Consider the following 144,179-nt stretch of genomic DNA (forward strand, 5'->3'; position numbering starts at 1 on the left):
CAACAGGTGAGTGTGATGGTTATGTTAATATGTCAACTTGGCCAGAATGTGTGCCCACTTTTTTGGTTAAGCAAGCACTGGGCTAATTGTAATATAAGGGCATTTGTGGACTTAAGTCATCAGTGAGTTTACTGCATAGATGGCTGATTATGTCTACAGTCTACCAGGGAGATTGCCTTCAGCAATGTGTGATGCTTTATGTAATCAACTGAATGCCTTAAAAAGGGGAAGTGATTCAGCATTGAGAGAAAATTTCCCAGCTCCTCTTTGGACAGCCAGCGTCTCCTGGGAACTTCGTGGGACTTTCATCAGAGCCCCTGGCTTTGCAGCCTGCCTACAGAATCTGGATTTGTGCATCCCCACTATACATGAGAGAATTTTATAAGATCTCATACTCTTTACAGATATCTCTTGTTGATTCTGTTTCCATAGAGAACCCTGAGTTAATACAATGAGGAATGGTATAGAATGTCTGAACCAGAAAACCAGTTGAAAGACTTGAAAGAAATACTAAAAATTACAATTCCTTTGTTTGATATGAAATTCTTTGAAGCTGCATATCAAAAGTGCACACTGAGCACTGACTAAGAAAGGCTAAATGCAAGGCATATTTTAGGAAAATTACGCATTAAAGAAAATATAAAAACCCTTATACATGCATTATACAAAGTAATTACTATTTCATCAACATTTTTGAGAACAATATTTTGTGCCAGATGCAAATGGGGCAGTATATTTGTGGAAAGCAATATTTGTGGTTTTATACCCAGCAACACAGAAATGTAATAAAAAAAGGCATTGGCCACTGGGTGGACTGGGAGAGAGTGTAAACTACAATTTAAATCATTATCATGTGGTGCAGCGGTGCTCCAAAATGTATTCATAAAGTGCAGTGAATATCCCATGATGATGAAAGAGGTTGTTGATGTGGAAGGAGTGGGGTGAGGGGAGTGGGGGGTATATGGGGACCTCATATTTTTTGAATGTAACATTAAAAAAATAGAGAAAAAACAGCAAAAAATTCATTGAAACTCAATTATCCTACTAGACATGTTCCACGTGAGTGAACAGAGTTAAGTAAATGAAATTACTGAAATTCATTGACAGGAGGATAGATGATACACACTCAATTTACCATTATTCAACTAACAATGAGGATTCTAGGAGTGAGAGTATGAATTGGGAGCCATTATGGAGACCAAATATAATTCATATAGTGCTAACTTTGTTTAGGGTGCGTATCTATATATATACATGTATTAAAGATACAAATATTGTTTAATAAGTAAAATTAAATTAACCTCTTTCTAAAACAGCCTAATCTTTTGAAGTAAAACTGAACTGTCATTAAATTGACTCATTCTGAGTGGAGTAGAAGAGTGAGTACTGAGGCATCTCCAAACACTGTGAGATCTCCAGCTCCTCTTAGCCTCAAACTGAGGCCTCTAGTCAAGGTCTCTGCTGCGGCGGCTTGCTCAGTCGGTGGCGGTGGGGGTGCTCTGCCCCACGTTGGGCGCCAGCTGCGGCGGCTTGCTCAGTCGGTAGAGGTGGGGTCTGGCTGCGGACGAGGGGTCGGTCCAGCTCTGGACGAGGGGTCGGTCCCGCTTGGGACGAGGGGTCGGTCCCACTTGGGACGAGGGGTCGGTCCGGCAGCAGACGAGGGATCGGTCTCACAAGGGGTTGCGCGGTTCGGCTGACGGGGTCGCCTGGCGAAGCCGGCGACGAAGGGGTCGCCCGGACAAGCAGGCGACGAACTGGGGACAAGGGAGGCCAGGCCCTTGTCGGGGGCTCTCAGGACTGGAGGGCGCACGGCAGAAGAACTACCGCGGAGACAAGGTAAACACGCAAGTCCACTTTACTGAGGGAGAGGCAACAGTTTTATAGGGGCTGGGGAAGGCTGATTGGTCGAAGCCATGCCCTGTTCTGATTGGTTGCCGGCGAAAGGTCAGTGGGCGGTACTGGATGGGGGAGGGGTGGTGGTTAGGGATTGGCTGTCGCTGTTGCTGGGGGAAGGGGCAGGGTTTAGGGATTGGTGGCTGCTGTTGCTGGGGTGGAGGGCAGACTTGAGTTTCCCGCCCACGCCTGGCTGTTGCTGTCGGGGGAAGGGAAAAGGGCGGGCTGGATTTTTCCGCCCACACCTGGCTGTTGCTGCTGTCGGGGGAGGGGAAAAGGGCAGACTGGAATCTTCCGCCCTGGGCCTGCGCAGGGAGAAAGAAGAAGAAGGGTGCTGCCCCACAAGGCATTGTGTGGCGCTATCCGGGAGGAGGGGCGGCCGCGGAAGCATGGCCGCCGAGAAGGGGAGACCCGAGGGCACTCTGCGCCCATGCCGAGCTTCCTTCAGGGGTGGCGGTGAGTCCGACCAGCCACCCTATTATGGGGGCAGCGGCTTGGCCTGCCGCGGCTGCTCCCCCGCCAGGCCAGCAAACCACACTTCAGCCTGAGGGGTGACCGCATTTCCCCCTTCTTTTCAAACAAGCACCAGGATGGCAGCAGCAACAAGTAGCTGAGGCCCAAGAGGCAGTAAGCAATGAGGGAAGCGGGGCTGAAGAGGGAGGTGAGTATGACGGGGATACAAATGTACAATTTGGGGGGCGGTATCTTGCCGTTGCAAGCAAGGGTGGCCAATGTCCAATTCCCGTTGACCTCGGTGGCGATAAGGTCTATCTGTTGTTAAAAGTCCAGGATGATAGCGCATTACAGGTGGTTGATCTCTTCTTGGTGGCGAAGAGCGGCAGAGGCAGACTGTGTGATGGACTGGAGGATCGCAGTGGTGAGGACAAGTTGCGTCAGGGCATCAGCGACGGTGGTGGCAGCAGCGTCGGGAGTGGTGGAGACGTAGGCGAGGACAAGAAGGCCAAGGTCTCCACAGGCCGAGAGAGGCCGATGTTAATGGGGCGGGCCGACATGGGGCGGCCCAATCTGCAACGCAGTAGGGGTTCAAGCGAAAAAAGGAGGGGGGCGGGGGACGAGAAAGGACGCTTTGGATGGCTGAGAAGAGGAGTGAGGTCGAGACAGGAGGAAGCTCCGCAGAAGTATGGGGAGCTGTTAAAAGCAGAAACGTTATTAGATGCTAGAAAGCAGGCCGCAGGCCGGGGAAAGCAGGTTGCGGGCCGTTTCGCGGGGCTGGAGCTGCTTGAGAGCGATGGCGGCATGGGGGGCCATGGTTACAATCTTCTGGGGTGGTAGTGGCTAGACAGATGGCGGAAAATATTATCAAGAAAGCAAAGGTTATGAGAAAGAAATAGAGTATTAAAGGCTGTGGGGGAAGTGAGAAGATCATTTAGAGGATAGGGTTGAGAATGGTATGTTTAAGACAGAAGCTTTGTGGTTTGTAGGAGACTGCTTTATAAACGAAGGAGAATGAGGGCAGTAAATATAGTAACGATAGATAGGAAGATGACAGTGAGGAGGAGTCTTTGTTTAAGGTTTCAATCGTCCGGCGCAACAGTGGCTAGGCCGATAGCGAGGGGTGTTGCTAAGTAGACAATGGCTGCAAAGACAAAATCATCCTCTGTTTCCTTAAGAATAACTTTTCTTTAAATACTTAGTAGCATGCAATATTAGAAACCGTTTCCTAAAAGCAAGTTGGCAGGGGAGCTTGGTTGCTGTTAATCTTTCCTGTTACAAAATTACCTTTTATTATTATTATCATCAATTTAGTTTTATATATATATATTTAAGAATGACCTTTTGGAATTAGCCATTTAATACCTTAATGTAAACTATTGAAGATAAATTTTATCTTTACAGAACACATTCCCTTACGTAAAGTTATCACAATACCTTTTACACTTGCCGCATGCAAATTAAATTTCAAGAGTTTATGAAAAATTAGCCATCTTACTTTAGGACAAAATACGTCTTTTTGCAAAACTTACTACATTTCCGTTAGCATTTTTACAAACTTTTAACCTTTTTAATATTCATATAAGTTTTACATTCTTTATATTATCCTGTGAAGAAAAATAAGTTATTCATTTTAATCTAGGCAAGAACAACTTTTTATGAAGACGTACAGTTAATTTTGTTAATTAAGACTTACAATTTTTTTTTAAATTGTAGATATCTTATTAACATTTAAACTTATGTATTAATATAATAAACTTAAGTATTAATATAAGCGCTTATTTAATTTTTGGCCATTTGAATAGAGCTCTTTTAAAGATTTCTAGTAATTTATATTTACCATCCAGAGGTATCACAATATACGTTGACATTGAACGAACAGACAGACAAACACAGAACAATTACAACACATTAACAGAAATATATAATTTATTTACAGTTGACTCATAATTCTTACTTTCTTGGTATAGCTGCTTTTAAATCTTTTTTTATATAGCATATCATAGATTATACCCTTCAAGATTTTTTCTGGACTTTATGTTGCCTGTAATAAGCCAGGAGGGAATCTTTTACCTTCCTGCTCCACAGCAAAAGTGACCCTATCTATAAGGCGAGTATAGGTGTCCGGGTCCCAAAGCTGACACGTGGTAAGCCACAGATTAAAGGGGAGAAGAAGGTCCCAATATACTTGAAACTGTTTGAAAGAGATCTTACACCGGTGAGTGTCTAGGAGACCGGCGAGAGCCCGAACTTGTGGGGCTTGCTTAGCAGATAGGATGTTACCCATTGCTAATGGCCTTTTGGAGCCGATAAGAAAAGGGGCCCTTACCTTGAGAGCGCGGCGATGGGAGCCGAGGTGCGCGGTGAGACGAGGGGTCGGAGCCGGTGGGGCTCCGACGGTGGTCGCGGGCCAAGAGAAGGCCCCGACGAGGGGAGGGCAGGATGACGAGCAGTGGAGCAAGGCAAAGGGGAGCAAGCGCGGAGGGGAGGAGGCAGAGGTGAAGGCAGGAGAGGAGGTGCTCAGGCACGCGCTCCTGAGAGTTTTATTGGTGCCTCTTAATCATAGCGGGTCGGTATAAGCCCCCGACATGGAAGGAGAAAGCCATCCAGCGATTCTCCCAGACCGCCGTGGATCATATGAGGTCACCAAGGTTCAGGAGCAGCAATGCAGAGCGAAAAGATAGGGGTGAGAAGAGAGGAGAGCGTAGGGCTATGGTAGGGTTACTTCAGACGTGGAAGCGCGTGCTCCCGAGAAATCCAAGGCTCCTCTTAATCATAGCGGGTCAGTATAAGCCCCCAACATGGAAGGAGAAAGCCATCCAGCGATTCTCCCAGACCGCCGTGGATCATATGAGGTAGCCAAGGCTCAGGTAGCAGCAATGTTGCATGAGAGAAGTCCCAAGGTGAGAAGATAGGAGGGCGTAGGGCTGTGGTAGGATTACTTCAGACGTGCAAGCGCGCGCTCCCGAGAAATCCAAGGCTCCTCTTAATCATAGCGGGTCAGTATAAGCCCCCGACATGGAAGGAGAAAGCCATCCAGCGATTCTCCCAGACCGCCGTGGATCATATGAGGTAGCCAAGGCTCAGGTAGCAGCAATGTTGCACGAGAGAAGTCCCACGGTGAGAAGAGAGGAGGGGGGGGCCGCCAGGTTATGGAGTGAGGCTGTGGTGGGGTTGCCTTGCCCCACGTTGTGCTGTGGTGGGGTTGCCTTGCCCCACGTTGGGCGCCAACTGCGGCGGCTTGCTCAGTCGGTGGCGGTGGGGGTGCTCTGCCCCACGTTGGGCGCCAGCTGCGGCGGCTTGCTCAGTCGGTGGCGGTGGGGGTGCTCTGCCCCACGTTGGGCGCCAGCTGCGGCGGCTTGCTCAGTCGGTAGAGGTGGGGTCTGGCTGCGGACGAGGGGTCGGTCCAGCTCTGGACGAGGGGTCGGTCCCGCTTGGGACGAGGGGTCGGTCCCACTTGGGACGAGGGGTCGGTCCGGCAGCAGACGAGGGATCGGTCTCACAAGGGGTTGCGCGGTTCGGCTGACGGGGTCGCCTGGCGAAGCCGGCGACGAAGGGGTCGCCCGGACAAGCAGGCGACGAACTGGGGACAAGGGAGGCCAGGCCCTTGTCGGGGGCTCTCAGGACTGGAGGGCGCACGGCAGAAGAACTACCGCGGAGACAAGGTAAACACGCAAGTCCACTTTACTGAGGGAGAGGCAACAGTTTTATAGGGGCTGGGGAAGGCTGATTGGTCGAAGCCATGCCCTGTTCTGATTGGTTGCCGGCGAAAGGTCAGTGGGCGGTACTGGACGGGGGAGGGGTGGTGGTTAGGGATTGGCTGTCGCTGTTGCTGGGGGAAGGGGCAGGGTTTAGGGATTGGTGGCTGCTGTTGCTGGGGTGGAGGGCAGACTTGAGTTTCCCGCCCACGCCTGGCTGTTGCTGTCGGGGGAAGGGAAAAGGGCGGGCTGGATTTTTCCGCCCACACCTGGCTGTTGCTGCTGTCGGGGGAGGGGAAAAGGGCAGACTGGAATCTTCCGCCCTGGGCCTGCGCAGGGAGAAAGAAGAAGAAGGGTGCTGCCCCACAAGGCATTGTGTGGCGCTATCCGGGAGGAGGGGCGGCTGCGGAAGCATGGCCGCCGAGAAGGGGAGACCCGAGGGCACTCTGCGCCCATGCCGAGCTTCCTTCAGGGGTGGCGGTGAGTCCGACCAGCCACCCTATTATGGGGGCAGCGGCTTGGCCTGCCGCGGCTGCTCCCCCGCCAGGCCAGCAAACCACACTTCAGCCTGAGGGGTGACCGCACTCTGCAGCTGTCAGTTGTAGGATCTGCAACACAAATACAGAATCTGGAATACCTGAGGTGGGTTGCAAGACCCAGAAGGCACCTCAGACCCTGGAAAAGTGACCTTAGGTCCCTGATATCCCTGGGAGCCAGATCCAGGAGGCATTGAATTCCTATTGCTGCTCCTTGCAGAGGGTGCTGTCTGTGACAAAGATTGTCTAGAAATTTCCAACAGAGTTCAGTCATGAAAGATTCACATTAAAAAAAACCTTCCTTTTCCTAATCAACAGTTTCATTCTTAATCAAACATAAAGCTTACCTGTCATTTTCCATTTTTAAAAAGTTATACTGTGATACCAAAAACAAATTTTCTTACATTAATATATTCCAAAATGTAGATATTATAAAACACTCCTCATTATAGTATAATAGAGTTATTTTAATAATTGCAATCTTTAATAAGGGGAAATGAGTAATGCGAAATCTCCCTTGCTTCTCTCATCCCAAGTTAGCTCTGCAGGGAAATTTCCTTCAGGTTTTGTTTCTTTGACTTCTACATACATAGAGAAATCTTGAAGACCTGCATCTGTAGAAAAGGTGCATGAGCTAATCTGGTATCTGGGTAGAGAACTGCAGAGGCTGAGAACCCCATGTCTTGGGCAACTGAGAGGTCCCAGTGAGAACAGATGGCCACAGTAGCTACCCTTCTTGCTTAAGAGGGACCTCAGAGCATCACTGTTCTTGTTGGATCAAGTCAGGTCCAGCCATAAAGCCATGATTTCACCCTCACCTTGACTCCTAGGGAAGTGAACTCGTTTGTGAATAGGGCTGTTAGATCTTATTGGTGTAAGTGATGTCAGTCTACTACAGGGCGGCTTTAGTCCTTTATGCATGGAGTCCTGAAGAGAGCAAGTCTAGAGAAATTCATGAGCAGGAGCAGAGGGGACAAATATAAAGAGATGATAGGTGATGGAGGGAGAAGTGGAGTTATGGATTGCTGGCAAACTGCCACCAGCTTGAGGGAAATCATGGCCATGCTCACACCTAGAGTTTACTTCTAACCTCTGAAACTTTTAGGCAGTCAATTCCTGCATATACACCAACTAGCCAGTGGTATTGGGTAAAGCAGCCCTGGCAAACTAACAATCTAACTCAACCTTTTCCCTTGAGACCTGACTAGGTGGCACTCAATGACACTCCACTTTATCCACCACACTCAATAATAGAGAGGGGAAGAGCTGGTGGACTTTAAGGGGATTGGGAGGGCAAACTCTGTTCTTAAACTGGGCTAGAGCTCTCTCCTCTTAACTAAGGAGCCATAGCTGAGCAAATTAGGACTTTTGTGGAATGGGTTTCTAGTCCCTGGGGTGAGGGTCTCAGGGCATCCTTCACCTGTCTGCACTTATTTTCACCATCCAATTCTCACCTCTATCTCCATGCTCCCACACTTGCAGTCTCTTCAGTAAGCTCCTCAAGAAGGCTGGATTTCCTGAAGTGTCAAGAGAAAGTAAAGAATCGGTGGAGTGTTAGTTGACCTGTTTCCCTTCTCCTCATTCTACCCACACCACACTCAACATTTCCTCTTCTTGTTCTTCTCTTTCTACATCTTGGATGCCATCTGTGCTTTCCAGGAACAGACAATTGACATAAAGAGACTCCTTCTCCTCCTCAAAGAGTGTAGACAGCTGCAGGGAGGAGAGCAGACTTGCATTTCCAGAGCTGCATGTGCAGCATCACTACCGTGAGGGGATAGCCCAGCCCAGAACCAACTTCACAGAGTCCCCTTCCCCATAATGGAGATCCAGGCTTCTGATCCCAGCACAGCTACTTGTCTGGCCCATATGGATTCCATGAGTTGATTCATGGTGCAGAGTAGGTTGAAAAATCAGTGTATTGTAGAAATATAGTAGGTAGGAAGTTGAAGACATGTTTTAAAAACATTGTCATTGGTATGAACTCATCTTCCTGGAAGAGACCTTCAAGATAATTATATAAAGAATGGATAAAAGAGCTACAAAGAAATGCTTACAGATAAGAAACAGATTTTAAAAATAGGGAGAAAGGAAATAAATTACATGCAAGTTGCCATTCTCTATGTCTGAATCTTCTTCATCTGTGAAAAATGCTTCTGAATGCACAATGCTGTAACAGTGATGGGGTGGCCTTGCAAAAGGAAAGGAGAAAGTTCAGGTTGAAAGGGGAGCTCAAGCCCCTATTTTTGATGTCATAACATGACATGCACCTAGGATACAATTCTGTCCTCATCTCATCCTGATTTTGAGCTTCAATTGCTTCTCTTCTGCCTTGTGGGGTTTGCCTAAGATATAGGGTCTGTGTTCTAGACCTCACATGCTCTAATTTTAGGGAGAAATGCTCATATCTTCCTTGAGCACTAAGAAAGCAGTCAGTGTCTCCTTGTCTTTCTAAGCATGCTATTGCTTTCCTTCCCATTTTCCTGGCTCAGAACCTCCCTGCCTCTCTTCTGTCTCCTAATTAGTGCTTATTTGCTTTAATTTCCATTCGTGTTGTTGTTCCATAGGAGAACATGGAGGAATGATCAAGTGTATATTGTTGTCCTCTCCAGTCAATAAATTGTTCACTTACCAGTTCATCCATCTCCAGGGCAACTCTGCAACCTGGAGTTGAATCAGATCCTGGGGAAGAGAGCTATCACCCACCTCACAAACCAAGTGGCTGTCAAGTGCCTGGGATGACCTTAGGAATTGGGCACACCTTTGTCCTCTCAATGCCCCCATAGGTTTCCTAACCCTTTTGGGTGGATGAACACAAGATTAGAGGTAACTTGCCCACATTTCCTTGTCCTGCAATTGACATAATAGGGTTTATGCAGGATGCATGGCCAATTAAAGAAGTGACTTCATCAAGCCTCTCTAGGACTGGGTACCTTGGGTGCTTTGACAAGCCTGGGGAAAGGTATAGGGAGGGATACACATGTTGTGTGAAGGACATAGCAGAGATGCCTGGCAGCAGCACTGGTTTAGGGAGGAGCAGGGAAGCTGTGGTCCTGCTGTCCAGAGATTTTCTCTTGGGCCTGCTCAATTCCAGGACTCCAGCTGAGTAGGATTTGGAGAGCCAGTGTGTGAAGCCATCCAGCAGCCCATTCACAGAAGTCCTACAAAAACCTGCTAGGGTTTTTTAGCACTGAAGGGGCAGCTGGAATCAAGCCTTTCTTAAATGTGATGAAATGTAGGTTTAATTCCTAATCCAGCATTTTGGATTTGGCACCAGGTATAACTACTGATCTGGAATCCTCTCCATTAGATCCTTTCTTGAGAATTGTTACCTACCTGGATTGTCATCATCTTTGCTTCTGGTGGAGATGTACCTCTGATCCACAAGTCAGTCTTTTAGGAACACAAGCATCCATAGGAACATTATTAAAATAAGGCCTCCACCCTCTCTTCTCTACCTGAGGCCGTGCTGGCTACCATAGGAATCCCAGCTCCCTAGCCTGGGTCCTGAGACATTCCCTGTGCTCTCTGGAGTCCCAGGCCTCCAATGAGATGTTGCAAGCAGTTTGCAAATGTGGAAGAAGAGGTGAAGGAATCAGCCCTCAACTTCTCACTGCCTCATTTAGCTCAAAAGTTACAGCATTCTTCTCAAATCTTATCACCCTGAAATGTTGACTGGACACACACACTAAGGTGAGTACAAAGAATGGACCTAGTGCTAGACTCTGGGTAGCTGTCCTGGAGATCATTTTACAAGGGTGAATATGTTCTCTCTATTGTCCATATCATAACTACTAGCACAAATGGATACTGGGCTTTTGAAAATCTGCAAAAATTGCAATCTGCTGTACATGCACTGACCTTGTGGGGCTCAGGACCAGGAATTAAAATAGGAAATGTTGACAAATTCATACTAGAACTTTAGAGACCCTGCCAGGCAGAAGAGGCATGAAGAAAGTGTGTGGTTTAGGAATCTAAGCCTCTAATATCTCCAGTGCCTGGGTCTGTTTTCACTAGATGTGCAGCTCTGAATACTTTGTACACCTTCTCAAGTCTTCCCTGTCTCATATGTTAATGAATGGCCACATATGTCTGTTTTCATTTCATCATGTGCCACTCTGGTGCACACAGACTAATGCCAAAGAAAGAGAACACAGCTTCTCAGGAAACATAATTGTTGTCTTACCTGGAATAGCCGCAGTTTTCACCACACCCCAATTCTCCTTCCTACCAGGAGGCTATAATCAGGGACTTCTTGAGACTAAACTAGCATGGAAGGACCCCCCCCTTTTTTTTTTTCACTATGTGGATTTTTTTCCTCAGCTAGTGAGATTTCAGAATACTTACCATTGTTGCTTTCTCTATGGGCTGGCTGCAATTACAAAGAAAATATTGGAGGGACAGATGCTGGACATTATATATCCTGGCATAACCCACTGAATGTACTGGGGGAGAGTGTGAACTACAGTGTGAACTATAATCCATGTGGTGCAGCAGTGTTCCCAGATGTATTCACCAAATGCAATGGATGTGCTGCAGTGATGAAGGAAGTTGTTGACCTTGGAGGAGGGTGTGTGGGGGGGGTATGTGGGAACCTCTTATATTTTTTAATGTAACATTTTTTGTGGTCTGTGTCTACAAAAAATACAATAAAAATAAATGCTCATTAAAAAAAAGAAAGGGGGCCTCGGCGGCTTCCGGCCGCGGCGCGCGGGCGGCCTTTGTCGGCCGGGCCTGCTGGGCCGGGGCGGCCGCGTCTCGTCGGCGGCTCCGGGGCCGGGCCCGCGCCGTCCCCTCGCGGCCGGGGGCCGGATTCCAAAATAAGAAGAAATGGTGACAAGGAGGAAACTACAAAACCTGGATTGCGGGGAATGCGTATTTGCATAGGATGACGTCAGAAAAGCTGCTGGTGATGGAGCCCTCCGGCCCTGAGTCTGGAGAAGTCCATGAGCCCAGATTAGGGGGCCTGTTGGGAAACCCGGAAGGACAGAGTCTGAGGCACTCGCCCTCTCGGGAGGGAGGTTTCAGGCAGGTGAGAGTTACTCACTGGAAAATCCAACCAGGAGAGCCAGCCCCGATGTGTAACAAATCGGGCAGAAACCCTGTGCTGAGCTCCAGCCTCCTTCTCCTCCAGAGGGAGCTTGGAGAAGGGGACGCTCATCAGTGTGATGCCTGCGGCAAAAGCTTCACATTTAATTCAGACCTCCTTAGGCATCAGATTTCTCACACTGGGGAGAAGCCTTATAAAAGTGACCAGTGTGGGAAAGGATTCACCCAGAGCTCTCACCTGTCTGAGCATCAGCGAATTCACACTGGAGAAAGGCTGTATGTGTGTAATGTGTGTGGGAAAGACTTCATCCACTACTCAAGTCTGATCGACCATCAGAGGGTGCACACGGGCGACAAGCCCTTCAAGTGCTCTCACTGTGCGAAAGCCTTCTGCCACAGCTCAGACCTTATCCGGCACCAGAGAGTCCACACTAGAGAGAGGCCTTACGAGTGCAAAGAGTGCGGAAAAGGCTTCAGCCAGAGCTCACTGCTCATTCGACATCAGAGAATTCACACAGGGGAAAGACCCTACGAATGCAACGAGTGTGGCAAGTCCTTCATTCGGAGCTCCAGCCTCATCCGCCATTACCAGATCCACACGGAAGTGAAGCAGTACGAGTGCAAGGAGTGCGGGAAGGCCTTCCACCACCGCTCTGACCTCATCGAGCACCAGAGGATCCACACTGGGGAGAGGCCCTTCGAATGCAACGAGTGTGGGAAAGCCTTTATCCGGAGCTCAAAACTGATCCAGCATCAGAGAATTCATACTGGAGAAAGACCTTACGTGTGTAATGAGTGTGGAAAACGCTTCAGCCAGACATCAAACTTTACCCAGCACCAGAGAATTCACACTGGAGAGAAACTCTATGAGTGTAATGAGTGTGGAAAAGCATTTTTTCTGAGTTCATACCTTATTCGACACCAGAAAATTCACACTGGAGAGAGAGTATATGAATGTAAAGAGTGTGGAAAAGCCTTTCTCCAGAAAGCCCATCTTACTGAACATCAGAAAATCCACACTGGGGAGAGACCCTTTGAATGTAAAGACTGTGGGAAAGCTTTCATTCAGAGCTCAAAGCTGCTTCTGCATCAGATTATTCATACTGGAGAAAAGCCCTATGTATGCAGTCATTGTGGGAAAGGCTTTATTCAGAGGTCAAACTTCATTCAACATCAGAAAATTCATGCTGAAGAGAAACTCTATGAATGTAGCCAGTATGGGAAAGGTTTCAGCTCAACCCCAAACTTTAAAAATAATCCAGGTGTTCATCAAGAGGGACGTGGCTTGAATAAGGCCCCCAGACACTTGGGTGAGAACTCGACGGGCCAGGAGGAACGTTCAGACAACTCATAACCTCCAGCTGGGTGAGGTTTGGAAATGCGTGTTACGAGCCATGATTCCCGTGGCTTTAAGAGCTGGACACGGCAGAGTTCTCCCAAGTCCTCGGCGGGCTGGCTTGGGAGTGGGGATGTGCCACTTGGCAGTGGTATGGGCGTCAGTCCTCTCCTCAGCTGGGAACGCTCGTCATCAAGGGAGCCACGTGACTTTGCAAGTGACTTGGAGCCGAGACAGTGAGGGCTGGGGGTGGGTCAAGAGAAGGGTTCTGTATTTTATTTCACAATTACGATCTGTCCTTGAGTTAAATCCCTTTTAGAACAGAACTGTGTATATGCTCTTATTACTTAAACGAGTTGTCTAGCATATTAGGGTCTATGTAAAAGCCTTGTGGAGAAGGATGCCCCTTCTTTAAGAACACTAGTTGGCTCCCTTTGGCCTTGGCCGAAGCCCAGGCCCCTCTCCTGCAGCTGAAGGCCTTCGGCCTCCTTGAGCCTCGTCTGCCACCACCTACTTCCCACGTGGTTGGCGCTTGGCAACACTGACCACTTAATGTCCCCATGAGCTGAGCCTTTCCTGCCTCCTGGCCTTTGTTCCCACGTGAAGGAATGCCGCCTCTTCTCATCTGGGTAACTCCTCGTGGTCCAAGACTCAGGCATCGCGCCAAGGGGATTTCCCTCAGGCTTCCTGGGTGCCCCTCTTCTATGCTCCCATTTCTCAGTGCTCACCTCTTACTGCTCCTACTGTGAAATGTCAGAACTAGGCTTTTATATTGTCCCTTTCAGTGTACTGTTTCTTGAGGACCATGATCATGTCAGATTCATCTGTGTGTCCCCAGTGGAAGGCAATAACCCCCCCGAAATCTACATATAACGGACACCTCTCCTGCTGGTCCTTTTTATACTGCTGTTTTTAAATTTTCTGGGTGTGTTCCTTCTGTTTTGTTTTTTGGTAACAGTATAATCTGCTGTTATGTTGAAGCGCTTCTCTTGTAGCCCTGTTAATGTCTTCTGCTCCTATTTACTTAGGAGCTGCAGGCAAAATCCAGAGTGAGACTCGCTCCTCCTGCCTCTGGCCTCAGGCCGCGTCCGTAGCTGTCCTCTCGCTCTGGGGAGCCCTGTCTTGGCTTTGTTGTCTGTGTCTTGCTGATTCACTCAAGGGCTGCATAATGCCTATGAGCTACGCAGTCTTTTCTGCCCCAGCATCCCATGATTGACTTCAGCTTCTCCGGTCACGTTCTCTGCTCTCTGGCTCATTTTGTCATTTGTTTGAAAATGTATTGATATCTACAAGGGCCAGTGGTAGATTCTGGGAAAACAGTGGGGTAAGATACAGTCTGTCCTCAAGTCGTTCAAAGTCTAGTGGGGAGACGAAGATCACAGTCCAACGACATACATGTTGAAATAGAGTTAGGTTCCAAGGTGTGTAGGAGCCTAGACAAGAATCTGCGAAAACTTCACGGAAGTTACATTTGAACTGATGTGGAGGGGCGAGGAGACGTTTATCAGCTGGAGAGCAGATGAAGGAATGGGCTGGGAGAGGAAACCAGGGTGCAGAGACGGGACATACGTTCGTCTTTTGGTATGGTTGTTCAGAAGTAGGCACATTTTGTTGCAAAGTGGTTAACTTCTGAGTGAAACTGTTAAGTTTTTGCCTCTGAATTTCTTTCCTCTGAACATTCAAAACAATGAATTTTGAACTAATATAAAAATTATTTTGCCCATGAGTTCTTACCAAATTCCAGCAACCTTAGAAGGTTTGGAGCAGGTAATTTGAAAAGGACACATGGTAACCCATCCTTCGGGAGACTTAGCTTTCAAGTGATATAGAAGCAGATATTACCAAACCATTTAAATCAACTGTATTGAGATCCAATTTCCATACTGTAAATCCCCCATTTTAAATGTACAGTTTGAGCTTTAATGAATGCCTACACCTGTGTAACCACCATCACAATCATGATAAATAATATTTCCACCGAAAAAAGTTCCCTTGTGCCCATTCGCAGTCAGTCCCGCCACCCCTGGTCCTGGATGACCGCCCACCTGCCTCGTCACTAGGTGAGTGCTGCCTGTTAGCGCTTCCTGTAAATGCAGTCACGCAGTCTGGACTCTGAGGTCTAACTTCGTTCACTTTGCATGTTTTTGAGATGTACCCAAGGTGTTACATGTTTCAGTAGTTTGTCTTTCTCTTTGCGAGTGATATTCCATTGTATGGATAAACTTCATTGTTTTTTCTTCATTTTTCTGATATTGATGGACATTTTGGTTTCCAGTTTTGGCTATTTCAAATAAAACTGCTATGAGCTTTTATGTAAAAGTAAAAAAAAAAAAAAAAAAAAGAAAGCACTGTAAGGATCAGAAATCACTGTATAGTGATATCAGAAGCTTATGTCCACTTGGTGACTTTAGAATACAGGATGGGAAAGAACTCAAGGAAAGGAGACACATCAGGAAAAGACAGAAGCTTGTCCTGGATGATGTATCTCTCAAGTCCATTTTGATTACTAAGTCCAAAATTTTTAACCCAAGTAGAATATATTTTTCTACCATATAGTTAATAACTTGATGCTGCCTTTTGTGATTTTACCCTTGACATAGTGATTAGCTAAGAGATGCCCACTAATCACTGACCCACCAGACATTTGTACTTCCCACCTCTAGTGCACAGGATCAAATTTTCATGTCTGAATTAGATGGGAAAAGGAAGAAATGAAGAATGGCTCAGTTCTAACTCAGATGAAGAAAGTTGACCTCACCTTGAAGTAAATGGTGCATGCTCTCTGCCCTGGCACTTAGAAACTATTCCAGCTGGCCTTCAGGAGGATCTTGGAGGACACGGAGTCACAGTCAGTACCTTGGGTGTGTTCCTCCTGGATTGGTCATGAGGCCTTATTTGGAGCAGGGATTAGGGTCTATGAGGCAGGTAATCAGCAAGCACAAGTGAGCTGCTGAGGAGAGGAAGAACCACACCATGGAGGGGCAGCAATAGCAAGGGAAGCTGTCACTGGTGTTTAGCAGGAACTAACCCTGCAAAGGGACTAAACTGCAGCAGTTTGTTCAATGAGAGATTCTTACCACTCCTCCTGCCCCTTTTGAAGCCCAGTGTTATAGTTTGACCATTGACTGTGCAAATATATGTAAAATGTGCAACTGTGGTGGAATATGAGCAAAATCCCAAACCACCTAATGGGAACACAGCTGCTTCCAAGTACTGTAGTACATGGCCATTTGTCTTCACCTTAAACAGAAGCACATTCCTATTTCTTATGTCCCCATGGAAGCTGAAAGCAGGCTTCTCTCCACAGTAAAGTAAGCATGAAAAACCTTGTGGTTAAATTATCTAGATTTTTTTTTCTTAACGTGTAACCAATATCACCATTTGCACTTACTCCTGAAGCCACTTACAATTAGAGAAATGAAAACACTGAGGATTGGACCATGCTGTTTATGTTTGCACAAATATTTTACTCTGTTGCTTCCTTTAGAAAAGCTGATGATAAAAAGTGGTCCAGTGAAATGCCCGTAAAGTAACTGTAACAGATGTGTGGAAATGCACAGGATTTTCCTGTTTGATCCATCTCTCCTATTTATTTAGGTTGGAAATAAAATCTTAATCCTACGAGGAAAAACTAGCCCTGTATCATACAGGTGATTCTTTGTGGTTCCTCTTGTGTCAGGGCTAAGTTAGTAACAGGCTCCAAATGAACACTCCCCCTGACCAAGGAAATTGTATACATCATGAATAATTACTTGGTCTGATTTTCATATCTTAATGAAAGCTAAAATTAGGAAGTTTATTTCAGTAAACGAAAGGGTGACCTTAACTTTGAGTTAGATGAAATGTCTTTGTCTGCCCTATCTCTAGGGGACTTCTCTAACAGACCCTTGGGGGTTGCTGGGAGGACACAGAGTAAGTATCTTTACAGGGGTGTTGTTCACAAATTATTCAGGCAGCTGCCATGCCTTTGCAATGGGCAAGAAAATATGGAGCTGAGGGCAATAAGCCTGGAATGATGTGTGGTAGCCCATGCTTTCTGGTGGAAGAAGGATTTTAAAGGAGGAGAGGAACAGGAAACAAATGAGAAACAAGAATGTTTGGCTATGTAGCTTAAGGCATCCAAGAACAACATGATATATCCAACCCACAAATAGTATGAAATAGATGCTATTCCCTCAGAGTCCTATCACTCTTCCTTCCTCTTTTGAATCAAAGCTAATTGTAGTGTCCTTTTGTACTTCACAAGATCATTTCAATCTCCACTACTACAAAATGCTGCTACTAAAATACTCATTTGTTGTGTAGTATTTTTCTTTGTGTGTATTGGTGGACTGGATATAATTCTAGGTAAATTATTCTTTGTATTGAGTCACTGAGATGTGTCATAAGGATAGTCTTTATAGAGCTTGTCATTATACTGAAGCATTACCATTTAAAAGTAACATGTTCAACTTATATTTTTCCTTCATTCTTTCTTTTCATTACTGTATTTTTGTATTCACTGAGTGATGTGACTCTCCATGCTTACATGAACCAGCCCACTGTGGGACAGTTAATTTGGATTAACTGTATTGAGAGGTTGAGCATTGATTCTTTATCCCACCTATGCAGGAATGTGGCAATGAGAGTGATGAACATGAAGCTTATGACTAAGATGGAGTTTGATTACTTCCTGGTTACTGTTCCTCCAAATGTGTACTCACAGAATGATCATTTTAATGGCTGTGGCAATAAAGTCATCAAGTAGATGAAAATATCTCCCCAATACCTGTCTACTTGGGCCATGCACTGAGCTGTGACCCAACATTGGCAGAGATTGGCAACTTGTTCTACTGATGCCTCACAAGTCTCAGAATTTACCAGAAACATTTTGGGCTTTCTCTTGCTTTTCAAACTAATAACTAAAAGATTTGGTAAAATGCAACTAATGCAACCCTGGGTTATATGACCCCTGAGTATATCAAATATATAAGTGCAGTGTTTAAGAACTGTCTAAGGCACATGCATATATACAGATGATGGAAACTCCTTCATTGTCACTAATAAATCATGCCTGTGATGTAAGTGATAGCTCACAATATTGGTATATTGTAATATACTATCACAATATTAGTATATATTGTGATAGGTAGCACTATCACAGATATTAGTGGTAGAATATTTGACTCTACCACTTAGGAATTTGAAGTCTTGGGTCATTAATCAATGCCCCTCAGAATCTTCATGTAAGGGATGGGGAGAGTGTACATCATTGCAAGAATGATTCTGGTGAGGATTTTACAGGTTAATATATGTGAAATATGCAGTGGTGTGGGTTGCTTATGAATTGCTAAAGAAATTTATGGCCTTGGACAAGATGCTAAATTTTGTAGAGATGGTAATTTAACAAGCATGATGTTTGCTGCTGTGGGGCCTTCCATCATGAAAGAAAGATGGCAGGGAGAGTAGGAGGAAAGAAACAAAACTCAGTGTCCCCAGCTTTGTAGCTAATGGAAGCCTAAAGCAATTGGCCATACCCAGTGTACAAATGGCACAAAAATACATGCTGTGGCCCAGTGGCTTAGTACTATCACATCTCCTCTCTATAGTGTATCTCACCTAAATTGCCAGTATCCTCTTGACAAATCCAACAAATTCAGCTCCTTGGATATACATGTACTGATGCTACATTTACCATTTGTTCCACAGGAATTTCCACTTGATTAAAAGCAACTTTTTTTTGGTGGTCTAGATTCCAGCCTACATTGTACATTCCATTGCATTTATTCAGTATCATATTGTAATAAACATAATCAATTGTAGAAGATTGATGATCTAAAATATTAACATTTAAATGTCACTGCTTATTAATCATATGGATTTTCTTCCAGTCTTTCTTTGCAACCCCCTTTGTTAATTCATTGAAATATTGTTTGTTCATTATTGGCCATCAACTCTGGGATGCTCATTATAGAGGGCTGCCTAGATTGAGTGCCAACACCCATAAAGACAGCTGTTTAAGAATGTTTCAAGAAGGGTTTTAGAAACCAGGTTAAGAATGATGATGTTCCTGAGTTCTTATTTTTCAGTGACAGTATTGTGTTGACTCATGATTTGAGCATCTATGGTGTCATTTGGGATGATGTTATCAAATGCACTGTATTGTCTTCTCAATGCCTATCTGCTTTTTCTTAATATATATGTATTTTTAATCACCCCTTTGCAGCTTTTTTTTTGCTTGCTCTCAGTTCTTTGTGTCCATTCACAGTGCGTTCTTCTGTGTCTGTATTTTTACTTATTTATTTTCCCCTCCCCCCCGCTTTGTGGCTTGCTTGCTGTCTGCTCTGTGTCGATTTGCTGCATGCTCTTCTGTGTTTTTTTGCTTGTCTCCCTTTTTGTTATGTCACCTTGCTGACTTGGCGCCCCATGGTGCTTGCAGGCCTGGATACCTTCTGCAGTGCTTGCGGGCTCGTGGCATTCCATGGCACCTGGGCCAGTAGCTCTCTGCAGCATGTGGCTGAGCCTGCCTTTACAAAGAGGCCCTGGGTTCATGCTGTATGGTAGACAGGAGCCCAACTGATTGAGCCACAGCCACTTCCTGCCTGTCTGCTTTTGGTGACTTGCTGAGCTGTGTCCTCAGCCCTCTTGGGATTGACCATGTTATCCTATGTATTGCCACACAACTCAGAATTTTGAGCTGCTCATTTGCATGTGGGAGTACTGTGTGCTTTGGGTACTAATAACTATGCCAAAGTCTGTAATATTCTGGACAGCTAACTTCCCTAGGCCATGTGACTATGGAGGCTACTTTATAATGATGGGCAGTTTTGGTCTCTTTGTAGGCCCAGGTAATTAGGGTGTAGGTACATACACATGTGCTAGAACTCTCTTGCATGGTTTCTAGCAAGCATATGGTTGTGTGGTAAGTTCATGTCTGTAGGTCACAGTATTATGACACATGGCTGAGTTCACATTTATGACCTTCCCTTTAGCAGTGCAAGAGTGAGTTCACATCTGCACCTCACTTTTACATCTTTTTGCCATCATAGAAAGCAAACCCCAGATCCAGCTGTGGTGAGGACAGAACAAGGTCATATACATAGAGCATGCTGTGGTGATGGGTTGTATTTGAGAAAACTGTCCCTGGTAATTGTCCAGTGTAAATGGCACCTAACATCTAGGGAGCTGCTTATGGTCACCCCTTTTGCTCAGAGACAAACTAAAAATTACACCACAGAAACTAAAACTAGAGTACCTGCAAACCCCCTTGCATGCAAAACTTGCACAACTTAGAGAGATCACAGCCATTACCACAGAATGTCGTAACAAGGGCACATTTCCTCCATGGAAACCCTTCATCATACCCCTAATCCTCATCTCACCATGATGCTGTGATTAGCCTGAGTCTCTAGTTTGAAGCCCGAGTCTCTTATATTTGTTTTCTCATCAGACATTGGATGAGCCCAGAACACCTACTTTTTCACTTGCTCTGGAGTTCCCCTGCAATTGTAGAAAAGAAAAGTATGAGGATACTGTGATGTTGAATAGGGTCTGTTCAGATGGTGATTTTATAAAAACATATAGGAAGCACTAGTAAAGTCAAAGCCCCCATGAATAAGCCTGGCAACTAACTTTGGGAGTCAACCTTTTTCTGCAGTATGTGTTTCTCAAATCCATTTTGATGGCAATTAGCTAAGTCCTAATCTGATCAGGAATAATGGTGCTCAAGCATAAATCCACTACCATATGGTTTATGAAACAACACTGCCATTTTAACACTTCCATCTTCTGAGATCTTTTGGTAGGCATCTCCCAACTATCCTTCCCCTAAAGAGTGGTTAATTGTGGGGAGCCACCCGCTGTGAAATCTATTTACAGCCTCCAACAACATGAGCGGATTTCACAACTACCTCAGCCCTGGCCCGCCATTTCCTTCTTCTTCTTCCTCCTTGTTTCTTTGTTCTCCCCTTCCCGCCACAACTCTGGTAACCACAGCAGCATGCATGCGCAAGGCATGAAATTCTGCAGACCCAGCATGAACTTTCAGCCAATTCCCTCCTTGGACACCTGCCACCCACAAGACCAGCCTATCACCCATGGACACTTTCCCTTCCCTCAGTATACATTCCCATGTTCTACCCCCAATAAATGAGGCTTGATCAGAATCCTGTCTCGCCTCCATTCTTCTCATCCCCTGCCCCCACTTCTTCCCACAGGCCCCTGGAATCCACCCCCGCCAGATTGGGCAAGCGGTGCCCTACGTGGGTGGGGCCAGGAATGAAGTACTCTTGATATGCCAACACAACGGAAAACCTGGCCAGGTGATCTACGCGAACTTGGAAGACCTGAGAATTCTTGGGCGGAAGACCTGAGCAATCAGCTTGGACAGAAGACCTAAGCCATCGGCTTGGGCAGAAGACCTGAGCAATCAGATTGGGTGGAAGACCTAAGCCATCAGCTTGGGCAGAAGGCCTGAGCTATCAGCTTGGGCGGAAGAGACCTTCAGAAGACTGCCTATCTTCTGAAGGCTCGGTAAGTGATCGGCGAGGATGGGGCAGGCATCCTCTAATAATTGTTCCCTTTTCCTGTCTGGCCTGCAGGCCCCACTTAGGACAAGAGGAGTAAAGGTTAATGTTAAAGAACTCTCTAAATTCTTTGCGTTCCTAAAAGAAGTTTATCCCTGGTTTCCACAGGAAGGGGGCATTTACAACTCATAAAGGAGCTACAGCAGCTAAAAGGATTACAACACCATAAATGCAGAAAGGCAGTTAACCACAATCCTTTTATCAACTTCCCACCCACCTGCGCCTGCTTAGAAAGGCCACCCAGGCATGCATCCCCTGCAGTGAAAAATCCCCCCCTTTTTTTGCATATCCGGATCACCAAAAGGCAAATCGAGGGGCAAAACAATGAGGCAGATAATGAGGCAGATGGTGAGGTGAAGATAGTTCGTGTGCATTCCACTTTCCCCTTTAAATCTTTAAAAGAGCTTAAAACTGCCGCCTCCACCTATGGGCCCACTGCTCTGTAACAGGCTCAGGAGATTATGAAGGCACTGTACAGCATATGAATTATAACCCTGGCCTATTCACCCAAATTCAAACTGCAGCCCTTAGGGCCTGCAAAAGGTTGCTCACAAAAGAACGCCCTGCCTCCTCCCTCACTAATATTAAGCAGGGGCCAGAGAAACCCTTTTCAGATTTTGTAGGCAGATTGTGCATGGCTGCAGAAAGACTGTTTGGTGATATCAATACAGAAACAGACTATGTAAAGCAAATTGCCTTTGAAAATGTGAATGCAGCTTGTCAGGCCACAGTTAGACCTTATAGAAAGAAGGAGGACTTGTCTGGTTACATCAGGCTTTGTTCTGAAATTGGCCCCACCTACCAACAAGGCCTTGCTACGGCCACTGCTTTAAAAGAGGTTTTACAGCCGCAGCAAATAAGAACTTGTTTTAAGTGCGGTGATCCTGGCCATTTCACCCAAGACTGTCCCACCCCCGGTATTAACAAAAAGCCTAGTAGTGCCCCTAAAGTCTGTCCTCATTGCTGCTGCAGCCAGCACTGGGCTAGTGGCTGTTGGTCCCAAATCAACATGCAGGGTCAACCTCTCCCTCCCCATCAGGGAAATGGAACATGAGGCCAGCTACAGGCCCCGAAACCCAAACAAGCTTATGAGGCAATCAACTTTGCTCCAGCGAATGCCAATCCCTTTCACAACTCTTCAAACTCCCTGCTGTCTACATGACAATGTAGCTCTGGGCTAGTGAGGGCTAATATAGTTAAGCCACTGGAAAGAGAGAAAAATGTGGCAAAATTTGTGTTTTGTTTTGTTTCCATGCTAATTCTGATTGGGCTTACTTAACCAAGATAATAAAATTAGTATGAAGTTTGTATCAAGGTCTAAAAGGAATTTTCAGTTTTAAATCAATAGTTTTCTCCAGAACTTCAAGTCTCAGTATAGTCTTACAGTAATAATCCAAAAATGTGTGTTAATGGTCTGTCTAAACTGCAAAATAAAAACTTAACTATATTTATGCTGCTCAAGTTATTTTAACTGATTGCTGATAACTAATAATGTTTCCAAGCACAAGCTTGCATATTACAGGCGACATGAATTCCAGAAGAAATCTGAAAAGGTACAATCTAAAATGTGATATATAACAGAGGATTTAAAAGCAGCTATACCAAGAAAGTAAGAATTATGAGTCAATTGTAAATAAATTGTATGTTTCTGTTAATGTGTTGTAATTGTTTTGTGTTTGTCTGTTCATTCAATGTCAGTGTATATTGTGATACCTCCGGATGGTAAATATAAATTAGTAGAAATTTTTAAAAGAGCTCTATTCAAATGGCCAAAAATTAAATAAGCACTTATATTAATAGTTAAGTTAATTATATTAATACATAAGTTTAAATGTTAATAAGATATCTACAATGATAAAAATTGTAAGTCTTGATTAACAAAATTACTTTGCCTTTTCATAGGGGATGGTTTTTGCCTAGATTGAAATGAATGGCTTGTTTTTCTTTGCAGGGTGGTGTGGGGGATGCGAAACTTGAATGAATGTTAAAGAGTTGGGTGTTTGTGGCAATGCTAGCTGAAATTTAATGGGTTTTGCAAGGGGGTGTGTTTTGTCCTAAAGTAGGATGGCTAATTTTTCATAAACTCTTGAAACTTAATTTGCATGTGGCAAGTTGTAGAAGGTATTGTGATAACTTTAAGTAAGGGAATGTGTTCTGTAAAGATAAAATTTGTCTAAAAATGATATAATTATAGTCTATACGGTTATAAATAATTATAAAAGGTCTTATAAAGCATTATTTAAATTAAAGTGTTTAAGTGGCTATTTCCAAAAGGTCATTATAAAACAAACCTGAATTAATAATAATAATAATAAAAAGTAATTTTCTAACAGGGAAGCTTGGCTGCAGCCAGCCTCCCTTGACAACTTGCTTTTAGGAAACTGTTTCTGATATTGCATGCTACTAAGTATTTAAAGTAAAGTTCATTATGTTAACAAGCTCATTTAGTGTTCACGGTATTATGTTATAAAAAGTTTGCTTGATAACTTTGTATGTAGGCTATATGGAATGTATTTTTACTATTAAGGAAACGGGATAATTTTGTCCTAAGATAAAATGATTGGTTATTAAGAAAGGGTAAAATATGGAGCAAAACCTGAGTGACCACTAAAAGTGCAGAAGGTTCGTGAAAAAGGAAATTTTATAGTTAAAGTTGAATAAGATTTGATGGGTCTATCTATAAAATTTTAAAGGCTTTAGTATCAAGTAGTATGCTGATGCAAAGTTGAAAATTTTTATTCTTTCTCAAGGCCTCTCATCATTAATCTGTTTTGGTAAAAGTTCTTATCCTCAATAATCAGTATACAAAGAAAGTCTGTCTTATCAAAATAGCTTCTTGTGCTTCTTCTGCTTATCATTTCCTCAGTGTTCCAAGAAAGGAAAGTTTTATCTCTTTTAAAGGAACATAATGTTCAAAACTGCTTTCTCAAAACCTAATCCTGAACAGTAGCCTTTTATTCCAAACTAATTATAAGAGATTTGTTCTTTTACCTTGAAAGAAAAATTAAAGTAATAATTAAGTTCTTTTAATATGTTATAAGTAAATAAAAGGTGTTTTACAGTGTTATAAAATTAACAAGTTTTTTCTTCCCTTAAACCCTCTATTAATTAAAGTCATATGAGCAAAAGGTTTCTATAAATGCTTAAAAGTGTATAAAGTTATCAATATTTCAGCATAATATTAAAGAGAAGTACAGTGTGGTTATTCATGGTTTTAATTATAATAAAAGAGTATGTGTCACAAAAACAACCTCTTATCATAGATTAAAGTAACAACACTAGTATGCAGCAATCCCAAACACTGCTAGTTTGTTGCAAAAAGTTAAAGTCCAACACAGCTATCACTTTGTTTTAAAACTTGCTAAGACTTTCTTTTTTTTTTTTTTAAAGATTTATTTATTTATTTAATTCCCCCCCCCCCTCCCTGGTTGTCTGTTCTTGGTGTCTATTTGCTGCGTCTTGTTTCTTTGTCCGCTTCTGTTGTCGTCAGCGGCACGGGAAGTGTGGGCGGCACCATTCCTGGGCAGGCTGCTCCCTCCCTCGCGCTGGGCGGCTCTCCCCATGGGTGCACTCCTTGTGCGTGGGGCTTCCCTATGCGGGGGACACCCCTATGATGCACGGCACTCCTTGCGCGCATCAGCACTGCGCATGGGCCAGCTCCACACAGGTCAAGGAGGCCCGGGGCTTGAACCGCAGACCTCCCATGTGGTAGACGGACGCCCTAACCACTGGGTCAAAGTCCACTTCCCATATATTGTTTTTTGATTCTCCATTTAATTCATCTCCATTTCAAGCTTTGTTATTTCCTTCCTTTTGCTCCTTTTGGGTTTAATTTGCCCTTCTTTTACCAGTTCTTCCAGTTTTGAGGATAGTTCTCTATTCAGAAATCATTCTTTTTTCTCATCTTTAAAAATTTTTATTAGAGAAGTTGTGAGCTTACAAAACAATCATGCATAATGTGCAAAATTCACATACGTCACCCATCCACTGACAACTTACACTGTTATGGAATATTTGTTACAGATTTTGACAGGACATGATTAGACTATTAACACTAACTATGGTACATATTGTACCTTTGGTATATTTTTCCATATATACACTGTTATCAACAGTATGTATTAGTATTGTACAGTAACGATAGATAGGAAGATGACAGTGAGGAGGAGTCTTTGTTTAAGGTTCCAATCGTCCGGCGCAACAGTGGCTAGGCCGATAGCGAGGGGTGTTGCTAAATAGACAATGGCTGCAAAGACAAAATCATCTTCTGTTTCCTTAAGAATAACTTTTCTTTAAATACTTAGTAGCATGCAATATTAGAAACCGTTTCCTAAAAGCAAGTTGGCAGGGGAGCTTGGTTGCTGTTAATCTTTCCTGTTATAAAATTACCTTTTATTATTATTATCATCAATTCAGTTTTATATATATATATTTAAGAATGACCTTTTGGAATTAGCCATTTAATACCTTAATGTAAACTATTGAAGATAAATTTTATCTCTACAGAGCACATTCCCTTACGTAAAGTTATCACAATACCTTTTACACTTGCCGCATGCAAATTAAATTTCAAGAGTTTATGAAAAATTAGCCATCTTACTTTAGGACAAAATACGTCTTTTTGCAAAACTTATTACATTTCCGTTAGCATTTTTACAAACTTTTAACCTTTTTAATATTCATATAAGTTTTACATTCTTTATATTATCCTGTGAAGAAAAATAAGTTATTCATTTTAATCTAGGCAAGAACAACTTTTTATGAAGTCGTACAGTTAATTTTGTTAATTAAGACTTACAATTTTTTTTTTTAAATTGTAGATATCTTATTAACATTTAAACTTATGTATTAATATAATAAACTTAAGTATTAATATAAGCGCTTATTTATTTTTTGGCCATTTGAATAGAGCTCTTTTAAAGATTTCTAGTAATTTATATTTACCATCCGGAGGTATCACGATATATGTTGACATTGAACGAACAGACAGACAAACACAGAACAATTACAACACATTAACAGAAATATATAATTTATTTACAGTTGACTCATAATTCTTACTTTCTTGGTATAGCTGCTTTTAAATCCTTTTTTTATATAGCATATCATAGATTATACCCTTCAAGATTTTTTTCTGGACTTTATGTTGCCTGTAATAAGCCAGGAGGGAATCTTTTACCTTCCTGCTCCACAGCAAAAGTGACCCTATCTATAAGGCGAGTATAGGTGTCCGGGTCCCAAAGCTGACACGTGGTAAGCCAGGGATTAAAGGGGAGAAGAAGGTCCCAATATACTTGGAGCTGTTTCAAAGAGATCTTACACCGGTGAGTGTCTAGGAGACTGGCGAGAGCCCGAACTTGCGGGGCTTGCTTAGCAGATAGGATGTTACCCATTGCTAATGGCCTTTTGGAGCCGATAAGAAAAGGGGCCCTTACCTTGAGAGCGTGGCGATGGGAGCCAAGGTGCGCGGTGAGATGAGGGGTCGGAGCCGGTGGGGCTCCAACGGTGGTCGCGGGCCAAGAGAAGGCCCCGACGAGGGGAGGGTGGGATGATGAGCAGTGGAGCAAGCACGGAGGGGAGGAGGCAGAGGTGAAGGCAGGGGTGGAGGTGCTCAGGCACGCGCTCCTGAGAGTTTTATTGGTGCCTCTTAATCATAGCGGGTCGGTATAAGCCCCCGACATGGAAGGAGAAAGCCATCCAGCGATTCTCCCAGACCGCTGTGGATCATATGAGGTCACCAAGGTTCAGGAGCAGCAATGCAGAGCGAAAAGATAGGGGTGAGAAGAGAGGAGAGCGTAGGGCTATGGTAGGGTTACTTCAGACGTGCAAGCGCGTGCTCCCGAGAAATCCAAGGCTCCTCTTAATCATAGCGGGTTGGTATAAGCCCCCGACATGGAAGGAGAAAGCCATCCAGCGATTCTCCCAGACCGCCGTGGATCGTATGAGGTAGCCAAGGCTCAGGTAGCAGCAATGTTGCACGAGAGAAGTCCCAAGGTGAGAAGAGAGGAGGGGGTAGGGCTGTGGTAGGATTACTTCAGACGTGCAAGCGCACGCTCCCGAGAAATCCAAGGCTCCTCTTATTCATAGCGGGTCGGTATAAGCCCCCGACATGGAAGGAGAAAGCCATCCAGCGATTCTCCCAGACCGCCGTGGATCATATGAGGTAGCCAAGGCTCAGGTAGCAGCAATGTTGCACGAGAGAAGTCCCACGGTGAGAAGAGAGGAGGGGGGGGCGCCAGGTTATGGAGTGAGGCTGTGGTGGAGTTGCCTTGCCCCACGTTGGGCGCCAACTGCGGCGGCTTGCTCGGTCGGTAGAGGTGGGGTCTGGCTGCGGACGAGGGGTCGGTCCAGCTCTGGACGAGGGGTCGGTCCGCTTGGGACGAGGGGTCGGTCCGGCAGCAGACGAGGGATCGGTCTCACAGGGGTTGCGCGGTTCGGCTGACGGGGTCGCCCGGTGAAGCCGGCGACGAAGGGGTCGCCCGGAGAAGCAGGCGACGAACTGGGGACAAGGGAGGCCAGGCCCTTGTCGGGGGCTCTCAGGACTGGAGGGCGCACGGCAGAAGAACTACCGCGGAGACAAGGTAAACACGCAAGTCCACTTTATTGAGGGAGAGGCAACAGTTTTATAGGGGCTGGAGAAGGCTGATTGGTCGAAGCCACGCCCTGTTCTGATTGGTTGCCGGCGAAAGGTCAGTGGGCGGTACTGGACGGGGAGGGGTGGTGGTCAGGGATTGGCTGTCGCTGTTGCTGGGGGAAGGGGCAGGGTTTAGGGATTGGTGGCTGCTGTTGCTGGGGTGGAGGGCAGACTTGAGTTTCCCGCCCACGCCTGGCTATTGCTGCTGTCGGGGGAAGGGAAAAGGGCGGGCTGGATTTTTCCGCCCACGCCTGGCTGTTGCTGCTGTCGGGGGAGGGGAAAAGGGCGGGCTGGATTTTTCCACCCACACCTGGCTGTTGCTGCTGTCGGGGGAGGGGAAAAGGGCAGACTGGAATTTTCTGCCCTGCGCCTGTGCAGGGAGAAGGAAGAAGAAGGGTGCCGCCCCACAAGGTATCAGGTGGCGCCATCTGGGAGGAGGGGTGGCCGCGGAAGCATGGCTGCCGAGAAGGGGAGACCCGAGGGCACTCTGCGCCCATGCCGAGCTTCCTTCAGGGGTGGCGGTGGGCCCGACCAACCACCCTATTATGGGGGCAGCAGAATTAGGCCTACCGTGGCCGCTCCCCTGCCAGGCCAGCAAACCACACTTCAGCCGGAGGTGTGACCGCAAAGCAATGAATGGAAAAAAGGCAGGATTAAAGTAAGGGGGTGAGGCTATGCTCTTATCATTTCAGAAAATGGAGAAGAAATTTAGTTATCTCTGAAAAGGATTAAACCCCAGAATGAAGAGATGGAGTCTTCTACAACTTCTGATGATGGTGATCGTAAGTAATAAGGAAGCTGCCAGTAATTACACTTATTAGGCCTTTATACCTAAAGCCCCATTACTTAGAGTGTTAACCTGGAAAAATCCATTCTTTCATAGATATCTGAATAAAACCCATATATTCCCTAAACCAATTGATAATCGATTGCCAATTAAACCCTATAAAGAAAGACGAAGAATTGATAATCTCATATTACCATTTGATTATCAACCCTTATGCATTAGTAACCATCCTTCCTGTATGTAGGTTAAAAATCAGACCATAATTATCTTCAAAAATAGTAATATTCAGTTTATTGTGACTTTGTTTCCCTCTTACAATTTAATCATAACCAAGAATCCTATTCATGATTGTCGGAAAATTAACTATAACCCAAAAATGCTCTATTCTGTAAAAATGAGGCCTTGCATCCTAATAGCCAGTACCCCGCAACTAACATACTATGGAGAAGGCAAACTAAAAATTTTACTATCTGCATCTGTGTCAAAGAGAGCTGCCTTCCTCCCTATATTGGTAAAAAATTAGCCTCACAGGTTCAGTCACTGCAGCTGCCACAGCAGGTGGTGCTCTTGGTCATGGCCTCATCAGCTTGCAATACTTTAAACAAGAATGACAAATTAGCCTACAATCCAGTGCACAGTCTCTTGACTCTCTGCAGTGGCAACTAACATCCCTCGCCCAAGTAGTCCTTCAAAACTGCAGGGCCCTTAACTTACAGCTGAAAAAGGGGGGAACCTGCCTTTTCCTCCAGGAGGAAGGCTGCTACTATATAAATGAATCTGGTATTGTTGAGGAAAATGCTAAGAAATAGTGAGAATTGGGGGAAGGAATACTGCCCTCCCAATCAACCTCTCCTTATCTGCCTGGCTCACCTCCCCCTTCGTAATGTGGCTAGGTCCCCTCCTCAGCCCCCTAATCACTCTCCTTTTAATCTGTGCATTTGCACCTTGCCTCCTTAAATTTTTTCCAAGAAAGGATGAAGCAAATTTCTGCCCATGTGATGTATCTTGATGCTGTTCATCAATACCAGCCTATCCAGACCGAAGAACAAACAACCAACCTTTGAAAATGCAAATCTCTTATGTTGCCTCATCACCAACCTGTACCCTAATGGTGTTTCCTTGCCTGTCCTCCCTGCCCATGGTCACAACTGCCCCTATTGCAGTTAACCCTTCTTTGTTTAATTAATATCACTGAACAGCTTCAGTAAGGAAAACAGCTTCAGTGAGGAGTTTAGTGGTTCAAATGAGCAGCAGGTGCCCTAGCCAAACAAGACCAGGGTGGGTGTGGCCTCACCCACTAATCTCAGTACATTATGCATGTCATGCATGGTGTAGAGCTCCCTGTTATAGCTTGTTATATTTGCAAGTCATTTATCGCTGAGGCGCTGGTCTGGTTAGCCAACGACGGGCAACTGGGCTGACCCATCAGTCAACCTAAGACAGATGTGGCCTTTTGCTGCCATGATTCCCAATGACAGGTAAGACTGATCACTTAACAGGTGCAGCCCCAACCTAAGACAGGCACAGCCCCCTCAGTACGGGAGCACCTTGCAGCCACATGTCACCAATGAGCATAAGCCCTGCCCTAAAATGAGCCATCACCAGCTGTTCTTCACTTCAGTTCCTAACATATTAAACAGAGAAGGGGGACCTGTGGGGAGCCACCCACTGTGAAATCTATTTACAGCCTCCAACAACATGGGCGGATTTCACAACTACCTCAGCCCTGCCCTGCCATTCCCTTCTTCTTCTTCCTCCTTGTTTCTTTGTTCTCCCCTTCCCGCCACAACTCTGGTAACCACAGCAGCACGCATGCACAAGGCGCGAAATTCTGCAGACCTGGCACAAATTTTCAGCCAATTCCCTCCTTGGACGCCTGCCACCCACAAGACCAACCTATCACCCATGGACACATTCCCTTCCCTCAGTATATATTCCCATGTTCTACCCCCAATAAATGAGGCTTGATCAGAATCCTGTCTTGTCTCCATTCTTCTCATTCCCTGCCCCCACTTCTTCCCACAGGCCCCTGGAATCCGCCCCCACTGGATCAGACAGTTAATATCTGTAGTTCAGGGAAGCAGATGTGGTTCAAGTGATAAGGCTTCCACCTACCATATAGGAGAACCTGGGTTTGATCACTGGGGCCTCCTGGTAAAAAAAGAGAAAGTGAGCCTGTATGGTGAGCCAGTGCCTACGTAGTGAGCCAAGTGCCCTCATGGTGAGCTGTGTGCCCATGTGTTGAGCTGATTGTCCATGTGAATGCCCATGTGCTGAGCCAGTGCCCGTAAAGGGATCCAGTGCCCACACAGTAAGCCAAGTGCCCATGTGTTAAGCCAAGTGCCTGTGTGAGTACCTATGCAGTCAGCTAGTGCTCACATGGTGAGCTGAGTGCCTCTGTGGTGAGCCAGTGCCTGCTTAGGTGAGTCACACCTGATGCAAGATGATGATGCAACAAAAGAGAAACAAAGGGGAAAGTCAAAGTGAAGGGCAGCAGAGACCAGGAACTGATGTGGCACATGTGAAAGGGTACCTCTCTCCACATCAGCGGTCCCCAGGACTGAGTACTAGTGAATCCTAGAGGAGAAAGATGAGAAGACAAGACAAAAATGCAGAAGGTCATACAGTGAATGGGCACAGACAGTAAGAACAGTAGGATGGAGGTGGGGCTGGGGCTGGGGGAGGAGAAGAAAAAATATAATTATGCTGTAGCCTAATCTTTAAAAATATTTATAATTCATACCATCATATAATAAGTGCTGTACTCAAATTTAAAAAAGGACAAATCTGAGAAAGGAACATTTCTATCTTAGACAAAAACAGATGACTTCACCTCAACATTAGATGGGACCTCCTCAACCACCCTGTCACTAGAAGACTCCTCTACTAGGTCTTCCATGGGAGCTAGGGGGACACAGAGTAATGATCAGTACACTGGGGTGCAGCTCCTGCATTACTTTGCTTTGCCCAGACAAGAGGCTACAATGTGCAAACAAGGATGGTGGAGCTACCCAGAAACCCTTCATGTAGGAAAGAGAGACAAAGGAAAGAGTGGAATATAATCAGAATCCTTGGCTTTGTAGCTGAAGACAATCTAAGTCAATGTGAAGTAGTTCATGTATAAGTGGTACTAAACTATACAGTATGATGATATATATCCAACCTATTCTGAAGTCCAAGGAAATCGTCAGTATCACACTGATTTCAAGAAATACTGCTTCAGCCTCACAGCCTTGTTGACTTTTAATATCCCATCCATTCTAGAGGATTTTTTTAAAAATTTCAATGAGATAGCTATGTAATAGAAAATTTGCCAGTTTACCCATTTTTACAGCATGTACAATTTACTTGAATCAATTATATTTACAGTGTTTTGTAACTGTCACCAAACATTCAATTCCAAAACTTTCTCATTACCTGAAACAGAAACTCTGTAATTATTAGCTATTAAGCCCATTCTACTTTCTGCTAGTCCCTGGTAATAAACTCTAATCTCTTATCTGTTTCTGTGAATTTACTTTTTCTTAGCTTTCAAATAATTGCAATCACCAACTGTTTTACTTTTGTGTCTGCCTTATTCAGTACGTTTTTAAGGGTCATGCATATAGTAGTATGTATCAGAACTTCAATACTTTTTATGGCTCAATTATATTCCATTGTATGGATATGCCACTTTTTAAAAAAACTCATTCCTCTATATGAGCACACTTAGGTGGTTTCCAGCTTTTGGGTATTGCAAATAATGCTGCAATAAATACTGGTTTCGAGTACCTCTTTCAGCCTCTGTTTTTAATTCTTTAATATATAAACCTAATAGGTAGCTGTCATATAGTAGTTCTAGATTTAGCTTTTTGAGGGAATGTCAAACTATTTCCCGAATTGGCTGCTTTATTTTAGATTCCTATCACCAATATATGGGGACTCCAGTTTACTCATATACACATCTCTATTTGTTATTTTCCAGTTTTGTTTCTTTCTAAAATATTAGCCACCCTACTTATTAAAAATGGAATCTCCATTTCCTTATAGACTAACCCTCTTCAACTGCTGCTGGGAATGTGGAATGGTGCAGCCATTTTGGAGGATGATTTGGCAGTGCTCAAAAGGGTTATTATAGAATTGCCATTTGATTGTGCAATCCCACCACTGGGTATATATGCAAAAGAATTGTGACCAGCAACAAATGAATGGATAAGCAAATATGGTTTATACATACAATGGAATATTACTCAGCTGTAGGAAGGAATGGCATGTTGATATATGTGACAACATAGATGAATCTTGACCTTATGTTGAGTGAAGTAAGCCAGTCACTAAAGGCAAATACTTCTTGACCTCACTGATATGACCTAAGTTTATTTAGGAGTCTCACAGAGAGTCTGGAAGATAGATTAAAGGAGACAGAAAGGGAGTTGAGTGTGGTGAACCAAGCTCAATATGGGCAGAGCCTATGATAAGGCAGAAAGGGGTGGTTTGGCAGTGGATGGGGTGATGGTGATGCAGGGATATGAGTGGGTTGATGGAACTGGAATGGAAGGGTGAGCATGGTGGAGGTATTTAATTTGGACTGTATGGAATTGTGGAAGTCTTGGAGGAAGGAACAAGTGTACTTGGGATTTGTTGGTTTGTGTTGGGACTACAAGGATGGGAATGTTTTTTTGGCAAATGCAGCAGGTAGGTCACTGGTGCAGTGTACCGGTGCTAGGGGGGCATATAGAAAAGGATGCCCCTGGGGGATGCTTCAAGGAATATGAATGTGTTCATCTTGTCATAAGGTGTTATATCAGTGGATGGAGACCAACAAACAATGAGAAAATATTAAAATTCCATCCTGGGAATCCTGCTATATACTCAAAGAGAGGGGCAAGAATCTCTAGAGTACATGGGCAGTGCCAAATATAAGCAGACCAGTATGTCAAAGCCTTATTATTAATGCATAAGACTATGAACCTTATTCTTGGAAAATTGAAACTTAGTGGCTAACATAGGTTCTGAGGGAAGAAGGAGGGAAGAATAGATGGATCATAGGGCATTTTGAGGGCATTGGAACTGTTTTGTGTGATTTTGCAATGATGGATACAGATGATTGTACATTGTGTGAAAACGTATAAAAGTATGATGCAAAGTGTAAACCATAACATAAACCATTGACCATAGTTTGTAGCAATGCTTCCGTTTTTTTTTTTCAATTGTAACAGATGAACCCTACTCATGTATGATATTGCTAATAGGAATAAATATGAAATGGGAAGGGGTGCAGTAAATGGGAATCACCTATATATTCTTCTATTTTCTTCTCTCTTTTTTTAGGTACCAGGACCAGGGAGTGAAACCCAGACTTTGTAAGTGGGAAGCCAGTAGTCAACCACTGAGCCACATCAGTTCCTTTGAGTTGTTTTTGTGTGTGTGTGTTTGCTTTTTTCATTTTTTGTTTGTCTTTGTTTTTAGGAGGCACTGGGAATCATACTGGGACCTCCCATGTGGAGAGCAGGCATTCAAACATTTAAGCCACATCTGCTCATTCCCTATATTTTTGATGTGACATTTCTGTAACCTAAAGCTTCTTTGAAGATAAAGTGAAAAAAAATAAGATGTTGGGGGAAGATACAGATGAAATTGTAAGTATACATAAAAAATAACAGATATTAAGGTGATGAAAGTCACAATGCAAAAAACTTTTGACTTTCTTTATGGGGAGGTTTTGAACTACACAAAAGTTACAGCTATTGCAGGGGAGGTCTACTGGTGCAGGGTGACAGTGAGGGACAGATGCATGGGAAAGGGTGCACCTCAGGCATGCCTCTAGGGATTATGAATGTGTCCATATGGTCATGGGGTGTTATCTCAGTAGATGGAACCCATACAATAACCAACAAAACTTTCAATTCCCATTCTTGGAGCCCTGCTACATTTTCTAATACAGTGGCAAGAATAGCAATACATCATCAGAACCTAGCTAAAATAGGACAGACCAATATGCCAGGCCCTTGATATTAATGCTGGTAGTTATGAACTTCATTCTTGTAAAATTGAAACTTAGCCTAGTGATATATACTGCCTAAGAGTTACCTTCTGAAAATGTGTATGTTGCTCAAATGTGGCCTCTCTCTAAGCCAAACTCAGCATAGAAGTCTGCTTTCTCCCCAGCATGGGACATTACTCCCAAGGATGGGCCCCCTTGGCACTGAGGGATTGTTACCAATTGCCAACTAGAGATACATTTGTAAAAAGACCTTGACCAAGAGAGGGAATATTAAATACAAATGAGTGTTTATGGCTAGGATACTTCAATATGAGTCAGGAAGTCATTCCAGAGGAAAGTTTAGGCAGGTCACAGGAGGATCTCTGTGGCTGCCACAGTAAATAATACCTCAGGCAGGAGTGTTCCTGAGGGCTCTAAAGACATCTGGACATTCTAGCCAGGGCAGATATCCCCAGGAAATTGGCAACCCATCAGTGGGCCTTACCTTGGAAACTATGGACCATGGTTAGTAGGAGTGCTTCAAGATTTATAAAAAATATCCCACATTAATGAAAGATGTTTTTAATGGGTAACATGTGAGGGGGTGGAGGTGGGGTATATGGGAATCCCACCTAATTTTGCTTTAACTTTCATGTAATCTAAAATTTCCTTAAAAGTAAAGGGAAAAAAGACCATGAGTACATATAGGTAAAGCCCTTAGAAAACTGTGGTACAGTGTCAATTTTATATGAATACTCAATTACTCAATCCAAAAGGATGTGCAAAAACTTAACTGTTGTTACTTGAGACACAGAACCTAGAGGGCTAAAGAAAATGGAGGGTAGGTCAATCAGATTTCAATATACAGTCCTGCATACATTTTAAATTTCTTATTAATGCATTATTTTTGCTGCTATTTTGTATGAAAACCCTACTGTCCCAAATTGTGGAATACAACAATTTCAGTAGGTTTTTGTATCACATCTTTAGCAATCCAGACAGGCACATTGATGAGGTCCATTTGTGCTTTCTGGAGTCTGAAGCTTCAATGCAGAGTCATGGCTATAGGTAGGCTGGAAATATCTGGGCTAATTTCACCCATGACTGCTCAGAAGTTATATTTTGCCTAGAAGCCTCTGTGAGCCTTCCACATGTATCTGTTACAGCAGCACCTTACTTCCCAGCACTATATGTGTTTAGTTTCTTAGCACTTCTATAATACATTGCCACAGACTGGGTGGTTTGAGAACACAAACTTAAACCTTCACAATTCTAAGGACAAAAAGTCCAGCATTAATGTGTCCACAGCACCATATTCTGTGTCTCTCTCTGAAGATCCTTGCTAGGAACCATTCCTTGACTCTTCCAGCTTCTGGTGGCTCCAGGTGTCCTGGCTCCTGGCAGCATGACTCTAATTTCTTCCTCATCTTCACCTGGCCTGCTTCTCCAGTGTTGGTCCATCTTAACACAGCCTTCTCCTCTCTGTCTCTTCCCTTCTTGTAAGTGCACAAGTTGTATTATATTGCAGTTCACCCTGATTCAGTAGACCTCATCTTAATCACATTTGCAAACATCTTATTTCCAAAAGTGGTCACACTCACAGGTACCAAGGTTTTCTCAATGTAATTTGGAGGGACACAATTCAACCACTGATGTTCTGTCATGGTAGGTACATGACAATATGCCTTTGTCAAAATGCACAAAGCTGAGGATTAGGAAGAGCGAGCCTCCAAAACACTGTATCAATACTGTCCCTTCAATTGTTCATACCACAGTGATGAGAGTTATTAACAGGGGAAACTGCTGGCTCTAGACTGGGAGGGTGGCAGGGAAATATGTGGGAACTGTTTGTATTCTCCACAGTTTTTATGTGAATCTAAAACTTCTCTTAAAAATATATCAGATTTTTAATAATTTCACAGCACTTTTTCAGAAGATAACTCTTCCTACTAATGTTCAGAAATAGACTGACCAAACATTAACTTAAAATACAATCTACCAGTAAATGTGAACCAACTTTAGTTGTAACTACATTTTTAATTATGTGGTTGTGGCACTACTGACTCATTACTAAAAGCAAAATTTCACATGTGAATTAAGAAATCATGGCTTAACCTTTTTAAAGGTTTTTCTCAATATGGAATACTTAGTATCTACAGTCAACATTACTGATGCAATAAAATAATTGCATTTCTACTGTACTGTCTGTGGAATACTTTCTAGGGAATGTTTGAGGACACTCCCTTTTCTTTGGCCAGATGCTGATTTTGAGGTTCCCAACTGAATGGGATTGTCAGATAGTAGATTTTTTGGACTGGGTAGCAAATTTTCTTTTTTCATGCTTGAGACAAGAACTGGGAAAGGCATTCACAACAGAACTCTCAGGTGACATCTTACCAACAGATGAATGTAGGAAATCATTATTAATTTATTTACAGTTCACACTATGATCCCTTATTTACAGTCTACACAGGTGTCCCACTTGAGTAAAAGGTGGGTTTCAAAAAAAGTTGTAGTTTGGGGTTCATTTTAGACACCCAAAAGACAGATGTAGGGTACTTTATATAGATGACACAGCATAGGAAGGCAGCAGAGCACAGTGACCAAAAGCATGGGTGCCAAGGTCTGGTCAACTGTGTTCAAATCTCATTCAGAGGCCACCCAAAACAGGGAACATTATGTAAACTCTTTATGTGTCCAGTTTTCCATGCTGTCTTTTGAAGATTTTAGCCAGACCTGCTTATTAGTTTGTATTATGAGACTAAAAATAAGCAAATGTAAGGAAATCCTTAAGAAAAATGCCCAATATATCATAAAAGCCCCAGAAGAGTTCACTTATTAAATGTTGGGAGGAATTTCAAGAAACTTGCTAGTACTTCCCTCCAGAGTGGGTGCCTGATGGTTCCAGGACAAGGGGGATGGACACTGACTTTCAGCCCTCAGTGGGGTGATCCTTTACAGCTCACAGAGAACATGTGCTCTGTTCTGAGATCCCGCATCAACCCTGTGTGGTCAAACAACACTGCTGAGTGAATGATTCTAGTCAGGAAATGTAGTCAGTGCCCCCACTCAGCAGATTCTGGGGTTACAAGTTACCTCCCAGGAGCTGTGGAGAAAGGCCTGCCAACTACTTTATTACAGGAGAGAGAGTGGTTCAAACCCTCACCCTGCCTTCTGCATAAGTGAGTTCTCTGACCCAAACCATAACTCAGGTTTCCCCTCATAGAGTTCCTCTGAAGGACCAGGGAACAAAACTTGTGAACATCGTGCCCCAAATACTCCCAATGTCAGCTGCCTCATGTGAGCCTTCCTGGGGGCATGTAATCTCTCCTAGTGATCAGGGGTGTGCTTGATTCCCATCCTGGCTCAGAACCCACCTTTTCACAAAGAGCTGCCACATGAGAGCTCTGCAAAGAATGTGCTCTCCTTGCACTCAAGTCTGAACAAGCAGTGGCAGAGTAGAGAGTCCCATCCATAGCTATCCCCACCCAGGACTTTCCTCAGCACCTCTAGCCTCCTTTCTTTGGGCCCCAATTGCTCATGTACTAAGGGATGTCCCTTCTTCTCCCTCCCCCAGGCTGCACTCAGTTACCTGCACCCTCTGCTATTATCCCAGAGAAATCCCACCATGAAATCTGGCAAAATCATATGCCCTTTTAGGTAAAGATAGACAATCCATTAATGAGAAAGGATAGTGAAGGGAATCACTCCATTTAACTTCAAAATTTGTCTTACTTATGCTCTAGCTTCCTAAACCATGGAACCACTAACAAGTCTAATATGTGTTATTATGGTCAACATCTAAAGAAGCTTATTTTGTGATGTAAAACACAATGGAAAAAAATTATTCTATTTTCCCATACTTACTATTGAAGAGCATACAGGGCAGTGAGAAAATCAGTAGGTAACTTCCTAAAATGAAAATTTTGGATAACCCCCAAGGATTAAAGGAAATATGTATATTGGTTTATAAACTGACATTTGGAAACTCAAGTTCTTATAGCTAGGTTTGGAAAACTAGTTATATGAATGGTACTAACATACCCCAAGTATACTGAGTTATATATACACTTAATGATGAATAGAGGTTGAAAAGGGTGTTAAAAACATCTTTAGTACACCTCATCATATGAAATGCATCCTTTCTGGTCCCTACCAATCCAGATTCACTCCATATTCTGCAATAATTATTTTACTACATCCCTGCTGAGTAAAATAACATTAACACAGACATGGTCTTGAGGAAGAGAGTGAATGGTAAAGAACTTTATAAGAAATGCTAAAGTTTTCTAAAGGGAGACTCATTTTGAGGCAACCAGCTTGATAGATGGATCTAAAATATAAAATAAGGATTAAGAGAAAACTATAAATCACATCTAAAACTCTTTAGGACAAATTGGAGAGGAGAAACTAGAAGAAAAGTGAATCATATTTTGTGGAAAAATTTCCTGCCAATTTTTTGGGGATTGAATTAATCATGTAGGCCGATATGATCATACCTCTTAAGCAGCAATTGAGATTTCCCATCTCTATGTACTGTGGAAACTAAGCTGGGAGCTTTTCCACCTGCTACCAACTCCAAATCTCTCTGGGCATAGAGTGACAGTTAGGACCATGAGCCTTACGTGCATCATGAGATAACCATGGCAACCGGTCATCACAGAATTTTCAAAGGGAATGTATTCTCCATATTGCAAGGTCCAACTGCTGCTGTGTGGCCATTTTACTTGGCTGGCCATCAGCATTGAATGGGTGTTTCTATATCTCAACATCCTCTCCAATATTTTTTATTTTCTGTTTCTTAATAACACCATTATAGTGAGTGTGACATGGTATTTCAGTTTGGTTTTGAGTTGCATGTCCATAATAGCTAATGAAGGTAAGGATCTTTTTATGTGCTTTCTGGTCATTTGTATATACTCTTTGGAGGCACAAGTCTTTTCCCCATATTTAATTGGATTTTCTTTCATTGTATTGTTGAGTTTTAGGATTTCTTTGTATAGTCTAGGTATTAAACCCTAATTGGATATATAGTTTCCAATTGTTTTCTCCCATGGAATGAGTTGTCTTTTCATTTTCATGATAAAATTATTTTAGGTGAAAAACTTTTTAATTTATATGAGGTCTTATCAATTTTTCCTTTGTTGCTTGTGCTTTGGGTGTAAAGTCTAAGAAACCATTGCCCAACACGAGGTGCTGAAGATCATTTCCTATGTTTTCTTCTAGAAATCTTATCTTACTAGTTCTTTTAGATCTTTATACATTTTCAGTTAATTTTTTGTATATGAGATGAGATCAGGGTCCTCTGTCATTGTTTTACATTTGGATATCCAGTTCTCTTAGCATCATTTATTGAATAGACTATTTTGAGTGGACTTGGCAGCCTTGTCAAAAATCAATTGGCCATAGTTATGAGAGTCTATTTCTGAATAATTTTGAGGGTCCATTCAGTTCAATTGGTCTATGTATCTACTTGTCCCAGGACCATGTTGTTTAGGCCACTGTAGCTTTGTAATATGTTTTAAAGTGAAGAAGTGTGTGTCCTCTGAGTTTGTTTTTCATGATGGTTTTGGCTTTTTGGGACTGTATGTCCTTCCAAATAAATGTGTTGACTTGTCTTTTCCATTTCTACAAAGTTGTTTATTGCAATTTTCATTGGGACTGCATAGCATCGGTAATTCATATATCTTGGTATATTTAACCTTCCAATCCATGAGCAGGGAATATCCTTCCATTCTCTTAAAAATTCTTTTTGTATTCATAATTTTGAAGTTTCCCATGCATAATTCCTTTACATCCTCAGTTAAATTTATTCTGGTAGTTGGAAATGGACTTCTTTTTTTCATTTCTTCCTGAAATTATACATAAATACTACTGATTTGCTCATGTTTATCTCAACAAACAGCACTTTGCTGGAATTGTTAGCTTGAATAACTTTGTTGTACAATATACAGGACTTTCTATATATAAGATCATGTCATTTGCAAGGAGAAAGTTTTACTTCTTTTCCTAATTGGATGTCTTTAATTTCTTTTTCTTGCTTACTTGGCTCTGCCTACAACATCCAGTACAATGTTGAATTACATCGGTGACATTGGGCATCCTTGTCTCATTCCAGATCTTGGAAAGTTTTCAATCTTTCACCAGTGATATGGTATTTGCAGTGGTGTTTTTCAAGCATGCCCTTTATAATGTTGGTGAAGTTTCCTTTTATTCTTATTTTTCTAAGTGATTTTAGGAAGAAAGGATGCTGGATTTTGTCACATGCCTTTTCTGCATTAATTTAGATGATATTGTTTTTTCCCCCTTCATTTTTGGTTTTTAAACTCTCCAATCTTTGTGATTTCTTTCTGCTTGTGTTGGATTTAGTTTGTGCTGTTGTTTTGTTAGTTCCTCCTGATGTGCAGTTCGGTGTTTGACTTTTGCTCTTTTTTCTTTTGTAGTTTAAGCATTTAAGGCTATAAATTCCCCCCTCAGTACTGTGTTTGCTACATCCTGTAAGTTTTTGTATGTGGTGGTTTTGTTTTCAATCATCTCAGAATGTTTCCTAATTGCTTTCCTGCTTTCACCGTTGAGACAGTCCTTAAAAATGCTGCTTTCTCAAAGCTGTTGGGGGAGAGAATCAATGCCCAAAGGATGTTCATGAGCCACCAGAATGGCCCCAATGCTGACACAATTTCCTGACTCTACATTTCAAACCCTAACAATTATGTCATTTCCCTCACATGAACCCCCCCCCAAAGGTCTAGATGAAGTCCAGACTTGTAGCCCTCTTCCCACAGCATTTTTACATTATCTGTCACCTACTTTGGTGAGCCTCTCTGACAGTCAAGTGACTTCCCTGAGTGGTGGTCTATTTGGCTCCCCAAGCTGGTGCAGAACCCTGGGCATCCCAGACCAACTGCTACACGGCAGCTCCTCAAATGATTAGCTTCATCTTCCACTGAGCAACCCTGGGTGATCAGTTGATGTTCATCAACAGGGATAGTGACCCACTGCACCAGGACTTTTTGGTTCAATGGATGAAGTCTGGAAGCCCCCAGCTTTTTCCCTGGCTAAGGTCTTCAATCCTGTCTGAGCAGCCTGGATTGAAAATAGGCATAGAGTTCACAAGCACTAATTATGTACCTTCTCTGCAAGTGTTCTTCCTCACCAAACCAGGTCCATTCTGGAAGATATGGGTCTGAGACCTTACAGTCCTTATGAATTTTACTGACCATTACTGATAACTACATGCCTTTTTCTTTACTGTTTCACAAGCTGAACTCACTACAGATCTGTGACAGTTAGGCTAATGTGTCAACTCAGCCATGTAATTGTGCCCAGTTGTTTGGTCAAGCAAACACTGAGCTAACTGTAATACAAGAGCATTTATGAACTTTAGTCACCATTGACTCTACTGCAGTGGTAAATCATGGATAGCTGGTTATAATTACATCAGTCAGGGGCATTGCCATCAGCAGTGAGTGATGCTTAACCCAATCAGTTAAATGCCACCCAACATTAAGAAAGCAAAAACCCAATTAAAAGTTATTAACAACCATGATTGTAACATTCTTACATCAATATCAAAATGTACGTGTTAAGGCTAGGGGAGTACAGAAGAGATATACTAAATGTATGCTATGGACCATATTTAGTGGTAATAGTCTGATGATAAATCTCATAATCTGTAACAAATGAATGTTCCACAATGGTGTGGTTGTTGAAGGCTTGTAGTATGGGAATTCTGCATATCAGCATGATTGTTTTGTAAGTTCACAACTTCTTTTATATATATATATATATGGGGGAAGTGATTCTGGCATTGAAAGAGAATTGCCCAGCCCATCTTTGTACAGCCAATATGTCCCAGAATTTGTCAAGAACCTTCACTGGACTTTCATTGCAGCCCCTGGTTGCAGCCTGCCTGTGGAACCTGGACTTGTGAATCCCCATGGCTGTGTGAGAGATTCTTATAGAATCACATGCTATTGACATAATTTCTTGTTGATTCTATTTCCCTAGAGAACACTGACTTATACAGCTTTGTACAGGGAGTGGTGTTTTTTTTTCCAATTTCTACTCAATTTATTCATTTTTTTAAAAGATATTACATTAAAAATATATATATATGAGGTCCCCATTTGCCCCCACCACCCCCACCCCACCACTCCCCCCTCAGTAACACTCTTCCCCATCATCATGTCACATCCATTGCATCTGGTGAGTACATCTCTGGGCATCGCTGCACCCCATGTCCCGTGTTCCACACCATAGCCCACACTTTCCCATGTTCCATCCAGTGGGCCATGGGAGGACATACAACATCCAGCAATTGTCCCTGGGGTACCACCCAGGACAACTCCAAGTCCCAAGAATGCCTGGAAGTGGTTCTTGAGGAACAGAGTCTTTACATGGGGTGTCTGAGGTGGTTTTGGGAGTTTTGCAATAGTCTGTTTAATTGAACTCAAGGGAACTGACAATTCCCTTTCCAATAACAAAGAGGCTGCTGATGGTTTATGGTGTGAGTTAGCAATTGAGATGCACAGATAGCATCACTGGATTCCCCTACTTCCATACTTATAAGAAGCAAGGATCTGGGTGAGAGTGTTTTTAATACCTTAACAGAGTTCTGTGCAGTCAAACAGTGTAATGATGTTGGCTGGCTCCTCCTAGATAGTCTGGATAGTGTTACAAAAGAAAGAGATGAGTTAAAGGCTTCAGATTTGAAACTTAAACTCCACATGGATGATGCAAAAGTTTCTATGTGTGCTCTGAAAGAAAATCTTGTCTCCTGTGCCACAGGCTTGAAATATCTGAGAACCAAACTCAGACTCTCATTGTATGAGTAATGGAGTTACAAAAGAAACTAAAATCCCAATCCTGCAGGGTTTCTTCAAACTGAAGACTTTGATTGGAAAAGAGTGGAATTCAGAGAATTGGGATGGAGATATATGGGATGATGATATTGATGGAGACATTGAAACCCTGAATTCTGCTGCGACTTTATCACATAAGCCTGCCATGGCCTGCCCTGTCCAGATCATACCTTGCCAACCTTGTATCATCCAATGTCCAGCCTGCTCCAGGGAGTCTGAAACAACTTCCAGCCCTGAGGTGGGTACCAGCCAAACTGCAGCCTGCCCTGCCCAGCCTCTGGCCTGCCCCAAGGAGTCTGGACCTCCTCCCAGCACTGAAACATGTACCAGCTGAACTCCAGCATGCACTGCCTAGCCTCCAGTCTGCCCTGAGGAAACTACCTTCCAACCCCTGCCTGAAGAGATTAATCCTGTCTCACCAGAAGAAAATGCAAGAGAATGCCCTGAGGTCAGTAGCTTGCAAGGCATTTCTAATCCTTCTCCTTACCCACCCCCACCACCTCTCTTGTATTTGAGACCTATTACTAGACTAAAATCACAACAAGACCCCAAAGGTGAAATACAAAGTGTGACCCATGAGGAAGTAATGTATACTCAGAAAGAATGGCATGAGTTTTCAACTTATATAGACAGAAATCATGGGAATATGTGTGGGAATGGATACTAAGGGTATGGGATAATGGTGGAAGAAATATAAAGTTGGATCAGGCTGAATTTATTGATATGGGCCCACTAAGCAGAAATTCTGGATTCCGTGCTATAGCTGGATGGGTTAGAAAGGGCTTTTTTTTTTTCATTTATTTATTTTCTATTGACTTTGTAATAATATTACATTAAAAAATATATATATATGAGGTCCCATTGAACCCTACCACCCCCACCCCACCTCTCCCCCCCACCCCAGCAACACTCCCTCCCATCATCATGACAGATCCATTGCATTTGGCAAGAACATCTCTGGGCACCACTGCACCCCATGGTCAATGGTCCACACCATGGCCCACACTCTCCCCCATTCCATCCAGTGGGCCCTGTGAGGATTTACAATGTCCAGTGATTGCCCCTGAAGCACCATCCAGGGCAGCTCCATGTCCCAAAGATGTCTCCACCTCTCATCTCTTCCTGCCTTTCCCCATACCAATCAGCCATCATATCCACTTTTCTCAATCCAATGCCACCTTTTCTATGTGGACATTGGATTGGTTGTGTCCATTGCACCTCTATGTCAAGAGGAGGCTCAGATTCCACATGGATGCTGGATGCAATCCTCCCACTTTCAGTTGTAATCACTCTAGGCTCCATGGTGTGGTGGTTGTCCTTCTTCAACTCCATCTTAGCTGAGTGTGGTGAGCCCAATAAGTCAGATTGTAGGTGCTGGAGTCTGTTGAGGCTCAGGACCTGGCTATCACATTGTCAGTCTAGAGATTCAAATCCCCTAAATATATCTTAAACCCCGACACTAACTGCACCTCCAGCACATTAGCATGAAAGTCTTATGAAGAGAGATCCCATCTGAGTCCAGATTCGTCACACATAAACACCAGTTCCAAAGAGGGGCCATCTGACCTGGTAGTTAACCCCATCGGCCATGACCATAACTCCCATGGGTCTCTTTAGCCCTCGAAGGAACCGATATCTGGGGGCTGTATCTGCTTTATCTGTCTCTCAGACTCTGCTCAGTTGTGCATAAGGGCAATCCTTCTGACAGCCTCCAGACTCTTTTTTAGAGACTCGTAGCCATATAAACTCATTTCTCCTTTCCATTTCCCCCTTACATTAGATCAAACAGCATTTTAAAGTCATGTTATTTTATGTAGACAGGGATATTCCGCTGATCCACGTTGAACCTTCCGTATGAGGTCATTTTCCAGTTGCATCATCAGTTGGTAGTTGATAGTGGTCCCTCGGTGCCAGGGAGGCTCATCCCCGGGTGTCATGTCCCATGCTGGGGGAAAGGCATTGCATTTACATGCTGAGTTTGGCTTCGAGACTGGCCACATTTGAGTAACATGAAGGCTGTCAGGAGGAAATTCCCAGGCACAATGTTGCTCTAGGCCTTGTTCTTATTTTAGGCTTATCAGCTCACAAGCATAGTCATTAGCGTCATGGGCTCACTGTTGAACCCTCACTCCCTCCCAGTCCCCGCCGCTGCACCTGGGAGACTGTCGCTGCTCCCCTAGGGACCACGACAGAGCACCACTGGCCAGGAACCCAGTACCCCCCCTGCTGCGGTTTCCAATTGTTGCCACTATGAGTATATCCAAACATTGCCATGTACCCTGGACATATGTTCTGTACAGCTCCCTGTCAGCCATATATCCCCTGTCAATGGTATCCCATACCAGTATTCCTCCATTGCCTTTGTTGAACCACTCTGTGATCCAGAACTCCCTGAAATTTGAAGCCCAATATAATGTCAGGGTCCCTTACTAGGAAATGGCATATAGCGATGGGTTTAAAGGTTATATAAAGAATACGTGTTGACTTGGAAAAAATTCTACATCCTATCTTCCCCCCCCCCCTAATTATTGAGCTTCTCTTCACAGGAGCCCTAGACCACAGCAATGCATATATATAGTATACAGCACTCCCATACATCCACCACAAAACCTTTCCCTTCCACAGCGATACTCTTACACCCTATTCACATCATATTTACTTAACCTAATGTACAGAGTCTGAGACAATAGCTTTCAAACAAGGTGGCATTTGTGCTTACATTGTGGTGCATGCTTTAGGATACACAGTTTTTTACATTCTTAGTTAACCTATGTTTTACATTATGGTTTATATTATCAGTCTGTCATCTCCTATATGTTATGCTGTAATATTACATGTTTTATATCCATCCTTGTGTACTCTCATGAAACTCCTCTCTTACCCCCCATTTACCTTGGTTCCACACATTTAACGTCCATTTTTCCTTCCACCTTGGTGCCCACAGTGACAGCCAGCCTCCGTTTCCCAAGGAGCCACTTCCAGATATAGATGGAATAGTGTTCAGGGTCTAACTTGCTCAACTGCCCCAATGCCCTGGGAGCCACCCTTTCTTTCGAGGGATACAGTTCCCTCTATTTGATGGCATTAGTCCTCCCCAGGATGTGGGTCCACCCCCACTCTCACTACTTGGGTTTCTACCCCACGGTGTCACCCACTCTGGCAGAATGAGCATTTAGACATTCCCCAGGAGCCCGTCCTGCATCAGACCCTCCCCTCCGAGCATTCTAAACAGGTAACCCTCTTTATTATATTTTGATATGATTTTCTCAGCATTTTACTCTCCACCAACACCTGACCCTCTCCTGTGTTCGTATGCTACCCCTCCCTCCCCCCACTTTTGGGCAATGTTACCCATCCGCCCATCCCCAGCCTCCCTCAAACCCGCAGAGCCCCAACCAAAGGCAACCCCTGCCCCCCTTTTATCTCTTCTTTGTGTTCATACTTACCACCATCTCGTCTTAAATTCCACCCCTGCAGACATCGGCTCACATCCTTCCTCCACCCTCCAATTTCCTGTAAGCCTATCGTTCAGTCTCTTGCTATCTAGGGCAGCTTGTTTATTTCATATCATTGAGGTCATGTAGTATTTGTCCTTCAATGTCTGGGTTGCTTCACTCAACATAAGGTTCTCAAGATTCATCCATGTTATCACATGTGTTTGTAGTGTGTTTGTTCTTACAGCCGAGTAGTATTCCATTGTGTGTGTATACCACATTTTATTGATCCACTCATCTATTGATGGGCATTTGGGTTGATTCCAACTTTTGGCAATAGTGAACAATGCTGCTATGAACATTGGTGTACATATATCTGTTTGCGTCCTTGTTTTCAGTTCTGCTGGGTATATACCCAGCAGTGGTATTGCTGGGTCATATGGCAAATCTATGGCTAGTTTTTTGAGAAACCACCATACTGTCCTCCAGAATGGTTGGATCCTTCTGTATTCCCACCAGCAGTGGATGAGTGTTCCCCTTTCTTCACATCCTCTCCAGCACTTGTATTCTTCTGTTTTTTTCATAGCTGCCAATCTTATGGGTGTAAGATGGTATCTCATTGTGGTTTTGATTTGCATTTCCCTGACAGCTAGAGATTTGGAACATTTTTTCATGTGCTTTTTTGCCATTTGTATTTCTTCTTTGGAGAAGTGTCTGTTTAAGTCTTTTTCCCATTTTTTAAATGGGTTGTTTATCTTTTTATTTTCAAGATATAGGAGTTCTTTATATATGCAAGTTATAAGTTTCTTATCAGATATATGGTTGCCAAATATTTTCTCCCACTGTGTGGGCTCCCTTTTTACTTTCTTGACAAACTCCTTTGAGGTGCAGAAGGCTTTAACTTTGAGGAAGTCCCATTTACCTATTAGTTCTTTTGCTGCTCGTGCTTTTGGTGTGATATTCATGAATCCATTTCCTATTACAAGGTCCTGTAGATGTTTCCCTACACTGCTTTCTAAGGTTTTTATGGTCTTGGCTCTTATATTTAGGTCTTTGATCCATCTTGAGTTGATCTTTGTATAAGGTGTGAGATGGTAATCCTCTTTCATTCTTCTACATATGGCTATCCAGTTCTCCAGACACCATTTGTTGAATAGGCCACTCTCTCCCAGTTGAGAGGGTTTGGTGGCTTTATCAAATATTATGTGGCTATATATGTGAGGTTCTATATCAGAGCTTTCAATTTGATTCCATTGGTCTATGTGTCTCTCTTTATGCCAATACCATGCTTTTTTCACCACCATAGCTTTGTAGTATGTTTTGAAGTCAGGTAGTGTGATTCCTCCAATTTCGTTTTTCTTTTTCAGTATGTCTTTGGCTATTCGGGGTCTCTTTCCTTTCCAAATAAATTTCATAGTTAGTTTTTCTTGTTCCTTAAAGAAGGCTGTGTTGATTTTTATTGGGATTGCATTGAATGTGTAGATCAGTTTTGGTAGGATAGACATCTTAATAATGTTCAGTCTTCCTATCCATGAACAAGGAATAGTCTTCCATTTATTTAGGTCTTCTTTGATTTCCTTGAACAATCTTCTATAGTTCTCGGTGTATAAGTTCTTTACTTCTTTAGTTAAATTTATTCCTAAGTATTTGATTTTTTTATTTACTATTGTGAATGGTATTTGTTTCTTGATTTCCTCCTGATCTTGCTCATTATTGGTGTACAGAAATGCTACTGATTTTTGCGCATTGATCTTATAACCTGCAACTTTAGTAAACTCATTTATGAGTTCTAGAACCTTTATTGTAGATCTCTCAGGGTTTTCTATGTATAGGATCATGTCATCTGCAAATAATGACATTTTGACTTCTTCCTTTCCCATTTGAATGCCTTTTATTTCTGGCTCTTGCCTCAGTGCTCGAGCAAGTACTTCTAAGACAATGTTAAATAGGAGTGGAGACAGTGGGCATCCTTGTCTTGTTCCTGAGTTTAGAGGGAAGGAGTCTAGAATTTCTCCATTGTACACAATATTGGCTTTAGGTTTTTCATATATACTCTTTATCATGTTCAAAAAATTTCCTTGTATTCCAATCTTTTGGAGTGTTTTTATCAAGATACAGTGCTGTATTTTGTCAAATGCTTTTTCTGCATCAATAGATATAATCATGTGATTTTTTTCCTTCAATCTGTTTATATGGTGTATTACGTTGATTGATTTTCTTATGTTGAACCATCCTTGCATACCTGGGATGAATCCCACTTGGTCGTGGTGTATAATTCGTTTAATGTGTTGTTGAATACGATTAGCAAGTATTTTGTTAAGTATTTTTGCGTCTAGGTTCATTAGAGAAATTGGTCTGTAATTTTCCTTTCTTGTGATGTCTTTGTTTGGCTTTGGTACTAGGGTAATGTTGGCATCATAGAAGGAGTTGGGTAATGTTCTTTCTGTTTTGATTTTTTGGAATAGTTTCAGCAGGATTGGTGTCAGTTCTTTCCGGAATGTTTTGTAGAATTCACCTGTGAAGCCATCTGGCCTTGGGCTCTTCTTAGTTGGGAGATTTTTAATAACTGATTCTATCTCTCTGCTTGTGATTGGTTTGTTAAGATCATCAATTTCTTCTTTTGTCAATATGGGCTGCTTATGTGTTTCTAGGAATTTGTTCATTTCCTCTAGATTGTCATTTTTTTGGAATAGAGTTTTTCAAAATATCCTCTTATGATAGTCTTTATTTCTGTGGGGTCAGTGGTGATATCGCCTTTCTCATTTCTTATTTTGTGTATTTGCATCTTCTCTCTTTTTTTCTTTGTTAGTGTTGCTAAAGGTTTGTCAATTTTGTTAATCTTCTCAAAAAACCAGCTCTTGGTCTTGTTTATCTGTTCAAGTGCTTTCTTATTTTCTATTTCATTTAGTTCTGCTCTTATCTTTGTTATTTCCTTCCTTCTTCTTCCTGTTGGGTTACTTTGTTGTTCTTTTTCTAATTCCTTCAAATGTGCAGTTAGTTCTTCAATTTTTGCTCTTTCTTCTTTTTTGATATATGAATTTATGGTTATAAACTTCCCTCTCAGTACTGCTTTTGCTGCATCCCATAAATTTTGGTATGTTGTGTTATCATTATCATTTGTTTCAAGGTAGTCATTGATTTCTTTTGAGATTTCCTCTTTGACCCACTGTTTTTCTAAGAGTGTGCTGTTTAATTTCCAAATCGTGGTGTGAAATCTGGGCTTCTGTCCCTTGCAAATCTCCAGCTTGACTCCACTGTGGTCAGATATAATGTTTTGTATGATTTCAATCTTTCTGAATTCGTTCAGCCTTTCTTTGTGGCCTAGCATATGATCTATCTTGGAGAATGATCCATGTGCACTTTAGAAAAATGTATATCCTGCTGTGTTTGGGTGTAGCAATCTATACATGTCTATTAGATCCAGCTCCTCTAATATACTGTTCAGATGTTTTGTTTCTTTGGTGATTCTCTTTTGAGATGTTCTGTCCAGAGTTGATAGTGGTGTATTAAAATCCCCCACTATAATTGTAGATGTATCTATTGTTTCACTTAGTTTTTCCAGCGTTTGCCTGACATATTTAGAGGCACCCTTGTTAGGGGCATAAATATTTATGATTGTTCGATCTTCCTGACAGATTTTCCATTTCACTAAAATGTAGTATCCTTCTTTGTCTCTCACAATTGTTTCACATTTAAAGTCTATTTTGTCTGATATTAATATAGCTACTCCTGCCTTTTTTTGGTTATTGTTAGCTTGTATGATTGTTTTCCAGCCATTCACTTTCAATCTCCATGCGTCTCTGGGTCTAAGATGTGTCTCTTGTAGACAGCATACGGATGGGTCATATTTCCTTATCCAATGTCCCAGTCTGAATCTTTTGATAGGTGAGTTTAATCCATTGACATTCAGTGTTATTACTATCAAGGAATTATTTGTGTTAGGCATATTTTGATTTGATTTGTGTTTGTCATATTTTGTTTGTATATATATATTTTTGTCTTTTTTGTTGTTGTTGTTGGTCTTATACTCTCCTCCAATTCTGCCTTTCCTGTTTTTTCCTTTCTTCCTGCAGAACTCCCTTTAAAATTTCTTGAAGGGGAGGTTTCTTGTTGGTATACTCTTTCAGTTTCTGTTTGTCTGCGAATATTTTGAACTCTCCATCATGTTTGAATGCTAGTTTAGCTGGATAGAGAATTCTTGGTTGGAAATTTTTTTCCTTTAGTACCTTGACTATATCATACCACTGCCTTCTTGCCTCCATGGTTTCAGATGAGAAATCAGCACTTAATCTTATGGAGCTTCCCTTGTATGTGATGGTTTTCTTTTCTCTTGCTGCTTTTAGGATTTTCTCTTTGTCTTGAGCATTGGATAATTTGACAAGTATATGTCTTGGGGTGGGCCTGTTGGGGTTTATGACTAGTGGAGTGCACTGTGCTTCTTGGATATGTATATCTGTCTCTTTCAGTAGATTTGGGAAGTTTTCAGCCATTATTTCCTGCAACACTCCTTCTGACCCCTTTCCCTTCTCTTCACCTTCTGGAATGCCTATAATACGTATGTTTGAGCATTTTGCGTTGTCATTCAGGTCCCTAAGTCCTAATTGGATTTTTTCTATCTCCTTATTGACCCCTTCTACTATCTGTTTGATTTCTGATGTACTGTCTTCCACATCACTAATTCTCTGCTCTGTGTCTTCTAGTCTGCTGATATTTGCTGCAAGTGTATTTTTGATTTCTTGAACTGTGGTGTTCATTTCCATCATATCTGTTATGTTTTTTCATATGTCTGCAATTTCCCCTCCAAGTGATGTCTTCATGTTGTTAACCTCTTTCATTACTTCGTCAAACTTGTCGGTGATAAATGTTCTGAGATCTTTCATTGCTTGTGCCAAGTTTTGCTCCCCTTCATGATTATTGGTTTGTTGATTGGATTCAGCCATGTTTTCCTGATTACTGGTTTGTTTTGTAGATTTTTGTTGCTTTCTGGTCATCTCTTTATCTTGACAGATTTAATCAGTTCCTTAGCTTCTTTGTCTGCTCTTGGAGGTTAATTAGCTGTTATTTTTGTATAGGTGTTATATCTTCTCTTTGTCACTTTTTTCTTCTTATTCTAGTTTCTTGTTGTTGGTTAAGTTCACTTTAAAGGAAAATATTAGTGTTGGGGAAAGGCAATTGTGTAAGCAAGGGAAAAGTGTAAAGTAGTATTGGTGATATATGTTAACAAAGCAAGAATATGAGATCTGGGAGGATGGAGGTTAGATTCATGTAAATTGTGTAGAGTTATAGCAGTAGGTAGAGTACCTATTATGAGGTAGATGATTGAATATGGGAGGAATATGGTATGAGCTAAAAAGCTATTGATTTCGTGAGAGAGGGAAAGAGAATAAAAAGGTAATAGTTTCAAGCGTGGATAACAGACAGAAAACAAAACATAGGTATTAGAAATTAAGACTTAGACCCTTCGTGGATCGAAGAAAGGGAGGTGGGAGGTGGAATATAGGAGAGCCAGTAGATGGTGGCGGATATCAAGATGTAGGGGAAAGAGGATAGTGTAGGTAGCCTAAATCAGTTTACACAGAAATGAGGCAGTGGAGGATGAGAAAACCCAGCGAATGTGAGGTGTTTCCTGCCGCACCTATTGTATAATTGAGTTAAAATAAACTAAGTAGAATATGAGGGACAAGAGGGAGAGAGACAACAGAAAAAAAGAAAGAAATAAATAAAAGAAAGTGGGGGAAGGGACGAGAGGAAGAAAGTAGAAGGGGATGGGCAAAGGGTGGGGAACAGGTAGGGGAAAGAAAAAAAAAAGAGATATGCATGACCCAGAATTAAAACACCCAGTACACAGCACCTACCATGAAAAAAAGCCTTAAATAACTGAGTAAAAGAAAGACTTTGGGGGATACGCTGTGAGAGAAGACTAGGGGATAATGCGGTGTTAGCAATCAGGAAATTGAAAAAAGTAAAGAATAAGTCAAAATGAAAATAAAAACAAAGCAAAATGAAATGATAAAGAAAGAACGCCAACGTTGAAGGCTAGGGCATTTAAGGACCTCAGATGGACCTCAGTGGGTGATGGATTCAGGGATGGAAAGTCTGAGATATTGAGGTCTCAAGAGATGTGAGTCTCTGTGGTGTGGGCCACCAGATTTTAGGGAATTCAGACCTGGCAACCTCCAATCTGGTCTACAGAAAGCCTGGGAGCCCCACAGTGTAACACAGCCCTCAGGGATCCCCACAGCTGGGTGGCAGCCTTAAGGGGGAAGTCAGATCTGCAAACTCTATATTATGACTGAACCCTGCAATTCATTTACTTAGTTGGGCTCATTAGTATATCTCACTTCAGCTTTTGGACAGCTCCCGTCCTGTGATTCCAAACCACTGCCACTAGAGGGCGCCTCTACACCACAGCCACTTTGCTAGTACAGATCTGAAGCCTGGCCTGTGACTCCGAAAACAGATTCGAAAACCGGATTTCCCAAGCTTCGCAAAATATTCCCTAATCAGCTTCCAGACGTGTCCCCCTCCCTTGCCGCAGCCTAAAACAACTTTCTGATTATGTCTCTTTATTGCCTACAGCTATTTGGGTCGGAGACCGGCTGCCGGGCTTTTGGGGGCGGGGCTTCAGGTGGAAGCACTATTGTTTATGTTCGCAATCACAAGTTTCTCCCGCTTCACAACAAAACACCGTCTATCTTCCCAAATCCCTCTGCAAAGGCGACCCGTCGCATCAACCCGTGCACAGCTCGCCCAGAACTCGTGAACTCCTTAACAGCTCAGAGCCGTCTAAAAGTGGTGCCACTGGGCTGGACCGCGGTTTCCCCCACCCCCAATAGGGAGGAGCCCGTGCGTGGGTCTCACCTACAGGCAATAGAACCCAAATTATATCTACTAGACCAATCCTCTCCATTACCTTTCCACCCAATCGATGTCCAGGCACTTCTGCCCTGCAAAAATCCCAAAAAAGCCTGGCCTTGGAGAGCCTGTAGCCGCGCCCAACCATCTCCTCCCGGGAATACCGCAAAGGCAAGTTCACTCAGCGACCATCTTGCCAGCAGCCCACCTAGAAAGGGCTTTAACAGTTTGTTTGGGTGGCTGATTGAAGCGTGGGCCAAAAGATGGCCTAGCATGTCTGAGGTTGAGATACCCGATTTATGCTTGTACACAGTAGAAGAAGGAATTCAAAGGCTTAGGGAGATTGTAATGCTAGAATGGATTTACCATTTTAGAGCTGCCCACCCACACCAGAAATGTCCAGAGGACACACCTTTAATCAGGATTGTAAGGAATAATTTTGTAAGACTTACTCCATCTTCCCTGGAGAGCTCTGTGGTTGTTGTTCTCTGTAGTCCAGATATAACTGTAGGGGGGACTCTGATGGAATTAGAATCCTTAAACATTATGGGGATGATTGGATGTCAGTCTGGTAAAAGTCAAATAGCAGATAATCTCAAAGTCAAGGTGGGCATGGCTACCACCATGAAAGGCAGATTCAAAAAAGCACTCAAAATAGTCTGAGTTGCATAGAGTTATGGTATTGGATAATACATAATGGGGGACCTAGCAGTGAGATAAGCAGTCTACTAATTTTCTTCACAATCTTTATAAACAGAAGTGTTCTAGGTTGAGTGAATAAAACCCTAACTCAAATTACAGATGCAGAGAATCACAGCACCTTAATCAATTCCAAGACTTGAGATGGTTTACAGACCCAGAGCCCCTTGAATGAGGAGAAGGCCAAGTCTCCTTGGGGGAAGGATCCCATTAAGCTGCCCAAACTTTATACTGTTAATCTTTCTCCCACTTTTCCCCAAGGAGACCTACTTTTACCAGAGTAACTGCATTGGGGAAAAGGAAATGATCAGACATTTCAGTAATTATTAGATACTGGCTTAGAAGTGACATTAATTCCAGGAAACCCAAAATATCACTATGGTCCACAAGTCAGAGTAGGGGCTTATGGAAGTCAGATGATTAATGGAGCTCAGGTCTGTCCCACAGTTGGTCCAGTAGGTCCCTGGACTCATTCTGTGGTTATTTCCCCAGTTGCGGGATGCATAATTGGAATAGACATACTCAGTAAGTGACTAGATAAATCCCCACATTGGATCCCTGACTTGTGGAGTGAGGGCCATTATGGTTGGAAAGGCCAAGTGGAAGCCACTAGAACTGCCCCTACCTAGGAAAATAGTAAATCAAAAGCAATGCTGGATTCCCGGATGGATTACAAAAAGTAGTGCCACCATCAAAGATTTGAAGGATGCAGGGGTGGTGATTCCCACCACAACCTCATTCAACTGTCCTATTTGGCCTGTGCATAAAACAGATGGATCTTGGAGGATGGCAGTAGATTATAGTGAACTTAACCTAATGGTGACCTCAATTGCACCTGCTGTTCCAGATGTGTTACCATTGCTTGTGCAAATCACATCCCCTGGTACCTGGTATGCAGCTGTTGATTTAGCCAATGTGTTTTTTCTCAATTGCTATTAGCAAGAACCACCAGAAACAGTTTGCTTTCAGCTGGCAAGGCCAGCAGTATACCTTCACTGTCCTGTCTCATGAGTTTATGAACTCTATAGCTCTATGTCATAGTATTGTCTGCAGGGATATCGATCATCTCTCCCTCCCTCAGGGCATCACACTGGTCCATTATATTGATGATATCATGTTGATAGGACCTAGTAAGCAAGAAGTAGCAAAGGCTCTAGACTTATTGGTAAGGCATTTGCATAAGAGAGAATGGGAGATAAATCCAATTAAAATACAAGGTCCTTCCACCTCAGTGAAATTTCTAGGTGTCCAGTGGTGTGGAGCATGTTGAGCTATCCCTTCTAAAGTGAAGGATAAGCTGTTGCATCTGACCCCTCCAATGACCAAAAAGAGGCACAATGCTTAGTTGGTTTCTTTGGATTTTGGATACAACACATTCCTCACTGGGTGTGCTACTCCAGCCCATTTACCCAGTGACCAGAAAAGCTGCTAGTTTTAATTGGGTACCAGAACAAGAAGAGGTTCTACTTCAGGTTCAGGCTGCTGTGCAAGCTGCACTCTCACTTGGACCATATATGATCCAGCAGATCCAATGGTGCTGGAAGTTTCAGTGGCAAATAAAGATGCTACCTGGAGCCTTTGGCAGACCCCTACAGGAGGATCACAATGCAGACTCTTAGGATTTTGGAGCAAAGCCCTGCCATCCTCTGCAGATAACTACTCCCCTTTTGAGAAACAGGTTTTGGCCTGCTACTGGGCTATAGTGGAGACTGAATTCTTAACCATGGGACATCAAGTTACCATGAGAGTTGAGTTTCTTATCATGAGCTGGGTATTGTCTGACCCACCAAACCATAAAGTTGGGAGTGCACAGTAGCACTGCATAATAAAGTGGAAGTGGTACATATGAGATAGGACTCGAGCTGGTCCTGAAGTAAGTTACATGAGGAAGTAACCCAAATACCCATGGTCACCACTCCTGCCTTGTTACCTTTTCTTTCCCAGCCCACTGTTTTGGCCTCTAGGGGAGTCCTTACAATCAGTTGATTGAGGAAGAGAAAACTTGGGCCTGGTTTATAGATGGTTCTGCACAACGTGCTGGTAGCACCCAAAAGTGGGCAGCTACAACACTGCAGCCCCTTTCTGGGACATCCCTGAAGGACAGTGGTGAGGGAAAATCCTCCCAGTGGGAAGAACTTGGAGTAGTGCACCTGGTTGTTCATTTTGCTTGGAAGAAGAAATGGCCAGAGGTGCATTTGTTCACTGATTCATGGGCTGTTGCCAATGGTTTGGCTGGATGGTCAGGTACTTGGAAGGAACATGATTGGAAAATTGGTGACAAAGAGGTCCGGAGAAGAGGTATGTGGATAGGCCTTTTTGAGTGGGCAAAAGACATGAAAATATTTGTGTCCCACATGAATGTTCACCAGGGGGTGACTTCAGCAGAGGAAGATTTTAATCAAGTGAATAAGATGACCTGCTCTGTGACTAATGCTGTCTCTTTCCCCAGCCACTCCTGTCATTGCCCAGTGGGCCCATGAACAAAGTGGCCATAAGGTAGGGATGGAGGTTATGCATGGGCTCAGCAATATAGACTTCCCCTTACCAAGGTTGACTTGGCTATAGCCACTGCTGATTGCGCAACCTGCCAGCAACAGAGACCCACACTCAGCCCCTGAAATGGCACCATTCCTCAAGGTGACCAGCCTTCTACCTGGTTGCAGGATGACCTCATTGGACCACTCCACCATGGAAGGGGCAGTGATTTGTTTTAACTGGAATAAGACACATACTCTGGATATGGGTTTGCATTTCCTGCATGCAATGCTTCTTCTAAAACTACTATCTGTGGACCAACCAAATGCCTTATATACCTCCATAGCATTCTACACAGCATTGTTTCTGATCAGGAAACCTATTTAACAGCAAATGATGTGTGGGAATGGGCACATGCCCTTGGAATTCACTGGTCTTACCATGTTCCCCATCACCCTGAAACAGCTAGGTTGATAGAATGGTGGAATGGCCTTTTGAAGACTCAAATACAGTGCCAACCAGGTGGCAATACCTTGCAGGGCTGAGGCAGTGTTCTCCAGGAGGCTGTGTATGCTTTAAATCAGTGTCCACTCTATGGCACTGTTTCTCCCATAACCAGGATCCATGGGTCCAGGAATCAAGGGGTAGAAGGGGGAGTGGCACCACTGACTATTACCCCTAGTGACCCACCAGGAAAATTTTTGCTTCCTGTCCCTGCAACCTCAAACTCTGCTGGCCTACAGGTTTTAGTCACAAAAGAAGGAGTGCTGTCACCAGGGAACACAACAATGATTCCATTGAAATGGAAGTTAAAACTGCTACCAGATCTCTTACCTCTGAATCAACAGTCAAATAAGGGAATTACTGTACTGGCTGGGGTGATTGATCCTGACTGTCAAGGGGAACTACTACTGCATCTACATAATAGGAGTACAGAAGAGTTTGCCTGGAATACACGAGATCCTGTAGGGAATCTCCTAGTACTGCCATGTCCTATGATTAATGTCAATGGAAATTTGCAACAACCCAATCCAAGCAGGACTAACAATGGCCCATATTCTTCAGGAATGAAAGTTTCAGTCACCCCACCAGGCAAAGAACCATGGCCAGCTGAGATGCTTTCTGATGGTTTGGAAACATGGAATGGGTAGTGGAAGAAGTGATAAATGCGACGGTTTGCTCGGTCGGTAGAGGTGGGGTCTGGCTGCGGACGAGGGGTTGGTCCAGCTCAGGACGAGGGGTCGGTCCCACTTGGGACGAGGGATCGGTCCCGCTTGGGACGAGGGGTCAGTCCGGCAGCAGACGAGGGGTCGGTCTCACAGGGGTTGCATGGTTCGGCTGATGGGGTCGCCTGGTGAAGCCGGCGATGAAGGGGTCACCCGGAGAAGCAGGCGACGAACTGGGGACAAGGGAGGCCAGGCCCTTGTCGGGGGCTCTCAGGACTGGAGGGCGCATGGCAGAAAACTACCTCGGAGACAAGGTAAACACGCAAGTCCACTTTAGTGAGGGAGAGGCAACAGTTTTATAGGGGCTGGGGAAGGCTGATTGGTCGAAGCCATGCCCTGTTCTGATTGGTTGCCGGCGAAAGGTCAGTGGGCGGTACTGGATGGGGGAGGGGTGGTGGTTAGGGATTGGCTGTCGCTGTTGCTGGGGGAAGGGACAGGGTTTAGGGATTGGTGGCTGCTGTTGCTGGGGTGGAGGGCAGACTTGAGTTTCCTGCCCACGCCTGGCTGTTGCTGCTGTCGGGGGAGGGGAAAAGGGCAGACTGGAATTTTCCGCCCTGTGCCTGTGCAGAGAGAAAGAAGAAGAAGGGTGCCGCCCCACAGGCATCGTGTGGCACCATCCGGGAGGAGGGACGGCCATGGAAGCATGGCTGCCAAGAAGGGGAGATCCGGGTGGCGGTGAGTCCGACCAGCCACCCTATTATGGGGGCAGCAGCTTGGCCTGCCGCGGCTGCTCCCCCGCCAGGCCAGCAAACCACACCTCAGCCCGAGGGGTGACCGCAGATAAATATGAACTTTGTCATGTGACCAGTTAGAAAAGTAAATGGTCATGAATCTTTCTTCCTTGTTTCATTATTATGATGATTTTATATGTACACAAAACAAATTTCTTTGTCTTCTTCCCCAAACTTTTGCCTTATATAACAAGTTTTATCAATTTAATGTCATAATATTTGAGGATATCAAGTTTGAGAGTGAATATTACTCAAGAACTTGCACCCTATTCTATATGGAATTAATATGTTTCCAGTTGTACACAAGAGAGTTGAACATTGTTAGGCAGAAATACAGATATATGCATGTCTGTTACTGTTTTTGCTTAGAGACTAAGTATGGTTTAAGGTAATGTGTATGGTTACCAGGTTGACAAGGGGTGGACTGTGATGGTTAGGCTATTGTGTCAACCAGACCATGTAATTGTGCCCAGTTGTTTGGCCAATCAAGCACTGGACTAACTGTAATACAAGGGTATTTATGGACTTCAGTCACCATTAACTTTATTTTAGTGGTAAATCATAGATAGCTGGTTATAATTGCATCAATCAGGGAGATTGCAATCAGCAGTGAGTGACACTTAACCCAATCAGTTGAATCCCTTAAAAAAGGGAAGTAATTCCAGCATTGAGAGAGGATTTCCCAGCTCATCTTCAACAGCCAACATCTCCCAGAACTTGTCATGAACCTTCATTGGACTTTCATTGCAGCCCCTGGTTGCAGCCTGTCTGTGGAACCTGGACTTGTGCATCACCATAGTTGTGTGAGAGACTCTTATAGAATCACATACTATTGACAGATGTCTCTTGCTGATTGTTTCCCTAGAGAACCCTGACTAATACAAGATCCAATGATTTATGGTTCACAGAAGAGCAGACATTGTGGATTATTTGTTCTTTCAGAGGCTTCAACAACCTTTTGAGAACCCATCCTGCTTTCAGCCCAATCCCAAAACCCCCAAAGAAAACAACCAGCCCTGTTCTGTGAGATGAGCTACAACCTTCCCTATGTGTCCCAATAAGACCTTTGAGAGAATTGCATCCCTCTGTTAAGGAGGGTAATTACACGCCTACATCATCAGAGAGTCCCACAAATTCTTACATATCTAGGTCAACTGAAGCTCAACCAGAGATCACTCCATGTGATATGATTTAGTCTATCACAATCTCACAGGAGAGATATGCTTCACTACATGAGTTTTCACAAGGCTTTGCCCTGTTTTAGCAGAGATGACGGAAGCAGGGAGATAGAGTGAGTGCAAAGCTGAATAGAAGAAACAAATCAATGGCCCAGTGTATAAAGTGTGGCCCAAAGGTGACCAGTTCCATTCATGTATCTCACCACAGCCATGGGATTCTAGTGAAACAAACAATCCTGTGTTGTATCTTATCACATTTGCTTAATGTGCATACAGGAAACAGCTACTTATATGTAAATGCAAGAATCTCAACAATATCTGTGGATGGGGGTTAAAATGGGTATATTGATGTGAATTCCTGAAGTTGACCATAAAAATAAAGACAGGATTAAACAGTAGACAGAAGGAAGGAACTTAAAGGCTTGGTGGCACTGCAGTCAGTATGGACTCAGTCTTCTTTCACCCCTCCCCCCTGCCCAGTGCATTGATGCTCAGGAATGTGCTTCCATCTTCAAGTCTAGAGCCACATAAGTGGTCTATTTAGCTAGCTGGGCATGGCAGCCACCTCCGAGCCTCCCCTTGCCTGTGTGGCAGTCAAATGTCTTCACTTCACTCTGTCTATAACTATCAGATTTGGGTGAGCAATTCCTTGACTTCCTTTTATTCCTGTGGACAAATCTAAACCATCTTCTCTTAGAACCTTCCTCTGGCCACCTGTGAGGCTGGGTTGATTGTCTTCTGGCCATCCAGCTCATGTTCTCTGAGGACCTCTGGTGCAGCAGGGAGGGGTGTGGATCTGGACTCCTGCCCTCCAGGGAAACCTCCAGTATTGCTGTATGGGCTCATGAAAATGGCATTTTGTTTGGCACATGAAGTCATGGGAGAGGTCTGTGAGTTCTGGATGGAGCTGCTTTCTGAGCAATTGGAACAGAGGTTTCTCTTTAGAGGTCCAGGTCTTCCAGGAAGGAGGAGAGGCCCTCACTGACACCTGGAGCATAAATGTAAACTTTGTGCTCCAGAGCCGAAGAGGCGCATCTAAGACTGTGCAGAGCTGGTGGCAGGGGCAAAGCTTGCCCAGGCAAGTTCCCATAAAGAGCAGATACATAGGGTGGGCCTCTGAATATCTTACCATGGTCCAGAAAAACTCTATTAAAGGCAGAGTCCACCCTGATTGACTTGTGCCTGGGGTGCAATGGAGGAAAGAGCATGCACAAACACAGGCAGGATGTTGGTGTGTCAAAGCCTGTGGTCCAGCCCCCAGGACACTCCTGCATTACTGGACTCTGTTGTTTGAAAATCATGTTTGGTATGATTGAGAAAGGACTTAATGGTAGATATACCCAACCTTCTGCTCCAGCACCAGCACTGCCATCATCCATGTAAGGCAGGAGTCCCCTGAACTTGCAGGGCAGAATCAGGTGGGTCATTGGTCTTAGACTCTTGGAAGCCTACTATAGGAGGAGCTGTGGGGTCAGCACCAGGAAATCTTGCATTTTCTCCAGGGTGACTGACAACCCATGCACAGCTGAAAAGTAGTGGCCACCCAGATCCTGCTGTAGTATGGTCAACCTTGGTAGGGAGGATGGCTGGAAAAGACCAACTTCCCCTCTAACCCAGCAATCCTACTCCTAGGTATTCAGCGAAGAGAAATGAATACTGTTGCTCACTCCACAAGTTGTATGCCAATGTTTTAGGTGCTTTATATGTGTCTCTTAGATAAAGGACTATTTAGGTCACAATTTTTCTAGAGTTTTTTGCAATTGTTTTTTTCTCTCTATTTTTTAAAAATTTACATTAAAAAATATAAGCAGTCCACAAATATCCCCCACCCCCCTCACCCACTCCTCCCACATGAACAACCTTTTTCAGCATCATGGGATATTCATTGCATTTGATGAATACATTTTGGAGCACTGCTGCACCACATGGATAATGGTTTACATTGTAGTTTACACTCTCCCCTAGTCCACCCAGTGGGCCATGGCAGGACATACAATGTCAAGCATCTGTCCCTGCAGTTCCACCCAGGACAACTCCAAGTCCTGAAAATGCCCCCACATATCTCCTCTTCCCTCTCCCTACCCTCAGCAGCTACCATGGCCACTTTCTCCACCTCAATGCTACAATTTCTTCCATTACTAATCACAATAGTTTCATAGTACATTATCAGCAAGTCTACTCTTGTCCATACTCTATTCCTCCATTCTGTAGAACCTGGGATGGTTGTGTCCACTCCACTTCTATATTGAGAGGGGGCTTAGATTCCACATAGATGATGGATGCAATTCTCCTGCTTGCAGTTGTAGGCACTCTCAGTTCCCTGGTGTGGTGGTTAACCTTCTTCACCTCCCTGTTAGGTCGCTGGGTTAAGTCCAATAAACCAGAGGGTAGGAGTTGCGAGTCTGCTGAGGCTCAGGACCTGGCTGTCACATGGACAGTCCAGAAATTCAGGTCTCCTGAGTACACACCAACACTAGCACCAACCACAGATCTGGTGAAAGTAACAGAAGAGGCATGTGTAGAAAGGTCACATCTGAGTCCAACTCCATCACACTCAGGAACACAAACTCCAAAGTTGGGTCAACTGACATGGCACTGAACTGATTGCTCTGAGAATAACATATGTATACCAATCTAGTCAAATGTATTAGAGTTAACATAGCAATTCAACTGACAGCCTTTGAAGCACTTGGATCATTTCAACCCCACTTCTTATAGTGGTCACCTACATTCCCTCTACATGGAGGGTGTCCTACCACCCAGAGTAGAGTCTAACTTTTACAAAAATGTTGTATCTTTTAAAATATAAGAAACAATTTTAAAGTTTAAAAATAGGTTATTTCCTTTACCCATTTCTGGACTATATCTTTTATTCCTGAAGCTTCCTTCTTGTATCATTTCTATTCAGCCTGAAGCAGTTCCTTTCACATCCTTATAGAGGAAGGACTCTAGTGAAGAAGTCTGTTTTTCAGTCTGTCCTTTCTTAATTTTCCCTTCAAAGTGTAAGCAACATTTGCAGCCTAAACTCTTTTTGGTAAATAACAATTCCTTTCTTTCAGCACTTTAAAGTTAAACTCCCTTATGCCATGTATGTTTTCTGATGGGAAATAGTCCTTCAAAATAATATTTTCCTACATGTAATGTTCATTTCTCTATGCCTCTTTTCAAGATGTTTCATTTCCTGTGCCTCTTTTCAAGATTTTTCAAGATTGACTTCATTTCTTCAATTGTTTGACTGGATTTTCTCCAGGTGACATTTTCTGAAATCTTTGGGATCTGTATTTGCAAGTTGGGTGGTGTTCAGTCACTTTTAACATATTTATTTCACATCAAATTCCTTCTATCTCCTTCCATCTTTGGAATGAATATTAAAAACTTTAAGTGTCCTACAGTTCTTTTAGACTGTTAATTTTGTATCCTCTTTCTGTGTATATACTGAGCTTAAATGATTTCTACTCATCTAGCTTCCAGCATGACAGTATTTTCCTCTGATGCCTGCATTTTATTAAGTCCACCAGTAATTTTTTTGTATTTGATAATTTAGTCTGAGCTCTGAAATATTCATTTACATCTTTTAATTCCTTCTGTTTATCTACTGAGAACTCTTTTCTTTCCGTTCATTCTAAGGATTTGGTTTCTCATTGAGCAACATATAGTAGGTATTTTGATTACCCTTTCTGTGGTTACTTAAGGACTGTTTCTGTTTATAAGTATTTACCCTTGAAAAGAGAGCAAATTTATCTAGTTCTGTTGTAAGACATTACCCTGGAGAAGAGAACAGATTTACCTGGTTCACTGCATGTTATGTAGTATAATTTTGGGTAATATTCTGGTTAGCATGCTTATTGTATTTTGATACTTTTTCAAAGTTGTTTTTATAATGTGAGACAATTAAAGATTCCATGTGAATTTGAGGATTAAGTTTTCCATTTCTGTAAAAGTAAAGTAGGAATTTGATAAATATGTCATTGAATCTGTAGCTCACTTTGGGTAGTATTGACACATTAACAATACTTTGACTTATGAGACATGACCAATGGATGTCCTGCCTTTGGTTTCAGTCTTCAATTGTGTTCAGCAGTCTTTTTTCTAGTTTAGTGTACAGTGTTGCACCTATTTCATTAAATTTATACTTAGGACTTTTTCTTTTAGATGTCAATTGAGTAGAATCTTTTCATTTTCATTTCAGATAATTCTTTGCTGGAGTGTCAAAATGTAACTAATTTTTGGATTTTTGTTTTATACTCTGCAAATATACTGAATTAATTTAGAAGATCCTTTTTTTTAAGTTTCCTTTTGGATTTTGTACATAAAGGATCACGTAATCTTTGTAAAGAGGTAGCTTTACTTCTTCCTTTACAATTTGTATGCCTTTTATATTCTCTTGCCTAATTGCTCTGGACAGAACTTCCTGTACAATAATGAGTAGCAATGATGAAATTGATATACCTTAACCTGTTCTTGGCTTTGGGTTGTGGATTTTCAGAATTTCACCATTGACTATAATTTTAGCTGTGAGTTATTGTACATGATCTTTCATCACATTGAGGAAGTTAATATCTCAAACTATTTTCCAGAGTGTTTTTTTACATAAAAGGATATTGGATTTTGGAAATAACTTTTCTTTGTTCATTGAAATGTTCATGCAGTATTTCCTTACATGAGAAGTAAGGATTATAACATTGAATGATATTGTGTTGAACCCCTCTTTTGTTCCTGGGATAAATCACCCTTGATCAAGGGATAATTCTTTTATTTTTTGTATAGTTTATATATTTTTTTAAAAAAAGATACTTAGATTATATGAATGTTACATAAACAATATAGGGAATTCCCATATGCCCTGCTCCCTACCCTCCCATACTTTCCCACATTAACAACATCCTTCATTACTGTGATACATTTGTTACAATTGATGAACACATTTTGGAGCACTGGACCACTAAGCTTGGATTGTTTACACTATAGTTCACATTCTCTCCACATACATACATACATACATTTATTTATTATTTATTTATTATTTATTTATTTATTTATTTATTTATTTATTTATTTATTTATTTCTCTCTCCTTCCCCTCCACCCCAGTTGTCCACTCTCTGTGTCTATTTGCTGCATCATCCTGTTGTGTCATTTCTCCATGTGGGTGGTGCCATTCTCAGGCAGGCTGCACTTTCTTTGGCACTGGGTGGCTGTCCTTGCAGGATGCACTCCTTGTGTGTGGGGCTCCCCTGCATGGGGGACATCCCTGCATGGCATAGCACTCCCTGCACACATCAGCACTGCACATGGGCCAGCTCCACATGGGTCAAGGAGGCCCAGGGTTTGAACCGTGGACCCCCCATGTGGTAGATGGATGCCCTAACCACTGGGCCATGTCTGCCACCTCTCTCCACATTTTTGTAAGTTATCACAAGATATATAATAGCCTATATCTGTCATTATAATGCCATTCAGGACAATTCCCACATCCTGAAAATGCCCCCAAAGTAGACCTGTTTTTCCCTCTCCTTCCTCTCAGAACCTCCAGTGACCACTGCCTCCACATCAGTGATAAAAGTTCTTCCATTGCCAGGATCATAATGAGTCTGTAGTAGAATAACAATAAGTCTACTCTCATCCATTGTTCATTCCCTGAACTGGAGGTTTCTAGGATAGTGATGCCCACTTAACCTCTGAGAGCGGGCTTAGATCCCATGGGGCAGATGGATGGGACTATCTTGCTTCCATTTGAAGACTCTCTCTGTTCCTTGACATGCTTGTTGTCCATCATCATCTCCTTGTTGTCCTGGGTGAGTCCAATGAACTGGAGAGTGGGTGTTGCAAATCTGTTGAGAGTCAGGGCCGAATGGTACATGGACAGACCAAAGATTTAAGTCTCTTGGACATACACCTCTTAACTCTGGTACTAAAAATAGGTTCAGATATAAGGGACAGAAAAGCCTCATGTAAGGAAAATGCAACTGAGTCCAGCTCTGACACACTGGGATTTCCAGACTGGCCACCTTAAAATATTCAAAGATCCAGTTTTTTGCACATGCACTGAAACAAGAAAAAATACTACACACACAAGGTAAAAGACAGTTAATAGAAACTATCCCCCATTAAACTCAGATTTTTAAAAATTTATTGAAGTATATCACTCATGTAAACATACATAAACAATAAACAAATATTAATAGTTGTGAACTTACAACACATATATAACATCATACAGGACTCTTGTACCTCACCATACCACCAATACCTTGCATTGTTGTTAGAATTTTTAACTAATGATTAGAGAGCATTGTCAAAGTATTATTACTAACTGGAGTATTTTCCCCAACCCACCCTATTATTATTATCTTTATATCATTTATATATGAACATACAAAACCGTAAGTTGGGAACTTACATAGCAAACGTGCATAATATAATACAGGCGTCCATTCATCAATCCTTCACCAACACCTTGCATTGTTGTGAGATATTTGTTACAAATTATGAAAGAATATTGTCAAAATCTTCCTAATAACAGTCCTTATCTTCTATTTCATGTATGTTTTCCCAATCCATGCTATTATTTTTAAAATATATTTTTATGACAGAAGTTGTAAATTTATAAAACAATTGTGCACACATGCAGAATTCCCAAACAATACCCCTCTATCAACACACCACACTGTGGTGGGACATTTATTACAAATAATATAATATCATCTGATTGTTACCACATCCATAGTGTACATTTAGCACACATTTTCCATACTGCCCCATTATCAGTACTGTACATTCTTTGGCATAAATGAAAGAATATTGTATTATTACTGATATCCACAGTCTATAGGTCACTCCAGTTGTATCTTTCCCATGCTTCTTCACATTCCCACAACCCTGCAATAAGTACATTTACTCCAGCTAACAAAGGACAATCTTGCATCTATACCATCAACCTTAATTCTCATGCCTCTCTTGGTTTACTGTGCTATTCAGTTCCCAGAATATTCTCTAGCATTCTGTTCATTGGCATTTACATACCTAGACTTCTACCATTTTCAGCCATATCCCCATTTATAAACTAGCTGTTACTATGTGTTTCCATCCACTCTATGCATTTCCACACATTTACATTAAAGCTTTTAAAACTACATACATTGAACATCAGTAGTCCATCTCAGTCCTTCTCTTATCTCCTTTAAGAATCTGCCACCTAACACCAGGTCTTGAAGCCATTTTCCTACAATTTCTTCTAGAAGCTGTATTGTTCTTGTTTTATTTATTTGTTTATTTTTTTAATCCATTTTGAGTTAATTTTTGGATAAGGTGTGAAATAGGGGTACTTTTTCCTTTTTTTTGGCTTTGGATATCCAGTTCTTTCAACACCATTTGTTGAATGGACTGTTCTGTCTGAGTCGTGTGGGTTTGACAGGCTAGTCAAAAATCACTTGACCATACATGTGAGGGCCTGTTTCTGAACCATCAGTTTGGTTCCACTGTCTTTTGCCAGTACCATGCTGTATTTACCATGATTGCTAAGTAATACAATTTAAACTCTAGAGAGGAAAGTTCATTTTTCCTTTTTAAGATGTTTCTGGCTATTGAGGACCACTTACCCTTCCAAATATTAGATAGTCATGTTTTCAAAAAATTTTTATCCCCCATCTTGTGGCTTTTTTGATGTGCTGTCTGCTTTCTGTGTCCATTCACTGTGTTCCTTCTATGTGTGTACTTATTTATTTATTTCCCCTCCCCTCTTGCAGCTTGCTTGCTGTCTGCTCTCTGTGTCCATTTGCTGTGCTCTCTTTTGTGTTTTTTTTTTCACTTGTCTCCCTTTTTTTGTTGCATCACCTTGTTGAGTTGCCTCTCAACAGTGCTGCGGGCTGGGTGGCGGGTGAGCCTGCCTTTCACAAAGAGACCCTGGGACATGAACCCAGGACCTCCCATATGGTAGATGGGAGCCCAACTGATTGAGCCATAGCCACGTCCCTGTGTATTCAATTTTAAAAATGTTGGTGGAATTTTTATCAGAATTGCATTGAATCTGTGTATCAATTTGAGTAGAATTGATATCTTAAAGATACTTAATCTTCCAATCCATGAGCATGGAATGTTCTTCCAGTTATTTAGGCATTTCTTGATTTCCTTTAACATTGAGTTGCAGCTTTCTGAATACAAGTGCTTTACAACATTGGTTTAAGTTTATTCCTGAGTATTTGAGTTTTCTGGCATGTTTTATTTTCATCACTCTTTTTACACTTTTAGTTATTTTACTGATATAATCTTGATTTCTAGACTCTCTGCTAGGCCCATCTCTCCAGTCTTTTTTTTTCAGGCTCTAGCCCACCCTTTAGAATTTCCTGAAAATCTCATCTGTTGGTTAGAAATTCTCTCAGTTTCTGGTTATCTGTGAATATTTTAAACTCTCATTTTTTTTAGCAAATTTTTTTCTTGTCTTTTTTCAGATACATAGATCACACAAAATGTTACATTAAAAAAATAAGATGTTTCTGTATACCCCACTCCTTAGCCACTCTCTCCTCCCACATCAACAACCTCTTTCATCAGTGTGGCACATTAATTGCATTTGGTGAATACATTTTGGAGCACTGCTGCACTGCATGGATTATAGTTTACATTGTAGTTTACACTCTCTCCTAGTCCATTCAGTGGGTTGTGGTAAGATATATAAGGTCCTGCATCTCTCCCTCAGATATCATTCAGGACAAATCCTAGTCCTGAAAATGCCATCATTTCACACCTCCATTTTCTTCTCCCTGTCCTCAGCAACACCTGTGGCCACTATCTCCACATCAATGGTACAATTTCTTCCATTGCTAGAGTCACAATAGTTCTATAGTAGAATACCAGTAAGTCCACTCTAATCCATATTTTATTCCTCATCCTGTGGACCCTGGGATTGTGATGTCCACACCACCTCTAAATCAAGAGGGGGTGTAGATCCAATATGGTTGATTGATGCAATTCTCCTGCTTGTAGTTGTCTACTCTCTCAGTTCCCTGGTGTGGTAGTTGACCATCCCCACCTCCCTGTTAGCTGACCTGGTTAAGGTCAATGAAACCAGAGAGTAGGTTTTACAATTCTGCTGAGGCTCAGGGACGAGCTGGCACATGGACAGTCCAGAGATTCAATTCTTCTGAGCATACACCAACCCCAGTGCCAGCCACATGTTCAGTAAAAGTGACAGAAGAGGCATGTGTAGAGATGGAGTCCAACTCCATCACACTCAGGAGCACAAATTCCAAAGTATGGCCCACTGACAAGGCACTGAACTCCAGAGCCATCTACCATGACCAGAGAACCTGTGTGTTTCCATAGCCCTCAGGAGCACCACTACCTGGGGTTGTATCTACTTTGCTATCTCTGGGATCCTTCTGAGACATGCATAAGCATGACCCCTCTGATGACCTCCTGACTCATTTTGAAATCTCTTAGCCATATGAATTCATTTGTCTTTACCATTTCACCCTTTTATTGAAGGTCTTTTCCTAGTTGCATCACCAGCTAGTAATTGGTAGTAATCCCTCAGCACCAGGGAGGCTTATCACCATGAGTCATGTCCCATACTGGGGGGAAGGTAGTGCATACTGAGTTTGGCTTAGATAGTGGCCACATTTAAGCATCACGGAGGCTCTCAGGAGGTAACATTTAGGTACCTTGCAGCTCTAGGCCTAGTTGAAATTTCAAGCACACAGGCTTATAAGCATAGTTCTCAGTATCAAGGGCCCATCATTCTACCATCCTTCTCTGGTCTTTGCCCTAGGACTTGGGCGATTGTTGCTGTTAAATTGGGGAATGCAGTAGAGCTCAACACTCCCTCAGTTGTCATGTCTACCTTGAAGGACAATACCCAATGAATATCTGAACATATTTATATACTCTATATACCTGAGAAAGAGGATATCACCACTGACCCCACAGAAATAGAAACTATCCAAAGAGTATACTTTGAAAGTCTCTATGCCAACAGAAAGACAATTTAGTGGGAATGGACAAATTCCTAGAAACACATAAGCAGCCTACATTGATGAAAGAAGTTGATCTCAATAAACCAATCACAAATAAAGAGAATCAGTTATTTAAAACCTCCCAACTAAGAAGAGTCCTGGGCCAGATGACTTCACAGGTGAATTCTACCAAACATTCCAGAAAGAACTAACACCAATCTTGCCTAAACTCTTTCAAAAAATTGAAATAGAAGGAACATTGCCTAACTCATTCAATAATGGCAACATTACCCAAAAGCCAAACAAAGACACCACAAGATAGGAAAATTACAGGCCAATTTTTTAAATCCTCAACAAAATACTTGCTGATCATATTCAACAACACATCAAATGAATTATACACCACGATCAAGTGGAATTCATCCCTGGTATGCAAGGATGATTCAACATAAAATCAGTCTATGTAATTAATATGTCACATGACCAGAAAAGGAAAAAAATCACATGATCGTATTTTTAGATACAGAAAAAGCATTTGACAAACTAAAGCACCCGTTCCTGGTAAAAACACTGCAAAAGATAGGAATAGAAGGACATTTTCTGAACATGATAAAGGGTATATATGAAAAACCCACAGCTAACATAATTTACAATGGTGAAATCTTAAGTTTGCCCTCATTTTTGAAGGACAATCTTGCTGGATATAAGATTCTTGGCTGGAAGTTTTTCTTTTGTAGTATCTTAGGTATATCACACCATTGTCTTGTCTTCATGGTTTCTGGTAAGAGATCAGCACTTAATCATTTTGGATATCCCTTATATGTTATGCATTGCTTTTCTCTTGCTAGTCTCAGAATTTACGTCTTTGGCATTTTACATTCTTTTTAGTATGTGTCTTGAAGTTTGTCTATATGGACTTTTTCGGATGGGAGTATATTTTGCTTCTTAGACATGGATGTTTATGTCCTTCAATAGGATTGGGAAATTTTCTGTCATTATTTCTTCAGATATTCTTTCTGCCCCTTTTCCTATCTCTTCTCCTTCTAGGACACCCATGACCCATATGTTTGCATTTCTTTTGCTGTCATTTAGTTTCCCTGAAACCTTGTTCAATTTTTCTATTCTTTTCTTCATCTGTTCTTTTGTATGTTCACTTTCAGAGGCCATTTCTTCAAGCTCACAAATCCTGTCTTCCACCTCCTCAAATCTGCTATTATATGATTCCAAAGTTTTTAAAATTTCATTTATTGTGCCTTTCATTCACATAAATCTGCTATTATTATATGTATGCTTTCAAATTCTTCTTTGTGCTCATGCAATGTCTTCTTAGTATCCTTAATCTCTTTAGCCATCTCATTGAATTTATTAAGGAGATTTGTTTGAACATCTGCAATTAGTTGTCTCAGCTCCTTTATGTCATCTGGAGGCTTATCTTGTTCCTTTAACTGGGCCATTTCTTCTTGTGTCTTGGTGTGCATTGTGATTTTATGTTGGTATCTTGGCGTCTGGCTTATTAGAGTATTTATTTTGGGTGAGGTTTTCTCTTTAGTTTAGGACTTCCTGCTATTTCTCCCTTCCTGGTTGTGCAGTAGGTGCTATATGCTGTGGAGGCTCAAACTGCCTGCATTGCCTAAGGGACCAATGAAGGTTTTCCCAACTTTCTTCTTGCCAAGGGTTGGGACAGAATAATCCCAAGTATGCAGCCCTAGACTCTAGTTGCCCAGAGAGACTGATGAAGTTTCACATCCCTTTCTTCCCTGCCTGGGGTGAGGATGGAGCTGCAGGTGTGGGCAGCAATCTATGCAGTGCAGGTTCAAGATGACTGCTGTTGACCTGATAGACTTCTGATTATTCAGTCTGTGCCAGCCAAATGTACCTGAAGTTACCTGGATAGGACGGTGCAGGGCCGGCCAGTCTCTTCCCTACCAGAGGTGGGGCTGAAGCCTAGTCTAGGACTGCAGGCTCATCTGGGTGAAAGAAACTGGTTCCTACCATCACCATGACTTTTGGTCAGCCGAGCTTCCCCTCAGGCTGGGGTTTGGAGTCAAAATGGTGGCCATTGGACTCTTTCCAGCTTAGACAGGTTCATACTTTACCTGTTCTTAGGGTTAGACTTTAGTAAGCTGAATTTACTAATCAGTAGCTGAAATCATGACCAACCATCTCCTTCTTCCCTGTTTTTTGGAAATGGAGCTTCCAATTCCAGCCACAGAATAGCTCCTGGGGTGGCTCATGCTGCCAAAGTAGAATAAACACTGGCCTTCGTGGCTTGGCTGGTAATTTCCTGGAGAGGCTGATGCAGGTCCCTGCAGCTTCTTCCCTGCTGGAGGTGACACTGGTGCCTAGGCTAGAGCTGCAATCTGACCTGGATTGAAGGAAACTGGTCCCCACCAGCTCTGTGATTGTCAGTCCACCCTGCTTCCCCTCATGCCAAGTGTGGAGTGAAGATGGCAGCTACCAGCCTCTTTTTGACATGGACAGTCCCAAACTTTAGTTGTTCTTAGGATTATACTTTGGCCCACTAAATTTACTCATCAGCAGCTGAAGTTGGTGCCCAACTATCTCTTCCTCCCCAATTTTTGGAAGTGGAGCTTTCAATTCCAGCCATAGAACAGCTTGTGGTGTGGCTTATACCTTCAGTAGAGGATGGGCACTGGCCTCCGTGGTTTGGAGTGATCTACTTACAAGTTTTCTCTGCAGATGGGCAGTCTCCTCCTTCCATTCCTTCAAGGATGTGGCAGGATGCTCTTCTGGCCTCCTTGAGCCCCCAGATGGATGCTTCACCTAGCTCCAGATAGCTCTGGGTGTTTACTGACTGCTCTGTAGCAGGAGCTGACTCTGGGAGCTCCTTACTCCACCGCCATCCTCCTCATTCTGGAGCCCAGATTTTGAACTTGATAAATAAAGATTATAAATTACTAGTTTTAATATGCTTTATGAGTAAAAGGAAAATATGAGAATTATGTCTCACCAAATAGAGAATATTAATAAAGAGATAGAAAGTAGTAAATCAACAGAAATAAAAACTTTGCATTTGAAAAGTCCAATCAGTGATATGAGAACTTATCTGGAGGTGGTCAACAACACTTGGCTCCCTGTTGAAAGACCTGAATAACTCTCTGAGCAGCTTGGTGTGTGCACCTTTCCTATTTCAGTCCTTCCTCTCCCAGATCATGCCCTTCCCAAGAGATGTAGCAGTGAGACCTTGTAGTTTTCACATGAATTTTACTGGTCAGTAGTGTTGTTGAATGAATGTTTATACCTTTGCTTATGCTTAACTCACTGCAGGTCCTATGACCTATGGTATACAGATGAAGGGACATGGTGAATTATTAGTTCTTTCAGAGACCTCCACTTCCTTCTGAGATCCAACAGCTTTACCCAGCCTGAACAAAAATCCCCCAAAGGAGAGACACAGCTCTGTTCTCCGAGATATTCCACATCCTTTCCTCTGAGTCCCCTCAAGACTTACAGGAAAATGATGTCTCTCCATTAAGGGGAAGAATTAATCCCTCTTTTCTGTGACCCCAGTATCCCTTATAGGATCCCTACATATCCTACATATCTACATATCCTACATATCTAAGTCAGCCAAATGTCTTCATGTTACATAAATTAATCTACCCAATCTCACAAGAAAAATAGGTGATTGTTTTACCAGTCAAGCCCCTTACTGATGTCATGTAAATTTGAGAATTGGTTTTTCCATTTCTGTAAGAAAAAAATAAGGCTGCCAGGATTTTTATAACTATTATATTGAATCTGTAGTTCCCTGTGTGTAGTATTGATATTAGAGCAAATGAGTCCCATCAACCATTAACAATGGTTGTCTTGCCATATGTATATGTCTTCTTAAATTCTTCCATGTATGTATGCCAGTTATTCAAGTCTTCACCCTTTCATTAAATTTATTCTTAGATATTTTATTTGTTAGAGGCTAAATGAATGGATTTTCTTTAAAAAATCAATTTCATATTATTTTATGCTATATAAACAAAACGGACTTTTGAGTGCATGTCTTGTAGAATGCAAGTTTGCTTAATCTCCATTTCTTCCAGTTGTATTGTGGATTCCTTGGGACTGTCTGTTGAAAGCATTCTTTCATCTGTGTATAAAGATAGTTTACTTCTTCCATTCCAATTTTGATGACTTTATTTCTTTATGTTGCCTAATGCCCTGGCTAGAATTTCCAGTACAGTGTTCAATGGCAGTGATGAAAATGAACTAATGTATCTTGTTCTTGACCTCATGGGAAAGACATTCAGTATTTTATTATTGCTTATTTTAGCAGTGGGTTATTTAGATGCAGCTCAGAACAGAGTGGAATGAGTTCCACAAATGACCATCCACTCAGAGAGAAGCAGAAAACCCCCAGGATATAGGATGCTTGGGAGTGCATTTCTGAAATCCTGGAATGTGAGCTAATTGTAGACCTATATTTGTATGGTTTTGAATTACATGTTTCTTACTAATGTACTTGTGTTCAAGTTTTAATAATAAGATCATGACAGAATATACATAAATGTTTGTGTTCTTAAATTTTAAAAATTCAGTAAACCCTATTAAATTAATTTTTCTTTCTAGAGGTTATTTATAAAATATTGTTGTGTTTTTTTTAACCATAGCAAGAGCAAGTATTAAGCAGAATCCTTGAGGACCATGGGAAATATAAAGATTACTTTGGGGGATGTCAGTGTATTTGCCTGATGATAGAGATAAAGCCATATAGTGGTAATATTGTAGTCCAGATATAAATGACACTGAACCTATGTGATTGTGAATCTGAAGCAATAGATACTTTTAAAAATTTGTTGAATATAGACTGCCATTGCTAATACCAAGTATGTATGAAAATAGATTGATATAAAATTAAAAACTGTAGTCAAATGACTCAGTATAAAAACAAAGAAATTTCACTATAAAATATATATAAGAAACTAAAATCTAGTGATTGTAGAAATACAATACATATAAATATGCAATAATAAGATAATTCAGAAATGAAATCCAATGTAACTTATTGAAATAAACTATAGGTAATTGATTTTGAAAATATATAGACATTCATAGAGAATGACAAGATTTTGCCAATGTAATAATGTTTCTCCTCAATAGAGTATATGTAAAAGGAATATTTGGTAGTCAGATAGAGAAAGAAAATGAACAACAGAAGGTGCAATAGAGGTAATGAGAGTGAGGACCCATTTTTAAGAGTGGTAGAAGTAGAGAATCCAGAAATATCAGGAAGAAAGTTGCATAATTTAAAAAATTTCATTAAAAGTCTAGGAAAAGAAACAGATCTCTGCTTCACTGAAGCTATTTTGAATCTCAGTTTTGTCTATAATGTTTTAAAATTGTATGCATACCAACAGAAAAATTTCATGTTACGTTCAAGTACCAAAGTAATATAGGGAGAAAAGGAGTAAGTGTGGAGTAACCCACAACAAATGGATGAAAGTTCTTCATCATGACCTATGTCATATACTGACATATAGTTTCTGAAAAGAATATATAAGGCATTAAGAAAATGGCCAGGGGAGCTCTATCACAGTCCCTAAAGGAATAGCAACAATCCCTCAAGTGCAATGGCAAAGGCCAAAAAAGACCATGACTATGCTTGTGAGCCTGTGCACCTGAAATAAGGACAAGGCCTAGAGCTGCAGAGTGCATAAGAGTTACCTCCTGAGAGCCTCCATGTTGCTCAAATGTGGCCAGTCTCAAAGCCAAACTCAGCATGTAAATGTGTTGCCTTCCCCCCAGCATGGGACATGACTCCTGGGGATGAGCCTCCCTGGTGCTGAGGGATTACTACCAAGTACCAGCTGATGATGTAACTAGAAAATGACCTTGAATAAAAGGGTCAACTCAGATCAGCAGAATATCTCACTCTACATATAATACCAGGAGTTAAAAATACATTTTGACCTGAAGAAAAGGGAAATGGAAAGGACAAATGAGTTTATATGGCTATGAGTCTCCAAAAAGAGCTGGGAGTTTATCAGAGGGGTCACCCTTATGCATGCCTCAGCAGAGTCCCAGAGACAGATAAAGTAGATACAACCTCAGGTATTGGTTCTTCTGAGGGCTACAGAGACCCACAGGTTCTATGGTCATGGCAGATGGAGTTCAGTGCCATGCCAATTGCCCCTACTTTGGAGTTTGTGTTTCTGTGTGGTGGAGCTGGACTCAGATGTGATCTTGGTCCACAAGTCTCTCCTGTTACTTTTACCAGAACTGTAGTTGTTGCTGGGGTTTAATGTATACCCAGGGGACCTGAATCTCTGGACTGCCCATGTGATAGCCAGGCCCTGAGCCTCAACAGACTTGCAGCTCCTACATTCTGGTTTATTGGACTAACCCCACTCAACTAACATGGAGTTGAAGAAGGTCAACCACCACACCAGGGAGCCAAGAGTGCCTACAACTGAAAGCAGGAGGATTGCATCCAGCATCCATGTGGAATCTAAGCCCCCTCTTGATATAGATGTGGAGTGGACACAACCATTCTAAGGTCCACAGGATGGAGGAATAGAGTATAGATTGGAGTGGACTTACTGATATTCTATGCATGAACTATTGTGATTAGTAATAGAAGAAAATGTGGCCTTGGTATGGAGAAAGTGGCCATAATGGCTGCTGGGGGTAGGGAGTGGGAGGAAGATGTGTGATGTGGGGGCATTTTTGGGACTTGGAGTTGTCCTGGGTGGTGCTGCAGGGACAGTTACTGGACATTGCATGTCCTCCCATGGCCCACTGGGTGGACTGTGGGAGAGTGTGGGTTATGATGTGGACCATTGACCATGATTGCAGTGGTGCTCAGAGATGTATTCACCAAATGCAATGAATGTCTCATGATGATGGAGGAGGTTGTTGTTATGGTGGGAGGAGTGAGGTGAGGGAGTGGGGGTATATGGGGACCTCATATTTTTTAAATTTAACATTAAAAAAAATAAAGACAAAAAAGAAAATTATATAAGACATGATAAATTTTAAAAAACAAAAAAATGAATGAGAAGAAATTAAAAAATAAGAAAAATGGGAACATAATTCAAACTTGAAATGGAATCTCTAAAAAATAGGTTGACAAGATAATGCTTAAGTAGAAAGCAAAGGTGAAAAGTTGAATGCACCTAAAAATTAAATGGAGAATGTTAAAGATTTGGAAAAAACCTCAGAAGTTGAGGATTGGTTCCGATGACCCAATAGCTGAGCCCTGGGTACCTGAACCAAGAAGTCGCCAGGACCATCCCAGTCTGAGGCCTGGCTGGGTACTGAGGTCTGGGTGGGGCCTGCATGTGGGCAGTGCTAGAAGCTGTCCTGCCCCTCTCTCCCATGTTGCTCAGCTCCAGGCTCCTTCCACCAGGCCTTTGGTGATGTCTGTGGCTCCTCAGGTGCTAGGCTGCCTGGAGCTCTGCATCCTGGAGTGTTTGTGGGAGGTGTTAGTCCTGTGCACTAGGGAGGGTTCAGACCCTGTGCTGAGTTTCTTATCCTTTAATACTGGACCTTCTGCTGCTGGAGTTGGAGGTGGTACATTTGTCTTCGTGGACCCTTGGGACTCCAGATCACTGATATGTCAACTAAAGTAAGTCCATGAACTGGATTACCATAGAGCTGTTAAACAGGTGGATGAGCTCCAAGATGACTGTGTGCTCCCACTTGTCTAGGGCAGTCCTGGTTTATGTCTGTTCTGCCTTTTCATGTCACTCCCTCTCACTAAGAGTTTCCTAATGTGACTTTGTTACATGGTCATGCTGGTAGGTCTATTTTGGACATTTCTTTAAGAAACATTGGCTTAATGACTGAATAACTTAATTCAAGTAAAAAAATGCAAAAAATAGGCTGTACAATCAGATACAGGCATATATACTTCTGCCTGGACAGCCTATCCAGCAAGGAGATGTGTGAAATTGTTAAGTGGGTGTCTGGGCAGGGGAAGAACTAAAGGAACAGGGGCTGGATGAGAGGGAGACTTACCTTTCATTATGTAGCTTTTTCAACATGCGATTTTTAAAAAAGATTTTTATTTATTTATTTATTTATTTCCCCTCCAACCCACCCCAGTTGTCTGTTCATTGTGTCCATTTGCTGTGTGCTTTTTTATTTGTCTGCTTCTGTCTTTGTCAGTGGCACAGGAATCTGTGTTTCTTTTTGTTGCATCATCTTGGTGTGTCAGCTCTCCATGTATGTGGTGCCATTCCTGGGCAGGCTGCCCTTTCTTTCATGCTGGGTGACTCTCATTACGGGGTGCACTCTTTGTGCGTGGGGCTCCCCTATGCAGGGGACACCCCTGCATGGCAGGGCACTCCTTGTGCACATCAGCACTGGATGTGGGCCAGCTCCACACGGGTCAGGAGGCCCAGGGTTTGGACCACGGACCTCTCATGTGGTAGGCAGATGTCCTACCCCCTGGGCCAAGTCCGCTTCCCTCAACACTTGATTTTTATTAGTAATATCTTTTCCTTGTTTTGCCATTAGGATAATGTTGGCCTCCTTGAGCGTGTTAGGAAATGTTCCCTCTGCTTTGTTTTCTGAAAGAGGCTGTGGAGAATTGGTTTTATTTTTCCTTAAGTGTTTGGTAGAATTTGCCAGTGAACTATCTGAACCAGGTCCTTTCATTTTGAAATGTTATTATTGATTCAAATTTTTAATGGCTATAGGGCTATTCTGATTTTATATTTGTTTTTGTGTGAGTTTTGATAGCTTGCACCTCTCAAGAACTTTTGAGTGATTACATCTAAGTTATCAAATTATTGGACACATTGATGTTCATAGTCTTATCTGATTATCCATTTAATGTCTGTGGAACCAGTAGTGATGACCCCTCTTCTATTCCTGGTATTAGTAATTTTTATCTTCTCTATTTTATGTTTGGTTAGCCTAGCTAGAGGCTTATCAGTTTGATTAAATCTTTTCAAACAACAAACAAATGCTTTAGTTTGGGAATACATTTTCATTTCTATGTGGTCAATGTACAGGAGTACACTTGCTGGGCTGTATGATAAATATATATTTAGTTTTATAAGAAACTGCTAACTAGTTTTCAGAGTGACTATACCATTTTACATTCTCTTATGCCGTGTATGAGAGATTCAATTTCTCTGCATCCTCACCAGCATTTGGTGTTGTCACCAACAGCATTTTAGTTGTTTTAATCATGTGTAGTTATATATCATAATGGTGTAGTTTGCATTTCCCTAATGGCTAATTATATACAGCATCTCTTCCTGAAGTTATTTCCCATCTATTTATCTACTATGGTGAAATGTTTGCTCATATATATTGCCCATTTTCTAATAGAATTGTTTTTTCATGGTTGAATTTTGACAATATTGGAAATTCTTTTAATTTATTCTATATATCTGTGTGTTTTTTTTGTTTTTGTTTGTTTGTTTTTGATGTCAGGGTCAGGGGTTGAACCCAGGACCTTGTAAGTGGGAAGCCAGTGCTCTACCACTAAGTCACATTGGCTCCCCTGAATTTTTTTTTTCATTTCTTTGCTTGTTTTTTCTTTTTCTTTTAGCAAGTACCTGCAACTGAACCCAGAACTTCCCATGTGGGAAGCAGGCACTCAACTCCTTGAACCACATCCACTGCTAATATTCTAGATACCTGTTCCATTATTAGCTCCAGATATTCTAGGTATCTGTTCTTTCTTTGTCATAGTTAAGTTTGCAAATATTATTCCCCATCTGTAGTTTACCTTTATAGTTGTTTTTTTTTTTTCGGATCTGCAGTTTTAAAATTTGGTGAAGACCAATGTATCATTTTTATTTTTTATAGATCTCATTCAAAGCACTCTTCCTTTGGAATCTCTTTCCATGTTTTCAAATATCAAATAGTTTTGATGATACTCCAGTCTTTCTCTTGCCTAGCATGACAACTCCATTGGTTCTTCTGCTTCAGTGTCACAATTTTTAAAAGTTTTGTTTCCCTTATTTTTAAAGGAGCTTTAAATGACATAGATGTTCCATAAAAAATATCATGGATACCCATATACCCTACTCCCTCCCCCTAACACTTTTCCCCAAGAACATCATCATTCATTAATATGGTCCATTTGTTTCACATGACGAAAACATTGAAGCATTGCTGCTAAGCATGGTCTATAGTTTACATTATGTTTCACACTTTGCACAGCACATTTTTATAAGTTTTGAGAAAATGTATAGGGACTTGTATCTGTTATTGTAGTATCATGCAAAATTATTCCAGTGTTTCAAAAATACTGCATGTTATACCTATTCTTCCCTTTCCCTCCCCTCAGAACCTCTTGTGTCCACTGTCTTTATATCAGTGTTACAAGTTCTTACATTATTAGAATAATAGTAGTCTCCTTTAATCCATAGTTGTGTTCCTCCTGTTTGTTCATTCCTCTCTCTTTTGGAGTTGAAGTTGTGTCACTTTCTTACCCCACATCATTCCAGCACCAACTACTTCAAATATGTGCAAAACCTGACCACCCATTTCCCTAACTGCTACTGCTCTGTCTCATCCACCATATCACTTGCCTGGACTACTGTGGTAGCTCCCTAACTGGTCTGCCTTTGACCTCCTTGCCACTGTGGTCCATTCTTACCTAGCAGCCAGAATGATCCTGTTGAAACCTAAGGCAGGTCTTGTCTCTTGTTTCTCTTTACTGAAACCCCCATGCATTCCCAGCTTACAGTAAAATGCAAGGGTATTACACTGGACTACAAGAACCTCCACAATGTGTGCCCCAAGTTTTAAAAGCAGTTTTGAGATACAGTCACATACCGTATAATCTATCCAAAGTGTACTTTAGTATAATCACAGAGTTGTGCATTCATCACCACAATCAAGTTTAGAACATTTTCATCACTCCTAGAAGAAAAGCCCTATGTCCCTTAGAAATCACCTCTCAATACCTCTATCAATCCCCAGTCCTACATAACCACTAATCTCATTCCAACTTTATACATTTATTTATCTTTACATTTTATGTTAATGAAATCATAGACTATGTAGTACTTTGTGTGTAGTTTCTTTCACTTAGCATGATGCTTTCTTAAATTATTGCAGTTTTTTTAAATTAGGGAAATTGTATGTTTACAGAAAATTCATGTAAAAAATACAGTGTTCTTATGTTTCCCTCTATTGTTGACTCTTTGCATTAGTGTATTACCTTTGTGAGGATTGATGAAGGAATATAAGATATTAGTGATAACTATAATCCATAGTTTATATTAGGTAGGTGTTTTTTTATCTACCTTCCTATTATTTTTTTTATTGATTTTGTAATAATATTACATTAAAAATATATATGTGAGGTCCCATTCAACCCCACCCCCCCACCCCACCTCTCCCCCCCAGCAACACTCGTTCCCATCATCATGACACATCCATTGGATTTGTCTACCTTCCTATTATTAACAACATATAATAGTGTCAGACATTTGATATAATTCATGAAAGAACAATTTTATATATGTACTATTAACCTCAGTCCATCATCCACAACAGTATTCACTTAATTAAACAATCCCATATTTTGGCTTCTAATTTTCCTTCTAGTAATGTATATGACCTTAAACTTCTTCTCTCAACCACATTCACAAACATAATTCACAGTAAGGTCCTGCCATCACCACTATCCATTCCCAAACACTTATAATCAACCTAAATAGAAATTCTACACAATTTAAGCATCAGCTCTCCATTCTCTACCCCATTCTATCTTTTGGTAACTTATATTCTACATTCTAACTCTATGATTTTGCTTATTATAATTCTTTCATATCAGTGAGATCATACAATATTTGTCCTTTTGTGCCAGGTTTATTTTACTGAATGTAATGTCCTCATGGTTCATCCATGTTGTCTCATGCATCAGAACTTCTTTCTTAGAGCTGAATAATATCCCATCATATATATTTACCACATTTTGCTTATCCATTCTTCTGTTGATAGTTATTTGGCTTCTACTTTTTCTCTATTGTGCTCTGAACATTGGCATGCAAATACCTGTCTAAATCTCTGCTTTCAGTTCTTTTGGATACATATCCAGAAGTGGGATTGCCAGGTCATATGGTAATTCTAAGTGTAACTTTTTGAGTCACTGTCAAGCTGTTTTCCACAGCCAATGCATTATTTTATATTCCTACTAACAGTGTACAAGTTTTCCTAATTATATGCATCCTCACCAGCACTTGCTATTTTCCAATTTTAAAAATAATAGCCTTTTGTATGGGTGTGAAGTAGTAACTCATCATGCTTTTGATGTGCCTTTCCCTAATGGCTAATGGACTTGAGCAGCTTTTCATATGCTTATTTGCCATTTGTATATGTTCTTTGTAGAAATGTCTATTTAAATACTTTGCCCATTTTAAATGAGTTTCTTTGCCATGCCCTCCTCCCTTGGAGGTTACCCAGTGACTCAAGCTCTGTCTTCCTTCTCCACTTTTCACTGGCTATTTCCTTGATGTGGAAATAGCCCCTCATCAGTTGGCTGTTTCCTCCTCCTCCTTGATTCCCAGCTCTAGTCTTGTGTTCTCTGACTTAGGTAACTTTTTTTTTTTTAGGTACCAGGACTGGGCATTGAACCTGGGACCTCATATGTGGGAAGCTGGCACTGAACCACTGAGCCTATGTGGCTCCCTGAGTTGGTTTATTCATTTGTTTGCTTGTTTTTAGAAGGCACCAGGAACCAAACCTGGGGCATCCTGTGTGGGAAGCAGATGCTCAACTGCTTGAACCTCATCCACTCCCAGCATCTTTCATACCTGCTCTGTTATCCTAACACTGATCCCTCAAGTTGTATTTGCTAATTCTTTATTTCTTGCTCACTGGATTGTAAATCTCTCCCATAAGGCTTACATTCATCTCTCCCTGCCCTGTGCCTAGTACAGGGTTACATACACAGTCATCACTCACTGTTTAATAGAGTATAAAGAGTGGAGATGGTGGCTCTTTCCACTGTCTCTACAATGAGTCTCCTGGCTGGGGAGGTGGTTTCAGACCATCATATTTGCAGCCCTTGGATGTAGTTGAGGCTCACCATGGGCTTTGAGGGCAGCCCAACTTGGGTGGAATTGTGACTCTTGTGGAGTCATATCCACAGTGGGTTAGCCTAAAGTCAGACTTCCCTGTACTTAGATCCTGGCATGTACTTGGTGAGTCACTTCAGGGAAAGTACTTTGAGATCTTTGTACCTATCCCTCATCTGTAAAATGGTGATAAAAAAAGCCATACCTAATTTTTAGACTTTATTTTATAAATCTAATTTTAGCTTGCCTGACTCCCCAAATAGTCTCCTTCCTTCCCTATTCTGCAGAAAGGAGACTGAACAACTCAGTGGGTCCCATGCTTTTTAAAATTAAAAAAAAAAAAAAGGGAAGCAGACTTGGCCCAGTGGTTAGTGCATCCATCTACCACATGGGAGGTCTGCGATTCAAACCCTGGAACTCCTTGACCCGTGTGGAGCTGGCCCATGTGCAGTGCTGATGCATGCAAGGAGTGCCATGCCACGCAGGGTGTCCCTGCATAGGGGAGCCCCATGCGCAAGGTGTGCACCCCATAAGGAGAGCCGCCCAGCACGAAAGAAAGTGAAGCCTGCCCAGGAATGGTGCCGCATATATGGAGAGCTGACACAACAAGATGATGCAAGAAAAAGAAACACAGATTCCCATGCCACTGACAACAACAGAAGCAGGCAAAGAACATGCAGTAAATAGACACAGAGAAAAGACAACGGGGGGAGGGGAGAAATAAATAAATCTTTAAAAAAATTTATTGAAGTATATCTCTCATACATAAGCATACATAAACAATAAGTATATAATAATAGTTGGGAGTTTAAAAAACAAACATATAGCATCACACAGAACTCTCATACCTCATCCTACCACCAATATCTTGAAATGTTTTTAAACATTTTTAACTAATGATTAAAGGACATTGTCAAACTATTACAACTAACCAAAGCATTTTCCCCAACCCACCTTATTATTATCTTTATATCATTTATATATGATCATACATAAACAATAAGTATGGTAAAAATTGTGGGCTTACAAAGCAAATGTATAACATCATACAGGGGTCACATATATCAACCCTCCATCAACACCCTTGAATTTTCATGAGACATTTGTTACAAATTACGAAAAATTATTGTCAAAATCTTAAAGTCCTTATCTTACATTTGGTGTATTTTTCCCCCAACCCACCCTCATTAATTTTTAAAGTATATTTTTTTGGAAGAAGTTGTAAACTTATAATCATCCACATGTGCAGAATTCCCAAACTACACCCCTCTATCTGAACATTTGTTACAGACAAGAATATCATCTGATTGTTACCATGTCCATAGTGTACATTTGGCACACATACTCCACACTGCCCCATTATCAACACAGTACATCTTTGGCATAGATGCAAGAATATTATATTATTGCTGCTAACCACAGTCCAAAGGTCCCTCTAGTTGTATTTTTCCCATGCTTCTCCACGTTCCCACCACCTTGCAGTAGTGATGTACATTTGCTTTAGCTAACAAAGGACACTCTTGCATCTGTACCATCAAACACAATTCTCATTCACCTCTTGGTTTACTGTGCTATTTAGTTCCTAGATTATTCTCTAGCATTCTGTCAATTGGCACTTCATACCTAGACTAACATTTTCAACCACATCCCCATTTATAAACTAGCTTTTACTCACTATGTATTACCATCCACTCTATACTTTTCCACACTTTTATAGCAAAGCTAATTAAAACTTCTACATATATTAACCATCAGTAGTCCACATCTCATTCCTCCTCTTATGTCTTTTAAGAATCTACCACTTACCACCAAGTCTTGAAAATACTTTCCCACAATTTCTTCTAGACGATTTATGGTTCTTTTATTTTTAGGTTTTTGATCCATTTTGAGATAATTTTTGGATAAGGTGTGAAATAGTGGTCCCCTTTCCTTCTTTTGGCTATGGATATCCAGTTCTTTCAGCACCATTTGTTGAATGGATTATTCTGCCTGAGCTGTGTGGGTTTGACAGGCTAGTCAAAAATCATTTGACCATACATGTGAGGATCTGTTTCTGAACCATCAGATTGATTCCATTTGTCTATGTGTCTGTCTTTATGCCAGTACCATGCTTTTTTTTTTTTAACTTCTATAGCTAGGAAATATGATTTAAAGTCTGGAGAAGAGAATTTGCTTTTCCTTTTTAAGATGTTTCTGGCTATTCAAGACCCCTTAACCTGGCAAATAAGTTTGATATTCATGATTTCAATTTAAAAAATGCTGGTGGAATTTTTATCAAGATTGCATTGACTCTGTATATCAATTTGAGTAGAATTGACATCTTAATGATATTTAGTCTTCCAATGTGTGGGCATGGAATGTTCTTTGAGTTATTTAGGCCTTTTTTTATGTTTTTAAAATATTGAGTTGCAGTTTTCTAAATACAAGTGCTTTACATCTTTGGATAAATTTATTCTTGACTATTTGAGTTTTATCTGTCATATTTTATTTTCACCATTCTTTTGACACTTTAGTTACTTTTATTGATATATTCATTTCTAGACTCTCTTCCAGGCCTCTCTCTCCTGTCTTGTCTTTTCAGGCTCTGGCACACCCCTTTTTTTTTGGGGGGGAATACTTTGTTTAATGGTAATATTTTGACAATGCTCTTTTTTTTAAATTGATTTTGTAAAAATATTACATTAAAAAAATATATATGAGGACCCCTTCAACCCCACCACCCCCACCCCACCACTCCCCCCCCAGCAACACTCATTCCCATCATCATGACACAGCCATTGCATTTGGTAAGTACATCTCTGGGCACCTCTGCACCTCATGGTCAATGGTCCACATCATGGCCCATACTCTCCCCCATTCCATCCAGTGGGCCCTGTGAGGATTTACAATGTGCGGTGATTGCCCCTAAAGCACCATCCAGGGCAGCTCCAAGTCCCTAAGACGCCTCCACATCTCGTCTCTTCCTGCCATTCCCCATACCCATTAGCCACCTGTCCACTTTTCCCACTCCAATGCCACCTTTTCTCTGTGGACATTGGATTGGTTGTGTCCATTGCACCTCTATGTCAAGAGGAGGCTCAGATTCCACATGGATACTGGATGCAATCCTCCTGCTTTCAGTTGTAGGCACTCTAGGCTCCATGGTGTGGTGGTTGTCCTTCTTCAACTCCATCTTAGCTGAGTGAGGTAAGTCCAATAAATCAGATTGTAGGTGCTGGAGTCTGTGGAGGCTCAGGGCCTGGCTATCACATTGTCAGTCCAGAGATTCAGATCCCCTAAATATATCTTAAACCCCAACACCAACTACAACTCCAGCACAGTAGCATGAAAGTCTTATGAAGAGAGATCCCATCTGAGTCCAGATTCATCATGCATAAACACCAGCTCCAAAGAAGGGCCATCTGACATGGCAGTTAACCCCATCTGCCATGACCATAGCACCCATGGGCCTCTTTAGCCCTCAAAGGAACCAATACCTGGGGGTTGTATCTACTTTATCTGTCTCTTAGACTCTGCTCAGTTGTGCATAAGGGCAATCCTTCTGACAGCCTCCAGACTCTTTTTTAGAGACTCGTAGCCAAATAAACTCATTTCTCCTTTCCATTTCCCCCTTACATTAGGTCAAACAGCATTTTAAAGTCATGTTATTTTATGTAGACAGGGATATTCTGCTGATCCGCATTGAACCTTCCACTCAAGGTCATTTTCCAGTTGCATCATCAGTTGGTAGTTGATAGTGATCCCTCGGTGCCAGAGAGGCTCATCCCCGGGTGTCATGTCCCACACTGGGGGGAAGGCATTGCATTTACATGCTAAGTTTGGCTTCGAGACTGGCCACATTTGAGTAACATGAAGGCTGTCAAGAGGAAATTCCCAGCACAATGCTGCTCTAGGCCTTGTTCTTATTTCAGGCATATCAGCTCACAAGCATAGTCATTAGCATCAGGGGCTCACTGTTGGAGTCTCATTCCTTCCCAGTCCTTGCCGCTGCACCTGGGAGACTGTCGCTGCTCCCCTAGGGACCACGACAGAGCACCACCGGCCAGGAACCAGTACCCCCCCAGCTGTAGTTTTTAATTGTTGCCACTATGAGTATATCCAAACATTACCATGCACCCTGGACATATGTCCTGTATAGCTCCCTTTCAGCCATATATCCCCTGTCAATAGTATGCTATACCAGTATTCCTCTGTTGCCATTGTTGAACCACTCTGTGATCCAGAACTTCCTGAAAATTGAAGCCCAATATAATGCCAGGATCCCTTACTAGCAAAATGGCATATAGCGATGGGTTTAAAGGTTAGATATAGAATACGTGTTGACTTGGAAAAAATTCTACATCCTATCTTTTTCTTTTTCTTTTTCCCCTAATTATTGAACTTCTCTTAACAAGAGCCCTAGACCACAGCAATTTATATATATAATATACAGCACTCCCACACATCCACCACAAAACTTTTTCCCTTCCACAGCAATACTCTTACACCCTATTCACATCATATTTACTTAAAGTGATGTACAGAGTCTGAGACAATAGCTTTCAAACAAGGAGACATCTGTGCTTACATTGTGGTGCTTAATTTAGGATACACAGTTTTCTAATTTTTTAGTTATCCTATGTTTTACATTATGGTTTACATTGTCAGTCTGTCGTCTCCTATATGTTATGGTGTAATATTACATGTTTTATATCCATCCTTGTGTACTCTCACGAAACTCCTCTCTTACCCCCCATTTACCTTGGTTCCACACATTTAACATCCATTTTCCCATCCACCTTGGTGCCCACAGTGACAACCAACCTCCGTTTCCCGAGGAGCCACGTCCAGAGATAGTTGGAATAGTGTTCAGGGCCTAACTTGCTCAACTGCCCCAATGCCCTGGGAGCCACCCTTTCTCTCGAGAGATACAGTTCCCTCTATTTGATGGCATTAGTCCTCCCCAGGATGTGGGTCCACCCCCACTCTCACTACTTGGGTCTCTACCCAATGGTGCCACCCACTCTGGCAAAATGAGCATTCAGACATTCCCCAGGAGCCCGTCCCGCATCGGACCATCCCCTCCGAGCATTCTAAACAGGTAACCCTCTTAATTATATTTTGATACGATTTTCTCGGCATTTTACTCTCCACCAACACGTGACACTTTCCTATGTTCATATGCTACCCCTCCCTCCCCCCACTTTTGGGCAATATTACCCATCCGCCCATCCCAAGCTACCCTCAAACCCGCAAAGCCCCTCCCAAAGGCAATCCCTTGCCTCCATTTTATCTCTTCTTTGTGTTCATACTTACCACCAGCTCGTCATAAATTCCACCCCTGCAGACGTTGGCTCACATCCTTCCTCCACCCCCTGATTTCCTGTAAGCCTATCGTTCAGTCTCTAGCTCTCTGAGGCAGCTTCCTTATTTCATATCATTGAGGTCATGTAGTATTTGTCCTTCAGTGCCTGGGTTGCTTCACTCAACATAAGGTTCTCAAGATTCATCCATGTTATCACGTCTGTTTGTAGTGTATTTGTTCTTACAGCCGAGTAGTATTCCATTGTGTGTATATACCACATTTTATTGATCCACTCATCTGTTGATGGACATTTGGGTTGATTCCAACTTTTGGCAATAGTGAACAATGCTGCTATGAACATTGGTGTACATATATCGGTTTGTGTCCTTGTTTTCAGTTCTGCTGGGTATATACCCAGCAGTGGTATTGCTGGGTCATATGGCAAATCTATGGCTAGTTTTTTGAGAAACCGCCATACTGTCCTCCAGAATGGTTGGATCCTTCTGCATTCCCACCAGCAGTGGATGAGTGTTCCCCTTTCTTCACATCCTCTCCAGCATTTTTATTCTTCTGTTTTTTTCATAGCTGCCAATCTTATGGGTGTAAGATGGTATCTCATTGTAGTTTTGATTTGCATTTCCCTGATAGCTAGAGATTTGGAACATTTTTTCATGTGCTTTCTTGCCATTTGTATTTCTTCTTTGGAGAAGCATCTGTTTAAATCTTTTTCCCATTTTTTAAATGGGTTGTTTATCTTTTTATTTTCAAGATTATAGGAGTTCTTTCTTTATGCAAGTTATAAGTTTCTTATCAGATATATGGTTGCCAAATATTTTCTCCCACTGTGTGGGCTCCCTTTTTACTTTCTTGATAAACTCCTTTGAGGTGCAGAAGGCTTTAACTTTGAGGAAGTCCCATTTATCTATTAGTTCTTTTGCTGCTCGTGCTTTTGGTGTGATATTCATGAATCCATTTCCTATTACAAGGTCCTGTAGATGTTTCCCTACACTGCTTTCTAAGGTTTTTATGGTCTTGGCTCTTATATTTAGGTCTTTGATCCATCTTGAGTTGATCTTTGTATAAGGTGTGAGATGGTAATCCTCTTTCATTCTTCTACATATGGCTATCCAGTTCTCCAGACACCATTTGTTGAATAGGCCACTCTCTCCCAGTTGAGAGGGTTTGGTGGCTTTATCGAATATTATGTGGCTATATATTTGAGGTTCTATATCAGAGCTTTCAATTCGATTCCATTGGTCTGTGTGTCTCTCCTTATGCTGATACCATGCTGTTTTCACCAGCGTAGCTTTGTAGTATGTTTTGAAGTCAGGTAGTGTGATTCCTCCAATTTCGTTTTTCTTTTTCAGTATGTCTTTGGCTATTCGGGGCTTCTTTCCTTTCCAAATAAATTTCTTAGTAAGTTTTTCTAGTTCCTTAAAGAAGGCTGTGTTGATTTTTTTTGGGATTGCATTGAATGTGTAGATCAGTTTTGGTAGGATAGACATCTTAATAATATTTAGTCTTCCTATCCATGAACAAGGAATAGTCTTCCATTTATTTAGATCTTCTTTGATTTCCTTGAACAGTCTTGTATAGTTCTCGGTGTATAAGTTTTTTACCTCTTTAGTTAAATTTATTCCTAAGTATTTGATTTTTTTATTTACTATCGTGAATGGTATTTGTTTCTTGATTTCCTCCTGATCTTGCTCATTATTGGTGTACAGAAATGCTACTGATTTTTGCACATTGATCTTATAACCTGTGACTTTACTAAACTCATTTATGAGTTCTAGAAGCTTTGTTGTAGATCTCTCAGGGTTTTCTATGTATAGGATCATGTCATCTGCAAATAATGAAATTTTGACTTCTTCCTTTCCAATTTGAATGCCTTTTATATCTGGTTCTTGCCTCAGTGCTTGAGCAAGTACTTCTAAGACAATGATAAATAGGAACGGAGACAATGGGCATCCTTCTCTTGTTCCTGAGTTTAAAGGGAAGGATTCTAGGATTTCTCCATTGTAAACAATGTTGGCTTTAGGTTTTTCGTATATACTCTTTATCATGTTCAAAAAATTTCCTTGTATTCCAATCTTTTGGAGTGTTTTTATCAAGAAAGGGTGCTGTATTTTGTCAAATGCTTTTTCTGCATCTATAGATATAATCGTGTGATTTTTTTCCTTCAATCTGTTTATATGGTGTAGTACGTTGATTGATTTTCTTATGTTGAACCATCCTTGCATACCTGGGATGAATCCCACTTGGTCGTGGTGTATAATTCGTTTAATGTTTTGTTGAATATGATTAGCAAGTATTTTGTTAAGTATTTTTGCATCTAGGTTCATTAGAGAAATTGGTCTGTAATTTTCCTTTCTTGTGGTGTCTTTGTTTGGCTTTGGTACTAGGGTAATGTTGGCATCCTAGAAGGAGTTTGGCAATGTTCTTTCTGTTTCAATTTTTTGGAATAGTTTCAGCAGGATTGGTGTTAGTTCTTTCCAGAATGTTTTGTAAAATTCACCCGTGAAGCCGTCTGGCCCTGGGCTCTTCTTAGTTGGGAGAATTTTAATAAGTGATTCTATCTCTTTGCTTGTGATTGGTTTGTTAAGATCATCAATTTCTTCTTTTGTCAATATCGGCTGCTTATGTGTTTCTAGGAATTTGTCCATTTCCTCTAAATTGTCATTTTTGTTGGAATATCATTTTTCAAAGTATCCTCTTATGATAGTCTTTATTTCTGTGGGGTCAGTGGTGATATCGCCTTTCTCATTTCTTATTTTGTGTATTTGCATCTTCTCTCTTTTTTTCTTTGTTAGTCTCACTAAAGATTTGTCAATTTTGTTGACCTTCTCAAAAAACCAGCTCTTGGTCTTGTTTATCTTTTCAAGTGCTTTCTTATTTTCTATTTCATTTAGTTCTGCTCTTATCTTTGTTATTTCCTTCCTTCTTCTTCCTGTTGGGTTACTTTGTTGTTGTTTTTCTAATTCCTTCAAATGTGCATTTAGTTCTTCAATTTTCCCTCTTTCTTCTTTTTTGATATATGAATTTATGGCTATAAATTTCCCTCTCAGTACTGCTTTTGCTGCATCCCATAAATTTTGGCATGTTGTGTTATCATTACCATTTGATTCAAGGTAGTCATTGATTTCTTTTGAGATTTCCTCTTTGACCCACTGTTTTTCTAAGAGTGTGCTGTTTAATTTCCAAATCGTGGTGTGAAACCTGGGCTTCTGTCCCTTGCAAATTTCCAGCTTGAATCCACTGTGGTCAGAGATATTGTTTTGTATGATTTTAATATTTCTGAATTCATTCAGCCTTTCTTTGTGGCCTAGCATATGGTCTATCTTGGAGAATGATCCATGTGCGCTTGAGAAAAATGTATATCCTGCTGTGTTTGGGTGTAATGATCTATATATGTCAATTAGATCCAGCTCCTCTAATATACTGTTCAAATGTTTTGTTTCTTTAGTGATTCTCTTTTGAGATGTTCTGTCCAGAGTTGATAGTGGTGTATTAAAATCCCCCACTATAATTGTAGATGCATCTATTCTTTCACTTAGTTTTTCCATTGTTTGCCTCACGTATTTGGAGGTGCCCTTGTTAGGAGCATAAATATTTATGATTGTTCGATCTTCTTGACAGATTTTCCCTTTCACTAAAATGTAGTATCCTTCTTTGTCTCTCACAATTGTTTCACATTTAAAGTCTATTTTGTCTGATATTAATATAGCTACTCCTGCCTTTTTTTTGGTTACTGTTTGCTTGTATAATTGTTTTCCAGCCATTCACTTTCAATCTCCATGCGTCTCTGGGTCTAAGATGTGTCTTCTGTAGACAGCATACGGATGGGTCATATTTCCTTATCCAATGTCCCAGTCTGAATGTTTTGATAGGAGAGTTTAATCCGTTGACATTCAGTGTTATTACTTTCAAGGAATTATTTGTGTTAGCCATATTTTGATTGGATTTGTGTTTGTCATATTTTGTTTGTATTTTTTTCCCTTCTCTTTTTGTCTTTTTTTGTTGTCATTGTTGCTCTTATACTCTCCTCCAACTGTGCCTGTCCTGTTTTTTCCTTTCTTCCTGCAGAACTGCCTGTAGAATTTCTTGAAGGGGAGGTTTCTTGTTGGTATACTCTTTCAGTTTCTGTTTGTCTGAGAGTATTTTGAACTCTCCATCATGTTTGAATGCTAGTTTAGCTGGATTGAGTATTCTTGGTTGGAAATTTTTTTCCTTTAGTACCTTGACTATATCATACCAGTGCCTTCTTGCCGCCATGGTTTCAGATGAGAAATCTGCACTAATCTAATGGAGCTTCCCTTGTATGTGATGGTTTTCTTTTCTCTTGCCGCTTTTAGGATTTTCTCTTTGTCTTGAGCATTGGATAATTTTACAAGTATATGTCTTGGGGTGGGCCTGTTGGGGTTTATGACCAGTGGAGTGCACTGTGCTTCTTGGATATGTACATCTGTCTCTTTCAGTAGATTTGGGAAGTTTTCAGCCATTATTTCCTGCAACACTCCTTCTGACCCCTTTCCCTTCTCTTCTCCTTCTGGAATGCCTATAATACGTATGTTTGAGCGTTTTGCATTGTCATTCAGGTCCCTAAGTCCTAGCTGGATTTTGTCCATCTTTTTATTGACCCCTTCTACTATCTGTTTGATTTCTGATGTACTGTCTTCCACATCACTAATTCTCTGCTCTGCCTCTTCTAGTCTGCTGATATTTGCTGCAAGTGTATTTTTGATTTCTTGAACTGTGCTGTTCATTCCCATCATATCTGTTATCTTTTTGCGTATGTCTGCAATTTCCCCTCCACGTGATGTCTTCATGTTGTTAACCTCTTTCATTACTTCATCAAATTTGTCGGTGATAAATGTTCTGAGATCTTTCATTGCTTGTGCAAAGTTCTGCTCCCCTTCCTGATTTTTGGTTTGTTGATTGGATTCAGCCATGTTTTCCTGATTACTGGTTTGATTTGTAGATTTTTGTTGCTTTCTGGTCATTATTTAATCTTGACGGATTTAATCAGTTCCTTAGCTTCTTTGTCTACTCTTGGAGATTAATTAGCTGTTGTTTTTGCATAAGTGTTATATCTTCTCTTTGTCACTTTGTTCTTCTTATTCTAATTTCTTGTTGTTGGTTAAGTTCACTTTAAAGGAAAGTATTAGTGTTGGGGAAAGGCAATTGTGTAAGCAAGGGAAAAGTGCAAAGTAGTATTGGTGATATATGTTAACAAAGCAAGAATATGAGATCTGGGAGGATGGAGGTTAGATTCATGTAAATTGTGCAGAGTTATAGCAGTAGGTAGAGTACCTATTATGAGGTAGATGATTGAATATGGGAGGAATATGGTATGAGCTAAAAAGCTATTGATTTTGTGAGAGAGGGAAAGAGAAAAGAAAGGTAATAGTTTTAAGAATGGATAACAGACAGAAAACAAAACAAAGGTATTAGAAATTAAGACTTAGACACTTCATGGATCAAAGAAAGGGAGGTGGGAGGTGGAATATAGGAGAGACAGCAGATGATGGCGGATATCAAGATGTAGGGGAAAGAGGATAGTGTAGGTAGCCTAAATCAGTTCACACAGAAATGAGGCAGTGGAGGATGAGAAAACCCCAGCAAATGTGAGGTGTTTCCTGCTGCACCTATTGTATAATTGAGTTAAAATAAAATAAGTAGAAGATGAGGGACACGAGGGAGAGAGAAAACAGAAAAATAAAAAAATAAATAAAGGGGGGGAAGAGAAGAAAGGGAGAAAGGAAAAGGGGGTGGGAAAAGGGTGGGGAACAGGTAGGGGAAAAGAAAAAAACAGATATACATGAACCACAATTAAAACACCAACTACAGAACAACAACCACAAAAAAAAAAAACCCTAAATAACTGAATAAAAAAAAGACTTTGGGGGATACGCTGTGAGAAAAGACTAGGGGATAATGCGATGTTAGCAATCAGTACATTAAAAAAAGTAAAAAATAAGACAAAATGAAAATAAAAACAAAACAAAATGAAACGATAAAGAAAAAATGCCAATGTTGAAGGCCTAGGGCATTCAAGGACCTCAGATGGACCTCAGGGCGTGATGCATTCAGGGGTGGAAAGTCTGAGATATTAAAGACTCAAGAGGTGTGATTCTCTGGGGTGTGGGCCACCAGAGTTTAGGGGATTCAGACCTGGCAACCTCCAATCTGGTCAACAGGAAGCCTAGGAGCCCCATAGTGTAACATAGCCCTCGGGGATCCCCACAGCTGGGCACCAGCCCTATGGGGGAAGTCAGATCCGCAAACTCTATATTATGTCTGAACCCTGCAATTCACTTACTTAGTAGGGCTCATTAATGTGGGTATATCATCACTTCAGCTTTTGGACAGCTCCCGCCCTGTGCTTCCACAACACTGCCACTTCTTGAGGGCGCCTTTACACCACAGCCACTTTACTGGTACAGATCCGAAGCCCGGCCCATGATGCCGAAAACAGATTCCAAAACTGGAATTCCCAAGCTTCGCAAAATATTCCCTAATCAGCTTCCAGATGTGTCCCCCTCCCTCGCTGCACCCTGAAACAACTTCCCAATTACTTCCCTTTATTGCCTACAGCCTAATTCAGTTGCAGATCGGCAGCTGGCCTTGTGGGGGTGAGGCTTCAGGCGGAAGTGCTATTATTTATGTCCGCAATCAAAAATTTCCCCTGCTTCACAACAAAACACCATCTATCTCCCCAATTCGATCCGCAAAGGCAACCTGTCACATCAACCCGCCAACAGCCCACCCAGGATTCACGAACTCCCCAGCACCGCAGAGCCAGCAAAAAGGTGAGCCACTACGTGGCACCATGGCTCCACCCACCCCCAAGAGGGAGGAACCCATGTGCAGGTCTCACCTCTGGGCAATAGAACCCAAATTATATCTTATAGACCAATCCTCTCCGTTACCTTTCCACCAAATCGATGTCCAGACACTTCCTGCCCTGCAAAAATCCTGAAAAATCCCTGCCTCAGAGAACCTCCAGCCATGCCCAGCCATCTCTTCCCAGGAGAGATCGCAAGGCAAGTTCACTCAGTGACCATCTTGCTTCTTCCTTCTCACACCCTTTAATATTTCCTGAAAATCTTGTCTCTTGCTTAGAAATTCTCTCAGTTTCTTTTTATCTGTGAATATTCTACTCTTACCCTAATATTTTTAAAATATTTATTTTTTTATTTTATTTCTCTCCCCTTCCCTCCCACCCTAGTTGTCTGTTCTCTGTCTATTTGCTGCGTGTTCTTCTTTGTCAGCTTCTTTTGTTGTCAGTGGCATGGGAATCTGTGTTTCTTTTTGTTGCATCATCTTGCTGCATCAACTCTCTGTGTGGGCAGTGCCATTACTGGGCAGGCTGAACTTTCTTTCACACTGGGTGGCTCTCCTTATGGGGTGTACTCCTTGCATGTGGGGCTCCCCTACACTGGGAACACCCCTGCATGGCATGACACTCCTTGCACACATCAGCATTGCACATGGGCCAGCTCCACTTGGGTCAAGGAAGCCCAGGGTTTGAACCACGGACCTCCCATGTGGTAGACGGATGCCCTATCTACTGAGCCAAGCCCACTTCCTTCACCCTCATTTTTGAAAGACAGTCTTGCTGAATATAAGATTCTTGGCTGAAAGTTTTTCTCTTGTAATATTTTAAATATATCAGACCACTGTCTTATTACCTCCATGGCTTCTGGTGAGAAATCAGCATGTAATCATATTGGATATCCCTTATGTTATGCATTGCTTTTCTCTTTGTCTTTGGCATCTGACATTCTGATTAGAATGTGTCTCAGAGTTGGTTTATTAAGATTTTTTTTGATGGGAGTTCATTGTGCTTCTTGGACATGGATATCTATGTCCTTCATAGGGTTGGGAAATTTTTAAACATTTTTTCTTCAAATATTCCTTCTGCCCCTTTTCCCTTCTCTTCTCCTCTTGGACATCCATGATATGTATATTTGCATGTCTTTTGCTACATTTAGTTCCTTGATTCCTTGTTCAATTTTTTTTCCATTCTTCATCTGTTCTTTTGTATGTTCACTTTCAGAGACCAGTCCTTTCTTCTGCCTCCTCAAATATGCTATTATATGATTCCAATGTTTTTAAAATTTCATTTATTGATTTCCATTCCCATAAAACCTGCAATTTTTCCATGTATTCTTTCAAATTCTTCTTTGTGCTCATGCAATGTTTTCTCAGTATCCTTAATCTCTTTAACCATCTCATTGACTTTATTAAGGAGGTTTGAACTTCTATGACTAGTTGTCTCAACTCTTGGAGGCTTATCTTGTTCCTTTAACTGGGCCATATCTTCCTGTTTCTTGGTGTGGATAATAATTTTTTGTTGTTGTCTTGGCATCTGGCTTACTAGGGTATTTATTCTGGGTGCAGTTTTTCTCTTAAGTTTAGGGCTTCCTGCTCTTTCTCCCTTTCTGTTTGTGCAGTAGGAGCCAAGCATATAGTTGGTGCAATAAGCTGTGAAGGCTTAAGCTGCCCTCCTTACCAAGGGACTGATGAGGTTTCTCCCAACTTTCTCCATTGCCAGGGGTAGGGACAGAATCAGAGCTGTGTGGAATAATTCAAGTCATGCAGGCCTAGACTGTAGTTACCCAGAGAGACTGATGAAGCTTCACAGCCCTTTCTCCCCTGCCTGGGGCAGGGATGGAGCTGCAGGTGTGGACAGCAGTCTATGCAGTGTGGGTCCAAGATGACTGCAGTTGCCCTAGTAGACTTCTAATTATTCAGTCTGTGTCAGCCAAAGGTACCTGCAATTACCTGGATAGGCTGGTACAGGGCTTGCCAGTGTCCTCCCAGCTGGAGGTGGGGTTGAAGCCTATGATAAGGCTGCAGGCTGATCTGGATGAAAGAAACTGGTCCTTATGGTCACAGTGATTTTCAGTCAGGCTGGCTTCCCCTCATGCTGGGGGCATAGTCAAAATGGTGGCTACCAGCCTCTTTCTGACTTGGACAGGTTCATACTTTAGCTGTTCTTAGGGTTAGACTTTAACAAGCTGAATTTACTAATCACTAGTTGAAATCAGTGGCTAACAATCTCTTCCTTCCCTGTTTTTGGGAAAATGGAACTTCCAATTCCAGCCACAGAATAGCTCTTGGGGTGACTTGTGCTGCCATAGTAAGATATTCACTGGCCTCTGTAGCTTGGCTGGTAATTTCCTGGAAAGCCTAACACAGGTCCCCCAGCTTCCTCCCTGCTGGAGGTGCGGCTGAGGCCTAGGCTACAGCTGCAATCTGATCTGGATGGGAAGATGCCTGTCCCTATCAGGACTGGGATTTTCAGTCTGCCCCACTTCCCCTCATGCCAGGTGCAGAGTTAAGATGGTGACTGCCAGCCTTTTTCTGACGACAGTATCAAACTTTAGCTGTTCTTAGGATTATACTTTAGCCCACCAAATTTACTCATCAGTAGCTGAAGTTGGTGCCCAACCATCTCTTCCTCCCCATTTTTGGGAAGTGGACCTTTCAATTACAGTTGTGGAACAGCTTGTGCCTCCAATGGAGGATGGGCACTGGCCTCCATGGTGTGACTTGCTCTACTTACAAGCCTTCTCTGTAGATGGGCAGTCTCCTCCTCCTATTCTTTCAGGGATGTTGCAGGATGCTCTTCTGGCCTCCTGGAGCCCCCAGACAGGTGCTTCAGCTAGCTCCAGAGAGCTCTGCATGTTTACTAACTGTCCTGTAGCAGGAGCTGACTCTAGGAGCTTCTTACTCCACTGCCATCTTGCTGGTTGTCCAGTCCTATGCTTTTTTTAAGACAAATTGACCAGGAATATTTCATATCTTAGACATATGCATTTCACTGCTTACAGAGCAGAGGTGAGTTTTCTTCCCTTGTTCACTCTGGTCCTAGGGCCTTGATGCCAGGCCCACACTCTTTAGATGAAGCTGTGATTTGTCTAAACCTTAATTAGAAGCAAAAAAAAAAAATCAGCTTCAAAACACTAAATGTATCACATGTGTTTTATTGGGTGTACTAGTGATGATATAGCCTGTTCAACAGTCAGAGTCCCCTTCCCTGGACCCACTGTCTTGGGCCTCCACCTGTCTCCCTCCCTCCCCAGGGCCTCTTCTCCCCAGGCTCCCTGTCTACCAATCCCTTCCCCAGGCCACTTTTACCCTGGGCACCCCATCTATCCTTTCCCTGGATCCACTATATCTGGACTCCCAGACCTTAAAGTCAAATCACATTTTTTAAAAAAGGTTTTATTTATTTTTTTATTTTCCTCCCCCCACCTCAGATCACATTTTTAATATTTATGTGTCAGGCTTCATACTCAGGTTTCATTTATTTTGCTGCTTTCCCTACCCCATTAGCTGGGACATCAGAAACTTTAGAGTTAAACCTGGCTTCATCTGTCTCCAATTGTACAAGTCAATGGCTTCTCTATACTTGATTTACAGAGCAGAGATATATTATGTAAAAGGAAAAAAAAACAGGTTTTATTTATAAGACATCTCTAAGACTGACAAGGAAAATGGGAAGGGCAGGAGGCACCTATGGGCAGCTGTGGGCTCAGCCGGCTCTTCGTCTGGAGGGGTCAGGTCATCACCTCCTGTCCTGCCCAAGTAATCTGGCTACTGCGACCCTACCAGATGATAGCCCAAACCCCCAACTTCAGGAACAAAACTGCAGGGAATGCAGAGGAAATGGAAACTTTTATCTTTGGGACTCCAACTGGCTCTAGGAGTGAAGAGAACAGGGGTTGGTTTGTATAACACATTTAAATTGGTCAATCGCAGATTCAGCCTGAAGGAAAGTGGACAAGACTACTTCTTTTTTTTTTTTAATTAATTTATTTTATTTCTTTCTCTCCCCACCTCGATGTCTGCTTTCTGTGTCCATTCACTGTGTGTTCTGTGTCTGCTTGTATTCTCATTAGGCAGCTCCAGAAACCAATTCTGGGACCTCCCAGAGTGTGAGAGAGGTGACTATTCTCTTGTGCCACCTCAGCTCCCTGATCTGCAGTGTCTCTTATTGTCTCTCCTCTGTGTCTTTTTGTTGTGTCATCTTGCTGCACCAGCTCTCCACATGTGCCAGCTTGCCTCATGGGCCAGCTTGCTTTCACCAGGGGACCCTGGGCATCAAACCCTGGACCTCCTATATGGTGGATGGGAGCCCAATTGCTTGAGCCATATCCACTTCCCAAGGCTGCTTTTTGAGGTTCCTCTCCCTCAGGCCAGCTTTTGCCTCTTAGACCCTGAGATGGTGGAGCCCCACCTGGAGAGAATTGAATGAGCTGAGGGCCCACAGTTCTGTCTCATGCAAAGCCCTGCCTTGTGATGACTGAACCCTGAAAGCAAGGCTGTTCCTGGTGGGTTGGTGGGAATAAAGGGATGAATGTGCATGTAAACCCAATATGGGTTTGAGAGGTGCTGGGCCCTCCACGGGAAAGGCTCTGCCATGGCAGGTCCCTGGGTGTTGGGTAGCTTGTAGGGGCATTAGTGCCTCCAAACACAAGGTTCCTATTAGGGGTGCTGGCTCCCACAATGGCAGTAGGGGTGCTCTGGCTCCAGGGCCCTAGGGCTTCAGGCTTAAGCTTATTCCATAGCAATTTGTAGTGTGGGACCCCCCCCCTCCATTCTGCTTTTATCCTGAGTGCTTGAATGTTGGAGCACAGATCTGTGACCTCCACTTGGTTCCCAAAGCTCCTATGTGCTGCTTAAACCCCGACTGGAGTGGTGCTGCCAAATGTTGAGATTCACTGCCTCACATTGGCCTTGAAATTGGTCACAGCACAGGGCACGTTGGTGATGTATGCAAAATCAGATGCATTGGCTGTGCCAGAGGAGAATACAGTAGGGGTGGACCCATAGGCCAGCTGGAGCCTGGCTTGGGTGTCCAAGGTGGAACTTGTGGGTATCAACCCCCCAAAGCTAACTGGTGCTGCCCAGGGGTGGCTGGCCTTGAGGAGAGGTTGAGGTGGGAGCTGCCAGATTTGCAGACTGGAAAGAATTGTCAGAGCTGATGGCTCCATGAGGCTGCCCACCAATAGGTTGGGGGGGGTGACTCTAGGGTTAAAGAGGTCTTTACACTTTGGGGTAGGGTTGCAGAACCCTAGTGTGGGCAGGCTGGGGGTTTCTGGCTGAGGCAGTGCTGCCACTTGGGGTGTCTGGAGGGCCTGGTCAGATGGGAAGAAGGTGGCACTGGAGCCAGCTGGAGGCCCACAGAGCAGTAGGGGGGAGGGATGTTGTATTCATCAGGGTGATCCCAAGGTTGGAAGATGGCAGGAAACCAGGCCTGCAGATATGCTGGTTGTGAGTGGTTGTGGATTTTTTCCCCCATTTTTCTTCATATATTGAAGTATATCACTCATACATAAAATATATAGACAATAAGTTTATTGTAATTTTTGTGAACTTACAAAGCAAACATACATAAGATCATACAGGGGTCTCATACCTCACCTTACCACAATCAGTTCAGTTCCGTTGGTTTATGTGTCTGTTTTTATGACAGTACCATTGCTGTTTTTAACCACTGTAGCTAGGTAATATGGTTTAAAGACCAGAAGTGAGAGTCCTCTGACTTTGCTTTTCTTTTTTAAGATGTTTCTGGCTATTCAGGACCCCTTCCTTACCCTTCCAAATAAATTTCCATTCATTTTTAAAATGCTCGTGGAATTTTTATAAGGAATGCATTCAATCTGTATATCATTTTGAGTAGAATTGGCATCTTAGTAACATTTAGTCTTCCAATCTGAGCATGGAATGTTCTTCCAAAGATTTTGGTCTTATTTATTTCTTTTAACAATGAGTTGTGGTTTTCTGAATACAAGTGCTTTACAACATGGGTTAAGTATATTCATAAATATTGAGCTTTTATCTGTCATATTTTACTTTCACCACTCTTTTTACTTCAGCTACTTTTACTAATATAATCTTCATTTTTAGACTCTCTTCCAAACCTTTCTTTCCTGTTTTTTCTTTTCAGGCTGTAACACACCCTTCAATATTTCCTGCAAAGCTAGTCTTTTGGTTATAAACTCTCTCCATTTCTTTTAATCTGTGAATATTCTAAACTCACCCTCAATTTTTAAAGACAATCTTGCTGGATATAAGGTTCTTTTCTGGCACTTTTTTCTTGCAGTATCTTAAATATATAACTCTGTCTTCTTGCCTCCATGGTTTCTGATGAGAAATTGGCATTTAATCTTATTGGGTATCACTTATGTGTTATGCATTGCTTTTCTTTTGCTGCTCTCAGAATTCTTTCTTTGTCTTTGACATTTGACATTCTGATTAGTATGTGTCTCAGTTGCTATTCAGATTTATCCAGATGGGAGTGTGTTGTGCTTCTTAGATGTGCATATCCATGTCCTTCAATAGGGTTGATTAATTTTCTACCAGTATTTCTTCAAATATCCCTTCTGCCCTTTTACTCTTCTCTTTCTGGTCTACCCATGACACATATGTTTGCATGTCTCTTGCTATCATTTATTTCTCTGAGACCTTGTTCAATTTTTCCCATTCTTTTTTTTCATCTGTTCTTTTGTATGTTTGCTTTCAAAGGCCATTTCTTCAAGCTCACCAATCTTTATGCCTCCTCATCTGTTATTTTATGGTTCATGTGTATTTTTAATTTCATTTATTGTGCCTTTCATTCCCATAAGATCTGCTAGTTTTCTATGTATGCTTTCAAATTCTTCTTTGTGCTCATGCAGTGTCTTCTTAATATCCTTAATCTCTTTAGGCATCTCATTGAATTAGTTAAGGAGATTTGTTGGAACATCTCTGATTAGTTGTCTCAACGTTGTCCTTTATATCATCTGGAGGCTTATCTTGTTCCTTCAACTGGGCCATAGCTTCCTGTTTCTTGGCATGGATTGCAGTTTTTTGTTGGTGTCTTGGCATCTGGCTTACTAAAAGTATTTATTCTGGGTGCAGTTTTCTTTTTAGTTTAGTGCTTCTTGTCCTTACTCCCTTGCTTGTTGTGTAGTAGGAACCAAAGATGTAGTTGGTGCTTTAAGCTGTGAAGCTCAAGTTGCCCTCATTTCCCCAGGGACTGATGAAGCATGTCCCAACTTTCTCCTTTGCCAGGTGTATGGACAGAGCCACAGCTGTGTGTGATAATCCAAGTTTTGCAGGCCTTAATCGTAGTCACCCAGAGAGACTGATGATGTCTCAAGTCCTTTTCTCCCCTGCCTATGGAGGAGTGGAGCTACAGGTATGGGCAATAATCTATGCCACACATGTCCAAAATGATTGTATTTGCCCCAGTAGAGTTCCCACTATTCAGTTTCCCCACTGAATGTACCTGCAGTTACCTGGAGACGGTGGTGAGGACCCACCTGCTTCTTTCCTGCTAGAGGTGGGGCTGAAGCCTTGGCTTGGCCTGCAGGCTGATCTGAGTGAAAGAAGTTGGTCCCTACCAGCAGGGTGATTTTCAGTCAGCCCAGCTTCATCTTTGCTGGGGGCAAAGTCAAAATAGCCTACTGGCCTCTTTCTGACTTGGATAGGTTAAAACTTTAGCTGTTCTTAGGATTGTACTTTAGGTGGCCAAATTTACTAATTAGTAGCTGAAATCAGTGGCCAACCATCTCTTCCTTCCCTGTTTTTGGGAAATAGAGCTTCCAGTTCCAGTCACAGAGGAGCTCCTGAGATGGCTTGCACCACCAGTGTAGTATGATTACTGGCATCCATGGTGTGTACTGTATTTTTCCAGAGAGTCTGGCAAAGGTCCCCCCAACTTTCTCTGGAAGTGGGACTGGGTCTTGGGCTAGAGCTGCAATCCAATCTGGATGGAAAGAAGCTGGTCCCTACCAGCACTGGGCTTTTTAGTCCATTTGCCTTCCTCGTGCATGGGGTGGAGTTAAAATGGTGGATACCAGTCTCTTCTGACTTGGATATGTTTAAATTTTAGCCATTCTAAGGACTATACTTTAGTCTGCCAAATTTACTAATCAGTAGCTGAAGCTGGTGCCCAGTTGTATCTTCCTGCCCATTTTTGGGAAGTGGAGCTTCCGTTTCCAACTGCAGAATAATCCCGAAGTGGTTTTTTCCTCCACTGGAGGATGGGCACTGGCCTCTAGGGCATAGGGTGCTTTATTTATGAATCTTCTCTGCAGATGGGCAGTCTCCATCACTTCAATCATTATTAAAGTATTTTAATTTTTTTCATAATAATAATAATAATAAAACAGACAAGAATGGTGAAAAATGAAAGAACCAGATTGACTTTGTATTATTAAATTAAATTGAAATTGTTTCCTATCTACTTTTTGCTGGATTTTGATTGTATTTCATATTCAAAACCAAGCCACAGTCTCAGTTCTCAATAGGATTATCTATAATATAAACAGAACACACAAAGTTAAGTAAAAACAGTACCTTGTTGTATCACGTATTTACACATTGTCCTGGGAGAACAAAATGGAGAAAATATTTGCCTTGGGACAACACATGATCATCTCAGTACGTGCAAAAGAGGGCATTTGACAAAATACAACATCATTTCCTGATAAAATCCTTCCAAAACATAGGAATAGCAGGAAACATTCTTAATACAATAAAATACATATATGAAAAATTGAAAGCTTTTCTGCTAAGATGAGGAATAAGAGAAGGGTGTCCACTCTGTCCACTGTTATTCAATATTGTGCTACAAGTTCTGGATAGAGCCATTAGGCAAGGGAAAAAAAAGGTACCCAAATAGGAAAGGAAGATGTAAAATCACTATTCACTGATGATATAATCCTATAACTAGTACATTCCAAAAAATCTACAACTACACTCCTAGAACTAATAGACAATTTCACCAAAGTGGCTTGATACAAGGCTAATTTACAAAAATCAATAGTGTTTATATACATTATTAATGATAAATCTGAGGGGGGAAGTCAGAAAAAATTTCATTTACCATAGTTTCTAAAATAATCAAATACTTAGGAATAAATTAAAACAAGACCATAAATTACCTATATTCAGGAAAGTATAAAATATAGCTAAAAGAAAGAATGATGATATAAATAAATGGAGGAATATTCTGGATGCATAACTGGGAAGACTAAATATCATTAAGATGTCAATTCTATGCAAACTGAACTACAGTTTTAACACAATCCCAATAAAAATTCCAACAGTCATCTTTGTGGAATTGGAAAAGCCAATTTTTAAAAATGTCTAAAAGGATAAGGGCCAAAATAGCCAAAAATATCTTTAAAAAGAATAAAGATGGAAGATTCTCACTTCCAGGCTTTAAAAGATACTATCTTGGTACAGAGGTAATAACAGCTTGGTACTTGAATAAAGACAGACAGATTGCCAAATGGAATCAAACCAAGTGCTCAAAACAAGATCTTCAAATCTATGGTTAAGTGATTTTTCACAGAGCTGTCAAAGCTACTCGGCCAGGTCAGTACAGCCTCTTCAACAAATGGTACTGGGAAAACTGGATATTCTTAGCCTAAAGAAAGTGCCCCCTATCCCACACCTTATTAAAAAATGAACTCAAAATGGATCAAACAACTAAATATAAATGCAAGGACAATAAAACTCCTAGAACAAAAAAATTAGGTCAGCATCTTTAGTACCTTGTGGTACATGGTGGTTCCATGGAGATTACACCCAAAGCACAGGCAATAAAGAAAAAATAGGTAAATAGGACTTTCTCAAAATTGAACACTTTTGTGCTTAAAAAATTTTACTAAGACGGTGAAAAGGTAGCCAAATCAATGAGAAAATATCTTCAGAATCCACATATTTGACAAGGGTTTATTTCCACATTATATAAAGAGATCACACAACTTGACAAAATGGCAAGCAACCCAATTTTTAAAAAGCCAAAAGACTAGAAAATTTTCCAAAGAGGTAATACTAATGGCCAAAATGCATGTGAAAAGATGCTCAACCACCACACCAGGGAGCCAAGAGTGCCTACAACTGCATGCAGGAGAATTGCATCCATCATCCATGTGGAATCTAAGCCCCATCTCAATATAGAGGTGGAGTGGACATAACCATCCCAGGGTCCACAGGATGGAGGAATAGAGTATGGATTAGAGTGGACTTACTGATATTCTATTCTGGAACTATTGTGATTAGTAATGGAAGAAAAGGTAGCATTAATGTGGAGAAAGTGGCCATGGTAGCTGCTGAGGTAGGGAGAGGGAAGAAGAGATATGATGTGGGGGCATTTTCAGGATGTCCAGGGACAGTTCCTGGACATCACATGTCCTCCCATGGCCCACTGGGTGGACTGGGTGAGAGTGTAAACTACAGTGTAACCACTATCCCTGTGGTGCAGCAGTGCTCCAAAATGTATTCACCAAATGCAATGAATGTGCCACAATGATGAAAGAAGTTGCTGATGTGGGCGGAGTGGGGTGGGGGGATGGAGGGTATATGGGGACCTCATATTTTTTTATGTAACATTAAAAAATAAAAAAAGAAAAATTGGGGTATCAAAAAATGAAAAAATGAAAAAGTTTTGTTTTTGACATTTTGCCTTTCATCACTGCTATAGGTATTGTCCTGTATGTACAGTGGCAAGGCAATTTCTTCCATTTCTTCCTCAGTGTCTACATCCTTTCTTTTATTTCCCTAATTATTAAGTTTGTCTTCACATAAGTTTTAGATCACAGTAATTCACATGTACAGTATATGGTACTCCCACATATCCAACATCATTTTGTGCCTTCCCCAGCAATGATCCTTTTATGTGTTCATATTATATTTGCTGCAGCTGATGTACAAATATTGAAACAATAGCTTTCAAACATGGTTCCATTTGAGTTTACATTATACTTTGTATTTTTGACTATACAATTTTCTAAATTTTTAGTTATTTTATGTTTTACATTATGGTTTGCATTTTTAGCCTATAGACATTTATACATTTTTTTGTGTAATTTAACATGTTCTATATCCATAATTGAATGTCTTGTGGAACACTTTTATTGCTGCACAGTTACACTGATTCCATCTATTCAACCCCTCTTTCCCCTCCCATCAGGGCCCACCACAACAATCTTCATTACTTGAAGACCATATTCAGAGATACTTGCAACAATGTTGAGGACTTGACATACTTGACTACCCGAACCCATTGGGAGCCACCAATTCTCTTGAAAGATACAATTCCCTTTGTTTCAGAACATCAGTCCTGCCCAGGATGTGTGTATACCTTCACTCTCATTGTATGGGTCTCCACCCAATGATATAACAATGCACTATGACAAAATGAACACTCACACACTCCCTAGAAGCCTGCCCTGTGTCAGATGCCCCCCCCTTAAGCATCTTAAACAGGTAACCTTCCATATTATATTTTCTAAAGAGTTTTTCTGCATTATAATTTTAACCATATACCTGACAATCTCCTATGTTCAAATGTTCCCCCCAATTTCTTGGGCCATCTGCCCCATCCTCCCATCCCTAGCCCCCCTCAAGCCCACAAAGTCCCATCCTAAGCCCCCATTTTATCCCTTCCCTGTATAAATACTTACCTCCAGCTTATCATAGATTTCTTTTACATCTCTAGTTAAATTTATTCCTAGGTATTTGATTTTATTTACTATTGGAAATGGTATTTGATTCCTGATTTCCTCCTCAGATTGATCATTATTGGTGTATAGAAATGCTACTGACTTTTTTGCGCATTGATCTTGTAACCTGTGGCTTTACTGAACTCATTTATAAGTTCTAGAAGCTTTCTTGTAGACTCCTCGGGGTTTTCTATGTATAGGATCACATTATCTGCAAATAGTGAAATTTTGACTTCTTTCTTTCCAATTTGGATGCGTTTTATGTCTGGTGATTGCCTCAGTGCTTGAACAAGTACTTCTAAGACTATGTTACACAGAATGGGTGATAATGGGCATCCTTGTCTTGTTCCTGATCTTAGAGGGAAAGATTTTAGGATTTCACCATTGTAAATGATGTTAGCTGTGGTTTGTTTTTTTTAAGATTTATTTATTTATTTCTCTCCCCTCCCCCCACCACACTGGTTGTCTGTTCTCTGTGTCTATTTGCTGCATCTTCTTTGTCCACTTCTGTTGTTGTCAGCAACATGGGAATCTTTTTTCTTTTTGTTGTGCCATCTTGTTGTGTCAGTTCTTCATGTGTGCGGCACCATTCCTGGGCAGCCTGCGCTTTCTTTCATGCTGGGCGGCTCTCCTTATGGGGTACACTCCTTGTGCATGGGGCTCCCCTATGTGGGGGACATCCCTGCATGGCATGGCACTCCTTGTGTGCATCAACACTGCACATGGTCCAGCTCCACACAAATCAAGGAGGCCCAGGGTTTGAACCACGGACCTCCCATGTGGTAGATGGATGCCCTAAACACTGGGTCAAGTCTGCCACCCCCCTTCAATCTTTTATATGATATATTACATTAATTGAGTTTCTTATGTTGAACCATCCTTGCATACCAGGAATGAATCCCACTTGGTCATGTGTTGTTGAATACGATTAGCAAGTATTTTGTTGAGGATTTTCACGTCTATGTTCATTTCAGAGATTGGTGTGTAATTTTCCTTTATTGTGGTGTCTTTGTTTGGCTTTGGTACCAGAGTAATCTTGGCATAATAGAATGAATTAGGCAATGTTCCTTCTATTTCAATTTCTTGGAAGATTTAAGAAAGATTGGTGTTAGTTCTTTCTGGAATGTTTGGTGGAATCACCTGTGAAGCTGTCTGGCCCAGGGCTCTTCTTAGTTGGGAGGTTTTAATGACTGATTCTATCTCTTTACTTGTGTTTGGTTTGGTGAGATCATCAATTTCCTCTTTTGTCAATGTAGACTGCTTATTGTTTCTAGGAATTTGTCCATTTCCTCTAAATTGTCCTTCTTGTTGGAATATAGTTTTCAAAGTATCCTCTCATGATAGTCTTTATTTCTGTGGGGTCAGTGGTGATATCTCCTTTCTCCTTTCTTATTTTGTGTATTGCATCTTCTCTCCTTTTTTCTTTGTTAGTCTAGCTAAGGGTTTGTCAATTTTATTGATATTCTCAAAGAACCAGCTCTTGGTTTTATTTTTTCAAGTGCTTTCTTATTTTCTATTTCATTTAGTTCTGCTCTTATCTTTGTTATGTCTTTCTTTCTTCTTCCTTTGGAATTAGTTTGTTGGTTTTTTTTACTAATTCCTCCAAGTGTGCAGTTAGTTCTTCAATTTTAGCTCTTCTTTTTTGATGTATGAATTTATGGCCATAAATTTCCCTCTCAGTACTGCTTTTGTTGCATCCCATAAGCTCGGGTATGTTGTGTTATCATTTTCAATAGTTTCAAGGTAGTTATTAATTTCTTTTGGGATTTCCTCCTTGACCCACTGTTTTTATAAGGGTGTGTTGTTTAAGTTCCATTCTTGGTGCCAAATCTAGGTCCCTGGCCCTAGCAGATTTCCAGCTTCATTCCACTGTGGTCAGAGAATTATTTTGTATGATGTCAATCTTTCTGAATTCATTGAGACTTTTTCTGTGGCCTAGCATGTGGTCTATCTTGGAGAATGATCCATGTGCACTTGAGCAGAATGTATATCCTACTATATTTGAGTATAATGTTCCATATATGTCTGTTAGGTCCAGCTCCTCTAATATATTGTTCAAAAGTCTTTGCTTCTTTATTGATTCTCTTTTGAGATGTTCTGTCCAAAGTTGATAGTGGTGTATTAAAGTCCCCCACTATAATTGTAGAAGCATCTATTCCTTCACTTAGTTTGTCCAGTGTTTCCTCACATATTTCAAGTCTCCCTTGTTAGGAGCATAAATGTTTGATTGTTCTTTCTTCTTGAAAGATTATCCCTTTCACTAATATGTTGTGTCCATCTTTGTCTCTCACTATTGTTTTGCATTTAAAGTCTATTTTGTCTGATATTAATATAGCTACTCCTGCCCTTTTTTGGCCATTGTTTGTTTGTAAGATTGTTTTTCAACCATTCACTTTCAACCTCCTTGAATCCCTTGGTCTGAGATGCGCTTCTTGTAGAGAGCATATAGATGGTTCATAGTTCCTTATCCAATCTTCCAGTCTGAGTCTCTTGACAGGTGAGTTTAATTGATTGACATTCAGTGTTAATATTTTCATGGAATTTCTTATGTTAGCCATATTTTCTTTGGATTTGTGTTTGTCATATTTTGTTTGATTTTATCTGTGTTTGTCTTTTTTGTTGCTCTTACACTCTGCTCCAACTCTGTCTTTCTTGGTTTTTTCTTTCTTCCTGCAGAACTCCCTTTAGTATTTCTTGAAGGGCAGGATTCTTGTTGGCATACTCTCTTAGTTTCTGTTTATCTGTAAATATTTTGAACTCACCATCATTTTTGAATGCTAACTTTGTTGGGTAGAGTATTCTTGGTTGGAAATTTTTTTCTTTTAGGACCTTGACTATGTCATACCACTGCCTTCTTGCCTCCATGGTTTCAGATGAGAAATCAGTGCTTAATGTTATGGAGCCTCCTTTGCATGTGATGGCTCTCTTTTCTCTTGCTACTTTTAGTGTTTTCACTTTGTCTTGATTATTGGATAATTTGACAAGTGTATGTCTTGGGGTAAGCCTGTTGAGATGTATGCTGTTTGGGGTGTGTTGTTCTTCCTGAATAATGTACATCCATTTCCCTCAATAGGTTTGGGAAGTTTTCAGCCTTTATTTCCTCCATCACCCCTTCTGTCCCCTTTCCCTTCTCCTCCTTCTAGGATACCTATAATGTGTATGTTTGTGTGTTTTGCCTCATCATTCAATTTCCTCAGTCCCTGCTGGATTTTTTCTATCTTTTTATCCATCAGTTCTACTATCTCTTTGATTTCAGATGTACTGTCTTCCATATCACTAATTCTCTCCTCTGCCTCTTTGAGTCTTCTGTTATTTGCTGAGAGTGTATTTTTGATTTCTTGAATTGTGCTGTTCATCACCATCATATCCATTATCTTTTTGTGTATATCAATTTCTTCTGTATTCTCTCCAAGTGTTCTTTTCATATTCTTAATCTCTTCCTTCTCTTCATTGAATTGGTCCCTAAAATATGTTTCAAGAGCTTTAATTACTTGTTCTATGTTCTGCTCCTCTTCCTGCTTTTTACTGTGTTCATTGGATTGGTGCATGTTTTCCTGATTATTGGTTTGGTTTGTGGTTTTTTGTTGCTGTCTGGTCATCATTTTATCTTGACAGGTTTAATCAGTTGCTTAGCTTCTTTGTGGAGGGGTTTAATTAGTTGTTTTTGTGTGTGTTAAGTCTTCTCTTTGTCACTTTGTTCTTCTTATTCTATTTCCTTGTTGTTGTCTAAGTTCACTTGAAGGAAAACATTAGGGCCAGAGAAAGCAAAAGGAGTAAGAAAAGAAAATGAATAATAGTAGTATTGATATACTACTATAGTAAGTATTAACAGAAGAAACATGTGAGATCTAGGAGGATGGATATTAGATTCATGTAAGCTCTGTAGAGTTATAACAGTAAGTAAAGCAGAGAATGTATAATGAGACAGAAACTGAATATGGGGAGGAATATAGTGTGAATTAAAAGGCCACTGTGTTCAGGAGAGATGGAAAGAGAAAAGAAAGGACAATAATATAAAGAGTGAATATAAGACAGAAAACAGAACAAAGGTATTAGAAATAAAAAGTCAGAAAAATAAGGGGGCAAACAAAGAGAGGTGTAATGTAAGGGAAACAATAAATGATGGAGGATAGAAAGATGTAGAGGAAAGGGGATAGTGTAGGTGGCCAAAATCAATACACACAGAAAAGAGAAAGTTGAGGATGAAGAAATACAGCAAATGTGAAGTGCTCCCTGCAGCACCTAATATAAAAAGAATAAAAAAGAAGAGAAAGAAAGAAAAGGAAAAAAGGGACAAAAGGGAGGGGGAAGCAAGCAACAAGAAGAAAAAGAGAGAAAAAGAAAAACAAAAAAGGGCCTTCAGGGGATAAAGAGGAAGGAAAAAACCAAAACCATGAAAATATCAGACAAAGCTTCGAGCAAGGGAATCCTCTTTTCAGTTAAATAAAATGCTTAGGAATCTGACATTTGGCCTTTCTCCCTTCTCACTTCTCTTCCAGGGCAGCAGGAAAGCTACCTGAGAGGTCTGGTAGGAGATTCGAGAGGGTTCTTGTTGAACCAGCTCCACACAGAAAACAATGACTTAATTTCCAGAGAGAGAGCACCCACAGCTCACCAGGAACCCCAAGTATGCTATTGGAAGCTTGGAATGCACCTCCTTCAGTCCCTCTCCTTAAGGTGTGCTACAAGAGGGCTAGTTGATTTTCTGAGTCCACCTTCTCCCAGACCAAGTTTCCTATCCCAGGGTATTTAGGTGAATAGGCTTTCTCAGCAGATTCGCCACTCCTTTCTTCCCAGGCTCTCCCCAAGCTAGCCGGTATGCTCCTCCAAGTGGAAAAATAAAAAGAACAGAAGTGGGGGGCATCACCAGAATATTGAACCCATATTAGCCAGGCCCCCCTGCTGCACCCCCCACCAAATCCCTCCCACCCACAGAATCAGTCCAAAACTGGAGGGCTAGGGCAATCCCAGACCTCCAGGAGTGCTGGACTAGGGAAAGGAAAATCTGGGACACTGCAAACCCAGGGTATGAAGGTCCGTGGAACACGGGCTATGGGGCCTCAGGGGACACTGACCTGGGCACCACACATCCAGGGACCATGGGGCCCAGGAATACTGCTGCACAACCGACAGTTCTCAGGGCATACCGCAGCTGCCAGCCCCAGAGGGAAGGGTCCCACCAGCCCACAGCTTCCAACCTCTGTACTTGTAACCCACAATTCTACCTTTAGCAAATGGCACCTCTGTTACTGTCTCTCCAAATCAACATCCACACACCCTCCACCCTGCAAGCCCCCAAGACAGCCCACTCTGGCAAGACCCCATCCCCACTTGGCCACCTCTTTGCAGGAGAGACTGTAAGGTGCACTCACTCAGACACCATCTTGCCCTGCCTCTCCTAACTTGTTATTCTAACCTTCCCCTTCCCAATTTCCTTTCTGTGTCATGATCTGATGATTTTAGCACAAGTACCTGAGAAATACCAAGATGCTTGTTGCCAAGGTAATTTATTTTTTTATTTCATAAAACATCAACTTTCATGCTCAAACATGGTAACCCAAGTTGGGACACCACTTGGAACACAGCTAAGTGAAAAATCATGACATGAAAGTGGGCTGAGAACTGTGGTCAGGAGACTTGCAGCTGTGAGCAACAGAAAGAAAACCGCTGTGAACTTAGCACCACCAAACAGAATCTCTGGGATCTTGTTACCCTGTGCAGGGGCATTTCCAACAGAAGGCCCCTCCGCTCCCAGTCCTGTGCCACAAGGAGATACAGGTCTCTGTGAGAAGGTGATTTATGTGAGTGCACAAGCAAGGAACTGGGGGATCTTCCCAAAACCTGTTCAAAGTGAGAATGGGAGCCAGGGTTTTTATAGGCAAAGGAGAGGGCTAAGGGAGAAGTAAAACAAGTAAAAAAACAAACATAGTGAGGACTAGATATTCCAGGGGCCTTGTGAGGAGGATACATGCAATTTCTCAGGCCTGTGTTCTCTCAAGCACATTCACCTTGTCCTTGGTTTCAGCACCAAAGAAGTCAGAGTTTAGAAAGTGTTGTGCAGGTGCTTACATGCCAGTCTCCATGACTCCTTTCTCAGTGAGCACTCAAGGATATCAAGGTTTTTATCCTCTGAGGTAAGTTACAGATTTCCTGGGTCACAAGATACTCCTGATACCATTCTGTTTGGTTTTGCTTTGAGGTTTTTATTCCAGTAAGCAAAACTGAGAAGGTTTGGTTAATATTCTTCAGGGAACCAGATGCAAAGTGTAAGCTTCTAAAATTAGACTGACTGAAAACTAGTTCAGTTATGTCTGGGAAGACCCAGAGCTGCTTAAGTGAAGAAATTTTTATGAAGTGTATATTCTAGCTATCAGTCTCACTTAAGGAATCAAGTAGCAGTAGATCCATTATAGGAGTGATCCTTCACAGCCTGCGTGGTTTCCTCTAGGTCTCAGGCATGTCTCAATTTTCATTTCCACATTCTGGTGCGTTCCTTAATTCTGTGAGGCTGACCCTTCTCCTGACCCTACAATGCCTACTGAGCTTCATTCCTCACCTGCAGGGGGTTGTCTATATCCAGGGCACAGATGGAAATTTCCAAGATTACTTGATGATTGCCTTCCATCTACACATCCTATAGGAGCTTATATGCCTAATTCCTGTTAGGTCTCTATTTAGAAAAACTGTAATTCAGACAAAAACCACTTGCAGCCTTCTAGGAGATTTGGTTATGGTTTTGGGGTAGGCAACAGAGTAGGAAGGACACTACAAACATTTCATTCCAGTTGCAAGTCTACAATAAATGAATTGTTTTTCAGAAAATATATGCTTCTGTGAACTACCATTCTTCTCTGGAAGATGACATCTGAGGGGGATCATTTGGCCCTTTGCCCAGAGACCTGAAGGTCACTGGAACACTGGGTCATGTTTAGGACTTGCTCATGGAGATGCTGCTGAAGATAAGACACGGACTTGAGTGCAAGGGTCACTTGGTCCCCACAGAGGTCACATGATCCCCAGCAGATTCTTGCAGCCACCATGCAACTAGGCCATGGCTCTGTTTCTCTGGGATTCCTCTTTGTTCCTGGTCTTTCTAAGCACCAGGACACATTCCAACGGCCCAAACAGGAAAAGCGGGAGTTGCATTACTTGCCATGATCTTTCAGAAAGCAGCTGTGTGTTTCTGTGCTTGTGCACATGTGTGTCTGTGGGTGGGTATGAGACAGAGAGAGAGGGAGAAAGAGAGAGGGATAGAATGTATGTGTATGTGACAATAAACATTCTCAATTTTCTCTGACTCCTATTAAGATAATAAAAGCATTATCAACTACTCACTGATTGCCTGGACCCATTAGAAAATTCATAGGTATGTCCTCATAAACACATGTAATTATTGCCATTCAAAGGTGAGGAAAGTGAGTATTAGAGAAAAAAATAAGTAGCAAGCATGAAATTTGAAATTGGTCAGCTCCTGATTTCAATCCCAAGTACCCTTTTTGTGTGAACATCTTTGATTCAGTTAAACTCTCAGTGCCAGTTTTCTCAATGTACCATGATAATGCATCTACTGTACTCCTGAAAACATATTTTGATCATTTTTAAATTACATGTTATTAAATGAAATAGATACAAGAAGGAGGAGTTTGCAATGGAAGCAGAAATCTTTATCAGTAGGCACAATGGATTGAAGTTACAAAGCTCATTATAACTGAAAAAATGATGTCCTGTAAAAGAAGAGGACCAAGTTTGGTCTCTTCCCAGCAGATGTGAGAAATACTGGGGGTGGGCAGGTATTGACTGTAAAAGGGCATGAAGGAAAAATTCTTTGGTTGGTTTGTTGGTTTCATTGGGGTAGGCCTTTGTCAAAGTGTACTGGTGTGAACAGGTGAATGGTCTGGCTCGTATCTATATGAATTAAATCTCTATATAATTGAGAAAATGATTATTAGCTGAGTAATATTCCATTGTATGTCTATACCACAACTTATCCATTCATCTCTTTTTTTTAATGAGAAATTTTATCATTTTTTACATGGTTATTACAATTTTATTTTTTTTCAATTTATTTTTTTAATATTACATTAAAAAAATATGAGGTCCCCATATACCTCCCACCCCCTCACCACACTTTTCCCCCCATAACAACAATCTCCTCCATCATCATGAGACATTCATTGCATTTGGTGAATACATCTCTGAGCACCGCTACACCTCATGGTCAGTGGTCCACATCATAGCCCACACTCTCCCACATTCCACCCAGTGGGCCATGGGAAGACATACAATGTCTGATAACTGTCCCCTCAGCACCACCAGGACAACTCCAACCCCTGAAAATGCCCCCACATCACATCTCTTCCTCCCATTCCCTATCCCCAGCAGCCACCATGGCCATTTTCTCCACACCAATGCCACATTTTCTTTGATTACTAATCACAATAGTTCATGAATAGAATATCAGTAAGTCCACTCTAATCCATACTCTATTCCTCCATCCTGTGGACCTTGGAATGTTGTGTCCACTCCACATCTATATTAAGTGGGGGCTTAGATTCCACATGGATGCAGGCTGCAATCCTCCTGCTTTCAGTTGTAGGCACTCTTGGCTCCCTGGTGTGGTGGTTGACCTTCTTCAACTCCATGTTAGCTGAGAGGGGTAAGTCTGTTAAGGCTTAGGGCCTGGCTATCACATAGTCCAGAGATTCAGGTCCCCTGGGTATATATTAAACCCCAGCACAAACTACAGTTCTGGTAAAAGTAAAAGGAGAGGCTTTGGACAAAGATCACATCTGAGTCCAGCTCCATCACACAGAAACACAAACTCCAAAGCAGGGCCAACTGACATGGCACTAAACTCCATCTGCCATGACCATAGAACCTGTGGGTCTCTGTAGCCATCAGAAGAACCAATACCCAGGGTTGTATCTACTTTATCTGTCTCTGGGACTCTGCTCAGGTGTGCATAAGGGCAACCCCTCTGATAACCTCCTGGCTCTTTTTGGAGACTCATAGCCATATAAACTCATTTGTCCTTTCCATTTCCCCCTTGATTCAGGTCAAAATGTATTTTTAACTCCTGGTATATGTAGACTGAGATATTCTGCTGGTCTGAGTTGACCCTTTTATTCAAGGTCATTTTCTAGTTACATCATCAGCTGGTACTTGGTAGTAATCCCTTGGTGCCAGGGAGGCTCATCCCTGGAAGTCATGTCCCATGCTGGGAGGAAGGCAACACATTTATAAGCTGAGTTTGGCTTTGAGACTGGCCACATTTGAGCAATATGGAGGCTCTCAGGAGGTAACTCTTAGGCACCCTGCAGCTCTAGGCTTTGTTCTTATTTCAGGTGCACAGGCTCACAAGCATAGTCATTAGTATCAAGGTCTCCTTGTTGGACCTCCATTCTCTTTTGGTCTTTGCCGTTGCACTTGGGGGATTGTTGCTGTTTCTTTAGGGACTGTGATAGAGCTCCCATGGCTAGGAACTCAGCACTCCCTCAGTTGTTTTTAATTTATATCCACTATGAAAATATCCAAACATTATTATGCACCCTGGGTATATGCCCTGTAGAAATCCCTGCCAACCATGTGTTCCCTGTCAATAACATCCCACACCAGTATTCCTCCCCTGCCATTGTTGAACCTCTCTGTGATCCAAAACTTCTTGGAAAGTGAAGCCCAATATATTGCCAGGTTCCATTAATAGTAAAATGGAATATAGTGATGAGTTTAAAGGTTAGATATAGAATACATATTAATTTTTAGAAAAATTAAGGTAAAAATTAATTGGGGTATCAAAAAATTTAAAAATGCAAAAACTTTGTTTTTGATGTTTTGCCTTCCATCACTGCAATAAGTGTGACCCTGTATGCAAATTGTCAAGGCAAATGCTTCCGTCTTTTCCTCGCTATGTCCTTTCTTTTTCTTTTCTTTTTTCTAATTAACCTTATCTTCACAAAAGTTTTAGATCACAGTAATTGATATATACAATATACAGTACTCCCACATATCCAACATAAAACCTTTTCCCTTCCACAGCAATAATCTTTTTACATATTCATACTATATTTACTGAAACTGTTGTACAGATATTGAGACAATAGCTTTCAAACAAGGTAACATTTGTGTTTTCCTTGTGGTTTATATTTTCGATGATACAATTTTCTAAATTTTTAGTTATCTTATGTTTTACATTATGATTTATATTTTAGCCTTTCAGCCCCTATATATTTTTGGTTTAATTTTATGTCTTATATACATCCTTGTGTACTCTTGTGGAACACTTCTATTGCCCACACAGTTACATTGGTTCCATCTATTCAATACCTCTTTCCCCCTCCCCTTAGGACCCACAGTGACAGTCAATCTTCATTGCTTGAAGGGTCATGTTCAGAGATACTTGCAACAATGTTGAGGGCTTGATATGATCAACTTCCCTAATGCACTGGGAGCCACTATTTCTCTTGAAAGATACAATTCCCTCTATTTAAGGGCATCAGTCCTCCCCAGTATGTGAGTATACTTTCACTCTCATTATATGGATCTCTATCCAATGATATAACCCACTATGGCAAAATGAGCATTCACATATTCCCTAGGAGCCTGTCCTGCATCTGATTATCTCTTTTAAGCATCTTAAACAGGTAATGATCCTTATTATATTTTTTAAAAAGTTTTCTCAGCATTATACTCTCAACCAAATACCTAACAATCTCCTATGTTTGTATGTTGCCCCCCTCTCCCCAATTTCTTGGGTAATATTACCCATCTTCCCATCGCTAGCCCCCCTCAAGCATGCAAAGCCCCACACAAAGGTAAACCTATGCCCCAATTTTATCCCTTCCTTGTACAAATACTTACCTCCAGCTTATCATAGATTTCACCCATGTAGGTGTCTTGTTACATCCTTCCTCTACACCCCAATTTCTTTTAAGTCTATCATCCAGTCTCTAGCTCTCTGAGGCAGCTTGGTTTACTTATTTCATATCATTGAGGTCATGTAGTATTTGTCCTTCAATGCCTGGGTTGCTTCACTCAACATGAGTTTCTCAAGATTCATCCATGTTATCACGTGTGTTTGTAGTGTACTCATTCTTATAGCTGAGTAGTACTCAATTGTATGTGTATACCACATTTTATTTATCCATTTATCTGTTGATGGGCATTTGGGTTGATTCCAACTTTTGGCAATAGTGAACACTGCTGCTATGAACATTGATGTGCATATATTGGTTTGTTTCCTTGTTTTCGGTTCTACTGGGTATATACCCAGCAGTGGACTTGCTGGGTCATATGGAAAATCTATGGCTAGTTTTTAGAGAAACTGCCAAAATGTCCTCCACAATGGCTGGATTCTTTGACAATCCCACCAGCAGTGGATGAGTGTTCCCAATCCTCCACATCCTCTCCAGCATTTGTAGTCTTCTGTTTTTTTCATAGCTGGCAATCTTATGGGAGTAAGATGGTATCTCATTGTAGTTTTGATTTGCATTTCCCTGATAGCTAGAGATTTGGAGCATTTTTTCATGTGCTTTTTAGCCACTTGTATTTCTTCTTTGGAGAAGTATCTGTTTAAATCTTTTCCCCAATTTTAAAATGGGTTCATTGTCTTTTTCTTTTCAAGATATAGGAGTTCTTTATATATGCAGGTTATATAAGTCTCCTATCAGATATATGGTTATGAAATATTTTCTCCCATTGTGTAGGCTCTCTTTTCACTTTCTTGACAAAATCCTTTGAGGTACAGAAGGCTTTAATTTGAGGAAGTCACATTTATCTATTTGTTCTTTTGCTGCTCGTGCTTTTGGTGTAAAGTTCATGAAGCCCCTTCCTATTACAGGGTCTTGTATATGCTTCCCTACACTGCTTTCCAAAGTCTTTATCGTCTTGGCTCTTATATTTAGGTCTTTGATCCATCTTGAGTTGATTTTTGTATAAGGTGTGAGATGGTAATCCTCTTTCATTCTTTACATATGGATATCCAGTTCTCCAGGCACCATTTGTTGAATAGGCCATTCTTTCCCAGTTGAGAGGGTTTGGTGGTTTTATCGAATATTATATGACTATATATTTGAGGATCTCTATCAGAATCTCAATTCGGTTCCATTGGTCTGTGTGTCTCTCCTTGTGCCAATATCATGGTGTTTTCACTACTGTAGCTTTGTAGTATGTTTTGAAGTCAGGTAGTGTGATTTCTCCAATTTCGTTTTTCTTTTTCAATATGTCTTTGGCTATTCGGGGCCTCTTTTCTTTCCAAATAAATTTCATAGCTAGTTATTCTAGTTCTTTAAAGAATGCTGTGTTGATTTTTATTGGGATTGAATTGAATGTGTAGATTAGTTTTGGTAGGATAGACATCTTGATAATATTTAGTGTTCCTATCCATGAACAGGGACTGTTCTTCCATTTATTTAGGTCTTCTTTGATTTCCTTGTATAGTCTTGTGTAGTTCTCTGTGTATAAGTTTTTTACATCTTTTAATTTATTCCTAGGTATTTGATTTTTTAATTTATTATTGTAAATGGTATTTATTTCTTGATTTCCTCCTGAGCTTGCTCATTATTGGTGTACAGAAATGCTACTGATTTTTGCACATTGATCTTATAACCTGTAACTTTGCTTAACTCATTTATGAGTTCTAGAAACTTTGTTGTAGCCCTCTCAGGGTTTTCAATGTATAGGATCATGTCATCTGCAAATAATTATATTTTCACTTCTTCCTTTCCAATTTGAATGCCTTTTATATCTGGTTCTTGCCTCAGGGCTCAAGCAAGTACTTCTTAGACAATGTTAAATAGAAGAAGTGATAGTGGGCATCCTTGTCTTGTTCCTGATCTGAGAGGGAAGGATTTTAGGATTTCACCATTGTAAATGATGCTGGCTGTGGGTTTTTCATATATACTCTTTATCATGTTCAGAAAATTTTCTTGTATTCCCATCTTTTGCAATGTTTTCATCAAGAAAGTGTGCTGTGTTTTGTCAAATGCTTTTTCTGCATCTATAGATATAATCATGTGATTTTTTTTCCTTCAGTCTGTTTATGTGGTGTATTACATTGATTGATTTTCTTATGTTGAACCATCCTTACATACCTGGAATGAATCCCACTTGGTCATGCTGTATAATTCATTTAATGTGTTGTTGAATACAGTTGGCATGTATTTTCTTGAGGATTTTTGCTTCTAGGTTCATTAGAGAAATTGGTCTGTAATTTTCCTTTCTTGTGATGTGTTTGTTTGAATTTGGTACTAGGGTAATGTTGGCATCATAGAATGAGTTAGGTAATGTTCCTTCTGGTTTGATTTTTTTGGAAGAGTTTCAGCAGGATTGGTATTAGTTCTTTCCGGAATGTTTTGTAGAATTCACCAGTGATGCTGTCTGGCCCAGGGCTCTTCTTAGTTGAGAGGTTTTTAATGACTGATTCTATCTCTTTACTTGTGATTGGTTTGTTGAGATCATCAATTTCTTCTTTCATCAATATAAGCTGCTTATGTGTTTCTAGGAATTGTCCATTTCCTCTGAATTGTCATTTTTGTTGGAATATAGTTTTTCAAAGTATCCTCTCATGATAGTCTTTATTTCTGTGGGGTCAGTGGTGATATCTCCTTTCTCCTTTCTTATTTTGAGTATTTGCATCTTCTCTCTTTTTTTTCTTTGTTAGTCTAGCTAAGGTTTTGTCAATTTTATTGATCTTCTCAAAGAACCAGCTCTTCATTTTGTTTATATTTTCAAGTGCTTTCTTATTTTCTATTTCTATTTCCTTTTGTCTTTGTTCCTTTCTTTCTTCTTCCTGTTGGGTTACTTTGTTGGTTTTTTTTACTAATTTCTCCAAATGTGCAGTTATTTCTTCCATTTTTGCTCTTCTTTTTTGATGTATGAATTTATGGCTATAAATTTCCCTCTCAGTACTGCTTTTGCTGCATCCCATTAGTTTTGGTAGGTTGTGTTATCATTTTCATTAGTTTCAAGGTAGTTATTAATTTCTTTTGAGATTTCCTCTTTGACCCACTGTTTTTCAAAGAGTGTGGTGTTTAATTTCCATATCTTGGTGTGAAATCTGGGCCACTGGCCCTTGCAGATTTCCAGCTTCACTCCACTGTAGTCACAGATATTGTTTGTTTTTTTGTTTTTGTGATCCTATTTTTTTAACTAAAATTATTTATTTATTTTTAAAAATTACATTAAAAAAATATGAGGTCCCAATCAACCCCACCGCCCCCACCCCCACTCCCCCCACAGCAACACTCTCTCCCATCATCGTGACACATCCATTGCACCTGGTAAGTACATCTCTGAACATCACTGCACCCCGTAAATCAATGGTCCACATCATAGCCCACACTCTCCCACGTTCCATCCAGTGGGCCCTGGGGGAATCTACAATGTCCCATAATTGTCCATGAAGCACCACCCAGGACAACTCCACATCCTGAAAACGCCTCCACATCTCATCTCTTCCTCCCATTCCCCAAACCCAGCAGCCACCATGGCTACCCTTCCCACACACATTCCACATTTTCTCTGTGGACATTGGATTGGTTGTGTCCATTGCACATCTATGTCAAGTGGGGGCTTAGATTCCACATGGATACTGGATGCACTCCTCCTGCTTTCAGTTGTAGACACTCTAGGCTCCATGGTGTGGTGGTTGACCTTCTTCAACTCGATGTTAGCTGAGTGGGGTAAGTCCAATAAATCAAAGTGTAGGAGCTGAAGTCTGTTGAGGCTCTGGGCCTGGGTGTCATATTATCAGTCCAGAGAATTCAAGTCCTGTAAATATATCTTAAACCCCAGCACCAACTACAATTCCAATAAAGTAGCATGCAAGTCTTGTGAGAAGAGATCCCCTCTGAGTCCAATTCCATCACGCAGAAACGCCAGCTCCAAAGAAGGGCCATCTGCCATGGCAGTGAACCCCATCCACCATGACCATAGAACCCGTGGGTCTCTTTATCCCTCAAAAGAACCAATACCTGGGGTTGTATCTACTTTATCCGTCTCTTAGACTCTGCTCAGTTGTGCATAAGGGCATTCTTTCTGACAGCCTCCAGACTCTTTTTTAGAGACTCATAGCCTTATAATCTCATTTCTCCTTTCCATTTCTCCCTTACACTAGGTCAAACAGCATTTTGAAGTCATGTTATTATATGTAGACAGGGATATTCTGCTGATCCGTATTAAACCTTTAATTCAAGGTCATTTTCTAGTTGCATCTTCAGCTGGTATGTGGTAGTAATCCCTCAGTGCCAGGGAGGCTCATCCCTGGGTGTCATGTCCCACGCTGGGGGGAATGCACTGCATCTACATGCTGACTTTGGCTGTGAGAGTGGCCACATTTGAGTAACATGAAGGCTGTCAGGAGGAAACTCCCAGGCACAGTGCTACTCCAGGCCCCGTTCTTATTGCAGGTGTATAGGCTCAAAAGCATAGCCACTTAGTATCAGGAGCCCACTGTTGGGCCCTCCTTCCCTCCTAGTACAGATATTGTTTTGTATGATTTTGATCTTTCTGAATTCATTGAGACTTTCTTTGTGGCCTCACATGTGATCTATCTTGGAGAATGATCCATGTGCACTTGAGAAAAATATATATCCTGCTGTATTCGGGTATAATGATCTGTATAAGTCTATTAAGTCCAGCTCCTCTAATATGCTGTTCAGAGTTTTTGTTTATTGATTCTCTTTTGAGATGTTCTGTCCCAAGCTGATAGTGGTGTATTAAAGTCCCCCAGTATAACTGTAGAGGCATCTATTCTTTCACTTAGTTTTTCTAGTGTTTGCCTCATGTATTTGGAGGTGCCCTTGTTAGGAGCATAAATATTTATGATTGTTCTTCCTTCTTGAAAGATTATCCCTTTCACTAATATATAGTGTCCTTCTTTGTCTCTTGCAATTGTTTCGCATTCAAAGTCTATTTTGTCTGATATTAATATAGCTACACTTGCCTTTTTTGGTTATTGTTTGCTTGTAAGATTGTTTTCCAGCCATTCACTTTCAACCTCCATGAATCCCTGGGTCTAAGATGTGTTTCTTGTAGACAGCATATAGATGGGTCATATTTCCTTATCCAATCTCCCAGTCTGAATCCTTTGACAGGTGAGTCTAATCCAGTGACATTCAGTGTTATTACCTTCAAGGAATTATTTATGTTAGCCATATTTTGTTTGGACTTGTGTTTGTCATGTTTTGTTTGTTTTTTTCCTTCTCTTTTTGTCTTTTTTGTTGCTTGTACACTCTCCTCCAACTCTGCCTCTCCTGTTTTTTTTTGTTCCTGCAGAACTCCCTTTAGTATTTCTTGAAGGGCAGGGTTCTCATTGGCATACTCTTTTAATTTCAGTTTATCTGTGAATATTTTTAACTCTCCATCATTTTTGAATGCTAGCTTAGCTGGGTGGAGTATTCTTGTTTGGAAATTAGTTTTTGTTTTATTATCTTGACTATATCATACCACTGCCTTCTTGCCTCCATGGTTTCAGATGAGAAAGCAGCACTTAATCTTATGGAGCCTCCCTTGTATGTGATGGTTCTCTTTTCTCTTGCTGCTTTTAGAATTTTCTCTTTGTCTTGAGCATTGGATAATTTGACAAGTATATGTCTTGGGGTGGGCCTGTTGGGATTTATGATGTTTGGGGTGCATTGTGCTTCCTGGATGTGTACATCTCTCTCTCTCAGTAGATTTGGGAAGTTTTCAGCCATTATTTCCTCCAACACCCTTTCTTTCCCCTTTTCCTCCTCTTCTCCTTCTGGGATGCATATAATACATATGTTTGTGCATTTTGCATTGTCATTCACATCCCTAAGTCCTAACTGGATTTATTCTATCTTTTTATCGATCAGTTTTACTCTCTGTTTGATTTCAGATGTACTGTCTTCCACGTCACTAATTCTCTGCTCTGCCTCTTCTAATCTGCTGCTATTTGCTGGGAGTGTATTTTTGATTTCTTGAACTGTGGTGTTCATCACCATCATATGTTATCTTTTTGCATATGTCTGCAATTTCCTCTCCCAGTGTTTTCTTCATCTTGTTAATCTCTTCCTTTGCTTCATTGAGTTGGTCTCTAATATATGTTTTGAAATCTTTAATTACTTGTCCGATGTTCTGCTCCCCTTCCTGGTTTTTAGTTTGTTCATTGGATTCAGCCATGTTTTCCTGATTATTGGTTTGGTTTGTAGTTTTTTGTTACTGTCTGGTCATTATGTTATCTTGATGGGATTAATCAGTTCCTTAGCTTCTTTGTCTAGTCTTCCGGATCAGTTAGTTGTTGTTCATACATAAGTGTTATGTATTCTCTTTGTCACTTTGTTCTTCTTACTCTGTTTTTTTGTTGCTTGCTAAGTTCACTTTGAACGAAAATATTAGGGCCAGGGAACAAAAATGAGTAAGAAAAGAAAATGTATAAAGTAGTATAGGTAATAAATGTTATCAGAGCAACAATGTGAGATCTGGGAGAATGGATATTAGACCCATGTAAGTTGTGTAGAGTTATAGCTGTAAGTAAAGTACCTATAATGAGACAGTCAACTGAATATGGGGAGGAATATAGTGTGAAATAAAAAGCCAGTGTTTTAATGAGAGAGGGAAAGAGAAAAGAAAGACAATAATATTAAGAGTGGATAAAAGACAGAAAACAGAACAAAGGTATTAGACATTAAATGTCAGACAATTAAGGGGCCAAAGAAAGGAAAGTGGAATGTAAGAGAAACAGTAGATGATGGAGGATAGAAAGATGTGGGGGAAAGGGGATAGTGTAGGTGGCCAAAATCAATACATACAGAAAAGTGAAAATGGAGGATGAGGAAACACAGCCAAATGTTAAGTGCTCCCTGCAGCACCTATTATCTAAATAAAATAAAATAAGAAGGAAAAGAGAAGAGAGAAAGGGGATGGGCAAAGAAAAGGGAGGGAAACAAGAAAAAGAAAAAGAAAAAAAAAAACTAAAGAAATGAAAAAGGACCTTGGGGGAGAAAATGGGAGAAAAGACCAGGAGACAATGCAATATTAGCAACCAAGACAAAAAAAAAAAGAACCAACGTTTTAAGCTAGGAATCTCTTTGCAGTTAAATAATACACTTAGGGATCTGACCTTCCCCCTTTCTCCTTTCCTCACTTCTCTCTTCCAGGGCACCAGGAAAGCTGCCTGAGAGGTCCAGTAGGAGATTCAAGTAGGTTCTTTTTGAACCAACTCAACACAGAAGACTATAGCTCTTTATTTCCAATGTGAGATCACCTACACCTTACCAGCAACCCCAAATATGCTACTGGAAGCTTGGATAGTATCTCCTACAGTTCCTCGTCATTAGATGTGCTAGGAGAGGTCTAATTGATTTTCTGCCTCCACCTTCTCCCAGACCAAGTTTCCTATCCCTGGATGTTTAGGTAAATTGGGCTTTCTCAGCAGATTCACCTCTCCTTTCTTCCTAGACTCTCCCCAAGACAGCTGGTATACTCCTCCAAGTTCAGGGAGAGAGAGAGAGAAAAAAAAAACCACACAAACTCCAAGGGCTAGGTTAATCAAGGACCTCAGATAGACCTCAGGGTTCGGTATATTCAGGAATGGGAAGTCTGTGATATTGCAGACTCAAGGTGTGTGAGTCTCTGAAGTGTGGTCCACCAGGGTTTAGGGGACACAGACCTGGGAGCCCTGTATCCAGTTAACAGCATGCCTAGGAGCACCACAGCATAACACAGCCTTCAGGGATCCCCACAGCTGGGTTCCAGCCCTAGGGGGAGGGGTCCTACCCACAACCTCTGACCTCCATGTCAGAAACTCAAAATTCCACCTCTCACAAGAATCTCCTCTGTCACTGTCTCACCAGATCGACATCCTGACACTTCCTGCCCTGCAAGCCCCTGAAACCGCCCACTCAGGGTTTGGGAACACCCCACATGACAAAGATTCCAGGGATCACCAAGGCCTGGCCACCAGCCCTAGGGGGAGGGGCTCCACTTAGAACCTCTGACCTCCATGTCAGAAATGCAAAAGTCCACCTCTCACAAGAATCTCCTCCATCACTGTCTCACCAAATCAACTTCCAGACCCCTCCCACACAGCAAGCCCCTGAAACAGCCCACTCAGGGCTTGGAAACTCCCCAGCATAGCAAAGCCTTCAGGAATCCCCAGTGCCGGGCCACCAGACCCAGGGGGAAGGGTCCCACCCACAACCCCAACCTCCATGAAAGAGACCCAAAATTCTACCTCTTGCAAGAATCTCCTCTGTCACCATCCCACTAAATTGACGTCCAGACACCTCCTGCCCTGCAAGCACCTGAGTTAGCCTAGTCCAGCAGGACTCCAACTCTACTCAGCCTCTTCTTTGCAGGAGAGATTATCACTCAGATGCAATCTTGCCCCCGCATTCATCTCTTGATGGACATTTGGATTGTTTCCAACTTTTGGCAATAGCGAATAATGCCGATATGAAAATTGGTGTGCATATATCTGCTTGCGGACCTGCTTCCAATTCTTCTATGTATATTCCCAGCAGAAGGATTACTGGATCATATGGCACCTCTATAGTTAGCTTCTATAGCACAGGAACCATCAAACTGTGCACAATGGCTGCACAATTCTATATTTCCACCAGCAATGGATAAAGGTTTCTATTCCTCCACATCCTCTCCAAATCTTGTAGTCCTGTTTTTAAAATAGTTGCCAGTCTAATGTGTGTAAGATGATATCTCTTGTAGTTTTGATTTGTGATATCTCTTGTAGTTTTGATTTGTATTTCTCTAATAGCTAGTGATATTCAGTATGTTTTCATGCACTTTTCAGACATTTGTATTTCTTCTTTAGAGAAGTGTCTATTCAAATCTTTTGCCCATATTTAAAAAATGGGTTGTATGTTTCTTTTATTTTTGAGATGTGGGGTTTCTTTTAAAATTCTAGATATTAGGCCCCTATCAGATATATGGTTATCAAATATTTTCTCTCATTGAGTAGGTTGCCTTTTCTCTTCCTTGACAAATGGACACTATAGGCAGGGCAGACAGCTCAGGATTTTGGCACCCTACCAGCAGGCCCTACTTCAAATTTATGCTCTATATGACAGAGTTGGGCTCAGTGGTGGTTTTCCTAACATGGCTCTTTTGCCTCTTCCATTTGAACCTGTAGTTAGTGCTAAAGACTCAAATCTCTGGGTTGTCCATGTACCAGGTGGGCCCTGAATCTCAACAGATTTGCAAAAGCTACTCTCCAGTTCATTGGCTCACCCAGGATAACTAACCAGATGATAATTGACAACAGCCATCTCAAGGAACAGAGAGTCTGCAACTGCACCCAAGATAGTCCCATCCATTGATCCCATGGGATCTAAGCCTCTTTTCAACTAGAGACAGAGTGGTCCTCACCATCCCAGAATCCTCAGAATTGGGGAATGAACAATGGACAAGAGGAGGCTTACTGTTATTCTATTATAGACTTATTGTGATCCTAGCAATGGAAGAACTCTTATCATTGACGTGGAGGCAGTGGCCACTGGAGGTTCTGAGGGGAGGGAGAAGGAAAAATAGGTATAATTTAGGGATATTTTTGGGACGTGGGAATTGTCATGAATGACATTGCAATGACAGGTATAGGCCATCATATATCTTGTAATAACTTACAAAAATGTGGGAGTGTAAACTATAATGTAAATTATAATCAACACTTAGTGGCATGTTCCAAGATGTGTTCATCAATTGTGGCAATTGTATCACATTAATTAAGGATATTATTGATGTGGGAAATGAGGGCTAGGGATTGGGACATATGGGAGTCCCCTAAATTTTTTATGTAATATTTATGTAATCTACGTTTCTTTAAAAAATTTTTAAAAGTATATTAAAAAAATAGTACAAATTTAAGCATATTCTTCCCTGAATCAGAACAAATGTATGTTAATATCACATGATATTAAAAAGTAGGGTGGTATTTGGGTGAAAATACACCTAAAGCAATCAATGGACTGTAGAGAATAGTAAAATATTAATATTTTTCTATCAATGGTAAAAAAAAAATTGACTGAAATAAACCAAACACAAAGTACTACATATTGTTAGGCTTCATTTATATGAAATGTAAATAAAAATAAATTTATAGAGATGGAATTAGATTAGTGGTTATGAATGGCAGGGGAAGGACAGAGGGATTGCTTACTGCTAATGGGTAAGAGCCTTTTCTTTTTGGAGTAATGAAAATGCCCTAAAATTGAGTGCAGAGATGAATGCACAATGCATTCATTTTTAGAAAAGCCATTTAATGAATACTTTAGTTGGATTATATAATATGTGAATATATCTTAATAAAATTGCTTAAGGAAAAAAAAACTCCCAATGCAGTGAAGTCAAGGACAATAAGTCTTCACTAGTGATTTAAGTAGAATTTCTCCAAAGGAGATATACAAAAAGCCTGAAAAGATACTCAAAATCATTGGTTATCAGAGAAATGCAGATCCGAACCACAGTGAGATACCAATTAACATCCACTAGATGGCTATCACTAACAAAACAAAAAATAGTAAATGTTGGTGAAGATACAAAGAAATACAAATCCTAATATATTGCTAGCAGCATTGTAAAATGGCACAGACTCTTTGGAAACCAGCTTGGAAATGCCACAGAAAGTTAAAAATAGAATTACCATAAAACCAGCAATCCCACTTCTTGGTATATACTCAATAAAACTGAAGGCAGGGAACTCAATATCCATAACCAAAGAATGACAGAGGACCACCATGTCACACCTTATACAAAATCAATGCAAGATGGAATAAAGATCTAAATACAAGAGCCAAGACCATAAAGACCTTGGAAGATAATATTAGGAAGCATCTACAGGATTTTGTAATAGGAAATGGCTTCATAAACTTTACACCCAAAGCATGAGCAGTAAAAGAAAAAATAGATAAATGGGATCTCCTCAAAATTAAAACCTTTTGCATCACAAAGGGGTATGCCAAGAAAGTGAAAAGACAGCCCACACGAAGGGAAAAAGTATTTGGTAACCATATAGGGGCCAAATATGGAGCACATATAAAGAAATCCTGTATCTCAAAAATAAAGAACTCATTTAAAAAATGGGCAAGTGATTTGAACAGACCCTTCTCAAAAGAAGAAATACAAATGGCTAAAAAGCACATGAAAAGATACTCAACATCACTAGCTATTAGGGAATGCAAATCAAAACTACAATGAGATACCATCTTACATAATTTGAACTGGTGGCCATTAAAAAACAGAGGACTACAAATGATATAGAGAATGTGGAGGAATGGGAAACTTCATCAATTGCTGGTGGGAATGTAGAATGGCCCAGCCATTGTGAAAGATACTTTGGCAATTCCTCAAAGAAACTATAGATCTTCTATATGACCTAGCAACTCCACTTCTGGATATATAACCAAAAGAATTGGTGGTAAGGACAGAAACAGTTATATGCACACCAATGTTCACAGCAGCATTATTCACTGTTACCAAAAGTTGGAATCAGCTCAAATGCCCATCAAGAGATGAATGGATAAATAAAATGTGGTATATACATACAATGGGATATTACTCAGCCATAAGAAAGAATACAGTACTAACGCATGGGAAAACTGATGAATCTGGAGGACATTACATTGCATGAAGCAAGTCAAGTCTTGAAGGACAAATATTACATGACCTCTCTGATATGAATTTAGCAAATCAAGATGACAGAGAGCAAGGGTCTGAAAAATAGGGTTACATGAAATAGAAAGGGAGAAGTTTGTTAACTAATGCCCATATATGTGAAATCTATGAAAAGGTGGAAATGAGTAGTTGTGCAGTGAAGGAATATGGCAGGGGTACAGGGTTACTACTATTGGGTTGGGCAGTGCAAGCTTGACAGGGTGGGGAGGATTGTTGGATGCTCCATTGAACTGGAGGGATTGTTGAGGGAGGGAGGAGGTAAACACTGGGGATTGGTAGGTATGTGGCTGAAATTACAATGTTGAGAAAGCTCTTTTGGCAATATGAAAAGGGTTACTAGTTTAGGATGTTGAATGGGGGTCATTTGGGACAGGGTGCACCTGGGACAGTCTTCTAGAGAAAGGGCAAATGATCATTTCATCATAGTGTGTTGTATCATTGGGGAAAGAACCACATAATGAGTGGGAAATAGACTCCCATCCTGGGGAGGCCCAATAAGTTCTCAAAATAAGGGGAGGGTGCCTCTTGAGAGCACACACAGTTTCTTATAGGGAAAGACAGACTAGTGTGTCAAGCCCTCAGCATTGTTGCAAGTATCTATGAATCTTGTCCTTCAAGGAGTGAAGTCTGGTGGTTGCAGTGGACCCCATGGGGAGAGGGAGGGAAGAATAGAATATATGGAAGGGGGATATTTAGGGAACAATGGAAGTGTTCTGCATGATCTTGCAATGATGGATATAGGCCATGTTAAATTTCATAAAAAATTTATAAAAATGTGTGGTCTAAAGTGTAAACCATAATGTAAACCATTGACCATGGTTAGTAGCTATGTTTCAATATTTCTACATCAGTTGTAACAAATGTACCATCCATATGTAAAAAGGCTATTAATAGGGAAGGGGGGAAAGGGGAAGGATTTGGGGTATATGGGAATCCTCTATATTCTGTTTGTGACTTTACTGTGACCTAAAAGTTATTTGAAGAGAAAATGAAAAAAGTAAGACATTGAGGAAGAAATGAAAGAAAATTCCACTGTACATACAGGACAACAGATATTACAGTGATGAAAGGCAAAATGTCAAAAAAAAGTATTCATTTTTTAAAAATATTTTTTATTTGAATACCCCAATTTTTAAACTTTATTTTAGTTTTTGTTTTTCTGTTTATATATTTTATTTCTTGTGTTTAAACCCATTATTATTATTTCATTTTCCTATTAATTACATTTGGTGATATTATTGGCTTCATTTTGAAGAAGTTTTGTATCACAGAAGGGTTACAACTGTGGTGGAGGCGCATCATTGGTGTGGGGTGTCAATGATGTGGGATACATGGAAGGAAGTTCACCTGGACATACATGTGAGGTATATACATGTGCTGGAATGTTCATGGGGCATTGTCACAGTGAGTGGAGATTCATGCAATAACTGAAAGAATATTGAATTCCCATCCTGGGAAGCTCTGCCACATTCTCTAATGGAATATCAACATTCCCCAAGTATGGAGGCAATGACTAGAGAAGGATAGTCCATTGATGGACCCCTGATATTGATGACTATGCTTATAAGCCTTTGCTCTTGAAATTGAAACTTAGCCTAGTGTTGTAGGGTGCCTAAGAGTTACCCCCTGAGATCCTCCATGTCACTCAGATGTGGCCTCTCTGTAAGCCAAACTCAGCACATAAATATATTACCATATGTGACTCCCAGGGATAAGCTTCTCTGCCACTGAGAGTTTATTACCAAGCACTGGCTGGTGATGCAACTTGAAAAAGACCTTGAATAAAAGGGGGGAAATGAAAAGACAAATGAGTTTATATGGCTAAGAGTCTTCAAAATTAGTTGGGAGGTCATCCCAGAGGTAATGCTCATGTATGCCTCAGCCGAATCTCATAGACTACCAAAGTATATTCTACCCCAAATAGTGGGGCTCCTGAGGGCTCTGGAGACACCCAGGTCCTAGAGTCATGGCAGGTAGATTTCAGAGTTTGGCGTCTCTCCAATGGGCCCTACTTTGGAGTTTGTGCAACCTAGTGTGACAAAGTTGGACTTAGATGTGACTTCTCTACACATGCCTCCTCTGTCCCTTCTATTTGTACCTATAGTTGGTGCTGACATTGGTAGGCATACATCCAAGAGATTTGAATCTCTGGGCTTTCCATGTGCCGGCTGGGCCCTGAGCCTCAGTGGAGATGCAATACCTACTTTCTAGTTCATTGGACTCACCCTGGACAACTGACAAAGAGGTGAGGATGGACAACCACCATAGCAAGTAACTGAGAGTGTGTGTCTTCAACTGCAAGCAAGAGTCCCATCCATCAGCCATATGGGATCAAGGTCCCTTCTCAATTAGATGTGGAGTTGTATCACCATCCCAGAATCCTCAGGATTGGTGAATAAAGAATGGACTAGAGTGGACTTGCTGGTATTCTACTATAGGCTTATTGTGATTCTAGTAATGGAAGAAATTATTTCATTGACGTGGAGACACTGGAGGTGCTGAAGGTTGGGAGAGGGAAAAAGAGATGCATTTTCAGGACTTAGAATTGTCCTGAGTAACATTGCTATGAAAGATACAGGCCATTATATATCCTGTCATAACCTACAGAGTTGAGTGGGAAAGAGTGTAAAGTACAGTGTTAACTATAATCCATGTTTTGTCAGTTCTTCAGATGTGCTCATCAATTGCAATGAATGTTCCACTCCAAAGAAAGAATTTGTTAATGTGGAGAAGAGTGGACACTGTGGGGATGGGGAAATTTTGGGAGTCCCTTATATTTTTGTGTGTAACATTTTGTGTAATCTAAGTATCTTTTAAAAAATAAAAAAATACTTATAAAACTCTATTACAGATGACATGATCTTATATTTAGAAAATTCTGACATATCTACAACAAAGCTTTTAAGCTAATAAATGAGTTCAGCAAAGTGGCAGGAAACTAAATCACTATGCCAAAAAAAGTTGGTGTTTCTAAGTACTAGTAATGAGCAAATCGAGGAGGAAATAAAGAAAAAATTCTATTTATAATAGCAACAAAAAATTCAAATATGTAGACATTAATTTAATCAAGAATGTAAAGGACCTTTATTCCAAAAACTACAAAACACTGCTAAAAATAATCAAAGAAGACCTAAACAAATGGAAGGACATTTTGTGTTCATGCATTGGAAGACCAAACATCATGAAGATGTCAATTCTACTCAAACCCATTTATATATTCAACACTATACCAATCAAAATTCTAACAGCCTAATTAACAGATATAAAAAAAGTCAATTACCAAGTTTATTTGTAAGGGAAAGTGTTCCTTAATAATAAAAAACATCCTAAAAAAGAAAAACAAAATCAGAAGATGCATGCCTCCCAATACTGAAGAGTAGTATATAGCTACAGTGGTCAAAACAGCAGGGTAAAGGAAGCTGACTTGGCCCAGTGGTTACGACATCCATCTACCACATGGGAGGTCTGAGGTTCAAATCCCGGGCCTCCTTGACTGGTGTGGAGCTGGCCCATGTGCAGTGCTGATGCACGCAAAGAGTGCTCTGCCACACAGGGGTGACCCCTGTGTAGGGGAGCCCCATGTGCAAGGAGTGCATCCTGTAAGGAGAGCCACCCAGTGCAAAAGAAAGTTCAGCCTGCCCAGGAATGGCACCACACACACAGAGGGCTGACACAGCAAGATGACACAACAAAAAGAAACACAGATTCCTGTGCTGCTGACAACAACAGAAGCAGACAAATAAGAACATGCAGCAAATGGACACAGAGAACAGACAACGGGGGGGGGGGAGGAAGGGGAGAGAAATAAATAAAATAAATCTTAAAAAAAAACAGCAGAGTATTGGCATAAAGATAGATACATTGATCAATAGAATGAAAATGAGAGTTCAGAAATAGACCCTCACCTTTAAGGTCAAATGGTTTTTGATAAGCCTACCAAATCCACTTTTCTGGGCCAGAACAGTCTCTTCAACAAATGGGGCTGGGACAACTCGATATCCATACAAAAAGAATGAAACATGAGCCCTATATCACCCCCTATACAAGAATCAACTCGAAATTGATCAAAGACCTAAATATAAAAGCCAAGACTATAAAACTCCTAGAAGATAATGTAGAGAAATATTTACAAGCCCTTGCAGTAGGTGGCAGTCTCCAAAACCTTATACCCAAAGCTTAAGCAACTAAGGAGAACATAGATAAATGGAACCTCCTAAAAATTAAACACTTCTCCAGCAAAAAGGACTGTGTGAAGATGGTAAAAAGGCAGCCTACACAATGGAAGAAAATATTTGGTAATCATACATCTGACAAGGGTCTAATATTCATTATATATAAAGAGATCCTGCAACTCAACAATAAAAATTCAAATGACCTGATTAAAAATTGGCCAAAAAACTTGAATAGGTATTTTTCTTAAAAAAGAATTACAAGTGGTGAAGAAACACATGAAAAAAAATGTTCAACATCACTGGCTATTAGGGAAATGCAAATCAAATCTACAGTGAGATTTAATTTCAAACCTACTAGAATGGCCATTATTAACAAAACAGAAAACTGAAGGTGTTGGAGAGGATGTGGAGGGGCAGGAATGCTTATTCACTGTTGGTGGGAATGTAGAATCCCCACTGTGAGTCTGTTTAGTGGTTCGTAAGAAAGTTAGATATAGATCTACCATGTGAATCTGCAAGACCACTACTAGGTATATAACCCAGAAGAACTTAGAGCAGTGATATGGACAGACATCCACACACCTATGTTCATAGTGACATTATTCACAATTGCCAAAAGATGGAATCAAACCAGGATTCCATCACATGGAATTTTATTCAACAGTAAGAAATAATGAAGGGAAACGGACTTTGGCCCAGTGGTTAGGGCGTCCGTCTACCATATGGGAGGTCCGCGGTTCAAACCCCGGGCCTCCTTGACCCGTGTGGAGCTGGCCACGCGCAGTGCTGATGCGCGCAAGGAGTGCTGTGCCACGCGAGGGTGTCCCCCGCGTGGGGGAGCCCCACGCGCAAGGAGTGCGCCCGTGAGGAGAGCCGCCCAGCGTGAAAAGAAAGAGCAGCCTGCCCAGGAATGGCGCCGCCCACACTTCCCGTGCCGCTGACGACAACAGAAGCGGGCAAAGAAACAAGACAAAGAAACAAGACGCAGCAAATAGATACCAAGAACAGACAACCAGGGGAGGGGGGAAATTAAATAAATAAATAAATCTTTAAAAAAAAAAATAATGAAGTCGTGGAGCATATGACAACATGGATGAGCCTATAGAACTTTATGTTGAATGAAGCAAGCCAGGCACAAAAGGACAAATATTGCATGATTTCACTATTATGAACTATTAATAAATAAAATGAGAAAAATCATGGAGTTAATAATAGCAAGAATATGTCACCAGAAAATAGAACCTAGTTACAGAATGAAAAGCTGAAATTTAATCTTTGCAGAATTGGTAAAAATGTGTTTTTAAATGTTTAGAAATGAATGAAAAATGTCAAAGAACATTTTAGGATTTATAATTTATAGCACTAACATATGAGCATTATAGTGGTTTGTTTTTTGTTAATTTTTTTCTTTTTTCAAGTCTTGAAAAGGAAAATGCTCTAATATTGATTAAAATAATAAATGCACAACTCTGTGATTATATCAAATGTCATTGATTGTAAACTTTAATATAATAATATGGTGAGTTTGGGGAAAAATACACCAAATGTAAGATATATGCTATAATTAGTAGTAATATATTAATAGTAAATTACTATGATGCTCTTTCATAATTTGTTACAAGTGTTTCACAAAAATGCAAGGTATTGGTTGTGGGTGATGTATGGGAACTGTATGATGTTATGCATGTTTGTTTTCTAAGTTCACAACTTTTACTATATACTTACTGTTTCTGATTGTTCGTGTAAGTATAACATACTTCAATAAATTTTTAATGGAATAAAACAGGCTGTTAGAGAGAAATACATAATTTAATATGAGGTTTTGAAGATTAGAGATTTGAGCTTAAAGAGAAAGCTGGGAGGCATTGTAAAGTCATATGCAAAGGTTTTATTTTAAATTGTGATTAAATCATAATGTACTTGCTGTTCTCAAAAACCTAGTGAGGGGGGAAGTGGCTAAGACTTAATCAGTTGGACTCCCATCTACAATATGGGAGGCCCTGGGTTCACATCCCAGAGCCTCATTGTGAAGACAGGCTCACCCACATGCTGCGGAGAGCCCACAAGCACCATGGACAATCGCCTCAGCAAGGTGATGCAACAACAACAAAAAAAGGGAGACAAGCAAAAAAAAAAAAAAAGGCAGAAGAGCATGCAGCAAATGGACACAGCGAGCAGACAGCAAGCAAGCCACAAGGGCGGGGAGATAAATAAAAAGTAAAAAAATACAGACACAAAAGAATGCACAGAGAATAGACACAGAGAGCAGATGGCAAGCAAAAAGCCACAAGGGGGGATTTTTTAAAAAACTAGTAAGGGAAGAAATACAAAAAATCAGAAACTTATAATACAGGACTGGGTGTGAATTCACTAGAGGTGAATTCAGATGGGACTTACAAATGGGACTTAAGGGGCTTAGGAACCCATACTTAGAGTTGATAAAAGAATATCACTGAAGTTTAGTGTTTTCTCTTTCTGTTCTGAGCAACTGGTCAAAGTATTTTAATTTTTGTGAAAGAAAAATTGTAAAAACTTTATAATAATTCAGTAGTTTATAGCCATCTAAAAATATGGCTGTGGCTATTAAACAGAATAAATATTATAAAAACTAACTTTAAAAACAATAAAATCCTTAGAACAGTGATCTGTTTTAATTGGGTCTATTGCATTTCAGGTCCTAGTATACAGCCCAGTTTAGAAATAATGTAATGGTAGTTGTGCAAATTGGCCAAGTCCCACAGCTCTTCTGTGGTGAAATGGGCACTCAAACTCAGATTGTTCAGATTCTGAAATTCAAGCTCTAATTTATTCTCTTCTACTGAATTCCATTGACAGGGTCATGAACATAACAAAATTAGTTATTTAGTCACCCTTCATTAAGTGATTCACCCTTAGTAAGTCTCTCCTAAATGTTTCTTGATAATCATGTCCCACTCAGTCATAGAGTTTCCAAAAATTTTTTTTTCAGTGCTGCCTTTACTTCTTGTTCCTCAGGGTATAGATGAGTGAGTTAAGCATGGGGATCACCACGATGTAGAAGAGGGAAGCAAACTTTCCTTGGTCCTTGGATCTACTTTTGGCTGACTGCAAATACATAAAAATGATGGTTCCATAGAAGATGACTACCATCAGGTGGGAAGAGCAGGTCCCAAATGCTTTATGTCTTCCAATGGCTGACTTGATCTTCAAAATTGCTTGAGCAATGTACCCATAGGAGATTAGGATGAGTGACAAAGGCACCACCAGGAATAATACACTAGCCACAAAGAGCTCAGCCTGGTTGAAGGTGGTGTCCACACATGCCAACCTGATGAGTACAGGGACCTCACAGAAGAAATGATCCACCTGGCAGTGACCACAGAAGGGCAGCTGAAGGGAGAGTGTGGACTGAATCAATGTAGTGGCCACCCCACTGAACCATTCCATAGAGGCCAAGACATGGCGGAGCCAAAGATGCATGAAAAAATATAATGTAAAGGATGGCAAACAGCAACATAGTGATCATAGGTCATCACAGCCAAGTGGATACACTCAGTGTAGCCCATTACAAGGGAGACATAGAGTTGAATCATGCAGTCTACATATGTGATGGACTTATCTGAACACTTGAGGTTGACTAGAAGCTGGGGAATGATACTGCTGAGGAAGCAGAGGTCCAGGAAGGAGAAATGGGAGAGGAAAAAAATACATAGGAGTGTGGAGTTTAGAGTCCAAGATGGACACCAAGATGATAGGCAGTGTTGCCTAGAAAGGTCATGAGGTAAAGGGACAAGATTATTCCAAAGAGAACCAGCTCTAACTGAGACTTGTCTGAAAAACCTATCAGAATAAATCCAGAGGAGGCACTCTCATTGGTCCCCTGAATTACTCTTACTTTGACCTTTCACTTCTGAAAGATGAAGTCATATCATGTATTAACCTCAGGGATTTTATGACAAATCAATGACAATAAAGATTTAGTGCTAGGGGCAAGATGGTGTCTGGGTGAGTGCATCTCTTAATCTCTCCTGCAAAGAAGCAGGTGAGTACGATCAGAGTTCTGCTGGACCAGGCTGTTTTGGGGGCTTGCAGGGCAGGATGTGTCTGCACATTGATTTGGTGAGACAGTGACAGAAGAGATTCTTGCAAGAGGTAGAATTTTGGGTCTCTGACATAGAGGTCAGAAGTTGTGGGTGGGACTCTTCCCCCTAGGGCTGGCAGCCCAGATGTGGTAATCCCTGAAAACTTTGTTGTGCTGAGGTGTTCCCAGACCCTGAGCAGGCTGTTTCAGGGGCTTGCAGGGCAGGAGGTGACTGGATGTCAATTTGGTGAGACAGTGACAGATTCTTGTGAGAGGTGGAATTTTGGGTTTCTGACACAAAGCTCAGAAGTTGTGGGTGGGACCCCTCCCCCTAAGGCTGGCAGCCCAGCCACAGGGATCCCTGAAATCTTTGTTGTGCTACAGCATTCCCAAACCCCATGTTTACTGGATGCATGGTTCCCAGGTCTGTATACCCTAAAACCTGGTAGCCCACACTCCACAGACTCACATACCTTGAGTCTGCAATATCCCGGACTTCCCATCCCCAAATCCAGCACCCTGAGGCCCGTCTGAGGTCCTTGATTACCCTAGCACTCCACGTTTTTTTTTTTTCTTTGAGCTTTGAGGAGTGTACCAGCTGACTTGGGGAGAGTCTGGGAAGAAAGCAGAGGTGAATTTGCTGAGAAAGCCCAATTTACCTAAATGTCCTAGGATAGGAAACTTGGTCTGGGAGGAGGTGGATCAGAAAATCAATTAGACCTCCTCTAGCACACCTAAGGGGAAGAGACTGTAGGACATGCTATCCCATATTTGGGGTTGCTGGTGAGGTGTAAGTGCTCTCATGCTGGAAATAAAGAGTCACTGTCTTCTGTGTTGAGTTGGTTCAACAAGAACCCACTTAAATCTCCTACCGGACCTCTCAGGCAGCTTTCCAGCTGACCTGGGAGAGACAGAAATGAGGATGGAAGAAAGAGGGAATGTAAGATCCCTAAGCATTTTATTTAACTGCAAAGAGGATTCCTAGCTTGAAACTTTGATTCTTTTTTTTTTTTATCATGGTTGCTACTGTTGCATTGTCTCCTGGTCTTATCTCCTATTTTATCCCACAAGGTTCTTTTTCATTTATTTAGTTTTTTTTCTGTTTATCTTGCTTGTTTCATCCCCTTTTATTTTCCCCCCTTTTTTCTCTTTTTTTCTCTCTTTTTCTTCTTTTTTATTTTATTTTCTTTATTTAATAGGTGCTGCAGGGAGCACTTCACATTTGCTGTGTTTCCTCATCCTCCATTTCCTCTTTTCTGTGTGTATTAATTTTGGCCACCTACACTCTCCCTTTCCTCTACATCTTTCTATCCTCCATCATCTACTGTTTCTCTTGCATTCCACCTCCCTTTCTTTGGCCCCCAAATTGTCTGATTTTTTAATTTCTCATATCTTTGTTCTGTTTTCTTTTCTCCACTCTTGATATTATTGTCTTTCTTTTCTCTTTCCCTCTCTCATGAAAATACTGGCCTTTTAATTCATACTATATTCCTCCCCATATTCAGTTGACTATCTCATTATAGGTACTCTACTTACTGCTATGACTCTACACAACTTACATGAGTCTAATATCCATTCTCCTAGATCTCACATTGTTTCTCTGTTAACATTTATTACCAATACTACTTTATACATTTTCTTTTCTTACTCATTTTGCTTTCCCTGGCCCTAAATTTTCCTTCAAAGTGAACTTAGCCAGCAACAAAAAAATAGAGTAAGAAGAACAAAGTGATGAAGAGAAGACACTTACACATGAACAACAACTAATTAATCCCCAAGACTAGACAAAGAAGCTAAGGAACTGATTAAACCTGTCAAGATAAAATGATGACCAGACAGCAACAAAAAACTACAAACCAAACCAATAATCAGGAAAACGTGGCTGAATCCAATGAACAAACTAAAAACCAGGAAGAGGAGCTCTCAAAACATATATATTAGAGACCAACTTAATGAAGTAAAGGAAGAGATTAACAATATGAAGAAAACACTTGGAGAGAATACAGAAGGAATTGCAGTCACACAAAAAGATAACAGATATGATGGTGATGAACACCACAGTTCAAGAAATCAAAACTACCCTCTCAGCAAAGAGCACCAGATTAGAAGAGGCAGAGGACAGAATTAGTGATGTGGAAGACAGTACATCTGAAATCAGAGAGTAGAACTTATCAATAAAAAGGTAGAAAAAAACGCAACTGGGAATTAGGGACCTGAATGACAATGCAAAATGCACAAACATACGTATTATAGACATCCCAGAAGGAGAAGAGAAGGGAAAGAGGACAGAAGGGGTGTTGGAGGAAATAATGACTGAAAACTTCCCAAATCTACTGAGGGAGATGGATGTACATGTCCAGGAAGTACAATGCACCCCAAACACCATAAATCCCAGCAGGCCCACCCCAAGACATATACTTGTCAAATTATCCAATGCTCAAGACAGAGAAAATTCTATAAGCAGCAAGAGAAAAGAAAACCATCACATACAAGGGAGGCTCCATAAGATTAAGTGCTGATTTCTCATCTGAAACCATGGAGGTAAGAAGGCAGTGGTATGATATAGTCAAGATAATAAAACAAAAAAATTTCCAACCAAGAATACTCTACCCAGCTAAACTAGCATTCAAAAATGATGGAGAGTTCAAAATATTCACAGATAAACCGAAATTAAAAGAGTATGCCAACAAGAACCCTGCCCTTCAAGAAATACTAAAGGGAGTTCTGCAGGAACAAAGAAAAAAACAGGAGAGGCAGAGTTGGAGGAGAGTGTACAAGCAACAAAAAAGACAAAAAGAGAAGAAAAAAATTTTAGACAAACACATGTCCAAAGAAAATATGGCTAACATAAATAATTCTTTGAAAGTAATAACACTGAATGTCAGTGGATTAAATTCACCTGTAAAAAGATTCAGACTGGAAGATTGGATAAGGAAATATGACCCATCTATATGCTGTCTACAAGAAACACATCTTAGATAGACCCCGGGATTCAAGGAGGTTGAAAGTGAATGGCTGGAAAACAATCTTACAAACAAACAATAACCAAAAAAAGTCAGGAGTAGCTATATTAATATCAGACAAAATAGACTTTAAATACAAAACAATTGTGAGAGACAAAGATGGACACTACATATTAGTGAAAGGGATAATCTTTCAAGAAGGATGAACAATCATATATATTTATGCTCCTAACAAGGGAGCCTCCAAATACATGAGGCAAACATTGGAAAAGCTAAGTGAAATAATAGATGCCTCTATAATTATACTGGGGGACTTTAATACACCACTATCAACTTTGGACAGAACATCTCAAAAGAGAATCAATAAACAAAAACTCTGAACAGCATATTAGAGGAGCAGGACTTAATAGACATATACAGATCATTACACCTGAATACAGCAGGGTATACATTTTTCTCAAGTGCACGTGGATTATTGTCCAAGATAGACCATATGCTAGGCCACAAAGAAAGGCTCAAGGAATTCAGAAAGATCAAAATCATAAAAAATAATTTCTCTGATCACAGAGGAGTGAAGCTGGAAATCTACGAGGACCAGACCCAGATTTCACACCAAGATATGGACATTAAACAGCACACTCTTAGAAAAACAGTTGGTGAAGGAGGAAATTTCAAAAGAAATTAATAACTACCTTGAAACTAATGAAAATGATAACCTACCAAAACTAATGGGATGCATCAAAAGCAGTACTGAGAGGGAAATTTATAGCAACAAATTCATACATCAAAAAAGAAGAAAGAGCAAAAATTGAAGTACTAACTGCACATTTGGAGAAATTAGTAAAAAAGGAAATAAAAAAGCAACCCACAGTAAGAAGAAAGAAAGAAAGAAAGAACAAAGATAAGAGCAGAACTAAATGAAATAGAAAATAAGGAAGCACTTGAAAAGATAAACAAAACCAAGAGCTGGTTCTTTGAGAAGATTAATAAAATTGACAAAACCTTAGCTAGACTAACAAAAAAAGAGAGAAGATAAAAATACACAAAATAAGATCCCACAGAAATAAAGACGATCATGAGAGGATACTTTGAAAAACTATATTCCAACAAAAATGACAATTCAGAGGAAATGGACAAATTCCTAGAAACACATAAGCAGCCTGTATTGATGAAAGAAGAAATTGATGATCTCAACAAACCATCACAAAGAAAGAGATAGAATCAGTCATTAAAAACCTCCCAACTAAGAAGAGCCCTGGGCCAGACGGCTTCACTGGTGAATTCTACAAAACATTCTGGAAAGAACTAATGCCACTCTTGCTGAAACTCTTCCAAAAAATTGAAAGAGAAGAAATATTGCCTAACTCATTCTATGATGCCAACATTACCCTGGTAACAAGTCAAACAAAGGCATCACAAGAAAGGGAAATTACAGACCAATTTCTCTAATGACACCAAAATGCTCAACAGAATACTTGCTAACCATATCCAACAACACATTAAATGAATTATACACCATGACCAATGGGATTCATTTTGGTTATGCAAGGATGGTTCAACGTAAGAAAATCAATCAATGTACTACACCATATAAACAGATTGGAGGAAAAAGTCACATGATTATATCTACTCATGCAGAAAAAGCATTTGACAAAATACAGCAAACTTCTTGATAAAAACACTGCAAATGTTTGGAATACAAGGAAATTTTCTGAACATGATAAAGAGTATATATGAAAAACCCACAGCCAACATTGTTTACAATGGTGACGTCCTAAAATCTTTCCCTGTAAGATCAGGAACAAGACAAGGATGCCCACTGTCACCTCTCTTATTTAACATTGTCTTAGAAGTACTTGGTCGAGCACTGAGGCAAGAACCAGACATAAAAGGCATTCAAATTGGGAAGGAAGAAGTCAAAATTTCATTATTTGCAGATGACATGATCCTATACATAGAAAACCCTGAGAAGTCTACAAGAAAGCTTCTAACTCATAAATTAAGTTCAGTAAAGTCGCAGGTTACAAGATAAATGTACAAAAATCAGTAGCATTTCTGTACACCAATAATGAGCAATCTTTTGATGAAATCAAGAACCAAATACCATTCACAATAGTAAATAAATAAATTAAATACCCAGGAATAAATTTAACTAAAGAGGTAAAAGACTTATACACAGAGAACTACACAACACTGTTCAAGGAAATCAAAGAAGACCTAAAGAAATGGAAGAATATTCCCTGTTCATGGATAGGAAGACTAAATATTAGATGTCTATCTTAACAAAACTGATGTACAAATTCAATGCAATCCCAATAAAAATCAACACATCATTCTTTAAGGAACTAGAGAGACTAACTATGAAATTTATTTGGAAAGGAAAGAGGCCCTGAATAGCCAAAGACATATTGAAAAAGAAAAATGAAATAGGAGAAATAACAGTACCTGACTTCAAAACATACTACAAAGCTACAATAGTGAAAACAGCATGGTATTGGCACAAGGAGAGACACAAAGACCAATGGAACCAAATTAAGAGTTCTGATAGAGATCCTCATATATATAGTCATATAATATTTGATAAAGCCACCAAATCCTCTCAACTGGGAGAGAATGGCCTATTCAACAATTGGTGCCTGGAGAACTGGATATCCATATGTAAAAGAATTTAAGAGGATTACCAACTCACACCTTATAAAAAAATCAACTCAAGATGGATCAAAGACCTAAATATAAGCATCAAGACCATAAAGACTTTGTAAAGCAGTGTAGGGAAGCAGCCACAGGACCTTGTAATAGGAAATCACTTCATGAACTTCACACCAAAAGCACAAGCAGCAAAAGAACAAATAGATAAAAGGGACTTCCTCAAAATTAAAGCCTTCTGTACCTCAAAGGAGCTTGTCAAGAAAGTGAAAAGAGAGCCAACACAATGGGAGAAAATATTTCATAACCATATATCTGATAGGAGACTTATAACCTGCATATATAAAGAACTCCTATATCTCAAAATTAAAAAGACAAACAACCCATTTTAAAAATGGGGAAAAGATTTAAACAGACACTTCTCCAAGGAAGAAATACAAATGACCAAGAAGCACACGAAAAAATGCTCCAGATCTCCAGCTATTAGGGAAATGCAAATCAAAACTACAATGAGATACCATCTTACTCCCATAAGATTGCCAGCTATGAAAAAAACAGAAGACTACAAATGCTG

General features: G+C 41.1%; 1 protein-coding gene, 2 long non-coding RNA genes and 1 pseudogene across 5 annotated transcripts; 2 read left to right on the forward strand and 2 right to left on the reverse strand.

Moving 5' to 3' along the window:
• Positions 1-8,013: 8,013 nt before the first annotated feature.
• Positions 8,014-8,712, reverse strand: LOC131279247 (uncharacterized). The gene is made up of 3 exons (XR_009186652.2): positions 8,684-8,712; positions 8,184-8,293; positions 8,014-8,097 (listed from the first exon to the last, which is right to left on the reverse strand). It is a non-coding gene; the product is annotated as an uncharacterized lncRNA (long non-coding RNA).
• A 2,554-nt stretch (positions 8,713-11,266) lies between these two features.
• ZNF623 (zinc finger protein 623) lies at positions 11,267-15,310 on the forward strand. Its single transcript, XM_058301218.1, has one exon. It carries the CDS (start codon positions 11,469-11,471, stop codon positions 12,981-12,983), a length of 1,515 nt encoding a protein of 504 aa, XP_058157201.1. The 5' UTR covers positions 11,267-11,468; the 3' UTR covers positions 12,984-15,310.
• A 13,563-nt stretch (positions 15,311-28,873) lies between these two features.
• LOC131279248 (uncharacterized) lies at positions 28,874-114,417 on the forward strand. 3 transcript variants are annotated; one of them, XR_009186655.2, is made up of 6 exons: positions 28,874-28,945; positions 34,261-34,292; positions 34,399-34,568; positions 43,700-44,221; positions 111,620-111,797; positions 113,939-114,417. It is a non-coding gene; the product is annotated as an uncharacterized lncRNA (long non-coding RNA). The 3 variants fall into 3 exon arrangements; XR_009186653.2 differs by lacking the exon at positions 28,874-28,945 and adding an exon at positions 31,216-31,593; XR_009186654.2 differs by lacking the exon at positions 28,874-28,945 and adding an exon at positions 31,216-31,593 and having other exon boundaries at positions 43,784-44,221.
• Positions 114,418-136,912: 22,495 nt separating this feature from the next.
• The window catches only part of LOC131279270 (olfactory receptor 2G2-like), an 11,105-nt pseudogene continuing 3,838 nt past the window's right edge, over positions 136,913-144,179 (reverse strand).

This window comes from Dasypus novemcinctus, chromosome 7 (assembly GCF_030445035.2).
Source record: "Dasypus novemcinctus isolate mDasNov1 chromosome 7, mDasNov1.1.hap2, whole genome shotgun sequence".
Taxonomy (NCBI): domain Eukaryota; kingdom Metazoa; phylum Chordata; class Mammalia; order Cingulata; family Dasypodidae; genus Dasypus; species Dasypus novemcinctus.

Coding starts and splice junctions, on each gene's coding strand:
- ZNF623 (XM_058301218.1), top strand. CDS start 11,469: ATGACGTCAGAAAAGCTGCTGGTGATGGAGCCCTCCGGCCCTGAGTCT.